At 48.2% G+C, this 104,341-nt stretch overlaps 1 protein-coding gene across 7 annotated transcripts; it reads left to right on the top strand.

Annotated features, from left to right (window-relative positions):
• Positions 1-18,147: 18,147 nt before the first annotated feature.
• Positions 18,148-76,643, top strand: nod2 (nucleotide-binding oligomerization domain containing 2). 7 transcript variants are annotated; one of them, XM_038806699.1, is made up of 13 exons: positions 18,156-18,789; positions 23,256-23,408; positions 33,682-34,216; positions 37,615-37,717; positions 46,389-48,192; positions 61,276-61,359; positions 62,274-62,357; positions 65,693-65,776; positions 66,262-66,345; positions 66,460-66,543; positions 72,640-72,723; positions 74,468-74,551; positions 76,184-76,643. In XM_038806699.1, exons 3-13 carry the CDS (start codon positions 33,728-33,730, stop codon positions 76,356-76,358), a joined length of 3,159 nt encoding a protein of 1,052 aa, XP_038662627.1. In that variant the 5' UTR covers positions 18,156-18,789; positions 23,256-23,408; positions 33,682-33,727; the 3' UTR covers positions 76,359-76,643. The 7 variants fall into 7 exon arrangements, with proteins under 7 accessions (XP_038662631.1, XP_038662627.1, XP_038662626.1 ...); XM_038806698.1 differs by lacking the exon at positions 23,256-23,408 and having other exon boundaries at positions 18,156-18,883; XM_038806700.1 differs by lacking the exon at positions 23,256-23,408 and having other exon boundaries at positions 18,156-18,736.
• Positions 76,644-104,341: the final 27,698 nt, after the last annotated feature.

Genomic DNA, 104,341 nt, shown 5'->3' on the forward strand with positions numbered 1-104,341 from the left:
CAGTGAAGACTCTGGATATTTATGGCGGCCTGAGTACTCACCTCCGATATCCCCCTGAAAGGTAAGACTGCTAGGTTCTATCATGATGTGCAGACACACACATAATGATATACAGACAAGTGGCTAATGGACACAGAGAACAGGACATGACCAATAAGCAGGAAGGACACTCAGGTGTGGGATCTGACTATAAAAGACACGAGGCACTCACACTCTGCCTCTTTCCACTGATGAACATCTAGAGAGTCAGTCAAAGGTGTTGTTACAATCTCACACCTCCACCACGTGGCTAAGAGCTAGTCTGGTTCAGTCAGACAGAGTAACCACACTTAAGTTAGCAGTGAGTCAAACTCACAGAGAACTGTGCTAACTGTGCGATTAGTTCAATAAATCTGATTGAACTACCTTCAAGGTCTGGAGTATCTTTCTGATCTAAGCTGCATCCAGTTGCAGCCAGTGTTATACCACTGTACCTAACACGACATGATACCAGGAGAACTAATTTAAGGTGGCTTATCTCAGACCGTTCTGTGACGACCAGCAAATGTATCCCGGCACCATGGAGAAGACTCAAGCTCCTCACCAGCTCAGGACCTCCGTCAATCTCAGTGACAACTGGCGGATATTCAAGCAAACGTTTCTACTGTACATCGAAGCCTCAGACCTCGAGGGTGCGTCTGATGCAAGAAAGATCGCGCTTCTCCTCTCAACAGTGGGGGATCAAGCCATCGAACCCTTCAACTCGTTTAATTTCACCGAAGGCCAGGACTGATGGAACCATCAATTCAGCGAACACGTTTAGTTGGATCTGAACAGAGGCTTTAATACACTTACAACAGAGTCAGCCTATTCGTCATTGAACTTCAGATGAACTGCAGGCTGGCTCTAAGGCGATCTTTATACATCGGTCCCAAGGGGAGAAGTCCTGGGCGGAGCCAAGGGAGGAGCCCAGTACAAACTCTCGCGTACTCCCAGAGCGACTCCCCCCTGGTGGTCGGATAGTGCAACTGCACTTACAATGGTGAATAGTGAACATATATACACGGAGTTATATTGGCAACTATATACAGCATTGATCTTACAAAGGGTAGATAACGAACATATATACATGGAGTGATATTGGTAACTATATATAGTGTGAATCACATTCACCACATTCACCCCCTGTTAAAAAAATCAAGTCCGGCGGGGGTGATGGCTCAAAGAGTCAGTCTGTCCGGTGGACGAATTGTCTGTTTTGATCTGCAGAGCACCGGGGTTGCAGCCTCTTGCGGTGGCTGGGCGGGCGTCGAGGTCTAGGGTACGGTTGCCGGCTCCGGGGTGAGTCTTGTCCAAGCCTCATACACCTCCTGGTCGAATGGAGACTGGGGGCGAGGGGGGGCGGGCTGGTGCTGGCGCTCGGGACTGGTGGGGTAAGCTTGCAGAATCGGGGGCGCAAGGGGGTGGCCGCATAGGGAACGGGGAAAGGAGTTCCCCGGTGGGGGTAGATGGGGGGCTGGATCCAGCGGGTGCCAGGTCCCGGAGGGATACTGTGTCCTGGCAACCGTCCGGGAACTCAACAAATGTTGAGTTGGAATGAAGCAGGCGCACCTTTTCAACAATGGGGTCGGTTTTGTGCACACTGACGTGCTTCCTTAGGAGAACCGGGCCTGGCGTCCTCAGCCACGCCGGAAGTGAGACCCCTGTGGTAGTGCCCCTGGAAAAAATGAAGAGCCGCTCATGGGGGGTTTGCTTGGTAGCTGTACACAGGAGGGATCTAATAGCGTGGAGCGCGTCAGGGAGTACTTCCTGCCATTGGGAAACTTGGAGCTTTCTGGACCTGAGGGTCAGTAGGACGGTCTTCCAGACCGTCGCGTTCTCCCTCTCCACCTGTCCGTTCCCCCTGGGGTTGTAATTGGTAGTCCTGCTCGAGGCGATGCCCTTGTCAAGCAGGTACTGACGCAGCTCGTCACTCATAAAGGACGCACCCCGGTTGCTGTGCACATAGCTGGGGAAACCGAACAGGGTGAAGACACTATGCAGGGCCCTAATGACTGTGTGGGAGGTCATATCGGGGCATGGGATGGCGAAGGGGAATCGGGAGAATTCGTCAATAATGTTAAGGAAGTAAATGTTTTTGTTAGTGGAGGGGAGTGGCCCTTTGAAATCGATCTCAAGGCGTTCAAAGGGCCTAGAAGCCTTGACCAGGTGGGCCCTGTCTGGTCTATAGAAGTGCGGTTTGCACTCCGCACAGATGGGGCAGTCCCTGGTGACGGCGTTTACCTCCTCAGTGGAGATAGGCAGATTTCGGGCTCTGATATAGTGGACAAGCCGGGTGACCCCTGGGTGGCAGAGGTCATCGTGGATGGCTTTTAGGCGGCTGATTTGCGCGCTGGCGCATGTCCCGCGGGATAGGGCATCTGAGGGCTCGTTGAGCTTCCCTTTGATATCGTAATTGTAGGTGGAGAGTTCAATCCTCCACCGAAGAATTTTGTCATTTTTAATTTTGCCCCTTTGCGAGTTGTCGAACATGAAGGCGACCGACCATTGGTCGGTAATGAGGGTGAACCTCCTACCTGCGAGGTAGTGCCTCCAGTGTCGGATAGCCTCTACGATGGCTTGTGCTTCCTTCTCGACTGAGGACTGTCGGAGTTCTGAAGTGGATAGGGTACGGGAGAAAAATGCAACGGGCCGCCCTGCTTGGTTTAAAGTGGCTGCTAGCGCTACCTCTGAGGCGTCGCTCTCAACCTGAAAGGGAGTGGATTCATCCACCGCCCGCATGGCTGCGTTGGCGATGTCGTCCCTGATGCAGCTGAAGGCCTGGCGCGCCTCAGCAGATAGGGGAAATAGTGTGGCCTTGAAGAGTGGGCGGGCTTTGTCCGCATATTGAGGGACCCACTGGGCGTAGTACGAAAAGAGCCCCAAGCACCGTTTGAGGGCCTTGGGGCCATGGGGGAGGGGGAGTTCTAAGAGGGTCTGAGCCCAGGACCCCGTTCTCCACGACGTAGCCGACGATGGCTAGTCTGCTTGTGCAGAACACGCATTTCTCCTTGTTATATGTAAGGTTTAATTTTTGGGCCATCTGGAGAAAATGGTGGAGGTTGGCGTCGTGGTCTTGCTGGTCATGGCCGCAGATGGTAACATTATCCAGATACGGAAACATGGCCCGCAGCCCGCACTGGTCTACCATTCGGTCCATTGCTCGTTGGAACACCGAGACCCCGTTACTGACGCCGAAGGGAACCCGTAGGAAATGGAAGAGGCGGCCATCGGCCTGGAACGCCGTGTAGTGGCGGTCCTCCTGGCGGATTGGGAGCTGCTGGTATGCAGACTTCAGATCCACCGTGGAAAATACCCGATATTGGGCGATCTGGTTTACCATGTCTGCGATTCTGGGGAGGGGATACGCTTCTAGGAGCGTAAAGCGATTGATGGTCTGGCTATAATCGCCGACCATGCGGAATTTTTCCTGGTCTTGACGACCAACACCTGAGCTCTCCAGGGACTGTTACTGGCCACTATGAGCCCCTCACTGAGCAGCCTTCGGACCTCCGTTCTGATAAATACCCTATCCTGCAGGCTGTACCGCCTGTTGCGGGTGACTACTGGTTTGCAATCCGGGGTGAGGTTGGCGAAGAGAGGAGGGGGGGGCGATGCGCAGCGTGGCGAGGCTGCAGATAGTGAATGGGGGCAGGGGCCCGCCGAAGCTGAGGGTGAGACTCTTGAGATTACATTGGAAATCCAAGCCTAAGAGGAGTGGCGCGCAGAGGTCGGGCAAGACATACAGTTTAAATTTGGAATAGCTAGCACCTCGAATCATTAGCGTTGCTGTAGTGCGGCCTTGGATTTGGATGGAATGGGAGCCCGAAGCGAGGGCGATAGTTTGGTTGACGGGATAAATAGGGAGGGAACAGCGCCTTACCAGCTCTGGGTGTATGAAGTGTTCTGTGCTCCCGGAGTCGAAGAGGCACGACGTGTTGTACCCGTTGATCTGGACCTCCGTCATCGAATTTCACAGATGCTTGGGGCGAGATTGGTCGAGGGTGACCGCGTTGAGTTGCGGGCCGCGTAGTGGGTGCCCGGGGGAGTCGAATTCTTCCGATCGGGCGTCCTGTCGAGTAGATGCCGCTGCGTTCTGGTGAGCTTGATGCAGGAACACTGCGCTGAGTTGCGGGCCATGTGGTGACTGCCCGGGGAGGTCGTACTCCTCCGGTGAGCTGTTTGAGTCTGGGGATGCTGCTAGGGCCCGTGGATTGCACGTGGAGGGTGGTGATGAAGATGTTGTCCAAGATGGCGGCCCCCATGAATCGCACGTGGCCGGCCGCATGGTGGAGGTTTGCCAAGATGACGGTCCCCATGGATCGCACGTGGTGGGAGGGGGCGGAGCCTGAGCGTAGGCGACACCATTTCGGGCCCCGCGGGCCTGCTGGTGCTGGGGGCGATGTTTTTGGGCTGTTGGGGTGTTGAGGGCTGGGGCCCTTCTGCCGAGGCACACTCTAGCATAGTGGCCTTTCTTCCCGCAGCTGCTGCAGGTCGCGGATCGGGCTGAGCAGTGCTGCCGCGGGTGCTGGCTTTGTCCACAGAAGTGGCAGGCTGGAGCAGTTGAATAACTGGTTTGGGGAGCTGAATAGTGGCAGGCTGGAGCAGTTGAATAACTGGTTTGGCGAGCTGAGTAGCTGGCTGGGGGAGCTGAGCAATTATCTGGAGCAGCTGGATAGCTTGAGTAGTTGACTGGGACAGTAGGGCGACTGGCTGTGGCAGCGCGATAGCTGGGGGGCCTTGCGGCACAGGCTTGGGGGGTCCTCAGGTCGGGGGCCCATGCGGGGTTAGTGGGGTCCGCGGGAAACGAGTTCAGGCTGTGGAAGGAAACTTCCATTGTGATAGGTAGTCTCTAAGCCCTGGGCCCCATTTTCTAATAGTCTCTGGCATACATAGTTAGATCGAAGACCCGCTACAAAAACGTCCCGCACAGCAAGCTCCCTATGTTCGGCCGCGGTTATAGGCTGGTAATTGCAGTCATTTGAGAGATTGTTCAACTCGCGTGCAAATTCAGCTAAAGTTTCAGTAGACCATTGTCGGCGAGTCGTGAACACATGACGGGCAAAGACCTCGTTCATGGGCCTAATATGCATTTTGTCCAAAATCGCCAGTGCTGCGGTGTAGGAACCGGCTGGATTTAGTTGTGTCGAAATTCTGTGGTTTACCCTCGCGTGCAGTAGGCTGAGTTTTTGTTTCTCCGTAGTTTCAGCGGTGCTGATCTCGGCCAGGTAGGCCTTAAAACATTTCAGCCAGTGGCAGAAGGTTTCTTTCATCTCTGCATCCTGCGGATTGAGTTCTAGACGTCCTGGTTTTAGAGCGGATTCCATGCTTTACTTCGGCAGCTTCTTAAGTGTATTAAATTGATGGAACCATCAATTCAGCGAACACGTGTAGTTGGATCTGAACAGAGGCTTTAATACACTTACAACTGAGCCAGCCTATTCGTCGTTGAACTTCAGATGAACTGCAGGCTGGCTCTAAGGCCTTTATATCTTTATACATCGGTCCCAGGGGGAGGAGTCCTGGGCGGAGCCAAGGGAGGAGCCCAGTACAAACTCTCGCGTACTCCCAGAGTGACTCCCCCTGGTGGTCGGATAGTGTAACTGCACTTACAATGGTGGATAGTGAACATATATACACGGAGTTATATTTGCAACTATATACAGCATTGATCTTACAACGGGTAGATAACGAACATATATACATGGAGTGATATTGGCAACTATATATAGTGTGAATCACATTCACCACAAGGACAAGACAAAGTTTCAGACCATCCTGGACAAGTTCGATAGTCACTGTGAAGTGGACACCAATGAAATCTTCGAGCGCTACATATTCAAACAACGTCTTCAAGATAAAGATGAATCTCTCAATGCCTTCTTAACTAACCTCTGCCTGCTAGAGCTGTCCTGCAACTTTGGTGATACTGCTGACTCCATGATCAGAGACCAAATCGTGTTTGGAGTTCACTCTGATCCTCTGAGAGAACAGCTCTTAAAAATCAAGCATATGACCCTGCCAGCCGCGATTGAAACATGTACATTGCATGAGCACACAAAAAAATCGGTATTCCCAATAAAAATTGGCTGAAAGTGAGAAAATTGCCTCCCATGAGGCAGAGAGTGTGCAGGCCATCTCCCAGATGCAGCGCCACAGCATTGAAGACAACGGCCATCTCACCCGCTTTTCCCGGAGCCCCATGCATGTGCGAAGCGAATGCGACAACGAAGCGGCTGACACACACACAGCGCAGGTGCAGACATCTGCCGACCGCTACTACGCATGTGTGACGACGTACACCGCGTCACGACGCCGACTTCATGACGTGCCGAACTGTGGCAACGCCCACTTAAAGGGACACTGCCCTGCAAGAGACAGGCGATGTTTAAACTGCAGGAAGCCTGGACACTATGCAGCCTTGTGCAGGTCTGCACCACCAGTCAGAGGCCAGCGCTCCCAATTCCGACGATGGCGTGTCCAGAATGTGCAACGACGATTACAGGATTCTGATCCTGGCAGTACAACGGATCCAGATGCCTGGAGTCCGCCTATTGCGTGGGCATCATTACCACACGTGAACATGCCACCAGCGCCGGCCCTAGGGTTGCTGGCGCCCCGGGCAAGCTGAACTTCGGCGCCCTTCGGGGGGGGGGCGGGGTGGGGGGAGTGGGGGGGGCGGGGTGGGGGGGTGGGGGGGGGCGGGGTGGGGGGGTGGGGGGGGCGGGGTGGGGGGGGCGGGGTGGGGGGGGGGTGGGGGGTGAGGTGGGGGGGGTGGGGGGGGGCGGGGTGGGGGGGTGGGGGGGCGGGATGGGGGGGTGGGGGGCGGGGTGGGGGGGTGGGGGGGTGGGGGGGCGGGGGTGGGGGGCGGGTTGGGGGGCGGGGGGCGGGGGCGGGGGGGGCAGGGGCGGGGGGGCGGGGGGCGGGGTGGGGGGGGCAGGGGGGGGCGGGGCGGGGGGGGCGGGGGGGCGGGGTGGGGGGGGAGCAGGGGGGCGGGGGGGCAGGGCGGGGGGGCGGCAGGGCGGGGGGGATCGGGGCGGGAGGGGGGATCGGGGCCGGGGGGGGATCGGGGCGGGGGGGGCGGGGGGGCGGCGGCGCGGGGGGGGCGGGGGCGGGGGGGCGGGGGCGGCGGCGCCGGGGGGGCGGGGGCGGGGGGATCGGGGCGGGGGGGGCAGGGCCAGGGGGGGGCGGGGCTGGGGGGGGGCGAGGGGGGGGCGGGAGGGGGCCACTCTGGGGGAGGGCGGCCACCGCGCATGCGCTGGTTGGCACCGGCCCAACTGCGCATGCGCGGGACCCGAGTCTCTGGCGCCCCCTAGCACATGGCGCCCCGGGCGACTGCCCGAGTTGCCGGTGCCTTGGGCCGGCCCTGCATGCCACATCTAACTCATCTCGCATTCAGTCCATCCTCGCTGTGGATTCGGAAGACGAATGGCGTGCGGTGTTGCAGGTCAACCGCTGCTCCATCGATTCAATCTGAACACAGGTGCTTCTGCCAACCTCTTCTCACAAGCAGACTTCAAATGCATCAAGAAGCCCCCTAAGGTCCTTCCAGCAGCCTGCCAGCTCCTGGACTATGACGGTAATGCCATCACGGCACTGGGGTCCTGCTATCTACTCGTCTCCAACCGGAGTACCCATGTACAGCTCAGGTTTGAAATTGTCAAGCCGGACAGAGCATCCCTGCTGGGCGCGCATGCCTGCAAAAAGATAAACCTGGTGCAGCGGGTTTATTCAATGACATCCTCTAACGTGGATCTTCAAGCTGGCATTGACGACATCCTCGCTCAGTATCCAGGTGTGTTTGACGGGATGGGCACTTTGCCATATCGGTACAAGATCCTACTGCGACTTGATGCCAAGCCAGTGGTCCGTGCACCACGCCGGGTCCCGGCTCCACTGAAGGAGCACCTGAAGGAACAGCTCAAGGAGCTGCAGCAGCAGGGGATCATTTCCAGGGTAACCAAACCGACTGACTGGGTCAGCTCGATGGTGTGTGTTAAAAAACCCTATGGAGACCTGCGCATCTGCATTGATCCCAAGGATCTCAGCCAGAATATAATGCATGAACACAACCTTATCCCGAAGCGGGAGGAACTCACCAGTGAGATGCATGGTTTTTCACAAAGTTAGATGGATTCTGGCAAATCCAGCTGGATGAGTCCAGCAGAAGGCTCTGCATTTTCAACACACTGTTTGGCAGGTACTGCTATAACCGTATGCTGTTCGTCATCATCTCAGCATCGAAGCTATTTCATTGCATCATGGAGGAGATGATGGAGGGCATCGAAGGGGTTCATGTGTATGTGGACGACGTCATCATATGGTCCATGACACCTGAGGAGAATGTTTCCCATCTCCAGCAGGTATTCCGCTATGTCCACGTCAATGGCCTGAAGCTGAACAGGGCCAAATGTTGCTTTGGCATGACGACACTCAAGTTCCTAGGTGACCGGATCTCTCTGCAGGGCGTGTGCCCCGACACAGACAAGGTCAAGGCCATCGCAGCCATGAAGGTCCCGGAAGACAAGAAGGAGGTATTGCGCTTCCTGGGCATGGTCAATTTTCTGGGCAAGTTGGTCCCAAACATGGCCTCACACACCACAGCCCTACGAAACCTAGTGAAGACGTTCACTGCCTTCGAGTGGAAGGCGGCCCATCAGGCAGAGTGGTTGGAGCTGAAAGCCAAGCTCATCACTGCACCCGTATCGGTGCAGTAGACTAAACTTCTGTTCCTCTGTTGTTTCGGCTGTGCTCGCTTCTGCCAGGTAGGCCTTAAAGCACCGCAGCCAGTGGGAGAAGATTTCTTTTGCATCCTGTGGGTCCATTTCCAGGCGTCCAGGCTTGAGGGCTGATTCCATGATCGATCCTGACTGTTCTTAAGTAGATTAAATTGATGGAACCATCAATTCACCAGGCATGTGCTTTAAGGCAGCACGGTAGCATTGTGGATAGCACAATCGCTTCACAGCTCCAGGGTCCCAGGTACGATTCCGTCTTGGATCACTGTTTGTGCGGAGTCTGCACATCCTCTCCGTGTGTGCGTGGGTTTCCTCCGGGTGCTCCGGTTTCCTCCCACAGTCCAAAGATGTGCTAGTTAGGTGGATTGGACATGATAAATTGCCCTTAGTGTCCAGAATTGCCCTTAGTGTTGGGTGGGATAACTGGGTTATGGGGACAGGGTGGAGGTGTTAACCTTGGGTAGGGTACTCTTTCCAGGAGCCGGTGCAGACTCGATGGGCCGAATGGCCTCCTTCTGCACTGTAAATTCTATGATATAAAAAAAAGATATGAACAGTGGTTTTAATCTACTTACTACAGAGCCAGCCTGTTACCCGTTGAACTCTCGATGAACTGCAGGCTGGCTCTGGACAAGGGTATTTATACAGTAGTCCAGGGGGAGGAGTCATGGGTGGAACCAAGGGTGGAGCCCTGTACAAACTCCTGAGCATTCCCAGAGCTACTCCCCCTAGTGGTCAGATAACGCTACTGCGCTTACAATGGTATTGGTAAATACAGTGTGAATTACTAAGTTACATTCACCACACAAACTCCACATGGACAGTGAGCCGGGGCCAAGGTCAAACCCTGGTCCTCAGCACCGTAGGCAGCAGTGCTAACCACTGGGCCACCATGCCACCCTATGAAGGCTCTCAGATGGCTCACGTAGAGATGAAAAGTAAGATTGCAGTAGCAGATACTTTGGAGGAAAACGGCTCAGCTGCAAACAAACTAGTAATGGAAGACATCGTACCCATTCTGGAGAAACTGTCTCCAGAGGCATATGGAGAATCATCGCAAACCTCTGAAATGGTTCTGGTAGTGGACTCCCCAATACTCGAGGCCACTCCACCTAAAGATGAGATCGAGGAGCAGATGTCGGCATCTGTATGCAGTTCTGCGGTGAGGAATGATATGTGAAGTGATCTCTGCATTTGCTTATACATAAGGATTAATGTGTAATCAGTAGAATCAGATGATCAGTAGAGGGCAGTACCAACAGGGGTATAAAAGGCAAGCTCATTCTGCTCCTCTCTCTCTTTTGGGTGTACCGTGACGAGGGCAGGAGTGTAGATTAGCTCAGAGGGTCAGTGTAGTTAAACATAGTTATTGTAATTAGATCTTTTTAACCTTACTACTAGTATTAATATTAAAGTAAAGAACTCACAAAATTATTGTTTTAGTTGCTCAATAAATCTTTTGTTACGACTGGACGACTTTTTCATCAAGATTCAGAAAACTTCATCAACAACAGTATTGAGTAACATATATTACATTCAGTAGTATAACATAACATACTACTAGAAGTGTAATAAAACAATATGTACATAATATTACATGATGAGGATTAGCCACAGGCTGTATCTGTTTGCAGATCCACAATGACAGTTGATACTGATATCATGGGCGGGATTCTCCGCCCCCCGCTGGGTCGGTGTGAATTCTGCCCCCGCCGGCTGCCGAATTCTCCGGCACCGGAGATTCGGCGGAGGCTGGAATCGCGCTGCGGCGGTCGGCGGCCGCTCGCAGCGGTCCTCCCAGAAATTCTCTGACCCGAGATGGGCCGAAGTCTCCCTGGTTCTATGCCGATCTCGCCGGCGTAAATTGGACCAGGTCCCTTATCGGTGGGACCTGGCAGCGCGGACGGGCTCCGGGATCCCGGGGGATCTGGCCCTGGGGGGTGCCCCCACGGTGGCCCGGCCCGTGATCGGGGCCCACCGATCCATGGGCAGGTCTATGCCGAGGGGGCACTCTATTCCTACGCGCCAGCCGTGTGGTCCTCCGCCATGGCCGACACGTAGGTGAACCCCCTGCGCGCATGCGTGGGGATGACGTCAGCAGCCGCTGACACTCCCGCGCATGCGCGGACCTGTGCCGGTCGGCGGAGTCCCTTTGGCCTGGCCGGCGTGGTGCCAGAGGCTTTCCACGCCGGCCGGCGAGGCGCAAACCACTCCGGCGCCGGCCTAGCCCCTGAAGGTGAGGAGGATTCCACACCTTTGGGGTGGCCTGACACCGGAGTGGTTCACGCCTCTCCGTTCCACCGGGACCCCCCGCCCCGCCAGGTACGGGAGAACTCGCCCCTTATTACCAGACCTGTCTGAATCAGTATGCAGGTCCTTGACGATGAATGATATGTATATACAATCACAAGACGAGGATGTGGCACTCCCTGATCTCTCTGGAAAACAAGACTTGTGTATTGTAATTTTGAGTGATAAGGAGCCATCACTTGAGGCTCAAACGCAGGATGTAGAGGCACCAACGCTGGAGATATTCTTTATTCGGGAATAAAGAACCCTAACCCATGCCAGGGATTAGGCTGTGAGTGCCTTTCCCAGAGGAGTTGGCTGAGGGGGAAGCTCGATGACCCTGGAAGAGGCAAGTTGGGTGAAGTGTGGGTCCGGGGGCGGGGGGGAGGGGGCGCTGAGAGATTGGGGCTGCCTTTAAAAATAGCACCCTGCTCCGCAAGTAGAAATGACTAAAATACGGCTGCGACGGTGCGTTCCTTGCCGAAGCCACAAAAGTGACGACGTGCCATTGAATACCAGGGGGCGGGATTCTCCATTCCAATGCAACCGTTTTCTGGTGCGGCGCACCCCTACCAGCAGCGGGATCCTCCGTCCACAAACTATTTGATTCCTGATTAGTTCATCAGTAAGAGCTCTAAATGCACATTTCGTTGCCAATATTTACAGAATTCATAGCAATCTAGTCCACAAGCCGTTGCAGCGAGAAAAAGATCTAACATTACAAGCAGCCATTAGTATCTGTATGTTAAATGAACAATCAGAAAAGGGAAGTAGATATTTTAGGTGGGAAACAGAAAGATTCACAGTACACAGTGCACCCTGCTCCAACTACAGTGGCCAGCACCCTCAGAAAAAAACAGTTTGCATTGCATATGATGAAAGATTCCCAAATGTGGAAAATGGGATCACTTTGGTAAATGCGGCAGATCATGACTGCAGCAGCCCTCCTCTGCCATCAGCAACATGACAGCTGATCGATCCTGTACAGGTAAGAGTGTCAGTAAGGTGAGTGAATTGGAGCTCAATCAAAGCAAATAAACTATCACCACCAACAACACTATTGTCAGAGTGGAGACGCTGTTGTTGATTCTCTATTCTGCTTTACCTGGATGGCTCGGATGCGTACTGTTGAATAAAGAACACAAGCTTTGTTAACAAACAAAACTATAAATTTATTTACACTACAAACTAAGACTCGTTCACGTTCCTAAAGTAGAAGGTTATTATATAAAACTATGTTTTCTTTAACTTACAGAATTCTCAAGTATACAACTGCTCTCTATGCCTAACCTTCTTCCAGCTCTCTCCTAACTCTCAACTCCCAGAATCCCGAAGTCACATGATATATATATGAATATTCTGTGGTTCCCGCTAGTGGTATGCATCATTATCATTAACTTGTTAACTCATTACATACCAGTCAATATATATATCATGACAACTGTCACAGAAAAAGGTGAGATCTTCAGAATTTGCAGCAATGCAAGACTTAAATTAAAGATTGACACTGGAACAAAGTGTTCAGCATTGTCCAGCTTGTCCAGGTTTGCACTAGAGTGCTGAGCTTGTGGCATTTGAGTGCTACAGTGAGAGTTTGGTGACTGAGGGAGTTAGATGAGGAGGGAGTAAGGTGCTCCTTACATTTCATTTCCTATATTTATCAAAGAGCGTGAAGGGAGCCAGGAGTTTAGAGTACAGCTGACTGGAAGTAGAGTCGGAGGGCGGAGGTCCAGTTGGTCCAAGGGGCAGCTAATTCTGTAAAGTAAGAGGGGATGGAGGCTAGGGCAGTTGCATGCTCCTCCTGTAGGATGTGGGTGGTGAGGGATACCACTGGTGTCCCCGCTGACTATACCTGCGGGAAGTGCACCCAACTACAGCTCCTCAGAGACCGTGTTAAGGTACTGGAGCTGGAGCTGGATGAACTTCGGATCATCCGGGAGACTGAGGGGGTCATAGAGAAGAGTTACAGGGAGGTAGCCACACCAAAGGTACTGGACAAGAGTAGCTGGGTTACAGTCAGGGGAAAGAAAACTAACAGGCAGACAGTGCAGGGATCCCTCGTGGCCGTTCCCCTTCAAAACAAGTATACCGTTTTGGATGCTGTTGGGGGGGATGACCTACCGGGGGAAGGCCCCAGCGGCCAGGTCTCTGGCACTGAGTCTGGCTCTGGGGATCAGAAGGGAAGGGGGGAGCATAGAAAAGCAATAGTAATAGGAGATTCAATGGTTAGGGGAATAGATAGGAGATTCTGTGGTCGCGAGCGAGACTCCCGAAAGGTATGTTGCCTCCCGGGTGCCAGGGTCAGGGATGTCTCTGATCGTGTCTTCAGGATCCTGAAGGGGGAGGGTGAGCAGCCAGAAGTCGTGGTGCACATTGGTACCAACGATGTAGGTAGGAAAAAGGGTGTGGAGGTAATAAACAAGTTTAGGGAGTTAGGCTGGAAGTTAAAGGCCAGGACAGACAGAGATGTCATCTCTGGTTTGTTGCCGGTGCCACGTGATAGCGAGGCTAGGAATAGGGAGAGAGTGCAGTTGAACATGTGGCTGCAGGAATGGTGTAGGAGGGAGGGCTTCAGGTATTTGGATAATTGGAGCGCATTCTGGGGAAGGTGGGACCTGTACAAGCAGGACGGGTTGCATCTGAACCAGAGGGGCACCAATATCCTGGGGGGGAGGTTTTCTAGTACTCTTCGGGAGGGTTTAAACTAATTTGGCAGGGGAATGGGAACCGGATCTGTAGTCCAGCAACTAAGGTAGACGATAGTCAGGACGCCAAAGCACGTAGTGATGCAGTGGGGAAGGTAACAATGACAAAGGAGAGTACTTGCAGGCAAGGAGATGGGTTGAAGTGTGTATACTTTAATGCAAGAAGCATCAGGAATAAGGTGGGTGAACTTAAGGCATGGATCTGTACTTGGGACTACGATGTGGTGGCCATCACAGAAACTTGGATAGAAGAGGGGCAGAAATGGTTGTTGGAGGTCCCTGGTTATAGATGTTTCAACAAGATTAGGGAGGATGGTAAAAGAGGTGGGGGGGGGGGTGGCATTGTTAATTAGAGATAGTATAACAGCTGCAGAAAGGCAGTTCGAGGGGGATCTGCCTACTGAGGTAATATGGGTTGAAGTTAGAAATAGGAAAGGAGCAGTCACCTTGTTGGGAGTTTTCTATAGGCCCCCCAATAGCAGCAGAGATGTGGAGGAACAGATTGGGAAACAGATTTTGGAAAGGTGCAGAAGTCACAGGGTAGTAGTCATGGGCGACTTCAACTTCCCAAACATTGAGTGGAAACTCTTTAGATCAAATAGTTTGGATGGGGTAGTGTTTGTGCAGTGTGTCCAGGAAGCTTTTCTAACACAGTATGTAGATTGTCCGACTAGAGGGGAGGCCATATTGGATTTAGTACTTGGTAATGAACCAGGGCAGGTGATAGATTTGTTAGTGGGGGAGCATTTTGGAGGTAGTGACCACAATTCTGTGACTTTCACTTTAGTAATGGAGAGGGATAGGTGCGAGCAACAGGGCAAGGTTTATAATTGGGGGAAGGGTAAATACAATGCTGTCAGACAAGAATTGAAGTGCAGAAGTTGGGAACATAGGCTGTCAGGGAAGGACACAAGTGAAATGTGGAACTTGTTCAAGGAACAGGTACTGCGTGTCTTTGATATGTATGTCCCTGTCAGGCAGGGAAGAGATGGTCGAGTGAGGGAACCATGGTTGACAAGAGAGGTTGAATGTCTTGTTAAGAGGAAGAAGGAGACTTATGTACGGCTGAAGAAACAAGGTTCAGACAGGGCGCTGGAGGGATACAAGATAGCCAGGAGGGAACTGAAGAAAGGGATTAGGAGAGCTAAGAGAGGGCATGAAAAATCTTTGGCGGGTAGGATCAAGGAAAACCCCAAGGCCTTTTACACATATGTGAGAAATATGAGAATGACTAGAGCGAGGGTAGGTCCGATTAAGGACAGTAGCGGGAGATTGTGTACTGAGTCTGAAGAGATAGGAGAGGTCTTGAACAAGTATTTTTCTTCAGTATTTACAAACGAGAGGGGCCATATTGTTGGAGAGGACAGCGTGAAGCAGACTGATAAGCTTGAGGAGATACTTGTCAGGAAGGAAGATGTGTTGCGCGTTTTGAAAAACTTGAGGATAGACAAGTCCCCCGGGCCTGACGGGATATATCCAAGGATTCTATGGGAAGCAAGGAATGAAATTGCAGAGCCGTTGGCAATGATCTTTTCGTCCTCGCTGTCAACAGGGGTGGTACCAGAGGATTGGAGAGTGGCGAATGTCGTGCCCCTGTTCAAAAAAGGGAATAGGGATAACCCTGGGAATTACAGGCCAGTTAGTCTTACTTCGGTGGTAGGCAAAGTAATGGAAAGGGTACTGAGGGATAGGATTTCTGAGCATCTGGAAAGACATTGCTTGATTAGGGATAGTCAGCACGGATTTGTGAGGGGTAGGTCTTGCCTTACAAGTCTTATTGAATTCTTTGAGGAGGTGACCAAGCATGTGGATGAAGGTAAAGCAGTGGATGTAGTGTACATGGATTTTAGTAAGGCATTTGATAAGGTTCCCCATGGTAGGCTTATGCAGAAAGTAAGGAGGCATGGGATAGTGGGAAATTTGGCCAGTTGGATAACAAACTGGCTAACCGATAGAAGACAGAGAGTGGTGGTGGATGGCAAATATTCAGCCTGGAGCCCAGTTATCAGTGGCATACCGCAGGGATCAGTTCTGGGTCCTCTGCTGTTTGTGATTTTCATTAACGACTTGGATGAGGGAGTTGAAGGGTGGGTCAGTAAATTTGCAGATGATACGAAGATTGGTGGAGTTGTGGATAGTGAGGAGGGCTGTTGTCGGCTTCAAAGAGACATAGATAGAATGCAGAGCTGGGCTGAGAAGTGGCAGATGGAGTTTAACCCTGACAAGTGTGAGGTTGTCCATTTTGGAAGGACAAATCTGAATGCGGAATACAGGGTTAATGGTAGGGTTCTTGGCAATGTGGAGGAGCAGAGAGATCTTGGGGTCTATGTTCATAGTTCTTTGAAAGTTGCCACTCAAGTGGATAGAGCTGTGAAGAAGGCCTATGGTGTGCTAGCGTTCATTAGCAGAGGGATTGAATTTAAGAGCCGTGAGGTGATGATGCAGCTGTACAAAACCTTGGTCAGGCCACATTTGGAGTACTGTGTGCAGTTCTGGTCACCTCATCTTAGGAAGGATGTGGAAGCTTTGGAAAAGGTGCAAAGGAGATTTACCAGGATGTTGCCTGGAATGGAGAGTAGGTCATACGAGGAAAGGTTGAGGGTGCTAGGCCTTTTCTCATTAGAACGGAGAAGGATGAGGGGCGACTTGATAGAGGTTTATAAGATGATCAGGGGAATAGATAGAGTAGACAGTCAGAGACTTTTTCCCCAGGTGGAACACACCATTACAAGGGGACATAAGTTTAAGATAAATGGTGGAAGATATAGAGGGGATGTCAGAGGTAGGTTCTTTACCCAGAGAGTAGTGGGGGCATGGAATGCACTGCCTGTGGTAGTAGTTGAGTCGGAAAAGTTAGGGACCTTCAAGCGGCTATTGGATAGGTACTTGGATTAGGGTAGAATAATGGAGTGTAGGTTAACTTCTTAAGGGCAGCACGGTAGCATTGTGGATAGCACAATTGCTTCACAGCTCCAGGGTCCCAAGTTCGATTTCGACTTGGGTCACTGTCTGTGTGGAGTCTGCACATCCTCCCCGTGACTGCGTGGGTTTCCTCCGGGTACTCCGGTTTCCTCCCACAGTCTAAAGATGTGCAGGTTGGGTGGATTGGCCATGAAAAATTGTCCAAAATTCTATGATTAACCTAGGACAAAAGTTTGGCGCAACATCGTGGGCCGAAGGGCCTGTTCTGTGCTGTATTTCTCTATCTATCTGAATGTTACGGGAACCAGACCCATATGCAACATCAGACCCCAGCACCCAGGCAGACATCATGATAACTATCCTAATAAAGCCTCTCCACACTGCATCTGCATGGCTGTGCTGAAGTTGCAATGTTAAAATCCCAGCATCACCTCCAAATAGCGTAATGAGTTGTAGGTGGCTGACAACCTCTCCAGAATCATCTTACCCATTACAGACCAGGTAGATTGTGAGAAATAGACATCATAACAATAGAGATGCTGTCCTCTCCTTGAGTTCAGGAACTGAAAGATGCCTACAGGAGGACATGACAGGTGAACAATTGCACCACGTCATTCCGAGGAGCTGGCCAGAGTCCTCACGGCAACTTCCCTATGAAATCTGCGCATTCTTTGCCACCAGAGACAAACTAACCATACAGGATGGGCTGATAAGTCGTGGTCAGCGATTCATCATTCCTAATGCTCTTTAGAGGTACTACATCCAACACCTTCACCCAGGGTTGGAAATAACCAGATACAGGGCAAGGAATCACTGTACTGGCCCTCCATGTACATAGATGGAAAGGGAAATCTCCAGATGTGCACCATGCAATGCACTCAATCTGCTTCAAGGAAAAGAACCGCTGCATTTACCTGACGCCTGGACCTCCCATGGTCATTCACAGCAGCTGATATTTTGGAATGGTAAAGCCTACAACACCGCCAACCGGCACAAATACACGTTCGGGGAACCTGAGCAAACTGAACACAAGGTTCCAGAACTTTATTATAAATCAACTGGCTCTTGAATCTCATCATTCTATAACAAAAGGAGGGGGTGGGGGTGGAGAAGGAGACGTGATGGATTGTACACCAGCAGCAGAAAGTTCGATTTGTGCCTCACTGTAGATGTGGATAGTTAGAATGTTAGCTTCTTAGATGTAGATCGAGTGGTCACGTAAATAACACGGCTATAAAGGAGTTCATGTATCGTAGCTCTGGTGTTAGCCCCAGAGAGCACAGACATTAAAGTAGCTACTAATCTAGTGAACAACCCGCTCTTTGTTATATCTCCTTCAACTTTATGATTCGGGAAACCCAACACATTCACACAAAGTATAGGAGTTTTAGAATGGCAGTATTTCTACAAGGGGCGAATGCCATTTCTTATACCCATTCACATTCTTTTTTTTCAAATACAATTCGTTGCCAGTTTACACAAATGACATTTTAAAACTCTATCATCTGAAAAATAAACCCGGAAATTCCTGGAGCTACAGGTGCAGGTTAACCAATAATTAGAAGGGTGTGTTTCCTAGTTGCCGGAAGTGCTAAACTGTCTTTTTATTCTACACATATGCTTGCAGGCTTCCTGTGTTATATCTGATGCTGGCTTTTTCGCAAATAGGAAATATCAGACACTGGCAAGAGAGCAGCTTCAGAATTATGATGGGACGTTGTTGGGGATTGGACTGATCCTGAAGAATGTTTGGCCTGAGCCTCCATGTGAGATGCCACCAGTTTTGGCGCCTGGACAGCTGCGCTCTGAGGGGAAGTGCAGACTGAGGTCAGGCAGGGTGCTTTCTGACTGTGTCCTGGCGTTTCTCAGTGAACAGCCACTGCGCATTTAAACTTCCCCCATCAAAGCTCAACGCACCAAGTGAAAGGGCAGCAGCCTTTCCGTCTTTGAAACAGCCTTCGGCAAGCACAATTTTTTTTAAAAAGGGGGAAGTTCGCGGCGCAGGTTTGAGTGGCACAATGAAGCCGTCGCGTTTGGGCTGTCAGGCGATGGAAAACAGAAAAGGTACACATTCTGGAAAATTAGGATCGCACATTCCCTCCAGCTTCTCACTGAAGGTATTTGTGAAGTTTGAAATGTTGTGGCGATAGTACAGAACGCCCCCCGCCCACTGTCATATGCCTCATAAACACTTCCTTCTTTGCCTTCTGGGTACGTGAACCTTCTTTTAAATGTTCTTCGATAACATTGGTGAACTCAAAAAAAAACTCACCTGGAAATGTCTACTTGTTGTGAGAACCTGTAATTGTTAAACCTAGCTGTAGTTACTAGGGAGCAGAGGTTGTTATCTTGCTGGCTTCATATTGGGTGAGGGGATTTTGAAGCAATGTTGTGTGTTGGTCGTGGGGGAATTCCACAAACTTCCCCCCTCCAGATCCAGAATAATTGTTAGTCACAAATTTGTACTTTGGCAGTTGTTTCAAGGTAGGCATGCCTGACATTAGGGTGGCTGAATCGGCCCCTTTAAAGACTAAGGTATAAAGGAGAGTAAACTGAGAACAATCACCTTTCATTTTTCCACTTTTATCATGTCATCCGCATGTCATCAAAACAAGATTGAGTTCAGACCTCTTATTTTGAAAGTATGGTGAAGAATGTGGGAAGCATGGACCTAATTTGCCTATGTCTATATATATATATATCTTAATCCTTCCCGTACCAGCCTCCCCGGACAGGCGCCGGAATGTGGCGACTAGGGGCTTTTCACAGTAACTTCATTGAAGCCTACTCGTGACAATAAGCGATTTTCATTTCATTTTCATTCATATTGGCATGACGATTTTTATTTTTCATTGTCATTAATTTGTCAGATAAATTTCCTGAGGTGGAAATCCTGAATGGCTCGTTGACCTATAAATTGTCAGTTAGAAGTTTTACACCAGGTTACAGTCCAACAGGTTTGTTTCGAACCTGTTGGACTTCAACCTGGTGTTGTAAGGCTTCTTACTGTGCCACCCCAGTCCAAGTCCGGCATCTCCACATTATAAATTGTCAAAATGTATTGTGTTGGTGGTGGTAGCACACTTGCCTCAGTCAGAAAGAAGGCTCTAGGTTCAAGCTCCACTGCAGGGACTTGGGCACAAACTCAGTATGACACTTTAGGCTCCATATTGAGTATCCGAGGTGTCATCCTTCTGATGCAGCATGAATCTGAGGTCCTGTCAGTCTCTATGCTTCAGTGGATGTAAACAATTTCATGGTATTATTCAGAGAAATTTGGGGGCATTTTCCTTGGAGTCCTGGTCAATATCCCTCAGTCAACACCTTAAAAGAATAAATGGACTGGGTATTTTACCTTCTTGCTCTTTGTGGGATCTAGCTGTGCACAAATCGGTTGCCGTCTTTCCTGCATTCGCACAGTGACTACAAGCAAAATCTAATGGCCGTACCACGCCTGCACTGGGGCGCAAGGTAGCCGGTAAATCACGTGAGAGGCCTCTCATGAGATTTACACAGCTTGCCACGCCTTGTGAGATCTAACGAGACCTTGCGAAACATCGCGATCTGGATCTCTCCCCCCCCCCCCCCCCCCCCCCCCCCACACACACACACACACACAATGGATGGGATCCAGATCTGGCTAATCTACATACTGAAGAGCTGTAGTAACTCGCTGGAGTTACCCAAGGCGTGGGATCAAACAACTCGGAGACCCCGAGTGAGCACCGGATAGTACTGGTCTCCACAAATGGTGATCAGGCCTACCGGCACTTTAGGGGGGTCTCTCAGGGGATCGGGGATCCCTGGATAGCTGGGTTCTGGGCAGAGTGGTACACTGGCACCCCTGATGCCACCTCGGTGCCATTCTGGCTGGCAGGTTGGCCATCCCAAGGTGCCCAGCCTTTTGCCTGTACTGGAAATTGGGCCCGGAAGTGCCCTGCCCTTATTAATTGGGATGTGGGGGGCTCGATGACCCCCTTATAAGTGAGTTGAGCTGTTGTTGGGGGGGGGGGTCTCAGAATCAGTGGTCAGTGCAGGAAATGGGACTAAGTGTGGCCTCGGCGGGGCACTCGCCACAGGCTCTGAATGGTCCCCTGAGATTGCCTATTTATCATAGAATCATAGAATTTACAGTGCAGAAGGAGGCCATTCGGCCCATCATGTCTGCACCGATCCTTGGAAAGAGCACCCCACTTAAACCCTTGCCTCCACCTTATCCCCGTAACCCGACCTAACATTTTGGACACTAAGGGGCAATTTAGCATGGCCAATCCATCAACAACCTGCACATTTTTGGACTGTGGGAGGAAACCAGAGCACCCGGATGAAACTCACGCTGACAAGGGAAGAAAGTGCAAACTCCGCACAGACACCTGAGGCCGGAATTGAACCCGGGAGGCTGGAGCTGTGAGGCAGCTGTGAGATAGCAGTGCTAACCACTGTGCCCACCGTGCCTCACGTTTGACAGAAGAATGTCATATTCATGTCACTAATAGTCATTTCAAAAAATATAATGTGAGGGTAAGTCAATAAACAGTTATATTTTGTGACGTGTGGATATAAATATTTATACAGTTATATATAAATGGTTGTGTGCTGTTTGGCTACATGCCCATGATTTCCTCTGGGAAGCACATCCCATAGATGCGCAGTATACTCATTTCTGAAGTTATTACCCTACTGACTGAAGAAGCTCTATTGAGAGTGATCAAACATTTCATTGCTGGCTTAAGTAGTTGGGCTGGGTCCCTTTTCGACAAAAAAGTGGCCAACTCTGGAGGTAAGGTTTGTATTGATTGGCAATGCCATGTCAGGAGGTGATTATTACCACCTCATCCAGTGGATCTACATGAGTCCGGAAGCAGTGGTATTGTCTTGTTTACTTTCCAGCATTGTTCTGGGATTGACATTCAAATCAGCCATATAATATAACTGCAGCATTTCTTGTTTGTGTTCTGCTCCGTGGGGGAGCAGGATAAGGTATTAAATATCGCATTCTGAAATAAGTTTGTCACTTTAATTACATCCAATAACCATCACTCTAATATTCATACCCGGAACACTCCATTTGACTGTAATACCCTAGGTCTGACTTGCTGTGAAAACACCTGTCTGGAGTATGATACGGGTAAGTATGAGGGTATTCATGGCATTTATAGAATCCTACAGTGCAGAATGAGGCCATTTGACCCATCAAGTCTTCACCGACTCTCTGAAAGAACACCGTCTGAGGCCCTCTCCCCCGCCGTAAACTCCGCAACCCCACCTAAACTGCACATCTCTGGACACTAAGGGGCAATTTAGCATAGCAAATCCACATAACTTGAACATTTTGTGTCATAGAACAGCAGAATTCTATTTTAAAAGTGTGAACCTTGCAAATGTTGATGTTCAGAGAGACCTGGATGTACTTAAAAGGGAACACAAAATATTAGCATGCAGGGACTGCAAGCAATTAGGAAAGCAAATAGCATGATGGCCTTTATTGGAGTACAAGAGCAAAGGAGCCTTGGCCTGGATTCTCTGCCACCCGCCACCTGTAGCGGGGTCCCCGATGCAACGGAGAATCGAATAATCAGGATTGGCGCCAGAAGTCGGTGGGCGGCAGGATCGAGGTTCATACCTGTGCTCCAGTGGGGTGTTGTAAATGAATGCTAATTGGATGCAAATAGTTCTTAATGAACTATTTGCATCCAATTAGCGGTCCCGGCACTCTATTTCAGGCCCTCCCTTATTCTCCGATCCCCTGGGCCATGAATTACGTGGGCGGGGATTACTACAGATCTCCTCACCAAATGTAAGCCTGATATAGTGGAGCTTGCACTGGACGAAGGGGGTAACTCCTTAAGGCCCACTCCTCCTCTACCAGACCTCCCCCCAAGAGATCCCCAAAATAGGAGAAACCCTAAGAGATCCCTTAACAGAGAGACCTCCCAGGGACCCCTTAATAGGAAGACACCCCTCCAGAGACTCCCTTAATAGGGCAACACACCCCAAAGTCCCCTTAGTAGGGAAACAGCACCCCTAGAGATCCCCTTAATAGGGAGACACCCCCCAGGAACCCCTCAATAGGGAGACACCCCCAGGGATCCCCTTAATGTGTGCACGCATGCGTGTGTGTGTGTGCGCGTACGTGTTTACGAGTCTCTTTGGATTTGTGCATGCATGCCTATGTGTGTGCGTGCCTGTGTGCGTGTGTGTGTGTGCCTGTTTATATGTGCGTCTGCCTATGCGTGTGCTTATGTGTGTGTGTGTGCCAGTGTGCATATGCCTGTGTGTGTGTACGTGTGGTGAATGTATTTCACCTAATGCATGAGCTGTCTGTACTGTCTGTATAATGAGGTGACCCATGACCTAGAAGTGATGATACGGGCTACTTCCAGGTACTGTACTGGAACCCCGGTGGGCTCCGCCTCTGGCTCCGCCCTCACCGGGGCCATATATAGGCTGGCCACCTGTGGGTGGCACTCATTTGTACAGTCAACTCTGGCAGGCGAGTTCATGGATATTAAAACCTAATGTTCACTCGTTCTCACGGTCTCAAAGTGAATTGACGGTATAACAATTTAATATCCATTGACAGCATCATGGAAGCCGCACTGAAGCCAGATCAGCTCGAACTCTACGCGCGCACGTCAGAATCCAAGGAGATCTTCGAACATTGGCTTCGCTGCTTCGTGGCCTACCTCGACTCCTTCACAACGCCTCCCACTGAAACCATCAAGCTGCGACTCGGGTGAGCCATCGAATTTCTGTGATGATCGGGAAAGCGGCCACGTACGAGGCGGCAGTCACAATCCTCAAAGCGCATTTCGTAAAGCCTGTAAATGAGGTGTATGCCTGACATCTCCTCACGACTCGTCATCAATGCGCTGGGGAATTGCTAGATGAGTACCTGGAAAAACTGACCCTACTCGCGAGGAACTGCAGCTAACAGAATGTGACGGCGGAGGAACACATGGACCTTCAGATCCGGGACACTTACGTGGCTGGGGTCCGATCGAACTACATCAGGTAGCGCTTGCTGGAAAACGGGACCACTGACCTGTGGGACACGGTAAAGCTAGATACCAAGTTAGAGGTGGCCGACCAGAACCTCAAGTGCTTTCCCCGCGGACCCGGCGAACCCCTCGAGGACGCCATCGTCGTGACCCCCGTCGGACCCGACTACGCCGCGGGCCTGTGCCGCGCGGCTGCCAGTCCAGCCCGGGAACCGCAGTGCTACTTCTGCGGTCAGGGTCAACACCCCCGGCAGCGTTGCCCAGTCCGCACAGCGACATGCAGCGACTGTGGGAAAATGGGACACTTCGCCAGAGTCTGTCTGGGCCGACCTAAAGCCTTTGACAAGGTGCCACACAAAAGGTTGCTGCATGAGATAAAGATGCATGGCATTAAGGGTAAAGTAGTAGCATGGATAGAGGATTGGTTAATTAATAGAAAGCAAAGAGTGGGGATTAATGGGTGTTTCTCTGGTTGGCAATCAGTAGCTAGTGGTGTTCCTCAGGGATCCGTGTTGGGCCCACAATTGTTCACAATTTACATAGATGCTTTGGGGTTGGGGACCAAGGGCAATGTGTCCAAGTTTGCAGATGGCATTAAGATGAGTGGTAAAGCGAAAACTGCAGAGGATACTGGAAGTCTGCAGAGGGATTTGGATAAGTTAAGTGAATGGGCTAGGGTCTGGCAGATGGAATACAATGTTGACAAATGTGAGGTTATCCATTTTGGTAGGAATAAGAGCAAACGGGATTATTATTTAAACGATAAAATATTAAAGCATGCTGCTGTGCAGAGAGGCCTGGGTGTGCTAGTGCATGAGTCACAGAAAGTTGGTTTACAGGTGCAACAGGTGATTAAGAAGGCAAATGGAGTTTTGTCCTTCATTGCTAGAGGGATGGAGTTTAAGACTAGGGAAGTTATGTTGCAATTGTATACAGTGTTAGTGAGGCCACACCTGGAGTATTGTGTTCAGTTTTGGTCTCCTTACTTGAGAAAGGACGTACTGGCACTGGGGGGTGTGCAGAGGAGATTCACTAGGTTACACCCAGAGCTGAAGGGGTTGGATTACGAGGAGAGGTTGAGTAGACTGGGACCGTACTCGTTGGAATTTAGAAGGATGAAGGGGGATCTTATAGAAACATTTAAAATTATGAAGGGAATAGATAGGATAGATGCGGGCAGGTTGTTTCCACTGGCGGGTGAAAGCAGAACTAGGGGACATAACCTCAAAATAAGGGGAAGTAGATTTAGGACTGAGTTTAGGAGGAACTTCTTCACCCAAAGGGTTGTGAAGCAGTTGAGGCTCCTTCATTACATGTTTTTAAGGTAAAGATAGATAGTTTTTTGAAGAATAAAGGGATTAAGGGTTATGGTGTTCGGGCCGGAAAGTGGAGCTGAGTCCACAAAAGATCAGCCGTGATCTCATTGAATGGCGGAGCAGGCTCGAGGGGCCAGATCGCCTACTCCTGCTCCTAGTTCTTATGTTCTTATGTTCTAAGGTCTCTCCCCCCTTCGCTCTTTGCGAACCTCACTCCTGACTGTAATCCCATCGCCACCAGGTGCAGGTGGTACAGTTCCAAAGATATGGCTTTTATCAAGTCGGAGATCCAGTGACTGTTGAGTGAAGGGATCATCGAGGCCAACAACAGCCCCTGGACCGGGGAAAAGAACCGGATGGTTGTAGACTACAACCAGACCATTAACCGGTTCATGCAACTGGATGCGTACCCCCTCCCCCGCATAGCGGAGATGGTCAACTAGATCGCACAGTACCGTGTGTTCTCAACGGTCGATCTGAAGTCAGCCTACCACCAGCTCCCAATCCGCCCGGAAGAGCGCCACTATACTGCTTTTGAAGCAGCCGGCTGACTCTTCCAGTTCCTCAGGGTCCCCTTCAGCGTCACTAACGGAGTCTCGGTCTTTCAGAGAACGATGGACCGAATGGTGGAACAGTACGGTTTGCTGGCTACATACCCCTACTTGTACAATGTCACCATCTGCGGCCATGATCAGCAGGACCATGATGCCAACCTTCAGAGGTTCCTCCAGGCCGCCCAATCCCTCAACCTCGCGTACAGCAAAGAGAAGTGCGTTTTCCGCGATTGGCCATCCTCTACTACGTTGTGGAGAAGTCCTAGGGCCCAACCCCGACCGTATGCGTCCCCTCACGGAACTCCCCATCCCCACAGCCTGAAGGCCCTCAAGCGATGCCTGGGGCTGTTCTCCTACTACGCCCAGTGGGTCCCCAACTATGCGGATAAAGCCCGCCCACTTATTCAAACCACCACTTTACCCCTGACAGCTGAGGCCCGCTCGGCCTTCAGCCGCATCAAGGCCGACATCACCAAGGCCGCTATGCACACGGTGGACAAATCCGTCCCCTTTCAGGTAGAGAGCGATGCGTCAGACGTTGCACTGGCCGCCACACTCAACCAGGCGGGCAGGCCAGTAGCATTCTTCTCTCGAACCCTCCACGCTTCCGAGATCCGACACTCCTCGGTCGAAAAGGAAGCAAAAGACATAGTGGAAGTCGTGCGGCACTGGAGGCACTACCTAGCTGGTAAGAGGCTCACCCTCATCACCGACCAGCGGTCGGTCGCCTTCATGTTTGACAACGGACAACGGGGCAAAATAAAAAATGACAAAATCCTGAGGTAGAGGATCGAACTTTCCACCTACAATTACGATATCAAGTATCGTCCTGGGAAGCTCAACGAGCCCCCAGGTGCCCTGTCACGCGGCACATGTGCCAGCACGCAAGATGACCGACTTCAGGCAGTCCACATTGACCTCTGTCACCCAGGGGTCACCCGGCTTACCCACTTTATTAAGGCCCGCAATCTGCCCTTCTACACCGAGGAGGTCAAGGCGATGACCAGGGACTGCCGGGTCTGCGCGGAGTGCAAACCGCACTTCTACCGGCCAGACAAGGCCCGCTTGGTAAAGGCCTCCTGGCCCTTTGAGCGCCTAAGTATGGACTTCAAAGGGCCCCTCCCCTCCACCAACCGTAATATATACTTTCTAACTGTCGTCGATAAGTACTCCCGCTTCACCTTCGCAGTCCCCTGCCCCTACATGACCTCGGCCACTGTGATAAAGGCACTGCACATCATCTTCACACTGTTCGGTTTCCCTGCTTACGTTCAAAGTGACCGGGGCACATCGTTCATGAGCGATGAGCTGTGTCAGCGCCTGCTCAGCAAAGGCATCGCCTCGAGCAGGACTACGAGCTATAACCCGCAGGGAAACGGGCAGCTGGAGAGGGAGAACGCGACAGTATGGAAGGCCATTCTTCTGGCCCTCCGGTCTAGAAGTCGCCCGACCCCCGCTGGCAGGAGGTCCTCCTCTCCATTAGATCACTCCTCTGCACAGCTGCGAACGAGACCCCTCACGACCGCTTGTTTCTCTTCCCTAGGAAGTCCATCTCCGGGGTCTCGCTTCCATTTTGGCTGACAGCTCCAGGACCTGTCCTTCTCCGGAGGCACATGAGGAGCCATGAGACCAACCACCTGGTCGAGAAGTTGCATGCCAACCCCCAGTACGCCTACATCGTGCACCAGGACGGACGGCACGATACGGTCTCCTTACAGGATCTGGCGCCAGCTGGTTCCCCTGCCAATGTGCCCCCCTCCCCGCTGCCTACAGCCACCCCCTGCGCCCCTTATGCCCTCCTGAGTCTCCTGTCTTGGCCCGCACCGGCACTGCTGCCACCCGCCACCCCCTTTCCTACCCCCAAGCCCCAACCGTCTCCGACACGCCAGACTGAGGCTCAAGCTCCAAACACAACACCCCGGAGTCACCATCGGCAACGACCCTGCCCGCCGCATCGCCAGAGCTGAGGAGGTCTAAAAGAACAATCCGGCCTCCAGACAGACTGAATCTCTGAGGACCCCACGTAACCCCCACTGGACTGTCTGTATAATGATGTGACCCATGACCTGGAAGTGATGATACGGGCTACTGCCAGGTACTGTACTGGAACCCCGGTGGGCTCTGCCTCTGGCTCTGCCCTCACCGGGGCCATATATAGCCCGGCCACCTGTGGGTGGCACTCATTTGTACAGCCGACTCTGGCAGGCGAGTTCATGGATATTAAAGCCTAATGTTCACTCGTTCACACGGTCTCACAGTGAATTGACGGTTTCACAGCACGTGTGCCTGTGTGTGTGCCTATGTGTGTGTGTGCGCACCCCTGTGAGCATGCTCATGCCTGTGAGTGTGCACATGCCTGAGTGTGCACACCCCTGTTAGTGTATGTGTGCCTGTGAGTGTGCACATGCCTTTACAGCGCGGGTTCAATTCCAGTACCTACTGAGGTTGTTCATGATGACCCCGCCTTCCCAACATTGCCCCGCGCCTGAGGTGTGGTGACCCTCAGGTTATATCACCACCAGTCAGCTCTCCGTCTATAAGGAGAAAGCTGCCTATGGTCATTTGGGACTATAGTGGCTTTACCTTCCTTTCCTGCCTGTGCACGTGCATGTGCTTATGTGTGCCTGTGAATGTGCATGTGCTTGTGAGTGTGTATACGCCTGTGTATACATGCATGTGAGGATGCACATTCCTATGAATGTGCACGTGTCTGTGTGTGAGGTTGTGAGAAGCCGAGGAGGAAGTTCTAAGAATTTCCAAAAACGAGGTGGTTACATGGAATAACTTCAAGAAGTGGTGAGGTTCAGGTTATACTTTTAATTTGGTGTATAAGAGGCTGGATTTTCCATTTAAGAGACTAAGAGTGGGATTCTCTGATTGCCGAAGCCAAAATCGCATTCGGCGATTGGCTGGAGAAACCGTTTTAACGGCAAAAGCGGGAGCAGCGCTGTTTTTCAGATGCTCCGCCTTCTCAAAAACAACGTCCTAGAGTAGTACGCCGCACGCCGTTGTGACGGCCTCAGGACGTCACCAGAACCCCTCCCTGATGATCCGCACCCGATGGGCCAACTTCCAGACGGCGTGGGACACGTGTGCTCTCAACATTTGTGAACTTGCCGTGGCTGCTGCGGACTATGTACAGCGCCGCCACAGTTAAGGGGGGAGAGCTGGCAGGGGGTATTCAGCAGGGGCTGGGGGGACTGGTAGGGGATGGTCCTGAGGTGGCAAAGGCGGTTACAGGGGGACACCATCTGGCAGGCTGTGTCCGCGTGCGACCGGCGCCATGTTGTATGATGGAACTGGCCATTTGCGTCCGTATTTGCAGGTAAAGCCGGGGGGCTTTACGTGGCGGGGCTGCTGGCCCCCCACCGAGGGAAGCATCGGTCCAGGGGCGGTGCAGATATTTTGGTCGTAAAGTTTATTATTATTATTGTGACAATATAGTTTATCATTATATGATGGATGGACTCTTGGGTTGAATAACACGGCTCATGTTATAAAGGTGTGTTCATATCAGTAAATCATAAATAAACATTTAGATATTTGTTTTATGGTTTTGTAATTATTTTTTTATGATCTTATCTGTTTAGTCTGTGCATTTTTTATATTTTGTGTACACTTGGAAACTGGCCAACAGCAAACTTTATAATCACAACTTCGATTGCACCAGTATTATGTGGCATTAAAGTTTTTTCTGAAATAAGAAATATAATGATAATAATCTTTATTGTCACAGGTGGGCTTGGCTTTTCACAGTAACTCTTCATTGAAGCCTACTTGTGACAAGCTTATTATTATTATTATTATTATTAACACTTCAATGAAGTTACTGTGAAAATCTCCTAGTCGCCACATTCCGGCGCCTGTTCGGGTGCACAGAGGGAGGATTCAGAATGTCCAAATTACCTAATAGCAAGTCTTTCGGGACTTATGGGAGAAAACCGGATCACCCAGAGGAAACGGGGAGAACATGCAGACTCCGCACAGACAGTGACCCAAGTTGGGAATTGAACATGGGACCCTGGCGTGTGAAGCCATAGTGCTAACCACTATCCTACCGTGGGATTATTTACACTGCATGGACTGCAGCAATTTAAGAGGTGGTTCTCCATTACCTCCTCAAGAGCAATTGAGATGGACAATAAATACTGGCCTTACAAATTATACCCACATTGCAGGATTTTTAAAAATCAAACAGTCCAAGGAAGCCTGGAGAGTGGGGGAGGATGTAATACCTTCCCAATGGAGGGATGAGGAGCAGGTCACCATGATCTTCAGAATTAGGGGCAGCAGGGTAGCATGGTGGTTAGCATAAATGCTTCACAGCTCCAGGGTCCCAGGTTCGATTCCCGGCTGGGTCACTGTCTGTGTGGAGTCTGCACGTCCTCCCCCTGTGTGCGTGGGTTTCCTCCGGGTGCTCCGGTTTCCTCCCACAGTCCAAAGATGTGCGGGTTAGGTGGATTGGCCATGCTAAATTGCCCTTAGTGTCCTAATAAATGTAAGGTTAAGGGGGGGGGTTGTCGGGTTACGGGTTACAGGTATAGGGTGGATATGTGGGTTTGGGTAGGGTGATCATGGCTCGGCACAACATTGAGGGCCGAAGGGCCTGTTCTGTGCTGTACTGTTCTAATCTGTGATTGAAAACGCATGAGTACTGAACTGAAAGAACGTCACGCCGCCGAGGTCAGTCTCTGGGAATATTCAGCATAGGACAGCTGTAATCCTAGATTTCTCTTCCCTCATACGAAGTATTGGGATGCTTTTCGTTCAGTGCAGACGCTAATGACAGCTTCATTAGAATTTGCAACAGACCAGCATCTAAGAAGAGGATCAGACAGTTCCTCCACTTCCATGGAAGTATGGACTGGTGGGAGATGGGGACAAAATAGATGCTATGCTGTAAACACTGGCTTCCAGACCTTGGTGGCCAGAAGGCACGCTGCTGTTTTCTTTTTGTTTTCAGAATCTGATAACTGCTGTTAGACAAGCTGATCAGTGCGACCACATAGCCAATGTTGAATGTAATGGTAAGGACTGGAGTTAATCAGCTTGAACCTACTGTCTCTCAGGACAGGAGTATACGCCAAGCCTTCAGCTTTCCCTCCTCAGAGCACCACACCAATATCACATGGAAGATGCCATTAAAAGTGCGAGGAGCAGGCAGCGGAGATGCAGTCTGCAATGAATGTTTCCCATGAGCACTTTGTCCTGAGAGAAGGGTCACTTTATCCCCATGACATTTTTTGGGTGACATACTGACCCTTGGGCTTTACTTAGGGGAAGTACTAGAATAAGCATGTGGAACGACCAAAGGGAAGCTCCCCATATCTGCGTGGGTTTGCTCTGGGTGCTCCGATTTCCTCCCACAGTCCAAAGATGTGCAGGTTAGGTGGATTTGCCACGCTATTGTTCCCAGTGGAGGGCTGAGGAGCAGGCCACCATGGTATTCAGAGTCTGTGATTGAGAACAGATGGGTACTGACCTAAAAGGAACATCACATCGCCGAGGTCAGTCTCTGAGAGTGTTCAGCATAGGCCAGCTATAATCCTAGATTCCTCTTCCCACTGTGTCGGCAAGAACAGCCTCCCTCCCCCTAAGAAATTAGAGCCAGAAAGCCGTCCTTTAAAACGATATGCTGGTTGTGATAAATATTAATTTAAGGCCTGAGACCATGCTGACCTTACATGAAGGACGAAGCAATCACCAACCAGAGGTTCAGTACATAGAACAGTACAGCACAGAACAGGCCCCTCGGCCCTCGATGTTGTGCCGAGCAATGACCACCCCACTTAAACCCACGTAACCCGTATACCCGTAACCCAACAATCTCCCCATTAACCTTACACTACGGGCAATTTAGCATGGCCAATCCACCTAACCCGCACATCTTTGGACTGTGGGAGGAAACCGGAGCACCCGGAGGAAACCCACGCACACACGGGGAGGACGTGCAGACTCCACACAGACAGTGACCCAGCCAGGAATCGAACCTGGGACCCTGGAGCTGTGAAGCATTGATGCTAACCACCATGCTACCATGAGGCCCCTCTTCAAGGGAATGGGGCCATTACTTGGGGTCAGTACTTCAAGGGAATGGGGCCATTCATATTTGGTATCAGCAGAAGGAATAACCGATGGGAGACTGCAAGCGCCTGGGGGGGGGGGGGGGGGGGGGGGGGGGGCGGGGGGGGGTGGGTGGGTGAACAGACAGAATCACAGATGCTCATTGTCATTATGGGCGAGCCTATCTCAAGTGACAGGGAGAGGCATTGACTCTAACATTTTGTTCTGGCAGAATTTGTAACATGTGTCCAGGGCACCTATCAGTCTTTAGTTCCATTAGTTTTCCTGGTACCTTTTCTCTGGTGATTATTTTAAACAGAGAAGGTGAAAATTTGTTTGAGATAACAAAATAGTTTTACAACTTTTCATCCATTAGCATTTTACTGATTAAATTTAATCACATGATCAAAAGCAGCCTTTTGCGATTTTACTTTGCTTTTAAAAGACCCATGAATTGAAAGATTTTTAACGTTTTGCGGTTGTAACATTTTAGAATGAGTTTATTTGATTAAAAATAACATGTTTCTGTTGAAGGTTTTGGAGTTTTCAAAGAATATCTGATAATTTGGCGACAGGAACAGTCAAATCTATTGAGGAACATTTCATCACTTACTTCCCGTTTCATCACATGAATTCACATCCCTCTCCACCCTGAAAAGTACATTTTGCAAGCACTTCTGTTCAGTGATATAAAAACGGCTTTTCAGTCATAACCAGAGCAGTTTCTTTGAATTTTTATTCTTAAACATGCAGCTGCATCAAATAAAAACATAAAATAAGAATTAGGAACGTACGTCCTTTGACCCCCCTCAATCCTGCACTATCATTCAATGAGATCTGATTGTAGCCTCAACTCCACTTTTCCACCTGCTTCCAAAGCCCTTGGCTCCCTTGTAGATAAAAAAAATCTGTCTAACTGAGCCTTGAATAAATTCAATAATCCGGCCTCCATTATTCTCTGGCATAAAGAATTCCAAAGATTAACAACGTTTTGGGACAAGAAGTTTCTCCTCATTTCCATTTCAAATGGAAAGGCTCTAATTTTTAAACTGTGCCCCCCTAGCTCTAGATTTCCCCCATGAAGGGAAATCTTCTCAGCACTTGTCAAGCCCCCCTCAGAATCTTGCACATTTCAACAACATTACTCTCATTCTTCTAAACTCCAGTGAATATAGGCTCGCCTGCTCAACTATTCCTCATAAGACAATCCCCTTTGACAGACTGTATGTATTTCCCTTCACAGACTGTATTCCCATTTAAGCCACCCCACATCGCTGGGACACCCGTGGGTGGGGTGGACTGCCGGCGGGACCAGAGAGTCCCACCACCAGGGAATGCCGGGAGAATTGCGCCCTATGTATCCTCCTCACACTTGATTTCCTACCTATCTTTGTAAAGTCAACAAATTTGATTACAATACACTCCGTCCCTTCATCCAATTCATTAATATAGATCATAACTAATTCATGTCCTAGTACTGATCTCTTTGTCACTCCATTACTTACACTTTGCTAATCTGAAAAGGATTCATTTATCCAACTGTGTTTCTTGTTACTTAACTAATCCACGATCCATGCTAACTTATTACCCTCAACACTAGAAGCTATTTAATTGTAGTGACATTTTATGTGATGCCTTATCAAATGCATTTTGAAAATCCAAAATTGACGATGTATTGGATCCCCTTCATCTACCCTGTGTGTTGCATCCTGAAAGAACGCTAATAAATTTGTCAAACTTGATTTCCCTTTCGCAAATCTTTGATTTTTGAAATACTCTGCTGCAACTTCCTTAATTGATTCCAGCATTTTCCCAAACTCAGAGTTGGATAATTTGATCCCTCAAACATCTTTGGGTTGTGGAGACTAAACCCACACAGACACGGGGAAAATGTGCAAACCTCACACAGACAGTGACTCAGGGCTGGGATCGAACCCGGGTCTGCAGCGCCGTATCTGATTTTACAACTTGATCTTGATTGTGCAGCTTTTGTTACAATGTCGATTTTGTTTATTTTTTAAGTTTCATTTGAAGCAGCAAGATTTCGTAATACATCTGTTTTATGATCTTAACAGGGTTATCTGCCAACACTGAAGTAACCTTGCAGGGGAAGTAAGTGGAATGAATGCCGATCAGCTGCTTAAGGCACAAAGGCATCAATTCATCACAATTCTTGGAAGAGGTTCAATAGAAACCTTTGAGAGCATCCTTGATCACCTATTAGCATGGGATCTTCTGAACTGGGAGGAATATGAACACGTGAAATCACCAGGACTTCTGTCTCGTTCCAGTCGCAATCTCCTTGATGTTGTAACATGTAAAGGGACCAGAGCCTGTGAACTTTTTATTGTGGTGTTGGAAGATGTCATTAACAGCTCGCAACTGACTGACTTAATTCTGGGGACCTATATGCCCCGAGAAAGGACTGATGAACCTTCAGCATCACTATCATTATTGGCTTCCCAAACTCTTCAAAAACACAGACCTGGCATAGTGCGGAAACTGCATGGACACATTGCAGCTGTGTTAGAACATCTGCAAAGATACGGTCAATTTTCAAAATACGAATGTGATGAGGTTCAGTTGCCAATATATACACCTTCTCAACAGGTACATAAACTGAAAGAATTATCTGTGCCAGTATGTAAGGGTGGGTGAGGTGAGAAAATAAATATAAAGGCTTCAGAGGCGGCTATTTATAGCCTGGTGTTTTTTAAAATCCAGATTTGTAAAGAATAGGTTACACTCGCTGGGGAATACTTGTTTTAAAATTGTCCTCAGGCTGCATATCAGCCTTGGAAATAATAATTTAAACTGCACGTAGAAGACACATTGGGAAGAATTATGAAATGTGATTTTATATCCTGCCTACTTGTAACTAATTTACAATTTCTTCAATTCAGATGTGGTCGATCCCACGAGTGACGCAAAATCAAATCATGTGGCTGTTTATTGTAGATTCTGATTATGTTGTGCGATAGACGATTACCTAAATTATGTTTATAATTGTACATTTTTTAACACTGGGATCAAATATTTCTGTGTAGATATTTTATATTAGACTTCTGTTTTCCTGCCATGTTCGAACCCTACTTTGTCTCAACCCTTGATCCTGCCTTCAAGATTGTGGCCCTTCAAGGATCCCCCTGGCCTCTGTAGCTTTCTCCTCCATTTCTTGTCCACCCGTGCTGTCATAAAATTCCTTATCCAAAATAACTTACAATTTGTTATATCAACCTACCAACACCTGCAGACAATCCAACTTTTCGGACTTAGACCTACGCTTGCCAACATCATCCGCATGTTTCTAATGTCCAGAATTGTCTTTTGTGCTTTACAATTTCAATATATGTCCATTCTCTCCACTCACTGTGCCATGCGACAAATCTGAGAAAATATGTATTTTTAGAAAGATTGGGAAGGCTATTGTGGAATATGATGGGTCAACAGGCCAAATGGACTCCTTTTGTTTGATAACCATTCTACTCATTCATTCATTTCAGACAAGCAGTCTGTTTAAAGAAATAAAGAAACTATTTTTATAAGCACTTAAATAAAAGGGTAGTTAAAGAAGGAGAGTGATGTGTTGGGCAGGCTGGATCTATGTGGACTGCGTTTGATGCAGTGGAGAGCGAGACAGGCTTCCAACACTTGATGAGATGCAACACGATTTTATTTAACATCTAACTATATTACATGTTTAACTGTGGGTTGACACTGTGCTGACTTGACCTGAGGCTAGCCTGACCAGACTATCTTACTACCACATGGTGTTTGTTCTAGCTGCTGCTCACGAGCTCTGACTGTCTCAGAGGCTGGATCCCGAGAGAGCGGGAAAACTGGTGCCCTCTGGCTTTATAGTGGTTGTGTCATGTCTGGTGATTGGTTGCTGTGTTCTGTGTGCTCACTGGTCATCCTGTGTGTCAATCGCTGCCTGTCTGCACTCCATCATATACATGAATGTATATTATGAGAGAGAGAGCACAAAACTAAGGAGGCGATCTATAGTTAAAAGTGTAAGAATGTCAAAGTCATGTAACACTGTTTATATCCCACAAACTCTTTGGGCGCCATTCTCCCCCAAAATTTCTAAGTTAATTTGTGGCGGGTTTTTCAGGGAGTTTCCACCAGTTTTGCCGGTGCGTTCCCCACCGCTATTCAATGACACTTTAGTCATTTTTTTGGGCACTGGGGAGTTTCTCACCGGTTTAGCCCACACTTCGAATTTTTTGTAGCACTGGGGAGCTGAACTCAGAGATCAGCCGCCATTTTGAAAGAGTGCCCAATCTCTAAATGAGCTTGTGGTCCCCCCCCCCCCCCCCACCAAACCATGAGCAATGACCCCCCACACACAAGGATACAACCCCACACCCCCCAAGTGAGGAAACTATGCTATAGGGTATCTGGGCCCCTGGCCCCCCCTCCTTCAGCCCCCCCAAGCCTCCTTGCAGCACCACGTCTCTTCTAGGACCCCCACCCATCATCCCCCTAACCGCCTGGACGTCCCTTCTTACCCGCCCTGCACACCAACTCTTCAAACCCCCTCCACCCTCATTTCATGGGCAGTGCCACCCTGGCACTCGAGCACCCTTGCACTGCACTCTGTCACTCGGGCACCCAGGCAGTGCTCCTGCTGGCTTGGCAGTGCCATCTGGACAGTGGCTTGGTGTCCACATTCCAGGAAGAGGGCCAGGAGCCACCCTGCACTTACTCTGACCATCCAAGGGTCTCCGATGGCCCGGGAGCCGCACCCGTGTTCTGTTCCACCTGGTCCACGTTTGTGTGGACCAGCACTGATCGGCGCCCGGCTTCAGCCTCCCTGGGGAGGTTGGTGAATCAAGGAAGGTCGGTGGATCTTGCGCAGGTAGGTGATAAGTAGGTTTACGACCTACTTCCGCAATCGTCATTCGGTCCTGCCCATTTGGGGCGGAATTCCGATTCCAATGTTTCGAGGGACTCCGGTGAATCTCGCTAGGTGCGGAGGCTGTCGGAAGGCTCACTGCAAGCCTCTTCCGGCATTCTCCCGCCGCGTTGTGCTCCCGCTTGAGTGCAACATGGCTGGAGAATCGCGCCCGTTGCATCTCTGACCTGCACACTTCAAGGTTGCCACAGGCTCAGCCCAGAGGAATGGGATCCTAGTTTATTCCACAATCTCAAATCTGGCTTTCTCCTCACATGTAATCTGTTACAAAAAGATCCATCCTTGCATTTAATGTTTCTTCTGCTGTAAAATCTCTCTTCAGAATTTTTATAATCATGTAATTTGTTCAGTGGTCTCCTTGTGGCCTCTCCTCTTCCATAAGGCGGAATTCATCCACACCTCTATCACTGCTGTCCTTGCCAAGCTTCATACCTTAGTGGCATTGATTTCTTTGCTCTCAGATCTCTCCCCTAGTATCACACAATTCTGCCTTAACAATGCAATCCATCTGTACATATCTGAATGCACCCCCACATGTCACATGCCTGCCATGTCTTCACCCCTCCTCACTGGCAACTACAATCTGAAACTTCCTTCTTAGCAAACACAACTTGTTATGTTCCTCCCTGTTCAAAGGCTACCCTGTGGTCCTTCATTTTGTCCACACACTTGTCACATCTCCCCCCTTTTCTCTTTCCCTCCGTACTCCTTGCCCTTGGCCAACAGCTCAGTGTAGGACTTTGATATGTTTTTACAGGCAATTTTCTATAACGGTGCATTCATTTGTTGTTCCTGTGTACCAATACTGAACTGTCAGGATTTATTGGTATGATTTTAAGTGACTAACATTTTTGCTGAAATGATTTGGTTGAAAGCAGCTTCTTGTGACACATTCAGACATTCTTCTGTATCAGGGCACTATATAAATGCAAATAATTGCCTTTTGTTATGTTAAGATATCCTGCTGCCAATGTTACTTATCACTGTTGTAACATAATGTGTATTAATTTGACGACATATGTGCAACTAACAAATTCTTTTATCTCATTTGATACTCTTTTTGCTGTGTTTAATATTTCAATGCTAGGCACGAAAGCTGCTAGATCTCACAAAAGCTAAGGGGGATGATACAGCTCAAATCCTGTTAGACTACATTGAATCTGAACCTAGACCCATCAGACCGGCCCTCGGTAAGAAATGCCCCAAGCTTCTTAAAATTGATTGTGTCACTGCAGCATTTGTACTGTAACAATGTTGAGGAGAGATTCTTGCTTAGTGAGCTAGTGTAATTGAACCTCACTTGCTTTCAAATTCAGGGAATGTAGAGAACAGTGAATATGGGCGAAATTCTCCGACCCCACGCAGGGTCGGAGAATCGCCCGGGGCCACCGAAAATCCCGCCCCCGCCGTGGCAGAAATTCTCTACCACCCGGGAATTGGCGGGGGCAGGAATCACCCCATGCCGATCAGCGAACCCCCTGCGGCGATTCTCCGGCCCGTGATGGGCCGAAGTCCCGCTGCTGGGAGGCCTCTCCCACCGCCGAGGTTTGAACCACCTCTGGTGGCGGCAGGATCGGCGGCGCGAGCGGGCCTGGGGGGGGGCACGGGGCGATCGGACACCAAGGGGTGCCCCCACGGCGGCCAGGCCCGCAATCGGGGCCCACCGTGGGGGCACTCTTTTTCTTCCGCCACTGCCTCCACCATGGCGGAGGCGGAAGAGAATCCCCCAGCGCGCATGCGCCGGTGGTGACGTCAGCGGCAGCTGCCGCTGACGTCACCACCGGCGCATGCGCGAACCGGCGAAGGCCTTTCGGCCAGCCCCGGCGGCGAGCAGCGGGCGTCAAAGGCCGCTGGTGCCGTTTTGGCGCCAGTCGGCGTGGTGCCAACCGCTCCGGCGCGGGCCTAGCCCCCAAAGGTGCGGAGAATTCCGCATCTTTGGGGAGGCCCAACGCCGGAGTGGTTGGCGCCACTTCCCTACGCCGGGACCCCCGCCCCGCCGGGTAGGGGAAAATCCCGTCCTAAATAGTCCAACTCGGGAAGGGGCCATATTGGACCTGGTATTGGGGAATGATCCCGGCCAGGTGGTTGATGTTTCAGTCGGTGATTACCTTGGGAATAGCGATCACAATTCCGTAAGTTTTAGAATACTCATGGACAAGGACAAGAGTGGTCCGAAAGGAAGAGTGCTAAATTGGGGAAAGGCAGAGTATAACAAAATTCGGCAGGAAGCTTTGGAGGAATATCGGGAAAGTAGGACGAATCTCAAACGCGCAATAAAAAGGGCTAAAAGGGGTCATGAAATATCTTTGGCTAATACGGTTAAGGAAAATCCCAAAGCCTTTTATTCATATGTAAGGAGCAAGAGGGTAACTAGGGAAAGGATTGGCCCACTCAAAGACAAGAGAGGGAATTTATGCGTGGACTCGGAGGAAATGGGTGAGATTCTTAATGAGTACTTTGCATCGGTATTCACAAAGGACAGGGACAAGACGGATGTTGAGGCTAGGGATGGATGTTTAAATACTCTAGGTCAAGTTGTCATATGGAAAGGGGAAGTTTTGGGTATTCTAAAAGACATTAAGGTGGACAAGTCCCCAGGACCGGATGGGATCTATCCCAGGTTACTGAGGGAAGCGAGGGTCGAAATAGCTGGGGCCTTAACAGATATCTTTGCAGCATCCTTGAGCACGGGTGAGGTCCCGGAGGACTGGAGAATTGCTAATGTTGTCCCTTTGTTTAAGAAGGGTAGCAGGGAAAATCCAGGGAATTACAGACCTGTGAGCTTGACGTCAGTGGTAGGCAAACTGTTGGAGAAGATACTGAGGGATAGGATCTATTCGCATCTGGAAGAAAATAGACTTATCAGTGATAGGCAGCATGGTTTTGTGCAAGGAAGGTCATGTCTTACAAACCTAATAGAATTCTTTGAGGAAGTGACAAAGTTAATTGATGTGGGAAGGGCTGTAGATGTCATATACATGGACTTTAGTAAGGCGTTTGATAAGGTTTCCCATGGCAGGTTGATGGCAAAAGTGAAGTCGTATGGGGTTCAGGGTGTACTAGCTAGATGGATAAAGAGCTGGCTGGGAAACAGGAGGCAGAGAGTAGTGATGGAAGGGAGTGTCTCAAAATGGAGAAGGGTGACTGGTGGTGTTCCATAGGGATCCGTGCTCGGACCACTGTTGTTTGTGATCTACATAAATGACCTGGAGGAAGGTATAGGTGGTCTGATTAGCAAGTTTGCAGATGATACTAAGATTGGTGGAGTTGCAGATAGCGAGGAGGACTGTCAGAGAATACAACAAAATATAGATAGATTGGAGAGTTGGGCAGAGAAATGGCAGATGGAGTTCAATCCAGGCAAATGCGAGGTGATGCATTTTGGAAGATCAAATTCAAGAGCGGACTATATGGTCAATGGAAGGGTCCTGGGGAAAATTGATGTGCAGAGAGATCTGGGAGTTCAGGTCCATTGTACCCTGAAGGTGGCAATGCAGGTTGATAGAGTGGTCAAGAAGGCATACAGCATGCTTGCCTTCATCGGACGGGGTATTGAGTACAAGAGTAGGCAGGTCATGTTATAGTTGTATAGGACTTTGGTTAGGCCACATTTGGAATACTGTGTGCAGTTCTGGTCACCACATTACCAGAAGGATGTGGATGCTTTGGAGAGGGTGCAGAGGAGGTTCACCAGGATGTTGCCTGGTATGGAGGGTGCTAGCTATGAAGAAAGGTTGAGTAGATTAGGATTGTTTTCGTTGGAAAAATGGAGGTTATGGGGGGACCTGATTGAGGTATACAAAATTATGAGAGGTATGGACAGGGTGGATAGCAACAAGCTTTTTCCAAGTGTGGGGGTGTCAGTTACAAGGGGTCACAATTTCAAGGTGAGAGGGGGAAAGCTTAAGGGAGATGTGCGTGGAAAGTTTTTTACGCAGAGAGTGGTGGGTGCCTGGAACGCTTTACCAGCGGAGGTGGTAGAGGCGGGCACAATAGCATAATTTAAGAGGCATCTAGACAGATATATGAACGGGCGGCAACAGAGGGAAGTAGACCTTGGAAAATAGGAGACAGGTTTAGATAAAGGATCTGGATCGACGCAGGCTGGGAGGGCCGAAGGGCCTGTTCCTGTGCTGTAATTTTCTTTGTTCCTTTCTTTGTTTGTTCTATGTACTTTTAGGGAGGGATGGTAGCATAGTGGGTAACACTGTTGCTTCATTACGCCCGGGTCCCAGGTTCAATTCCCGACTTGAGTCGCTGTCTGTGCAGGGTCTGCACGTTCTCCCCATGTCTGCGTGGGTTTCTTCCAGGTGCTCCGTTTTCCTCCCACAAGTACCAAAAGATGTGCTGTTAGGTAATTTAGACATTCTGAATTCTCCCTCAGTGCACCCAAACAGGTGCCATGGTGTGGCGACTAGGAGCTTTTCACGGTAACTTCCTTGCAGTGTTAATGTAAGCCTACCTGTGACACTAATAAAGATTATTATTATTATAAATTGCATGTAGGACTCTGCAAACTGGGGTGAGCAACTGTTAATACCATTTCTAATATGTGACTGTGACAAAGAGAAACTTTCCTCCATTGACCCTCTCGACCTGTCTGCAGCCTTTCATGCATTTCACTAACCCTTCCCCAACACCTCTCCATCCGGACAGGACTGCTGTCACCTGCCTCCATTCCTATTTATCCAGTCATACCCAGAGTATCACTGGTAATGGGTTTCACTACCTTCCTACACTGTTGCCTCTGGTATCACACAAGGACTTTGGTTGCACATTTGGCCGAGGGATGAGTTTCTAACCACATATTTGCACATCACTAAGACCGCCGTTTCCACCGAATTCATAGAATCTATACAGTGCATAAAGAGGCCATTTGGCCCATTGAGTCTGCAACAAGCCTTTGAAAGAGCATTCTATCTAGGCACACTCCCTCGCACCATCCCCATAACCTCACACATTAATCATGGCCAATCCACCTACCCTGCACATCTTTTTGGATATGGGAAGAAACTGGAGCACCCAGAGGAAACCCACCCAAACACTGGGAGAATGTGTAAACTCCACATAGACAGTCACCCAAGCCTGGAATCAAAACTGGGTCCCTGGCTCTGTGAGACAACAGTCCACCTTGCAGATCACAACTAAGTCACTAAGTAAGATCACCTGACTTTCCCCGGCTCAGCTCATCTACTGCAAAAATCCTCATTTGTGCCTTTGTTAACTCTAGACATGACTTTTCCATCGCTCTCCTGGATGAATTACTGGATTCTACCCTCCATAAACTTACATCATCCAAAGCTCTGATGCCTTAAACTCTGTTTCTTAAACTCGCACCAAATCTTGTTTTGCCCTTCACCTCTGTACTCGATGATCTACACTGCCTCCCTGTCAATCAAAGTCTTGATCTTAAAATTCTTATTCTTATTTTCAAATCCCTCCATGACTTTAACCCTTCCTATGACTGTAATCTCCTCCAGCACCACAAACCTCCCAAGATACCTGAGGGTGGATTCTCTATTGTCTAACGCCATGATTGGGATTCCTAATCGGACAGAGATTGGAGCGTCCTCGAAAAAAATGTTGCAGTGCTCTGATCTCCCACTAGCAGTCTCAGCACGCACCGGCGAGACGATGCAAATCGTTGATTTGGATCCATTTCAATATAATTTACGGGTGAAAGTCTGATTCACGCCCCCTCCCCCCCCCCCCAGGTATGGGAATAGTGGGTGACCCGACACCCTGCTCATCAGTCACACTCCCTACCATCAGAGACCACCGTCAGTCACCCCTGCCTGAAAGCTGAAGAGCAGTCCAGGCAGTATACTGAAAGATCACTGAATTTTCACTTACACATCCCTAACATCAGCTGCCTCCAGACAAAAGTAATTAAAACAGCAGCTGTTACAAGTGTCAGTTGCTTCCTCAAAGCCAAGTACACTCAAAAGGGCTTCAAATCCCTTGACAGCCTTTTAAATGCAACACTCCAATTCAATTTCACACAGCAATACATTTCACTAGCCAGTGATTGACAGTTTTATTAGTCCAGAGACAGGTGCTTGGTGGATTGTTTATCTATTTTTCCCTTCACGCTTGAATGCATCTCTAGTACCTGCTTTGAAGCTAACCACAATGTTTATAAACACTCTAGTATGATTGACAGCTCCTCGCCACAGCAAAAGGAGTTGAGTGCTTTCTGCTGTGAATAAGAGTAAGTGAAACCACTTAGCTCCTTGTCAGCGGTGGGAAGGGTGGGTTGATGGAGTGGTTGGAGGCAGGATTTGCATTGTGTGGGGCTCTGTCTCCGGACCTCAGGTACGGGCTGCCCGCTCAAAATGGCGGTCCGATACCAAGATTCCTACAGAATCTGGTGAGCTTACCCCCATGCAGAAATTAGTATGGTAACGGGGAGAGACAGGGATCTGGGCGCTGCTCCTAGCACCAGTGGATACCAATCCTGATTCTCAGCTGGTGGGAGTACTTAGGCTCCAGAAGGGAAAACCCAGGCCCTGTGCTCACCTCATCCTGGCATCTTGAGCATCCTCCATTTTAATTGCTCCACTGTTGGGGGCCATGCGTTCTGTTTCCTGGGCCCCAATATCTGGAATTCCTACCCTACACCTCTCTGCCACTCTAATTCACTTTCCACCTTTTAAGACACTCCTTAAAACCTACCACTTTGATCAAGGTTTTGGTCATTTGACATGATGGGCTGGATTCTCCATCAGCGGGATCCTCCGTTTTGCCGGCAGTGCACTCACACCGCAGATTTTCCGACGGCGTGGGGGTGCCCACAATGTGAAACTCCATTGGCCGGCTGCCAGAACGGAGGATCCCACTACCTATAGGGGTGGGCCTCACAAGAAAATGGGTGCAGTGGGACGGAGAATTCCACCTGGTACCTCCTTATGCAGCTCATTATCATATTTTGTTTTAAAATGATCCTGTGAAGTATCTTGTTACTTTTTTGACACTAAAATTTTGATATAAATATGAGTTGCTAATGTTATTGAAAACCCAGAATGTCCTACAAGCTCTTTAATAACATACAAATCACAAATGTGGCTAAGCAGCTCACCCAGGGAGTTTGGTTTTGCACCTGTTGTAGGCTTACAGCAGATATGAAGTACAAAATGGCTGAAATTGGCTCCCTGTGGTCTTGTACCCAAAGTAGATCTTTGAACTAATGCTAATTCATCTGTAGTTAGACAATGCATTCTGCATCATTGTAAGGAAAATACACATTGTGAAGATGCAAGATGGACAATTGAATTGTTCTAGCGGAAACATTTATATTTAAAGTTAACTTATCGCTTGACGTGTTGCACACCCCAAAAATTCAGATATGCCACATTGTTATAATGTTTAGCTACTGGCCTGGGCTGTCCTTTAATGTTACTGCTTGGATACTTTGTCAAGAACTGGTACTGAAATGATTGACACTTGATCTCTGTGCAGGTTATTCATGAAGGCTCCTGCCTTCTCAACCTTGTCCCTTGTGTGAGGTGTGATCCTCAGGTTAAACCACCACCAAACAGTCAGGTCTCCCCCTCAAAGGGGAAAGCAACCTATGGTCATCTGGGGCAATGGCAACTTTACTGTACCTTTACACCAGTATCATCCCATTCTGTCATGGTGTGAATCTACAAATGTGGTGGGATTTTCAGGACTGAGCATTCCCCGCACATTGTGTGCTCGGCCTACAGCCATTAATTGGCCATCAAGCTGTTAATTGGCTCAGGGCAAGACTTCTGCCCACATCTGGGAGTAGCCTAGCAGCACCACCATGAACTGTGGCCATTGCTGGTACTGCAACCAGCCCCCAGTGGCGATCAACAACAGACTGGATGCAAAGGTAAGTGGGGAGAATTGTTGCTGGAGCGAGGCTGGCTGGCTGGGGTAAAGGGAGTTGGGAGCCTGGGTCGACAGAGCAGAGAGAGAGAGAAAACATGGGGTGGGAAACCTTGGTAAGTGGTACGACCTGCGATGGGCACAGGGGGCTTGTAAAGGAGGTATCCCCACCTTGCCCAGCCATTTGTCCGAGCAGTGGAAACTGTCAGGCTGTAAATGGTGTGGACCTCTACTGCTGCAGGTTAAATCCCAGCGGTGGTGAAAGCAGACCCTTAGTTGGCCCATGGGCGAGTGTGCCTCCCAATGTCTCCCCCACTGGTGCAGCAGAGGTAGATAATTAGGTGCTCGGAATGGTGCCCATGGCATGGAACCCTATTTTATGGCCCCTTCCAACTGCCAACCTAGTGGCCTTAAAATCTCTAATTTTGCCAACATTGCTGCATGTTCTGTATCAATTTGTTTGGAATGCTGATCACATGAGTCTCAGATTAAGGGATTGGCTATTTGGTACTGAAGTGAGAAGAAACTTTTTCACTGAAAAGTTTGTGAATCTCAGGACTTCTCAGACCACAGAGCGTTGTGATGCTCAGTCATTGACTATATTCAAGGCTGAGATCATCAGGTGTTTGGATACCGAGAGATGTGGCTGTTACTGAGGCACCCCTTACAGAGGGAGATTAAAAATAATCAGGCCCCGGTAATTGGAGAAGTAACCCCTCTAACAATGGCATTGAGGCCACAGGGCAGTTATTGCCATTGGAGATCCTTCCTTGGGGCTTGGAGCATCCAGATGCAAAGCTGTCCTTCCCCTCACTCCTGCTCCCACGATACCGCTGGAAGGCCACCTCCGTGCAGGTGGAAAACTCACTCTGCAAGCGGGTGGGATTGGTGGGGAGAGCCACCACTGACGTAATGCTGAATGTCAGCAGGCAGCTGAGCTGATGGTATTTCTTCCACTAGTAAAATGACTCACGTCAGGACTCCCAGTACTTTATTGAACCCACTTGCCCATGGGACCCTCTAGTCTGCCACCTTTGAACTGATAAAATCTTGACCTAGTTCCCTGAGATGAAAACAGAAAATGCTAGGAATACTCAGCAGGTCAGGCAGCAAGTGTGGAGAGACAAACAGAGTTAACGCTTCTAGTCATTTTTGACCCTTCATTTGAACAAAGCAAAAGTAGAAATTTAAAGGGGTTTGTTCAAGTGAAAGATGGGGAGGGAAATGAGGAGCAAAGGGACAGTCTATGATAATGTGGAGGGAAGGAGAGCTCACATGACAAAAGGTTTCATGATATGAAAACCAAGGGTCTACTGGGTAAAGAACCAAAAGATGCATCTAGATGAGGTGTGAATGGCTGCATAGTAGCTGTCCAAATGCAAAGTGAAGGAATAAAAAATAAATGAGAAGAAAATAGAACCTGCAAAAAAAAATTTTTTTAATGGAAGCAGAGGTTATGATCTAAAATTGTTGAATTCAGTGTTGAGACCAGAAGGCTGTAAATTGCTGAGAGAAAAGATGAGGCACTGTCCTTTGAGCTTGCATTGAGCTTCATTGGAACTCTAAACGTCCTGTCCTTGGCCTGCTGTGGATTGGGAGCAAGACTGAGAATTGACATGACATAAGCGACAGGAAGTTCAGGGTCTTACTTGCAGACTGAACAAAGGTGTTCCGTAAAGCAGTTACCGTGTGTAAATCTAGGCATCTTAAAGTAGAGTCTGAGAAATGATTTTACGGTGACGTAAGATAGTCAAGAAATGGAACAGATTACCGAATACTCCTTAAAAACAAAAGGAAAAAAACTGTCCAAAAGTTAGAAATCTCAGGTTATTTCTTTTCAGTATAATTCCCAAGATGATTTCAGAAAACTGTTAGGAATTACTTGCGAAAGTGATGAAGGAAAACTTATCTGTGGCTGATGCTGACTGCATGTTGCTAAGACAGTGCACCAATAGCAGTACAAAGATTGCAGTAAAATCTGTACCTTTTATGCATTTTGCTCACTTTTAGGTAACGTCTGCTTGAAGTATCAGGAAAAGTTGAGTTCCACATTGGCTGCTCAGTCTCGATTTCTAACAAACTATGCAGGAACTGAAAATATGTGCCTGGAGGATATTTATGTGGATTGTGTCTTGGAAATATCAAATACTGCTGCTGAAACTGGCTGCTTGTCTTTCCTTATCGGACTGGAAGACATCTTTGGACCAGATGGAGTATCAAATAAAGATGCAGATACTGTTTTAATCACCGGGGAAGCAGGAAGTGGGAAAAGCACTTCACTGCAGCAAATGCAACAACTGTGGGCAACGAAACGAGCATTCCAGAGCTTCACCTTTATATTTGCTTTCAGCTGCAGGAGGTTAAACTTCATTGATCAACCCATTTCGTTTAAAATGTTATTGTTTGAACATTGCTGCTGGCCTGACGATCAGCAAGATGACGTGCTCCAATACATCCTGGACCACCCTGAGGAGATCATGTTCATGCTCGATGGGTTTGATGAATTTAAACTCCAATTTACTGATGAAGAAAAGCACTGCTCTCCCACCAAACCCACCACGGCATTGAATCTGATCTTTAATCTGCTCCAAGGAAACTTGATGAAGAACACAAAAAAGGTTATGACCAGCCGCCCTGCTGCAGTGACTGTGAGTTTAAGGAAATATCTGCAGAAGGAGGTCACTTTAAAAGGATTCTCACGGGAGGGAATTAAAATGTTCATAAAGAAATGCCACAGCAGCACTTCAAGTGCGGAAAATATTTTAGATTTTGTTGAGGCAAATTCGGCTCTTCATGGACTTTGCCATGTGCCTTTCTTCTGTTGGATAGTGTCAAAGTGCCATGAGCAGTTACTGCAGAATGGCAGTGATTTCACTCACACTATGACTGATGTTTATCTGCTGATTCTGGAGCATTTTTTATTGCATTTCACACACAGCAGTCAAGGAATTAATGAAGTTCTACTGAGCCGTTTTGCGACAATCCTCCACCTCAGCAAATTAGCACTGGATGGTTTATCCTCTTGCTGTTACATGTTCTCAGCTGCACAGCTACGAGAGGCTGAGGTATCTGAAGAGGACATTTCTTTAGGCTTCCTCGTCCATAGTCATAGTCTCTCACATGCATGTTGTGTCGGTAATAATAGAAACTATGAGTTTATTCACATCACTGTCCAGTGTTTCTTTGCGGCACTGTACATCACTTTAAATGATAGGATAGGACAATCTACTCTTTGCTCATTATTCAAACACAAACAGGGGAAAACATCCCAATGCTTTAAGGGTTGGCCATTTTATTGCCACCAGTCAGATGACCCACAAGACGGGAGAAGTGAAGCTATCTTACAGGAGGCAGAGAGATCAAATCTCCAAATAACAGCGAGCTTTGTTTCTGGGCTTTTGTCCTGTAGGCACAGGAACCTGATGGGGAAGACTTCTCTCGTCCGGAGGCGATCCAAGAAGTACAAACTGGTTAAAAAATGTTTAGTAAAGAGCATACTGAAACATTTCCTATCTATACCTCCAGCTTTTGGGGGCGAGAAGAAAAGTATGCATGCTTTGCCAGAATTTGTATGGTGGATTAAATGCATTTATGAAATGCAGGACAGTGATTTGGCCAAACAAGCTGTTCGTAGACTGGAGGTGGATCACTTGAAGTTGACCTACTGTGGAATCGGGCCAGTTGAGTGCACTGCTCTTGCTTACGTCCTCAAACACTTGAAAAATCCCGTGGGTTTACAGCTGGATTACAATTCGGTCGGTGATTTGGGAATTGAACAGCTCATTCCCTGCTTGGACATTTGCCAATCTATTTAGTAAGTGTTTTTAACTGGAATTTACAGTCACCAGCATTAGCAGTTGAATGTTTTTTTAAAAATAAATTTAGAGTACCCAATTATTTTTTCCAATTAAGGGGCAATTTAGCGTGGCCAATCCGCCTACCCTGCACATCTTTTGGGTTGTGGGGGCGAAACCCACGCAGACACGGGGAGAATGTGCAAACTCCTCACGGACAGTGACCCAGGGCCGGGATTCGAACCCGGGTCCTCAGCGCCGTAGGCAGCAATGCTAGCCACTGTGCCACCGTGCTGCCCAGCAGTTGAATGTTTAACGTGTTTGCATTGCATCCTTTATCTGCTTTTTTGGTAAAGAAAGTAATTGATAATTCCTGAACTCCAACTAACTACATTGATCATTTGCTGCCAATTACTGTTATCCGTAAAAAGGTAATGAAGATATTTGAAGAAAAGTTTTGGTTCAGTAGTCATAGATTTGTTATTAAAATGGAAGACAGGAATATTTTAAGACCATGAATCCATTTTTCCTCTAATATTGGAAATGAATCATTTCTAGATATTGATTTGGGAACACATCAGAGATGGATGGTTGGGAAAAAGAATAGAATTTAATTTGACAAATGCGTTGTGACAACGAAAAGGCTTTAATAAATGGACTTGATTATAACAAGCACTTAATTTAGTGAGGTTTTGTGGTAGCTTTTGATTTTTTAGCCCTGTTGAATCTGATGAGAAATAGTCGCTTGAAGGTTGGGTTAGGTGGAGTTATGGGAATAGGGTGGATGGGAGGGGATAGGGTGGAGATGTGGGCTGAGGTAGGGTGCTCTTTCTGAGGGTTGGTGCAGACCTCGATGGGAAGAATAGTTTCCTTCTGCACCGTAAATTCTATAATTCTATGATTATATGAAGTACAGAACTTGAATATTGCAGAAAACATGTAATTGAAGCTTTTCATGTTGCACTTAACAGGACAAATGCAAAAATGCCAAATTTCAACCAATCACGACAATTTATACCACAGGAGAAAAGGGTGCTAATTGGCTGGCTAGGTGACTCCGATTGGCTGAAGCATTACCATGGGGAAAGCAATGGGGAACAAATAGGCTCTCCAAGGTCCTGGGTAATTCAAAAAAGATACAATGTTTGAATATATTCCTTTTGCTTGCTGCGAATCAGGTTCTCTATATGACTGTATGTTGCTTCTAACGAGCATAAATAAGACGTGCCACAAGCTCAACTTTTTATCTTAATTTGGTTGTTAATGCAGTTATTAACACATTCAGGATTGTTCAGCAAGTGCTGCCCAATCGTGGAATCACACCTGACAGTCGATGTTTTGTTTTGGACTTTGTAATTGTTGGTTAGTTGAGTATGGTCTGTGGCCTAGTGGTTAGCACAACCGCCTCACGGCGCTGAGGTCCCAGGTTCGATCCCGGCTCTGGGTCACTGTCCGTGTGGAGTTTGCACATTCTCCCCGTGTCTGCGTGGGCTTCTCCCCCACAACCCAAAAATGTGCAGAGTAGGTGGATTGGCCACGCTAAATTGCCCCTTAATTGGAAAAAATAATTGGCTAATCTAAATTTAAAAAAAAAAGTTGAGTATGGTCTGTACTCTACCTATTACGAACTATCGAATGCACATGGTGTTTGATTCAATCAACCAGTCACTGGGATGTGAGGCTTTAGTACCTGCATCACTGAAATTCACACAATCAGAGTTGACTTGTCAACCAAATAAGCACCTTTTTCCCCAATTGTGATAATTTGAAATTTGGCATTCTTGACACAGGATCATAAGATTACAGAGTTGAAGGCATGGCTTAAAGATAGGTGTAGGAGAAATGGGTTTTGATTCATGGAGGACTAGCACCCATGGCAGAAAGTGTGAGTTGTACTGTTGGGATGATCTTCATCTGAAATGTCCTGGGACGAATGTTCTGGTGCATATAACTGTATAACTAAGGCGTTTGAGAGAGCTTCAGACTAAATAGTGAGGGTGAGGGACCACCTGCGGAGAGATGTGGAAAAAGAAAGGGAAAGACACAGAGCAAGGTAGTGACATGTGTAAAGATAGCCAGACTGTGACAGGAAGGGACAGAGCCTATAAGTGTAAGAGTTGTTATGATATAGCAGATGGTAATTGCTGGACTGACCAAATCCCAGAGCTATCAAAATAATTTTCAATTTGAATTTTATTATGAGAAGATATATCTGTTGAAGTCCGGAATCACAAATTCCAATAACACTTTTGGAGATTTTAAATAGTAAATTTATTAACAAAAGAAAATAAAACTTAAACACACAAGATAACATTTACACAGTTAAAAATTAGTCTTGCAGAACATTTCCCCAAAAAATTCTTACTTGGTTAAACTCTCAAATAAACAACCCTGTTGTGTTCTGTGTTCTTGTCTAGCAATGAATCTACAGAACTGCTGGTGACTGAGCCTGAACTAGGATTTATTAATGTGCACATGGTAGAGTAACGATCGGATACAGACCAAGTTATCATGGAGTACATAAGACTCTTCTGGAACTACACTTATGCACGACTATCCTCATGTATGCCTTACAATCTTCTGGCGGTGGCCGGATGGCACCTAACATATCTGACGCCACCTGCTGGCGGGAGGTCACACTGCTGAGTGCGTGCAATATTATTTACAAGCATATAACCACATAATCCTTGCAGACATTTAATGTATAACAATCCAGTAAACTTATCATAAGGCACAACCGACTTGCTATAGGGGAGTTATTTCACAGGGCCTCTCTCTCACTACAAGATGGCAATCTAAGGCTTTGAATAAAATGCTGCTTTCTGGAACAAACAGACACTTCTCTGGGGTGGCTGAAAACTACTTCACTTTGCCCTTTTTCCCAGTTCTATCACATTGCAGGATCTTACATGGCTACGCCCCCAACACAGTTCCCAACCTTTTCCCAAATATGTTTTTTTTCTCTTTCATCTTTAATAACTATTGTTTGCAACATCTCTCTGAATTTAAGTGTCATGAAAGTATAAAAATATTTCACTCTGGGGTTAAATGAAACTTAATAACCTTTCCAAAGTTTATTTATGACTTTTCCTCAACTTGTAAAACTTTTCAGTTCCCTTTTAACTTTACCAGCTAAAAATCAAAATCCTCACATGTCTCTTATTGCAAATTTCTACCCATGTTGTGTTTATTTGTCGAACATCCAAGTTGGTCATATTTACTTCAAACACCCGCTTTGCACACCTAGACCCTTTGATAGTTGCAATTCTATAGACACTTTTGTCCCCAGCTTAATTAAATTAGTCACACACACAGCATTTCCACAGATTAACACAAAATCTTCAAAAATAAGAACATTTTGATCGCGATACACTAGTACATAAGACCAGAGTTTGCAAAAATGGTAAAAAGTTAGAATTAAAGGCTCTGAACCTGAATGTGCACAGTATTTGCAATAAAAGGGAAGAATTGATAGCACAAATAGAAATACATATCCATGAGCAGCACAGTAGCACAGTCGTTAACACAGTTGCTTCAAAGCTCCAGGGTCCCAGGTTCGATTCCCGGCTCGGGTCACTGTCTGTGCGAAATCGGCACGTTCTCCCCGTGTCTGCGTGGATTTCCTCCGGGTGCTCCGGTTTCCACCCACAGTCCAAATATGTGCAGGTTAGGTGGATTGGCCATGCTATATTGCCCTTAGTGTACAAAAAAAAGGTTGGGTGGGGTTACTGGGTTACGGGGATAGGATGGAGGTGTGGGCTTAGGTGGGGTGCTCTTTCCAAGGGACGGTGAAGACATGATGGGCCGAATGGCCTCCTGCACTGTAGATTCTATGATGAGCTGCTCATCATTTCAGAGATATGGTTGCAAGATGACCGAGGACCTCAATAATCAAGGATACATGTCATTTTGGGAGAATATGAAGCTGGGAAAGGTGGTGGAGTAGCTCTGTGAATTAAGGATCACATTGGTACAGTCATGAGATATGACCTTTTTTCAGAACATCAAGATATAGAATCATTTTTAGTAGAGATAAGAAATAGCAAAATGCTTGTGGTTGTAGATTATCGGCCCCCTAATAGTAGCTGCACTGTAGAATAGAATACAGGAAGAAATAATGGGGGTTTGTAAGAGGGAAGCAGCAATAATCATGAGTGATGTTAATCTTCATATAGATTGGATGAATTAGATTGGAGAAGGTAGCCGAGAAGGTGAGTTCATAGATGGTTTGCCGGGTAGGATTTTAGCAATATTTTTGAGTCCCAACCAGCAAACAGGCTTTGCACATTCGGTTTGAGGGTGTGAGAAATGTGGGTGTAATACTAGAGTCTTAAATTTATATAAAGGCAATTACGTGGATATGAGGACAAAGTTGTCTAAAATGAACCAGGAAAATAGGTTCAACAGTAGGGCAGTGGAGAAATACTGGAAGACATTTAAGGCAATATTCCATTACTTTCAAGGCAATATATATTTGCAGAAGAAAGAAAGGCTATATGAGAAGTTTGCACCATCAGTGGCTAACGCAGGAAATTATGGATAGTCTCAAATTGAGTTAGCAAGATTTTGTGAAATGGAAATCTTGCTTATTAGAATTCTTTGAGGATAAAGGGGAACCTGTAGATGTGATATCTTTGATTTTTTAAAGGCATTTAACAAGACAAAGGTTCCTGCACAAAACAAGAGCTATGATGTAGAAGGTAACATGTTAATATTTATAGATGTCTGGTTAGCTAACAGGAAGCTAAAAGTAGATATAAGTGGGTCATTTTGGGACTGTCAGCCTGTTACTGGAGTGCTGGGATCTCACCTATTTACAATCTATGTTATGTTAATGACTTGGATGAAGGGATTGAATGTATGATTATTAAATTTGCTGATGGCAAAAAAGATAGATAGGAAAGTAAGTTATCAAGAGGACATAAGGGGCGTGATTCTCCAAAATGGAGACAAAGTCCCGACGCCGGAATGAAAACCGGATTGTTTCACTCCGGCGTCGGAGCCTGCTCCCAGCCCTGTATTCTCCCGCCCCGGGGGGCTAGGAGCGGCGTCGCGTACTTTACGCGCTCTGGGCCTTGGCGCCGCGTAAAAAGTGGCACCACGTAAATGACGCGGCCAGCGTCGCATAAATGAAGTCACCCGCGCATACGCGGTTGCCATCCTCCCCGAGGCCGCCCCGCAAGAAGATGGTGGATGGATCCTTTAGATCGCAGGCCAGACCCCATCGGAGGCCCCCCCCCCCCCCCCGGTGCAGGAACCCCACTCTTTCCCCCTCCCCACAGGCCGCCCCCCGCCAGCGTTCCCGCACAGTTCCTGCTGCCAGCGACAAGGTGTGGACGGCGCCGGCGGGAACCTATCATGTTGGGGCGGCCGCTCGGCCCATGCGGGCCGGAGAACCGCCGCTCGCCATTTGCAAAAGGCAAGCGGCGATTCTCCGAGCGGCCAGCTATGATTCCCGCCGCGCTGATTTGGGGGGGGTGGGAGAATCGCGTGGGGGTGGCGCCCCGGTGATTCTCCCACCCGGCGTGAGAGAAGGGGTGGGGGGGGGGAATTCCACCCAAGGAGTCTGCAGAGAGATTTAGATGGGTTAAGTGAGTGGGCAAAAAATTCTCCGATTTTAATTCATTTTCTGTGATGTGGGCATTGGTGGCTAGGCCAACCTTTATTGCCCATCCTTACGTCTTGGAGAAGGTGATGATGAGCTGCTTTCTTGAACCGCTGCAGTCCTTGTGATATTGGTATATCTACAGTGCTGTTAGGGAGGGAGTTCAGGATTTTGGCTCTAGGACATTGATGGAACAGTGATATATTTCCAAGTTACAATGGTGGTGTTCCAATGTGTCTGCTGCCCTTGTCCTTGCAAATGGAAGGGGCCATGGGTTTGGAAAGTGATGCCTAAGGAACTTTGGTGAGTTCCTACAGTGCTTCTTGTGGATGTTACACATGGCTGCCATTGTTTGTAAGTGGTGGAGGGAGTGTCTGTTTGTGGATGGGGATGCCAATCAAATGAAAAAACAAAAATCGCTTATTGTCATGAGTAGGCTTCAATAAAATTACTGTGACAAGCCCCTAGTCGCCACATTCCAGCGCCTGTTCAGGGAGGCTATTACGGGAATTGAACCGTGCTGCTGGCCTGCCTTGATCTGCTTTAAAAGCCAGCGATTTAGCACAATGTGCTAAACTAGCCCCTACATTGGGCTGCTTTGTCCAGTTATTTGTCAAACTTCCTATTGTTGGAGCTGCACTCATCCAGGCTATGTTGGAGAGGCTAGTAGAGAGTATTCCAGCACAATCCTGATTTATGCCCTGTAGATAGTGGCCAATAGGCAAGCTATTCCTAACTTCTGACCTGCTCTTGTGGCCACAGTATTTATAAGATTTATTCCCGTACCAGCCTCCCCGGACAGGCGCCGGAATGTGGCGACTAGGGGCTTTTCACAGTAACTTCATTGAAGTCTACTCGTGACAATAAGCGATTTTCATTCATTTCATTCAAGACTAGTCCAGTTCAGTTTCTGATGGAGTATAATGTGGGAAAATGTGAACTTGTCTGCTTTAGCATGAAGAACAGGGAAGCAAGAAATGTTAAAGCAGGTTTGGTCTATACTCATTGGAGTTTAGAAATGAGAAGTGATATAGGGCATGGTTTGGCCACCATGTCGCTCCCTGCTCCGTGACAGGTGAATCGCAGTAGTGCCCCAAGTTAGGCTCTGTTGGGTACAAAATCTCACACCAGTCACACAACATGCGGCGCCCGGTGCAATATGGATCATGCCCAGATAATGATATTTTAATGACTCATTTAAATATCAGGACGCCAATTCATCCGGGAGTCAACAGTTGCACCCATGAGGCTTCAACTGGGCACCGTTTAGTGTTGGTTTTCATAATCATGGGTCAGGCGTTGTGGCATCTCAAGGGGGGGGGCCCGAAGGCCATTAGGGCACCCCCAGTTGGTCAGGGACAGGGCAAGGTGATCTCCTGGCACCTGGATACATTGGCACTGCCAGTTTGTACCCTGGTAAGGTGCTTGGCAGTGCCAAGGAATCAGGGTGCCAGGTTGACCCTGCCAAGGGTTGGGGCCTGGGGGGCTATGCCCATGAAAGGAGGGAGTGAGGGGAGATTTGAGGGGGCCGAACAAAGGTTGGGGGTGTGAAACGGGGGGGGGGGGGGGGGGGGGGGGTTCTAAAAGTGGTGGACCTGAAGTGGGGGAGGTGTGTAGAGATCAGGACAGCCTTTAAAATGGCTCTGGATCTGTAATGTGCTGGTTCTGTCGGCTAACTCAGCTCCCAGTTCAGGAAATCTTCCTAAGTGTGGCTTCGAAGGGGAGAAACATCCTGAGACCTAAAACGTGGCTAAGTACCATTGAATAGCGGTGTCAATCTCTGCACTGCAGCCTTTGAGAAACATCCCACCAAACGTGCGTGAAACCGGGGTTGGAAATTTTTCCGATGAATCACACCCATTAGATCCATATATGCTTCAGGTTTTCTGATTACTAACCTGTTTTTGAACACGGATTCATATACTGATTTCCGTCTGGTCTCTGTTTCACCTGCACATTAATTGGGCCAGATTTTGCTGTAGCATTAACAGTGAGGCTACCTGTCTGCATGGAAATCAAACCAAAACTTCTGGGGACTGCAGATGTGTGGTTAAACATGGAACTCTGAGGGCAGCATGGTGGCGCAGTGGGTTAGCCCTGCTGCCTCATGGCGCCGAGGTCCCAGGTTCGATCCCGGCTCTGGGTCACTGTCTGTGTGGAGTATGCACATCCTCCCCATGTCTGCGTGGGTTTCGCCCCCACAACCCAAAGATGTGCAGGTTAGGTGGATTGGCGCACTAAATTGCCCACTAATTGGAAAAAATTAATTGGGTACTCTAAACTTATAAAAAACAAACATGGAACTCTGGAAGTTATTGTTTGAGACGTGACAATCCTCCAAAACCACCAGCAACAGACCAATTTCTATTTGTTAGCTGAATAAAAAAAATTCCATGGTTTAAATAACTACCTTAATTTGTGGTGATTCATGGATTTAATTAAGCCTAAAGTTAATTATTGTATGTTTTCTTTTCAGATTAATATTTGTAAATACTTTAATTACTTTGCAAAATGTTATTGATGAATATTATTTGTGTTGATTAATATTGGTCGGTGAATGGCCTTCTCTTGCAAATTGTATTCTTCTGACCGTATTCTCCGGTCGCTGATGCTGAAATCGCGTTCGGCGATCGGCCGGACAATCCACGTTAGTGCCGAAATCGGGGGTGGCGCCGCTTTTGCGATGCTCCGCCCCCTCAAAACAGCATACTCTGGGAGTACGACGCACGTCGTATGGATGGCCTCAGGACGTCACCTGGGGCCCTCCCTCGGTGCTCCTCCCCCGATGGGTCGAGCTCCCGACGGCGTGGGCCACTCATTCTATTTTCTTTCGTCGACCCCACGTGGCGGCTGCGGACTGAGTCTAGCGCCGACCCGTCCGGGGGAAGGGGGGAGGGAGAGAGCTGTTCCATGGGCAGAGGGAATTTGGCGGGGGCCGGGCGCACTAGTGAGGGATGGTCCGGAGAGGGCGAGGGGGGTTACTGGGGGACAGTATGTGGCAGGCTGGGTCCGCGAGTGGCCGGCGCCATGTTGCATGACGCAGCCGCCGCAGGCCACCGCTGTGTGCATGCGTGGCCACGGACCAGGTAATTCTTCGGCCGTTTCTGGAGTTAAAACCGGGGACTGTATGCTGCGTGGCTGCTAGTCCCCTATGTGACAGAGGATCGGAGCAGCTTTAGCGCCGTTTCTTCTGGCGTAAAATGCCCACTGTTATCCCGCTGTCTGCAAATCGGAGAATCCAGCACCCTGATCACCAATTGTCCAAAACCTACAAAATCTGCTTATGTTTAAAGACCACACACAATTCTCCATACAAGTGAACTAAAAACAAGTTAATCCGCTATCCAACAAAATTTATGTGAAGCATTTAATGTCAGAACACAATTTCTTTAGTTCATTCTTGTGCTTAAATGTGAATTTTTTAATGAATAGGTTATTCTGGGATCGCTGGAATGTTTTGAGTTCATGTCTTAATATTAATTTGAAACCTCTAGCTATACACAATGCAGTACTTATATTATACACTAAGTGGAGCAAAATACTATTTTAAAGGCTACATTGGTGTATGAGGATCACATCCAATAGACATTGTAATCGAATTTTCTGGTAAGCCAAACCAAGATTGAAAACATTCTTTTTGAGCTTTTGTGATTGATCAGAAGCAAAAAGATATCGGCTAAGAAAGTGTAAATTGGAAGAGGTGGAGGCCCACCCGAGGCTACAACTCATGAATTATCTCCAGATTTGAACAGAATCAAATAACAAATGTATTTTAGGGATATGTTCTGGAGATATTCATCCCACTAGATAACATTCTTGAGCATGGATACTCGTGGCTGTAGAGAATTTAAGTTGTCACCTGAAGATGCAGTTACCTGAAGGATTTTGCAGTCAGACCTTTGGGGCGTGATTCTCCCAAAAAATAACTAGGGCATGATTCTCCGGCCTCGTTGCACTCCCACTGAAGCAAAATGAGGCCAGTGAATAGGGGAAGAGGCCAAAAAACGAGACCTGCGCCAGGCGCCAAACGGTTTACGATGCAACCGACCCGCTCCCTTAGGCAAAATCAGGATCTTGCCATATCGTAGCGAGAAACCAATTATCACCACTTAAGCCCTATTTCCATACAATTAATGTCAGCCACCCCATATCCAACAGCCTCCTGTCATTCAGTGGCCTCCCCAGCTGGCACCAATTAGTACTCCTTTTGAAAAGCGTGAACCTGTCGGAAGGGCTTCTGTTAGGAGCTAAGGAGATGAGTAGCCAAATGGTTGTGCACAATGTGTTTGATGTGTAATACAAGTCCCAATCTCCCAATGATGCCATCCTCCTCACCCCCTCCTCCCGTGCCCTCAGTGATCCACAATGCGCTTGGCCCTCTTTGCTCTACCACGATGCCTAGGTGTCTCCCCAGGATGCACCTCAGAGGTGGAGGCCGCCAGCTGCTTACCTCGTCCAATGGCTTTCGATGCCCCTGGCGGGCACCTCTGGAGGCTCTGAGGCCAGAGGGCCATGGCGCACTTGACAACAGCACAGCCATGCCACCCTGTCCCGCGTGCTGACTGTGAGACGCGGCCTCATCTGAGGAGTGGAACTTGGGGGAGCTGATGGGCACCATCCCCACTCATGGGATGCATCCGGGTTGGCGTCCCCTTCTCCTGGTCAGTGCCCATAGGGCCCTGGGGTTCACCTTGGGACGGAGGGTCAGCTGCTCCTGAATCATCTGGCTCTGCCAGCCTTGGCGGTTCCCTATGGCCCACACCATCGTGTCGACATCCTCGGCGATGCTCCTCAGTGACTGGGCCATGCTCTGCAGCGCCTTGGCAATGTCCACCTGTAACTGGGACAAGCTCTGCAATGTCTTGGCCATTCCCATTTGAGAGCAGGACATCACCCGCATGGAGCCCATTCTATAGTTGCAAATTATAAACTCAAGGTTACTTCTCAGAAGATAAATCTTAGGAGAGAGATATTAATATTCACAGACCAAATACACACATTCTCGTAGGTCGCAAATATCAGAGTTAACTGTTAGCCCTCTCTCATGGCTACAGATTCTCATAGAAACAGCAATTTCACAATTGCTTAATTAAAATACTGAACAAAATCTTCCATTCTCCTTCATCATAAAACTTTATCTGTGTTATTCCATTTAAGTCAATTTCCACTGATTGATTTTATAGGCATTAGCTATTCTTAGAGACATATATTTATTTGTGCAGGCGACCTGCTCCCCCAGCGAGGCAGACATTCTGCGTGGACCCTCAGCCACGACCATCACCGACACCTTCACTAATGGTACCGACGTCGTGCACCAGGCTCTCCCTGCGGTCACCATCCTAGCAGTGTTGGCCTCGGTGCCACTCATTGCTGGCACCATCTCCTGCGCCCGTAGCTTTGGGGACACCTCCAATCGGCTATAGATTAGCTGGAGTGATGATGCTGACATCTCCCTCTGAATGTCCCGGCTGCTCCCTATTGTCTCCATCAGTTCAGGGTAACCCTGTTCTTGCTCAGCTTCAGGCTGGGACCCAGCTGGGTCCTGGGATCCAGCAGCCCTCCAAGTGCTGTTTTGCCTGGGGGGTTCCTGCCTCCACCTGATATACATCAGCAGCTGTGCTGTGTGGTGCTCAACAGATTGAGCCCCTTAAGCCTGACCACTAACGTTTTCCACCAACGTGTGTGTATCTGCACTGGTGGAGGGTGGGGTTGACAGCTGTGCCACGACTATTATGGTGGCATCCTCGGAGCTGTCCTGCGAGGTGGTCACCTGGGATGGGCCGTCGCCATTGGCTGAGGACCTGCGAGAGAATGGACATATGGACATGTAGTCAGTGGGAGGGATGGGTCAGTCAGTAAGGCAATAACTCACATTTGGCAGGTCCTCTGGGTGGAACCCGCTAGTTCCTCACTTGTGCGGTGTCCGAGGGGGGGGGGGGTGGGGTCAGGCGTTGGTGTCTACTCACTCGTGCTGCCTGGTGTAGGCCATTGACCTCTTTTCGGCACTGGAGGCCAGTCCTCCTGGTCACACTCCCGGTGCTCACATCTGCCGCCACCTCGTACCAGGCAGCATTGGCTGCCCTATGGCTAACCCTCCGGGACCCTCAGGGGAAAAGGACATCGCTCCTGGCCTCCACTGTGTTTAGGAGCCACCCTAGGTCAGCATCCCCGAATCTTGGGGCTGGTCTTCTGGGCGCCATGGTTGCTAGCTGGTTGGAGTTGGCTGAGCAAGTGCTGTTCAACCTTGTTAGCGGGGGAGGGGGCTGGCGAGCTTATATTTGCGGCGAGAAGCACGTGAAGCCTCGTCAACTGGATCAATTAATGTTGCTGGCCTCGCTGGGCCGAACGCCGGGAAGCTCGCGGCAATTCCCGCTCGCTACAACAGCTACAAATCTTTCCGAAGAATTGCGCCCCCAATCATTTTTGACAAGTTTGGCAGCATGTTTCCTGCCGTTTTTTCTGGGTGAGAGCCAGATCTGGATTCATGTACATTTATTCATTTTCTGGGGCTTGGGCGTTCCCCCTTTGTCTCGCCCACACTTCGCAGTGGGGAGCTGAATATGCCGGCAAGGCTGGCTCCTCAAAGATCGAGGCGCCATTTTGAAAGGGTACCCAAATCTCTAAGTGAGCTTGAGGATCCCACACACCTCTCACCTGTGGACAATGCCACTCCCCCCCCCCCCCCTCCCCCACAGACATGTGCATTAACAAACCCCTCCCCCCAGGGGAGCACACCCAGCTATGGGGTCATTGAGGGACCACCCACTTTCAGGACCCCCTCCCCATTTACCCCCCAACCTTTATGACATCCCTTCATACCCCCCTTTGACCCCCATTCTTCATGATTCCCCTTCGCCCCTCTTTCATGGACATGGCCACCCCTCAGGCCCTGACACTTGGCACTGCCAGCCCTGGGAGTGCCCAGGAGCCAGGTGCTGCCTGTCCTGTCCGTGACCACCCAGAGGCTCCAATGGCTTCTGAGACCCCTGCAGTCGCCATCCTGCTTGGGGAGACCAGTACTAATTGGTGCCTGGTTAAGGCCCTGCCGGAATGGCCGGTGACTCCCGGGAGCCTAATGGCTCATTTAAATATGATTTTCTCGATCACGCCCAGTGAGTGAATGATCCAGATCGTGCTGGGAACCACAGGTTGGGTGACTCGTGTGCTGTTTTGTGCCCGGTGCATAGCCCAGTTTGGACCTCTCGCGCAATGCTCCCGGTACAATGAGATCAGCGCTGGGCACAGTGGGGTGGCAAAATGGTGACTTTGGTCTGTCTTAGTCCAACAACCCTGATTGAAGTAACCAATTTAGAAAACAATATTAGATTCATGTTATCTTACCAGGGGATTGAACACCAGTACTGTGATTAGACATTTCCAATCAAAAATAATGTACAATGGAACATATGTCTTAAAATGGTGTTGTATTGATTCTTTCAGTTCTTTTTATTTACGTTGATTATGTTGTGTAACCAATTTTTTTGTTTATGTCTTGCAGTCTCCGGGGAAATAATATTTCTGATCAAGGAGTCTCCAAACTGGTTGAACGAGCCCTTGACAGCTGTAATTTACAAAAGATTGCGTAAGAACAGTTAAACTGGGTATTTCACTTGGAATGGCACTGTTTAATGTTGATAAATTGCTCATTGATTTAAAAAGAAAATATTTAATGGTCCAGGTTCCCCAGCATCGCATTTAGGGGGTACCCCAATAATGTAGTGGATTTCCTTCTCCGAAGTTACCCAGCAATTGCCCAGAGTGTTAACTTCCTCTGGGCAATTGTGTCGGGCTGGGAACCACATGACAGAAGTGATTTGAATCAATAACTTTGGCTCTGCCAGTTTTACCCGGATAGTTACTCTGAAAGAGTTGGAGGCAAAAAAATCCCCTCTAACTCCCGAGTAAATATTCAAACAGCCAGATGTAGCCTCGCACAGGACACCCTGCAAACACACGAACCCCCAGGGGGTCCACCCCACCCCCGAAGCCTGGCCCGACACCAACCCGGTCCAACCCCACATCCCAGTATGACCCGGCCCAACCCCCCCAAAGCCTCCCACCTCCCAGAGATTGCCACTCTGAGGAAGGTATATCTACTGTAAGGGAGTAGATGTAAGAAAGTAGAATGGAAGGTGATGTCGAGATGTGCAAATGGACTTGTTTATTCCAACACAGTCATTTGTAAAGAGCTGGAAATGTGGTCCAGGCAACCCTGAAATTTGGACAGATGGAGCATAATCTATATTAAGGTTTAGCACGATACGCCTCCCCCCTCAATTCTTTTCCCATCATCATCCAACACCCCACTTCCCCAGTGGGTGCATATCTGCTTCCTCCTTACTTCAGATAGTTTCCCATTCAAGTGTAATATGAATTTTCATGAAACAGCTAATAAGTGCTGCACCAAATCTGTGAAGAATAATAATCTGATTGAATAGAAAAGTATATTCAGGGGAAATGGGTTGACTGTTCAAATTCCTATTTTTTGTTTTGAAGATTGTATCACAACAATTTAACTGATGCGTGCACCCAGAATTTTGCAAAGCTTCTTAAACATAAGGACAACTTTCTCGCATTAAGGTAAGATTAATGTTACCGGGAAGGTTCAAGAAAGGGAGCGATTAAAGATTAAAAACCTGTAATTCCAACCTGGGGTTAAATTAGATGAATCATCTGAAGTGGATTTGAATTTGTCGTCGAACCAGGCTCCGCCAATCTTCTGTCCCACACCAAGTTCTGCTATAAATTCCATTCAGCTTGGAGCAGCTTAGTCCACTCATCATTCCATCCTCCATTAAGGGGGTATGCCTGCATTACTGACTACACTATAAAGCCTCAACAAAACTGTTTCCAGCTAGAAACTGGCATGTCTTCCCTCTAAGGTACTTGGGAAGGACCCTGAAGGTTCACAAACAGAAGCAATTATTCCCAGTGGATTGAATTCCTCCGACATGGAAACTTATCACAATAGATATGGTTCGGCGGTAAAATAGAGCTTCATTTGTGATCTCATAAAAGGGCTTTGCAGTTTCAGGATCTCTGCTTCGACGTAGAAGGCTGTTTACTTACTGATGCTGTAATTAATTAAGTTAACATATAGTAAAGCATTGGTAAAAGAAATTACTTGCTGTACAAATCCACCTTCTGATACAAATGTTTTTTTTCCTCCACCACCTCCATTACCCTGCACATTATCGCACATTAGTAAAAACATTAAGGCCTAAAGAAGGATAAGGCTAAACATAAAGATGCCTGCTGAAATTCACCTCACTTCAGCCTCTATGGAGTAAGTGAACGCCTTTAAAAAGCAGCATGAATGCTTAAGGCTAAATGGGGCGTCAGCTTGCAAAAACACTTCACCCTTTGATGAAAATACATATACCTTTTCGATTTGATTCTATGATGTGGAGATGCCGGCGTTGGACTGGGGTGAGCACAGTAAGAAGTCTTACAACACCAGGTTAAAGTCCAACAGGTTTGTTTCAAACACTAGCTTTCAGAGCACTGCTCCTTCCTCAGGTGAATGAAGAGGTATGTTCCAGAAACATATATATAGACAAATTCAAAGATGCCAGACAATGCTTGGAATGCGAGCATTTGCAGGTAATCAAGTCTTTACAGATCCAGAGATAGGGATAACCCTAGGTTAAAGAGGTGTGAATTGTCTCAAGCCAGGACAGTTGGTAGGATTTCGCAAGCCCAGGCCAGATGGTGGGGGGTGAATGTAATGCGACATGAATCCCAGGTCCCTGTTGAGGCCGCACTCATGTGTGCGGAACTTGGCTATGAGTTTCTGCTCGGCAATTCTGCGTTCTCGAGCGATCCTGAAGGCTGCCTTGGAGAACGCTTACCCGGAGATCAGAGGCTGAATGCCCTTGACTGCTGAAGTGTTCCCCGACTGGGAGGGAACATTCCTGCCTGGTGATTGTTGTGTGATGCCCGTTCATTCGTTGTCGCAGCGTCTGCATGGTCTCGCCAATGTACCACGCTTCGGGACATCCTTTCCTTGATTTGATTCTAAGCATAGCAAAGCCAGTTGTGTTTTCTTATTGTTTAGAAATCCATTCCATCTCGCCTCTCTCTGTAATGTGAATATAACAAGCCTAATTGACCCTTGACTACTTACTTGAATGTGGAGTGCGATGCCGATTTTGGTGCCTGCCCACTGTCCGTATTATGGACCTTATTTTACATGCCCCTTCCAGCCAAAATATATCTTGCGGGGAGACATAAAATACAGCCCCCTATTTCTGTAATCTCCATTCAGACAAACCTCTTGAGATATCTGTGCACCTTTAATTCTGGTTTCTTGTGCATTCCTTATTTTAATCTCTCCAGAATTGGTAGTCATGCTTTGAGCTGCCATGGTCCTAGACGCTGGAATTTCCTCCTTAAACCCCTCTGCTGTCTACTCTCTCTTTCCTCCTTTAAGGCACTCCTTTTAAAACTACCTCATTGACCAAACATTTGGTCATCTTTTCTGTTTAGCTATCAAATTTTGTCTCATAATTCTCTTGTTAAAGGTTGGTGCCTGTGCTGCAGTTTTGGATTAGGGTCAGGGTGGTCTTTGCCAGGACTGATGTCAGAATCCTTTTGTTCAGGAGATAAAAAATCAGCATGGATCCTGATTATTAACCAACACATCCACAGGAGGTGGTATTTGTGTGGGACGGGGATCTTTCTGCTGTATGTGTAGGAATAAGTAAATGTTTTTTGTTAATTATTATATAGCTGGAGCACCAGCTTTAGATTTTGTGAAGAGATTTGACTTGTTAGAGATTCAGTAAGCCATGAATAAGGTTTATAAACCCCTTCAATCTATATTGTTTTGCGTTTGAATAAAATAGCAGCAATGATTTTTGTATCAAATCTCTTGATTTTTGTCTCGTGGAATAATGGGGTTTTGAGTTACTGTTACCTTTAGCAACTGTATTTTGGCTTCCTTAGGAGCTTAATAGTTCTTTTAATATATGAATGATAAAGTGTTTACTATAACTCATTATAAGAACTTTCGAACATAAGAACTAGGAGCAGGCCATCTGGCCCCTCGAGCCTGCTCAGCCATTCAATGAGATCATGGCTGATCTTTTGTGGACTCAGCTTCACTTTCTGGCCCGAACACCATAACCCTTAATCCCTTTATTCGTCAAAAAACTATCTATCTTTATCTTAAAAACATTTAATGAAGGAGCCTCAACTGCTTCACTGGGCAAGGAATTCCATAGATTCACAACCCTTTGGGTGAAGACTTTCCTCCTAATCTCACTCCTAAATCTACTTCCCCTTATTTTGGGGCTATGCCCCCTAGTTCTGCTTTCACCCGCCAGTGGAAACAACCTACCCTCATCTATCCTATCTTTTCCCTTCGTAATTTTATATGTTCCTATTAGATCCCTCCGCATCCTTCTAAATTCCAACGAGTACAGTCCCAGTCTACTCGACCTCTCCTCGTAATCCAACCCCTTCACCTCTGGGATTAACCAAGTGAATCTCCTCTGCACACCCTCCAGTGCCAGTACGTCCTTTCTCAGGTAAGGAGACCAAAACTGAACACAATACTCCAGGTGTGGCCTCACTAACACCTTATACTATTGTAGTATAACCTCCCTAGTCTTAAACTCCATCCCTCTAGCAATGAAGGACAAACTCCATTTGCCTTCTTATATTTGGCGTGTATTTAATGTATTCAATCTTATTCATGGGTTCATGGTTAGTGACCATTTTTAATCTCAAACTCAATGAGACGAAGGAGGGCCACTCATGCAGCCCACTCACTAGCCAAGGTTACCCATCACTGTGAGGAATCTCAGAACTGAGCGACTGTGGAGAATTCCATCTTTACAATAGTTGATCAGGATGAAATGTCCTTAAATGGTGCTTATTTATGCCTGGTATTCATTCTTTAACCTTCCCAGGCTAGGCAACAACCACTTATCAGCTTCTGGAGCAGAAGTGCTAGCGGAAGGTTTAAAACAGAACAACTCTATCCAGTACTTGGGGTAGGTCATTAACTATTACTTTCCCTGTTCTGCATTTCGCATGCTGATACTTAACACGATACGCACCTCATACACGTAGGATTGGAAAAGCAAACAATAAATACTTACATTAGAACAAACTCTTTGTAATCTTATTTGTCTGTTGAGCTAAGTAGATCACTCTATTGTAGAAAATGTGTCTTCATAGTGATGGATAAAGAATGTGTAAATTTGTTAAAATAACAGAAATGCAGACATATCACTTGTATGGTTTTGGAGGTAACTTTTTAAACCTCAGATGGAAAGTAAAATCTGAAAAGGTGTAAAACAAAAAGACAGCCCAGCCCAGCCACTTTCCCCATCAGGCACGAACAGTTGAAATGACCAGATCCCATGTACTGTAACCCAGCACTGCCTTACACTGTGACCGTGAGGTCATTTTACACTGTGTTTGATAGTTCTGTAACACCAGGATTCATAAAATGTTGACTTCACTGTTTATCCAGACTTTGGGGAAACAAGATTGGAGATGCTGGTGCTTGTGCATTAGCAGCAGCTCTTGAGAATAACACAAGCATGTTATGGCTAAGGTAAGGGTATGCTGGTGCGGTAATGCCCTAAACAAAATTTATTGATTCAGACTTCATTTTTAAAAACTGTTGCCTTTAAGTATGTATTTCAATGGAATCTTTTCTGACCGTTAGTCTTGTAGGCAACAATGTTGGCAGCCATGGTGCCAGAGCATTGGCCTCAATGCTGAAAAAGAACACCATACTTGAGGAGCTTTGGTAAGTGTCTTCAAGACATCAGATGGGAAAATAACTAAATACCAAAGCACGTGTTACTTCTTATTCTGGTTACTGATATTTATGGTTCTGCAAGAGATTTAACATTTTCTACTGTGACAGAGTCATCCCGACTCAAAACATTAGCTCCCTTCTCTCTCCATAGATGCTGTCAGACCTGCTTAGATTGGCCAGCATTTTCTGTCTTTGTTCCAGATTCTAGCTTCCACAACAATTTGCTTTCATTTTACTTTTTACTTTGTTACTTGATTATTTCCTGACACGAGAAGCAGATTATGTCAAAAGGTGAACATGTGATGTGGGAAACAAGGTTTCCATGTCTTGGGACACTGGCATCAGTACTTCAGTCTATAGTAATATAAGCAGCAGCTGTGGAATTCTGTAACATAGAGGCCAATGCCCACGGCAATCCTAACTAAATTCAGCACTGTGGGAATGTAGACTCTATGGTACGACTGCTCTGGGATATTGCAGTTGCAATAAATGTTTAAAATGCTTCATAAAATTAAGTGCTAATGAGTTGCTTTTGTTTAAGAACTGAGCATTTCAAATTGTTTAAAAGCCAAATGTTGTTTACAGTTTTAGTAGCTGCTACTTAATACCTGGATGTCTCGACAATTAGGTGGCAAGCTAAGTGTTGGCTAGTAGGTAAGTGATACCTAGGTGTTCAGAATCTGAATATTCAAACGAACATCAGTTTTCCCATCCCCATTGATTTGTGGTTCATTAATCCCCATGTATCTCACACATTCAACACTTAGCTGCTAAAGTAGACTCAGAGCTTCTATAAAGCAATCTAATTAAGATACTGAGAGCAATAGTCTACATAATCCCCAAAACATTTTAACGTGATGCACTTTAACATTTGGAAACATCAATAAAACCCCTACATGCGGCCTATCGGGTCTGCACCGACCCTCTGAAAGAGCACCCTACCTAGGCCCACTCCCTCGCCATATCTCCGCAACTGCACCTAACCTGCACCTCTTTGTACAGTGGGAGGAAACCAGAGCACCCATGCTCGTCCAAGACCGGAATTAAACCCAGGTCCGTGGTGATGTGAGGAAGCAGTGCTAACCACTGTGTCACCATGCCACCACTTTATCGCTGTTTCTTCAGCATCACTGGATGGTGACACTGGAATTCCCTGCATAAAAGCACTGTGGGAGAACCTTTCCCACACAACTAGAGAAATTCGTAAAGGCAGTTCACCACCACTTCTCCAGGTCTGTTAGAGGTGTACAATGAATGCTGGCCTTACCAGCGATGCTCACTTTGCTATGAATGAATAAATGGAAAAAAATGCACTGTGATTTAAGGAGCTGAATAATCAAATTAATGTTACCCAACCCCATTTAGAATAAAAAAACATTGGGTGTAAATTCCAGTTCATTTACAGTCATGTTTATGGAGGACCGTGGTGAGCAAATGGCAATGGAGAAATTCTACTTCAGTTCAGAGAATCAAGGGGCTGGAGTAGGGAGTGGATGGAGGGAGCGGTCCCATAGTGACTGGGAAACCGGGAGTTAAGAGCAGTGGATCTATTCAACCCAGCCACTGCATTATGACATAATTTTTGCGTTTCCACCCAATTAGCGTAACAACCTACCTGAGGTGTTTTTAACTCCCCTATTTGAATGAACATTTCAAATATGCAGTTCGACAGATTTTAGAGTTGAGAGCACGACTGAAGGAAATGGCAGAATGAAGTCCAGACATTTAAAGGCTGTGCCTTGTTTTAGTGGCGCTTCCCTGAATATGCTGCTGGGGTTGTAAGGGCGCACAGAAGAAATATTGTTTCCTACTGACAGGAGGAAGAAGTCCGCAGATGAAACAAAGAATCGTAGCTAGTGGTAGCAAAGGAGGTCAGCAGCAGGTGAGAAGTGCAACGCATGGATTCGGTATCGATGGCAGCTTAGTAACCTAAGCAGGGCAGGAAATCCGGCACGTTCACCTACGATCTGATGGGCGTATCACCTGAACGTCACAGTCTGTCTTCTCCAGCCTACCCCAGCATCTCACTCCTGAAAGCAAAATACCTTAAAGGTATGTACACCCCTCTCTGTCTATGCACATCCTCACATCCCATACAAGCATCCTCCACTCTCACTCACATCTTTATGTAATGCCATGCCTCTCCCTCACCATCACCCTCAAGAAATGCTCTCCATCCATCTGTTAACACATTCCATTGCACTCACTTAGAAGTCTCTTCTTTCAGGCACTGAAATTGGCAGCCCACCTAATAGAACATAGAACAGTACAGCACAGAACAGGCCCTTCGGCCCTCGATGTTGTGCCAAGCAATGATCACCCCACTCAAACCCACGTATCCACCCTATACCCGCAACCCAACAACCCCCCCCCCCCTTAACCCCACTCTTTAGGACACTACGGGCAATTTAGCATGGCCAATCCACCTAACACGCACATCTTTGGACTGTGGGAGGAAACCGGAGCATCCGGAGGAAACCCACGCACACACGGGGAGGACGTGCAGACTCCACACAGACAGTGACCCAGCCGGGAATCGAACCTGGGACCCTGGAGCTGTGAAGCATTTATGCTAACCACCATGCTACCCTAATAAATTTAAATAAATAATTAAAGGTGAATCTGGCTTGTTAGCTACCCTATTGACTGGTATAATACATTGCCCATGCTTGGTGTGGGTAGGCGAGGGGGAATGGGGAGTCTGTTTTTTGGCCTAAATGAAAAAAGACATGAAGGAACGGAAGGGGAGGCCTCATTCAAGCCTGTGGTGGTGGGGGGGGGCATGCTCAATGTGCATTGTGGGCACCCCCTCCCAAGATGTGCCGCCCTCCCCCAACCACCTTTCATTCATGTTGTCCAAAGTCCACACCCCATCTTTGGGCTCTTGGATTCCTTCCCACCCTAAAAGCCCAGGATGTACCTCTCTGAGGCAGCTATTGCTCTCCTTGATGCTCCTTCTTGCAGTCCCAGTAGCTCCTCCTCCTGAGCTCTTGCGCTGCTGAGATTGTTAGAGCAGCTGTCCAATCAGATTGCCTCGTTACACCTAGTTTAGCCCATTCCTAGCATGTTCTGGCTGTGGGGCGGGCTTCTGTAGAGTTTGCTGCTGTCCAATTTTCCTTCCAGGGACGCGAGCAATCCACCCCCTTTGCAACCTAAGTTACAGTCACACTATCCCTATTTATCAATTCTAGCAAGTTCCTGAGATATTAACTGGCCAATTATGGTTTCCCGCTGTCACCTTTCTCAAATAAATGCAGTATAGCAACACCTGTATTCTTCTGCCAGACCATAGCTCCAAATTGCAGGTTCGATGTGCAAACAATGTAGTTGTTTTGTCACTGGACTAGTAATCCAGAGACCCAGGGTAATGCTCTAGGGACGTTGGTGTGAATCCCACCAGGGCAGATGGTAGAATTTGAATTCAAAAAATCTGGAATTAAAAATCTAATGATGACTATGAAACCATTGTCAACTGCTGTAAAAACCTATCTGGCTCAGTAGTGTCCTTTAGGGAAAGAAACCTCTCATCCTTACCTGGTCTGGCCCACATGTGACTCCAGATCCACAGCAATGCGGTTGACTCTAAATGCTTTCAAGGATGGGCAACAAATGCTGGCCCAGCCAGCCATGCCCACGTCCCATGAATGAATAAAAGAAAAAAACTCTCCAAAATATAAATCATCCCACCTGTAAAGTTTGTAAAATAACCTCCCAGCACAAGTACTGTGAAAAAAACATTTCATATAAGCAGGCAAGAAAGCAGCTATGAGGTGTCAGTATTTATTGGTAATTTTTCAGGCATTTCATTTGCCATTGTGTTCTCACCTTGCTTTGACTGGCAAGTTCCTGCAAGCACGGAAAACCCAAGAAGATTACTTGCTTGTAGTCTTAACTTTCCGCTGTTAAATGAGGAAACTGGAGGGTTGGTGTTTTACCCACCCCCCACCGTACACATGCGCTCTTTCACATTAAAATTCAGCCCACTGAATCATACAGCACTGAATGAGGTCACTTGGCCTACCATGTCTGTGCCAGCAGCATATAATTACATTTCATGGTGATTTTGATGACCACGGGGTCAATAGTACTTGGTCCTTGATCATAATGAAAAACTGAGCTCTATAACAATAGGAGGATATTATTAGTAAACTCCACCACAGATTTTGTTTCCTAGTCACCAACTCCATTCCTCCCTCTGGCAGCTCTGAAAGTGGACCAGGCCTTCTGTAACCTTGGTGTCAGATTTGAACCTGAGAAGAGTTAACGCCCAGGTATCAATGTCATTACTAAAAGTGTTTATTTTCACCTCTGTAACATTTCGCAACTCCAACCCCCTCGACTCCTCTGTTGTTGAAACCCTCATCCATGTCTTTGTTCCCTCCGGATTTGACTCCACGTCAGCCTCTCACATTCTACCATCTGGATATTTGAAGTCATCCAAAACCGTACTGCCTGTGTCATAACCCCACAAGTCCTGGTCAGTCATCACTACTATGCTTGCTGATCTACAATGGTTCCCAATTAGCTAACCCACAATTTCAAAATTCTCATCCTCATTTTCAAATCCCTCCGTGGTCTTTCCCCCTCCGTCTTTCTAATCTCCTGCAGCCCAAGCTCCTCCTCTGTTGGCCTCTCCAGCAGCCCCTTTTTAATTGCTGTTCAGTTGGCAGGTGGAACTTTGGCTGCCTTAAGCTCTGGAAATAATTTCCGACCTTAAGTTCTGGATTTCCCTCCCCACGGTGTTTTCCTCCTTTTAAGACACTCCTTAAAACCTATCCTATTGATCATGCCTTTGGCTATCTTCATGAATATTTCATTATTTGGTTTGGTGTTTGGTATTGCTCCTGTAAAGCACCTTTGCTGCATTCAAATTGTTAAAAATTTGTTATTTTATGTTGCTAAGCACAACACAAAGTTAGTCAAGGAAAGCAAAAATTTAGAAGAGTAACTGAAGAATTTCTTGTTTGAATAATTCTTGTTTGAAAATGGTAAAAAAGATGTGCAAATATGCCAGGTTTGCGATTTTGGATGGCACGCAAACTTTACGGATAAGGGGAAGCTTTCTTTATGATTTTCATATGGTTGACAAAAAGATAGAGAGTGATAGGAATGTTGTATGTTGTCTTAACCGGATGCCAAATAAAAGGTCAGGGTTGGAATGAGTTGACATGTATTCTTTACCTGACTGGACAACAGGATGGGCAGCTTAGAAGTCTGATTATATGTATAATATAATGTGTGAGCCTTTGGAATGGCATATGTGAATGAGAACCAGGCTATAGCTATGACTAGAAGATACTGGTAGGTCTCAGCAGGGGCAATATGACCTTAGGATGTGGAAAACATGAAGGTGGGGAGGAGTGAAGGGATAGTGAGCTCTCAAAATCATGTGAGAGGGCTAAAAATGGCCATGGTGGGTCGGAGGTGGCATTGGCAACAGTGGACCAACAACATCAGAACCGGGAATGGTACAGGATTGTGGATACAAAGTAAAGTGGGCATCACCATAAGCCAAAGAGCCATTGATCTACTGATGAACTGAAAGCATAATTACTTTAAAAAAAAATACATTTTCGAGTACCCAATTCTTTTTTTTCAATTAAGGGGCATTTTAACGTGGCCAATTGACCTAGCCTGCACATCTTTAGGTTGTGGGGGTGAGACTCACACAGACAAAGGGAGAATGTGCAAACTCCACACAGGACAGTGACCCAGAGGCGGGATTGAACCCGGATCCTCAGCGCCGTGAAGCAACAGTGCTAACCACTGCACCACTGTGCCGCCTTGCAAGCATAGTGACAAGTAAACATGTTTTGAAGCTGTTCTGTGAGATGTTGATCAAACTCACAGAGTCTATTTAGCCCAATGAGCATTTCAGCAAATATTTAAAACCTGTTATGAGTCAGTAGTTCAGATGATTCATCGTCCTGGATAGTCTATTCTATCTTTAAGACTGGCAAGTGATTTTCCTGCTCAAACCATTTGATGTCAAATGGTCTTTAATGCAGACTAGTATGTTTGAAATAAACTGTTATTTGATAATGAAAGTGTAGTGTGTCTTTCATTCTTTAATTTTTTTTGCAGTCTTCAGGAGAATAATTTAGTGGACGAGGATATGCTTCACTTTGCAGAAGGACTTCAGAACAACTCAAGCTTGAAGGTTCTCAAGTACGTAGTGATGTGTCAACAACTGTGGCTCCAGCTCTATTTTTGTTCATTGGTCTGCAGTGTGAACCTTTTATGCAGTCATGTCATTGTCGCCTCTTATCCAGTGAATTCTAATCTCTTGATCTCTGCCCATAGCCCTGCTAAGTTCTCCTTGCACTGTAGTTTGTCAGGAATCTAAGACTATGTACTTTGCTTGAAATCCATTGCAAAGGTTTTTCTCAATACATTACAAAAGGCCGAATCACCAATTCCTTCCACTTTCATGGATGTTGTTTGATTATTCATCAGTTCATTAATTGAAAAGTAAGGGCCAAAATCCTCCATCCTCGTTCACGGCTGGGACTTTCCAGTGCCGCTGGAAGTGAATAGAGTGACTCAGAAGTGGTTAGCTAGAAATTAACTCTTTATTTAGGGTGTCTGTGGGAGACTCTCTTTAATTAGGGGGCCTCTGGGGGGGGGTGGGGGGCTGGGGGATGGGCAGTGCTTACATTGTGGGGAGGAGGGTGGCCCTCTGATGAACTTTGTGAGCAATTCCCTTAAAGAGGGCTGGAGAATCACGATGGCCTGGAGAATATGGTGTGTGGCCCGGCCCACTGGCATTGGGCGCGAACCTCGATCCTGATACCAGTGGAGAGCTGGAGCATCGGAAACAATGCCCATCCCGTTTTCTCCCTGACATTGGATTCTCTGCCGCATCAGTAATTCTGCTACCGGTATCACGAGGTGGAGTATCGCGCCCAAGGTTATGCAGTCTGAGCCCACAGTTCTGGGGCGGTATTCTCCCACCCCCCTCCCCCACGCCGGGTGGGAGAATCGGCGGGGCGCCGCACGAGTCGTGCTACGCTGCCCCGACACCCACACGCGATTCTCCCATCCCCCCCCCAAAACCAGCGCTGCAAGAATCGCGCCGGGCCACTCGGAGAATCGCCGCAAACGGCGAGCAGCAATTCTCCGGCCCAGATGAGCCGAGCAGTCGGCGAAAACAATTACAGTCCCATCGGCGCCGTTCACCCCTGGTCGCTGCCGGCGGGAACTGTGCGGGAACACTGGGGTGGGCGGCCTGTGGGGGGGGGGGGGTGCTCCTTCACTGAGGAGGGCGTCCGATGGGGTCTGGCCCGCAATCAGGGCTCACCAATCGACGGGCCGGCCTCTTTCCCCCCCCCCCCCCCCCCCCCCGGTGCCTACTTCCTTCCGCGGCCGGCCCCAGAACCCCGGCGCCATTTTGGTGAGGGGCCGGTGCGCGTAAGAAGTTCCCTGCACATGCGCAGGATGGCGCGGCCCAACTGCGCATGCGCAGGAATGAATTGCCCCAACTGTGCATGCACGGGTTGGTGCGGCACCCATTTGGTGCCGCGTAAGGAGGCTGGAGCGGCGTGAACCGCTCCAGTGCCGTGCTGCCCCCCTATGGGGGCCAAAATAGGTAATGCCCGGACCCTGTTTGCGACGGCGTTCACAACGGCGCGGCACTTAGTCCCGGGAGCGGAGAATCCCGCCCCTTTAGTGTGGTGTCGTGGTGTTTCTGGTGTTTTGGAGAGACCATGAGGATGAAGTGGGCAACCGTTTTTATTTCTGACACAGAATCCAATTGTTCATCCGGAGTCATACTATTCCATTAACCGGCATTGGAGGTTGATCTCGTATGGCTAGTCTGGGTGAATTGGAAGTCATCCAAATTATATTAGTACCTTCACCTATCTGTGAACAGAATGCCCATACATAATTTTCTATCTCTTTCTGCCTGCAGGCTAGCTAATAATAGAATCAGCAGAAAAGGATTGGAGTTTATTATCAAATCCCTGAAGCACAATGTCACTATTACATCTGTATGGTAAGTAATGAGTTAAACACAAATGCATTGTGGTCTTTCCAGCTGTATTGGCTGAGAAACCATTCTTTTCAACCTTTAGGAATAGTAATAGGCTGTACAGCCCCTTAAGCCTTTTCCACCATTTTAGAGTCATATAGAATGGGATAGCACAGAAAGAGGACATTCAGTACATCAAACCTACAATAACAAACTTCTTTGGATGACACAGCCATACCTGTAGTCAGCAAGAATCATTAGTTAGTAGTCAACATGGAAGCTGAAGGTTTCTTTGAGGTGTTGAGGTGGGTGAGGGTTGGGGGAGGGGGGGGGGCACCCCTGGGGGGGTGGGGGGGGGGGGGGGGCACCCCTGCTTCTCCGGACTCACAAGGTGTCCGAAAAAGCACCTCCTGTGGAGCCAACATTTCTAACCTCCCTTTAATTTCCAGGTTCCCTGACTCCTGGGAAACCTACACAATGCAGTTAATTTTAAAATGGGGAGTCAATTGCACTGTGGGAACCTGATTTAAGTATGTTCATGAAGTAGATCACTTCTCCACAGCACAACAATTGGATGCCATGAAACCCAGCTTGATAAAAATGGTACCCACACTCCAGTCACTCGCCTCGCCCAACTGAGTTAATTCGCTGCTGGTCCTTTTGACATGCTGTTCTACTCACAGAACTGACAGGCTATACACTGCATCTCAGCATGAGGGATATATATGCTTACCAACTCTTAACTTGAGCACACCTGCACTGTGTCTTTAAAGCTCTTCTTCATAGTCACCCGCTAGCTACATTTTCATAATTCTCCTACTCTGCATTTTCAGTGCAGTTGGACCAAAACATTGACAGTCTTCACATGCCATGTAACACAAACTAAGGTTGTTCATCATGTCGTGCTTGTGCTTAATCTTACTGCCACCTGTCTCTGACTACCACTGATTACCATGTCATGTTATTATAATAATACCTCAAAGGATTCGGTAAACATGTTGAGGGTTCACTTATTTAGACTAGGTACATGAAAACAGTTATGCATAGCTATAAAACTCGAAGACATCAGAACAGTGTGTGTGTGCTCTGCTCAAAGCAAAAGTGAAACAAAGACTGGATTACATTGCATACTTCCCTGCTATCCTTAAAGGCATATTACAACTGCAGTCACATATGTTTGATGGCTTACCACCCCATCCATCAGCCTGTCATTGGGGCTTAATATTGAGGTAATTATCGCTGGAAAGTTATGATGAGTTAAGTTTTATTTTCCTCTTCAAAGATATAATTGGCCTTATCTCTAATGTCTCCAAAGCTCAAGTAGATTTTCAAGAATCTGTCCAGATGCAAATATAAATAATACCCACTTGCAGAGATGCCATAGAGTTGCAGATGTCCCTTGAATCACATGGAAGCATGATTTTCAAGAGAAGAAACTGCAATTTTATTCAGTGGTCGGGGTTGAAGAAGCTGGCAGACTTTACAATGTTTTTAAATGGCAGAGCAGGCTCAACGGGCTGAATGGTCTCTTCCTGCTCCTTTTTTTCTATGTTTCTATGCTTCAATTTACAGCACAACTGGGAACCTGGTGCAACCCAAACTAATTGTGAAGAAAACTTGAGTTACATGAAAAATATTGTTTCTTCTTCAGGGTAGGAGGAAATCACGTAACTGCAGAGGAGATCGAACATATGACCAGAGTGGAAAGAAGATTGGCATTTTGATCAAAAACTGGAAAAGGGAACTATTTGACCTTTTAATATTTCCCTCACGTTTAAAAACAAAACTGTGCTGTAGTGCTTTCTGTATCATGAACTATATTTATAGATGATGGAACTTTATATTGGTCGGGGTTGTATTTATAAGGATTATTTAAAAACAATCCATCACTCGCTCATTGTGGTTTTATTTCTGTTCTTCATTAGAATGGTTCTGGATTTTATGCCCAACAAATTGTATGGATTCCACTTACAATACTGTCTTCCATTTATTGTTCCTGTCTCCAACTGTGATCCCGATTCCCTTTCTCAGAATGCTGTATGCTCTTGCTAAATAAGGAAATTGCATTTATTTTGGTACCTCAGGATCTCAGCAAATTAAATATTTTCAAATTGTAGTCACTGTTGTAATTTAGGCAGACATGACAACCAATGTACAGACTGCAATGAGATCATCTTTTCTTTTAGTTATATCGGTTGAGGGTTAAATGTTGGCCGGAACACTGAGAACCTGCCTGTTCTTTAGTGAATGGTCCTGTGGGACACTTGTGTCCATTTCATCTGCTTGTCAAGACTTCAGTTTAATGTCTTGTCCAAAAGACAGTGCAAGGCTTCCTCAGTACTGCAGTAAAATGTCTGTCTGGAACCTCTTGAATGAAGCTTGAACGCATGACTTACTGCTCCAGGGTCAAGAATGAGCTAAGGATGGCATTTAGCCCATGTTTTTTTGATGTCCATCTTTTCTATTCTTCAGTGTTACAGAATAATTCCTGCACATGTCACCTCATGATGTTATTCCACACAGATGTAAGCCTGGAAATCACCATTGTTTAAGTATTAACTCTGGGATACTGAAAGTTTTGGGGAGAATTTTCTCTCACCGTTAGTTCCCAATATTGCTTATATTTGCTGCAATAGATTGTGTGGAAAATGGATCCCTTAAAAGTCTGACCAATTTACAGGCACAGCAAGAAGATTGCTAAACTACTAGGCTAAGACTGAAGTACATTATGGAATGTCAAGTGCCTGGTTAAAGTAGCCATGCCACAAAGAATAATGCACATTGTAAATGAATTTGGACCAAACCATTCAAATAATTAATTTGTACTGAACCATTCTAACAGTTGATAAAACTGTGCGGTCCTACCATGAGAGAAACAGTCCACTAAATACATACTAATCACGACATACCTCAGCATAAGAGAAAAAGCAGTCAGATAGGAACTTTAACAGTGGAGAACTCAAAATACCTGTCTAGCTGAATGATGCACATTCATTTAGTGTTGTGGAATAAACTACAGGATGTGTAACATGACACTGTACTACCCAAAATTTCAAACTCTTATCTGTTCATATGGCAAGGTGGCTCATGTTTAAAGAGAATGCTCCTGCTGAAAATCCCAGACACTTCCAGGAATTGACTCCACTTTAGGAGACCTCAGTAGACATCATAGGTTGTGATGGTATTGGAACAGTAGGAAAGGGTGAATTTCAAAGACGTCTGAATCTGAGCTTGCACCAACCCACAATGTCTTGTCATCTTACTCAATTACTAACACAGGCATAAACTGACCCCCCAAAATCATTTGAGTTCACCCAAAATACTCTAAGGTCTAATGTGGGGTGTAAAGATTTCCATTTCCTCGATCAACAGATCATTAAAAAAGGGTTAATTGTACTGAAGAATACCTTGGACTGCATGTTAACTGCAGTGGAGCAATCTGCCTTATCAGAATCACAATTATGCAACAGAGAAAACAGCCAGTCAACCCATCAAATCTGTGCTAATATTTTGCTCCACATGAATTGTCTACTTGCTCTTCATAACAAATTAATGATTATTTTTTCAGCAATTATATGAATTCAGGTTGGAAGTTTATGCATTCTACACAAATGACTGTTTTAAAAATAATAATTTCATATCACACACCACATTAAGTAAAGATAAAAATTGTTTTCAGTCTATTTGTATTTTGTCCCATTTTGCAACCAGGATACTTGGGGCGCGATTCTCCGAGGGCGCGCAGGTTTGGAGAATCGCCAGCCGTGCCATTATCTTGCGCGATGCCGGTCTGACGCGCCCCGCCATTCTCCCAACCGGCGTGAAAGGCCCCATCGAGTTCTGCGCTGCACCAGCCGGAGAATCGTCTAAGACACTCAAAATGGCGATTCTCCAGTACCCCCGCTATTCACCGGCCCGCATGGGCCGAGCGGCCGCTCCGACCCGACAGGCCGCACCGACCCGACAGGTTCCCGCCGGCGCCGTCCACACCTGGTCGCTGCCGGTGGGAACTGTGCGGGAACGCTGGGTGGGGGGGGGGGCAGCCTGTGGGGGGGGGGGGGGGTGTTCCTTCTCAGGGGGCGGGGGGGGGCTCCGATGGGGTTTGACCCGCGATCGGAACCCACAGATCAGCGGGCTGACTTCTCTAAAGGAGGACCTCCTTTCCTCCGCCGCCCCGCAAGATCCATCCGCCATCTACTTGCGGGATGGCCTCGGGGAGGACGACAACCGCGCATGTGTGGGTGACTTCATTTACGTGACGCTGGCCACGTCATTTACGCGGCGCTGCTTTTAATGCAGCACCAAAGCCCAGTGCGCGTAAAATATGCGATGCCACTCCTAGCCCCCCGGGGGCGGGAGAATAGAGGGCTGGGAGCGGGCTCCGACGCCGGAGTGAAACATTCCGGTTTTCACTCCGGCGTCGGGACTTGGTCTCCATTTCGGAGAATCACGCCCCTGAGGTTGGTAGTTCAGGGGACAATGTTGTTGAATCTCAGAACTTAATTAAATGCACCTTGTCTATGTGCAGGCATGCCAAGACTGCAAATGATATTTACAGCCAGCCTTCCACTTGGCACCATTTCTGGCGAGGCTTATGTGATGATCCTGGTGACCTAGAGGTTGTGAGATGTACAAATTTGTCTAGACATCCAAAGTTCTGCTCCAGGTTATCAATGTTAATCCTGGTAGCTACATGACTCTTGTTGCATCAGTGCTCTGCTTCTGTCCATGGTTAGCACATTAGTGTCATTAATCAGTGCTCAGGAGTAGTCTTAGAACATAGAACATAGAACAGTACAGCACAGAACAGGCCCTTCGGCCCTCAATGTTGTGCCGAGCCATGATCACCCTACTCAAACCCACGTATCCACCCTATACCCGTAACCCAACCCGTAACCTTACTTTTATTAGGACACTACGGGCAATTTAGCATGGCCAATCCACCTAACCCGCACATCTTTGGACTGTGGGAGGAAACCGGAGCACCCGTAGGAAACCCGCGCACACAGGGGGAGGACGTGCAGACTCCACACAGACAGTGACCCAGCCGGGAATCGAACCTGGGACCCTGGAGCTGTGAAGCATTTATGCTAACCACCATGCTACCCTGCTGCCCCTGCTGTCTCTTGATGAAAGAGAAACCATGGGCACGATTCTCCGGCCTCATTGCGCTCTTACTCAAGAGTAACGAGGCTGGTGAATAGCGGGAGAGGCCAAAAATGTGATTCGCTCCAGGCACCAAACAGTTTGCGATGCAACCAGCCCGCTCCCGTTGACGAAATCGGGATCTCGCCATAATGTGGCGAGAAACCAATTATCACCACTTAAGCCCCATTCCCATACAATTAACGAGAGCCACCCCATATCCAACAGCCTCCTGTAAATCAGCTGCCTCCCCAGCAAGTGGTCACGCTGGCGCCAATTAGTACTCCTTTTGAAAAGGGCTTCAATAGGGAGCCAAGGAGGTGAGCAGCCATTTCTGCTCACCGGCAAGGAGGCCGGGGGGTGCTGGGCTTGCCACCCCAGTGCTTGGTTGGGGGGGGGGGGGACCATCCACAGGGGTGGGCTACCATGGGGGGGGGTCGGGAGGCAACCGCTTGCAGCAACACCATGCCAGCCCCTGGATCGTGTGTACCCATTCCGGGGGCTACCCCTGTCTCTGCCAGATTGCTCCAGCGACCACCCATAACCCCCACCAACTGCCGAGGCCTCTGGCTGTGCGGCCCGAGGTGATTTCTAATAGGGAATTGGCTATTGTGGTTAAGAGAGCACTTCACACAAGCCAAGTGGATTGCCATGGGTCGGCGGGCCATGTAGCATGTTGGGGTCATTGCCAGCACGCCAATCACACCCCGATGGCCGAACACTGTGCTTTGAACACTGCGGGAGACAATACCCACACGCAACATCCGAACACCCAGGGGATGGTACACAGCTCCGTGGCATGTCCACAGTTGGAGGATGGGGGAGGCAAGCCTGGAGGGATAGGCCAAGGGTCCGGGGGTCAGACCGCATTGTGGAAGGAATTGACAGAGGCATCATAATGGTTGTGCAAAAAGGCGTTTAATGTGTTGTACTAACTCCATTCCCGATGGTGCCGCCCACCCCTCCCAACCATGCATCCCCTCCCCACCCCCTACCTGCCATGCCCTCCTCCGGTGCCCTCAGTGATCCTCAACATACTTGGTTATCTTAGCTCTACGTCTTGGTGTGTCCCCAGGATGCACATCAAAGGTGGAGGCAGCCTGCTGCTTACTTCGACCCATGGCCTTCAATGCCCCTGGCGATTGTCCTCTATGAGCTCTGAGGCAGGAGGGCCCTGGCTCACTTGTCAGCAGTGATGTGTTGGGCTGGCTGGGTCGATGTGGACTGCACTTGATGCAGTGTAGCGAGAGACAGACTTCCAACACTTGATGAGATGCAACACAATTTTATTTAACATCTAAACTATTATACATGTTCAACTGTGGGTTGACACTATGCTGACTTGAATGGAGACCTGACACTAGCCTGACCAGACTTACTAGCTACCACATGGTCTTTGCACTGGCTAGCTCACGAGCTCTGACTGTCTCAGAGGCTGGATCCTGAGAGAGCAGGAAAACTGGTGCCCTCTGGCTTTATAGTGGTTGTGTCCTGTCTGGTGATTGGCTGCTCTGTTCTGTGTGTTTACTGGTCATCCTGTGTGTCAATCACTGCCTGTCTGCACTCCATTATATACATGGATGTATATTATGACAAGCAGCACATGTACAGCTGTGCCACCCTGTCCCGTGTGCTGACCTCGAGACGCAGCCACTTCAGAGCGGTGGAACGCGGGGGAGCTGGTGGCCACTGTCGCTGGGTCCCTTGGTGTTTGTGGTATACATTAATGATCTGGATGTGAATGTAGGAGGTATGATAAGTAAGTTTGCTGATTACAGAAAAATTGCTGGTGTGGTAAATAGTGAGGAGCAAGGCCTTAGATTACAGGACACTATAGAAGGGCAGAAGAGTGACAAAGGGAATTTAACCATGAAAAGTGTGAGGTAATGCATTTTGGGAGGACTAACAAGGCAAGGGGATATACATTGAATGGTGGGGCCCTAGGAAGTACAAAGGATCAAAAGGATCTTGGTGTGCAGGTTCACAAATCTCTGACGATAGCAGGACAGGTAGATAAGGTGGTTAAGAAGGCCTTTATGAACTGATGCATTGAATATAAGAGGAGGGAAGTTATACTGGAGCTGTATAAAATGTTGGCTAGTACCCAGCTGTTGTACTGTGTACAGTTCAGGTCACCACACTATAGAAATGAAGTGATAACACTGGAGTGGGTGCAGAGGAGGTTCATCAGGCTGTTGCCTGGGCTGGATTGTTTCAGCTATCAAGAGAGAATAGGCTGGGGTTGCTTTCTCTGGAGCAGAGAAGGCTGAGGGGGACTTGGTTGAGGTGTACAAAGTTATGAGGAATGTAGATAGGGTGGATAGGAAGGTATTTTTCCCCTTAGTGGACGGGTTAATAACCAGGGGGCATAGATTTAAGGTAATAAGCAGGTGATTTAGAGTAAAAACTGTTTCACCCAGAAGGTGGTTGGAATCTGGAACTCATTGCCTGAAAGGGTGGTAGAGGCAGGAACATATCACAACTTTTAAGAAGTATTTAGATGAGTACTTGAAATTCCATTGCATATAAGACAAAGTGCTGGAAAATGGGATTAGAATAGTTAGGTGCTTGATGGTTGGGGCGGATGAAATGGGCCGGAGGGTCTTTTTCCATGCTATAAAACTCTATGGGCGTGTGCTAGTCACCACTATTGTATTGTACATATTGCATACGAGGTGTATTATGGTAAAGCTCCTGTACTACAGGTACAGGGGTAGATCCCTGCCTGTTGGCTCCACCCAGTAGGCGGAGTATAAATGTGTGGGCTCTCCAAGCTGCAGCCATTTCGGCAGCAGCTTCGGGAGGATACACATCTCTGCGGAATAAAGCCTCGATTACACTCTACACTCGTCTCGTCGTAATTGATAGTGCATCAGGGCGCAATTCTCTCAAAAACATTCAAAGTTAATTTGTGGTGGGTTATTCAGGGAGTGTCCCGTTGACTCTGCCGGCGGGTTCCCCACCGTTATTCAATGACACTTAATCACTTTTTTGGGCACCGGGGGATTTCTCATCAGTTTAGCCCACACATAGGGCGCAATTCTCCAGAAAAACTTCTAACTGTGCTAGCGAGCGGCAATTGCAGTGGGCTTCCTGGTGCTCAATCCAGCGACGCCTGCAATGCAATTCTACCTTAATTGGTCCACTTAACAAGGCCTCACGGGCTTCTTGCCGCAAATGATGGCTCGCCAGCTGATTCACCGAGACCGCTTCGCCAGGCCCCACTAACAAGTTCAAGCAGCACTTAAGCTGCACTTGCTCAGCCAACCCCAGCCAGCTCGCAACAATGGCACTGAGTAGACCTGCCCCAAGATTCGGGTTATGCGGACCTGGGGAGGCTCCTGGACGCGGTGGAGACCAGGAGGGAGATCCCGTTCGTCCGACGGTCCCGGAAGGTCAGCCGCAGGGCAGTCAGTGCTGCCTAGGATGAGGTGGTGGCGGCCATCAGCTTGGGGAGTGTGACCAGGAGGACTGGCCTTTAGTGCCGGAAAAAGATCAACGGCCTACGCTGGGCAACACGAGTGAGTAGACACCAATGCCCCTCACCGCCACCCCCAAGGGAGCATCCACCCCCCCAAAACCCCAGGCCTTCCTCCAGCCCCTCCCCCTCAACACCCTCTTCACACCTCCTCTCCCAACACGGTGAACCACATGTGTGGCTAACAATGCCCTCTCTGTGTTTCCTCAACAAAACCTCTCCCACAAGCGGCGGGAGAGGGCCCAGACTGGTGGCGGGGTGACGGACATCAGAATTCTTACCTCCTTCAAGGAGCAGGTGACTGGTGTGGCTGAGGACAGGGCGGTCACCAACACAGAGGCTGCGGACGCTGAAGAGGTGAGTAACCACCGGAGGACCTGTGAAACGACTTACTGATTGACCATCCCTCCCACTGACCACATGTTCATTCACCCGCAGGTCCTCCAGCCGTCGGTGCCGGCCCATCCCGGGTGGCTCCCTCAGGTTCATGTTTATCAAAAGGAGTACTAATCGGCGCCAGCGTGACCACTTGCTAGGGAGACCGCTGAATGGCAGGAGGCCGTTCGATATGGGGTGGCTCTTGTTAATTGTATGGAAATGGGGCTTAAATGGTTATAATTAGTTTGTCGCCACACTATGGCCAGATTTTGATTTTGCCCATGGGAGAAGCCGGTTGCATCACAAATTGTCTGGCATCCTTTACGAATCTCACTATCGGCCTCTCCTGCCATTGACCGAGCTCGTTACGCTTGAGCGAGAGTGCCATGAGGCCGGAGAATCGCGCCCTTTGAATTTATTTCAGCACTGGGGAGCTGAACTCAGAGATCGGGCTGCTATTTTGTAAAGGTGCCCTGATCTCTAAGTGAGCTTGGTCCTTCACACTCTTCTCCCATGGGCAAAACCATTCCCCACACACATAGGCACTACACTACACCCCTTTAGTGAGGACATCTCACAATGGAATCCTTGGTGGTTCCCCCTCTTGGGATCCCTGAAACCTCCTTATAGCACCCCCTCCCTTCTAGGACCCCCACCCATCAGCCACCCAACCTCGCAGAGACCCCTACTTACCTGCCCTGCACTGCCCCACTCTTTAAACCATCCCACCACCCTCATTTCATAGGCATGGCCCCCCTCGACCCCTAGCAGTGCCACCATGGCACTCAGGCACCATGGCAGTGCTCCTGTCAGCATGGCAGTGCCATCCAGTCACCTTGTCAGTGCCAGAGTGTCAGTGCCAAGGTGCCAACGTTCCACGCAGAGTGATAGGTGGCCATCCACCACTTAAACTGACCACTCAGTGGCCTCTAGTGACCCGGGAAACCTTCCGGGTGCTGTTCCACCTGGTCCACATTTGTGTGGACCAACACGGATCGGCACCCGGCTGCAGTCTCGTCGGAGAGGCCGGATAATCAAAGGAGGCCGGTGGATCCTGGGCAGGGAGGCCATAAATCGGTTTACGACCTACATCCGAGAGCGTCATTTGGTCCCGCTCATTTGGAGGGGTGTTCCAACTCCAACATCTCGCGGGACTTTGGAGAATCTCGCGAGGTGCGGAGCCTGTCGGGAGGCTCGCTGCAGACCCCTCTCGGTATTCCCCGGCCACGCTGTGCTCGTGCATGAGTGCAACGCAGCCAGAGAATCCCCTCCATGACTCCAGGACTTATTCCTTTATTATTGCTGGGTCAAATCCTACCTCGCTGCAATGTGGGTGTCCTTATACCACACAGACTACTGCAATTCAAGAAGTTAGGTTTTATGGAGCATCTTAAAGGAGGGGGAAAAGTAGAGTAGATGTATGAGAATGGCACAAGACAGACCAATGTGGCAGACTGTTATAACTCCCATGAGGACCATGAGGAAACAATCTCCTGAGGGACTCATTGAATATGAGCTTCCTAGGCAGGAGGCAGAGGCCAACCACCTGGGGCTTGTTAGGAGCAAGATATAAAAATAGGCCCAACCCAGGGCCTAACAGACAAATCCTCCCAGCTAGAATTGCACTGCAGGTGAGATGCTGCATTAAACAGACTTGGGTAAATCTGTAAATAAGTCACCTTTGCCAACGACAGCTTCCTTATGAGTTTTCATATTGGCTACGAGGATTTACGGAAGACCCAGACTCGCCCATCGATTTGACTATCCGCCGGAGGTTCACATTGAGTGCGGTACATCGTAGTGTTTGAAATGCCATTGTTCGGTAAATTGGATGCCTTTGATGCGGAACTGGAGGATTTGGAATCAGTGTGCAGAGCACTAGCGATACTTCCTCCAAGCAAATGGTCTATTGGGAGAAAACCAACAAAAGGTTCTCCTTCTGACTGTGGTGATCACAAGTTAACTAGATGCAATACAACTGAGCAAACACTAGAGGGGGCACGGGAGAGCCATATAAATAGACGGGGACAGGAAGTGAGGACACACTTCACAGAGGGCAGAACTTGGAGCAACACAGATACACCCACACCAACTAGGAACACTGAAGGTAACCTTAGGAAACAGCTCTGAAGAGAGAACGAACTCACAATAAAGCATCTTCTCCACAAAAAAAAAGAACGAACTCACAATAAAGCATCTTCTCCACATTTGAGACTACGAGCTTTATTAAGACATGAGTAACAACACATGGTACCCAGGAGTGGCTTCAGACGCTTACTACAGGACAACTCAGTGGCAGATACAGAAAGCTCAAAATGGCATGGAAATCTCCTACTGGACATTTGACTTGGGAAGACATCGCTAATTCGAGGATGTGGCTTGGATACCCAGAGCAGCTAGACCTGACTGGCAATGTAAGAGGTGTCTGGAAAAGGTTTAAACAAATGTTTGATTTGGATCTCGTAGCTAATGATGTACAAGAAGCCTCCGACAACATTAAAATAGCAATTCTCACCGCAGGGCCTGTAAATAGGAAAGTGTATAATGGATTTAAATACTCAAAAGATGAAGACAGAAACAGCTTACAAACGTTACTAAACAAATTTGAAGAGTACTGTGAGAAATTTGAACAGCAAGACATGCTCAGAGTCCTAACTGCACAGAGATTGAGTGATGCAAAACTTAAAAAATCACGAAAAGAACAAGAAATCGCGAATGAAAAGTACAGATCAAAAAGAAGAAATAACACGAATTTCTCACAAAGCCAAAACGCTGAAACCCAGTCCAAATCGGGAAGAGAAGGTAACTTACAACTTTTAGAAATCCAGTCCAGATGGGACAGAAAAATCGCTGAAATCCGCGAAAAAATGGCGTCGGAGCACATTTTGCAGTCTCCGGTAAGCAAAGAACTACAAATTGCATCTGCGCATGCGCCGGAACCGGAAGCCGCGCATGCGCAGTTTAAAAAATATCGCGGTGCCGATCGTTATGCGCATGCGCAAGCCGCGCATGCGCAGTCAAAAAAAGTTTTGGTCGCGGATCGTAATGCACATGCGCACGCCGCGCATGCGCAATGGAAACAAAACCGCACAGTGATGGAGGAAGGCCGATTTGCGCATGCGCAATGCATTCCTGCGCGTGACGTCATGACGTCTGAGCATCCCGACCACGCCCACTTAAAAGGGAAATGCCCGAAAATTGCAAACAAGACACTTAAAGTGGTAAACACAAATTTTCTTGCCTCAGAACACAGAAAAACGCCTGAACTTAAACCAACAGTTAAAAACAACTTGCACAACACCCTGAAAAATCAGTCTGCACCACCCAAAGTGAAGAGAACAAAAAGAATTCCGAAACAACAAAAGATGATTTGTCTTTCGAAGATTACCTCTCAGACATGGCTGAGTTATTCGGATATGCTTATCACAGCATCAGCGACACGGTCGCAAAGCACAACACGAACCAACTCGTGGTAGATGAATCCAACCAAGATGATTTGGTTTTCAAAGAACACTACTCAGACATGGCTGAGTCAGTCGGATATGCTTATCACAGCATCAGCGACACGGTCGCAAAGTTCAACACGAATCAACTCGTGGTAGAAGAATCCAACCAGGATGATTTGGTTTTCGAAGAATACTACTCAGACACAGCTGAGTCAGTCGGATATGCTTATCACAGCATCAGCGACACGGTCGCAAAGTTCAACACGAATCAACTCGTGGTAGAAGAAGCCAACGAAGATGAAATGGGTTTCAAAGAATACTACTCAGACATGGAGGAGTTATTTGGACATGCTGATCACAGCATCAGCGACACCGTTGCAAAGCTCAACACGACTCTACTCATGGTAGATGAATCCAACACCATGATGCCATGGCAGCTCGTCGATACATTGGATGACAGCAATACCCTAGACGACGACAACGCCACACAGAGAGCACAGGAAGACTCCACAGAGCGAGCGATGACAGGCTCCACAGTGCGAGTGATGAAAGACTCCAAAAGGGATGCAAGCAAACACTCCCTGGCGAACACCATGCATGAACAAGACCATGCAGGTAAACCCGCTGTATCTGAGCAACCGCAAGCAGACTATGAAAGTCTACCAAGCTCACAGGAACAGGAAGAAGACAACGTACATCTAACCACTGACACCATGCATGCACAAGACCATGAAGGTCAACCTGCCATATCTGAGCAACCACAAGCAGACTATGAAAGTCTAACAAGCTCACATGAACAAGAGGAAGACAATGCACCTCTACCCACTGCATGCGAAGACAGTGACAAGGTGATCACACTCGACGTACAGGATCACAGCGAGACTGACAGTTCTCAGCTTGTCTGTACCGAAGCACAGAGCGAAAACAGTAACAAGGTGATCGCACTCGACGTACAGGATCACAGCGAGACTGACAGTTCTCAGCTTGTCTGTACAGAAGCACAGAGTCGGGCCACCCAACAGTCCAGAGAGACGATGCCAAAAGAAAACATGCAGATTTTGACTCCAGAAGAGGAGCACCTGGAGTCCAGAGAGACAACGCCGAAAGAAACCATGCAGATTCTGACTCCAGAAGAGGAGCACCTGGAGTCCAGAGAGACCAAGCCAAAAGAAACCATGCAGATTTTGACTCCAGAAGAGGAGCACCTGGAGTCCAGTGAGACAACATCAACAGAAATCATGAAGATTTCAACTCCAGAAGCGGAGCACCAAGAGTCCGGAGACACCACGTCAACTGAAATCATGCAGATTTGGACTCCAGAAGAGGAGCGCCAGAAGTCCACAGACACCACGTCAATTGTAATCATGGAGGTTTTGACTCCAGAAGAGGAGCGCCAAGAATCCAGAGACACCGCGTCAAATGAAATCGAGAAGAATTTGACTCCGGAAGAGGACCACCAAGAAAGCAAAGATGAGGAATCCAATTCTCCACAAATGATTGATGTCACCTGCACCGATGCAACATCAGATCATTCGCACCACTCTCGAGACGAAATGCTCAATGACTCAAATTATCCACTCGGGACACGAATAGAGTATAACAAGAAGAACAAAAGCAACATGAAGCGCGACAAGACCAACAACAATAGCAAGAAGCACAGCAGAAACGAGAACGACAACAGAAAGAACAAAAGCAACATGAAGCGCGACAAGACAAACAACAAAGTCAGGCACAAAGATAGCGACAACGACAGAGACAGAAACAACAAGAACGGCAACGAAAACAACAAAGTCAGGAACAAAGATAGCGACAACACCAAAGACAGAAACGACAAAAACAGCAACACGAACGGCAACGAAAACAACAAAGTCAGGAACAACGACAGTGCCAACACCAAAGACAGAAACGACAAAAACAGTAACAAGTACGGCAACGAAAACAACAAAAACAGGAACGACAGAAACAACAGCAATGAAACAACGACTTGTACGCAATGGTACTACTCGGCACATGAAGGACAATGCCACAGCACACTGCAAAACGATGACAAGACTACAAACATGTCATGGGATGACAACGAATCGCACAAACTCACGTCTGCTCCAGAACGAGCAAGCACACCAGCATCCAAGGCGGATGAGACAATAAATCAATACCACAAGCACAGAAAAAAGTCCATGCCAGTCAACATCAGTGAGGTGACCATGCAAACACCTCGGGATGATGCATTGGGTACTTAAAATAACAAGGAACACCAACAACATTCACAGCGGACTTGCAATATCAATATCACCACGTCATCAACAACAAAAAGAAAAAAAGCTCTGAACAAATTCATCAAGTTTGGACTCATAAATGTTTTTATTAAGATTGGACATGTAACTACATTGGCTTTGTAAAATATGCAATAGCACCATCACCTGTATAGATACGCATATCATAAGTAACTGTTTTCTATAATTTTCTTTCACGATGTACAGCAAATATGTAAAGAGAAAAAGGGGGATGTGGTGATCGTAGATTGACTAGATACAAAACAACTGAGCAAACACCAGATGGAGAGCTATAAAACTAGATACAAAACAACTGAGCAAACATCAGAGGGAGAGCTATAAATACACCGGGACAGGATGTACAATTTTCTTTAACGATGTACAGAAAATATGTAAAGAGAAAAAGGGGGATGTGGTGATCACAAGTTAACTAGATGCAATACAACTGAGCAAACACTAGAGGGGGCACGGGAGAGCCATATAAATAGACGGGGACAGGAAGTGAGGACACACTTCACAGAGGGCAGAACTTGGAGCAACACAGATACACCCACACCAACTAGGAACACTGAAGGTAACCTTAGGAAACAGCTCTGAAGAGAGAACGAACTCACAATAAAGCATCTTCTCCACATTTGAGACTACGAGCTTTATTAAGACACGAGTAACAACACACTGACCACCTGCAGGGCTCAGACAGTTGGAATCATCAACAGTTTGACCTACCTGGCTGCATCAAATTCTCGGTCATCGATGAACATGTGGCAATGGTTTCGGATCACGACAACCCCAAACCGTTATTATGCAACGGTGCCGGTTTAACACAGCAATGTGCTCCCCTGGTGAGTCGGTTACAGACTATTTAACTCATTTGCAGCACTTGGCTGAGCACTCCGAGTTCGGGCTGTCCCTTTCAGAAATGTTACGGACGGGTGGCACGGTGGTGCAATGGTTAGCACTGCTGCCTCACGGTGCTGGGGATCCAGGTTCGATCCCGGCCCCGGGCCACTTTCCGAGTGGAATTTGCACATTCTCCCCATGTCTGTGTGGGTCTCACCCCCACAGCCCTAAAAGATGTGAAGCGTAGGTGGATTGGCCATGGTAAATTGCCCTTAATTGGAACAATTAAAAAAGAAGGAATGTTACGGGACATATTCATGTTTGGTAATTTGGTCACTCAACGGTCGCAGAAACTACGCTGGATTTAAAGCGTGTCATTGAACTTTCCCTCTCTTGTAAACATGCTGTGAAGGGTGTACAGAAACCACAAGGGTCCGTTGATTATGGCATGCACAGCGTTCAGATTCTACATTGATCATGCGATGGTGAAGAACCAACCACAATTGCTCCGGTGAGCTGTCCGAGGCAGTTTTGTGATATAGTTTGGTTTCAAGTGCAGCTGAAGCCCAGTGAGAGACATCGCCCGAGGAGGATGGTGAAAGCCAGCCGCCATGCCACCATTGTGGTTGAGGGTCTCGTGAGGGTCAGGGCCACTTACTCCGTCGCAGAGGGCGCTGCCAGCAACAGCAGTAGCGGTCGCTCCAGATGAGGGCTTTGCACGTAGACATCCAGGGCGAAGACTATGATTGCTTGATGCAGTTGAACTGTATTTTGATAGTGATCTTTGATTATGTCCCACATTTGGTAGACCTTGAGCTGGAGACAAATCCCATCCAGTGGGTTCCATGGAGATTAGATGTGGCACGACTGGCTAACAAGGGATTCTGCGGTCGCAAAGCTGCAGCCATTGAGGAGTACATCAGATTTACCAGCAATGGATTGGTCTCTCCCTCCACGCTATGAGAGGCACTTAAGCATGTGATAAGAGGAGAGGTGATTTCATATAAAGCACAATTAGATAGAGCAATGAGGGAGGTATGGCAGCATACGGTAGCAGAGATCTTGGAAACAGGCCGTCGCTACTCGGAGGCTCCTACCCGGGAGTTGTTTGCGACCAGGAAGTGGCTCCAGGTGCAGTTTGACTTGATATCCACTGGAAAGGCAGTGAAACAGCTACAACATGCGAGGGGTGTAGTATATGAGCACGGAGAGCAGGCAGGCTGTCAGTTGGCACACCAACTGAGGCAGCAGGCAGCATCTTGGGTGATTATGCAAGAACCCGAGGGGTGGTTTAGTGACAGCATCGAGAAAAGTAAATGTGGCTTTTGAGGTGTTCTACAGGAATTTGTACAGGTCCGAGCTGCTGGAGTGGGTGTCAGATATGATGAAGTTTAGAGGAGGAGAGTAGGGAGGAGCTGGAGGGCCCGCTAGGCTCGGGTGAGGTGCGAAGTCTGATTGGTTTGAAAGAGACCAACAAAGCCCTGGGCCCAGATGGGCATCCTGTTGAATTTTCCAAAATATTCTCTGATCAGCTAGTACCAGATAGTACCTAGATGTGTTCAACAACACTTTAGCTCGAGGTTACCTGCCCGATACGTTTACACAGGTCTCCATCTCCCTTCTTTTAAAGAAAGATAAGAGGACTCCACAGAGTGTGGTTCTTACAGGCCCATTTCATTGCTAAATGTGGATGCCAAGGTACTAGCTATGGTGCTGACTTTGCGATTAGAGCCATGTGTCCCAGATATAGTGGTTGAACATCAGACGGAATTTGTGAAGGGGAGGCAGCTGTCCTCTAATATACTGTGGGTTATAAATGTTGTCCTCTCGCCTTTGCGGCCCCCAAGCCACAGGTGATTATAGCTATGGATACAGAGAAAGCACTCGACAGAGTGGAGTGGAAGTACCTCTTTGAGGTACTTGGGAGGTTTGGGCAGAAATTTATTTCATGAGTGTGGCTGCTGTACACTAACTCCATGGCTAGCCTTGGTACCAATGCAACAAGATTGGGATACTTCTCTTTGATCAGAGGTACAAGACAGGAGTGCCCATTGTGATGATCTTCCCTTGTATGTATCAGATCAGGTCTCCTCTTTAGATGAGATTTTGAGACTGCTGAGTGGCTTTGGCTCTTTTTCGGGCTATAAGTTAAACCTGGCGAAAAGTGGGTACTTTCCGGTTAATCCCCCAGGGAGCAGAGCGAATCATGGGGTGTTATCCTTGTGCCGGGCCAAAGGTAACTTCTGGTATCCGGGCATCCAAGTGACATATGGTTGGTATAGGCTTCATAGCTTAAACTTCATAGGTTAAACTTTATAAGGCAGCAGTGGTAACCACTGTGCTGCCATGGGGGCAGCACAGTGGCACAATGGTTAGCACTGCTGCCTCACCACCAGGAACCCGGGTTCAATTCCGATCTCAGGTGACCGTCTGTGTGGTGTTTGCACTTTCTCCCGTGTCAGTTTGGGTTTCCTTCGGGTGCTCCGGTTTCCTCCTACAGTCCAAAGATGTACAGGACCGCTTAGGGTGTGGTTACAGGGCAGGCGATTTAGCCTAGATAGGGTGGTTGTTCAAAGTGTCGGTGCAGACTTGATGGGCTGAATGGACTCTTGTTGCACTGGAGGGATTCTATGATTCTACGAAGTTTGTCAGATAAGGTGAGACTTGATTTGCAGATACCGAGTAGCCTTCCATTGTCCCTGGCGGGCAAAGTTCAAATCATCAAAACAAACTTTCTGCTGAGCTTTCAATATCAGTTCCAAAGCCTTCCTATTTTTCTCACTAAATCATTCTTTGCTAGGCTGATCAAGTTAGTGAATTCATTTATATGGGCAGATAGGGCACCGCGAATTCGCAGGGTGTTCCTCTAGAGGGACCAACAGTTGGGGGGTCCAGCACAACCCAATTTCCCTCTCCAACCATATCCATATTAGAACATAGAACATTACAGCGCAGTACGGGCCATTCGGCCCTCGATGTTGCGCCGACCCGTGAAACCATCTGAAGCCTATCTGACCTACACTATTCCATTTTCATCCATATGTCTATCCAGTGACCACTTAAATGCCCTTAAAGTTGGCGAGTCTACTGCTGTTGCAGGCAGGGCGTTCCACACCCCTACTACTCTCTGAGTAAAGAAACTGCTTCTGACATCTGTCCTATATCTACCACCCCTCAATTTAAAGCTATGTCCCCTCATGTTGGTCATCACCATCCGAGGAAAGAGACTCTCACTGTCCACCCTATCTAACCCTCTGACTATCTTATATGTCTCTATTAAGTCACCTCTCAGCCTTCTCCTCTCTAACGAAAACAACCTCAAGTCCCTGAGCCTTTCCTCGTAAGACCTTCCCTCCATACCAGGCAACATCCTAGTAAATCTCCTCTGAACCCTTTCCAAAGCTTTCACATCCTTCCTATAATGTGGTGACCAGAACTGCACGCAGTACTCCAGGAGCGGCCGCACCAGAGTTATGTACAGCTGCAGCATGACCTTGTGGCTCCGAAACTCAATCCCCCTCTGATAAAGGCTAGCACACCATATGCCTTCTTAACAGCCCTATTAACCTGGGTGGCAACTTTCAGGGATTTATGTACCTGGATGCCGAGATCTCTCTGTTCATCTACACTACCAAGAATCTTGCCATTAGCCCAGTACTCTGCATTCCTGTTACTCCTTCCAAAGTGAACCACCTCACACTTTTCTGCATTAAACTCCATCTTCCACATCTCAGCCCAGCTCTGCAGCTTATCTATGTCCCTCTGTATCCTATAACATCCTTCAGCACTATCCACAACTCCACTGACCTTCGTGTCATCTGCAAATTTACTAATCCATCCTTCTACACCCTCTTCCAGGTCATTTATAAAAATGACAAACAGCAGTGGCCCCAAAACAGATCCTTGCGGTACACCACTAGTAACTGAACTCCAGGATGAACATTTGCCATCAACCACCACCCTCTGTCTTCTTTCAGCTAGCCAATTACTGATCCAAACCGCTAAATCACCTTCAATCCCATACTTCCTTATTTTCTGCAATAGCCTACCGTGGGGAACCTTATCAAACGCCTTACTGAAATCCATATACACCACATCAACCGCTTTACCCTCATCCACCTGTTTGGTCACCTTCTCAAAAAACTCAATAAGGTTTGTGAGGCATGACCTACCCTTCACAAAACCGTGTTGACTGTCGCTAATCAACTTGTTCTTTTCAAGATGATTATAAACCCTATCTCTTATAACCTTTTCCAACATTTTACCCACAACCGAAGTAAGGCTCACAGGTCTATAATTACCAGGGTTGTCTCTACTCCCCTTCTTGAACAAGGGGACAACATTTGCTATCCTCCAGCCTTCGGCACTATTCCTGTCGACAAAGACGACATAAAGATCAAGGACAAAGGCTCTGCAATCTCCTCCCTGGCTTCCCAGAGAATCCTAGGATAAACCCCATCTGGCCCAGGGGACTTATCTATTTTTACATTTTCCAAAATTGCTAACACCTCCTCCTTGTGAACCTCAATTCCATCTAGCCTGGTCGACTGAACCTGAGTATTCTCCTCGACAACATTGTCTTTCTCCAGTGTAAACACTGACGAAAAATATCCATTTAGCGCAATTGATGCACTATCAATTAAGAGAAGATGAGAGTAGAATGTAATTGAGGCTTTATTACACTGAGATGTGTGGCCTCCTACAGCAGCTGATGAAATGGCTGCTGCACAGGGAACACACATATTTATACTCCACCTACTGGGCAGAGCCAGCAGGCAGGGTTCTACCCCCATACCTGTAGTACAGGGGCCTTACCGTAAAGCACATATACCTTCAGTATATACATCAGTGGTGACTACCACATTCAATCCCTGTTAAAAATGAGTCCAGCGGGGGTGGTGGAGAACTATATACAGAAAGTTGTGTTTAAAATCATAGAGAATATTACAAATTCAGGTGGTCCGGTGCCTTGATCTGCCGTCGGGAGTGCCGCAGTGCTGGTGGCGACTCAGGCGGTGGCTTGGTCTTCGGTGACTCCGGGAGCATGTTGAAATCCCCGGGTGGGAGCAAGGGGAGGATGGATTGTCCTGGAGGGTGGCCTGCGGTGGGGTGCGCCGGGGGAAGGGAGGGTGGCGCCAGGGCAGAGGGTGTGTGTGTGTGTGTGTGGAACAGCTGGTGCCAGGTCCCTGAGTGAGACTGTGTCTTGGTGGCCGTCGGGGTACACTACGTAAGCATACTGTGGGTTGGCGTGGAGTAGCTGTACCATCTCAACCAACGGGTCCACCTTGTGGAGTCGCACGTGTCTACGGAGGAGAACAGGTCCTGGAGCTGCCAGTCACGTTGGGAGCGAAACCCCGGAGGAGCAAAGAGCCGTTCATGGGGGGGTTTCATTAGTCGCGGTGCACAGGAGTGACTGAATGGAGTGGAGTGCGTTGGGGAGGACCTCCAGCCAGCGGGAGGCCAGGAGATTTCTGGACCGTAGGGCCAGCTGGACGGCCCTCCAGACCGTCCCATTCTCCCGCTCCACCTGCCTGTTTTCCTTGGGGCTATAGCTGGTCATCCTGCTCGAGGCAATGCCTCTGTTGAGCAGGAACTGGTGCAGCTCATCGCTCATGAATGAGGATCCCCGGTCGCTGTGGACGTAGGTAGGGAAGGGGAAGCCGAACAGAGCGAAGATGGTGTTGAGGGCTTTGATGACGGTGGCAGACGTCATTTCGGGGCATGGGACGGCAAAGGGGAATCGGGAATATTCATCGACCACACTGAGAAAGTATGTGTTTCGGTCGGTGGAGGGGAGGGGCCCTTTGAAGTCCACGCTGAGACGTTCAAAGGGACGGGAGGCCTTCACCAGGCGCGCACGATCTGGCCGGTAGAGTGTGGTTTACACTCCGCGCAGACCTGGCAGTCTCTGGTGATCGCCCTGACTTCCTCAATGGAGTAGGGCAGATTGCAGGCCTTGATGAAATGGTAAAAATAGGTGACAGAGATTGTTGTGCAGGGTCCGGAGTCGGTCCACTTGTGCGCTGGCACATGTACTTCGGGATAGGGCATTGGGGGGCTCGTTGAGCTTACCGGGATGATACAAAATCTCGTAGTTGTAGGTGGAGAGCTCAATCCTCCACCTCAGGATTTTATCGTTTTTGATCTTGCCCCCCCATGTGTGTTATTAAACATGAAGGCAACCGACCATTGGTCAGTGAATAGAGTGAATCTCCTGCCAGCCAGGTAATGCCTCCAATGCCGCACAGCTTTAGCGATGGCTTGGGCCTCCTTTTTGATGGAGGAGTGTCGAATTTCGGAGGCATGGCGGGTGCGGGAAAAGAATGCCACGGGCCTGCCTGCCTGGTTGAGGGTGGCGGCCAGAGTGACGTCTGATGCATTGCTCTCCACCTGGAAGGGAAGTGTCTCGTCGACCGCATGCATCGCGGCCTTGGTGATGTCGGCCTTGATACGGTTGAAGGCCTGGTGAGCCTCGGCCATCAGGGGAAAAATTGTGGATTGAATGAGTGGGACCCACTGGGCGTAATACGAAAAGAACCCCAGGCATCGTTTTGAGGGCCTTGGGGCAATGGAGGAGGGGGAGTTCCATGAGGCGGCGCACGCGATCGGGGTCAGGCCCCAGAACTCCGTTTTGGACCACATAGCCGAGGGTGGCTAAGGGGTTTGTGCTGAACACGCATTTCTCCTTGTTATACATGAGGTTGAGGAGAGTGGCGATGTGGAGGAATTTGGAGAGATTGGCGTCATGGTCCTGCTGATCGTGGCTGCAGATGATGACATTGTCCAGGTACGGGAAAGTGGCCCGCAGTCCATACCGGTCAACCATTCGGTCCATCTCCCGTTGGATGACCGAGATCCTGTTGGTGACACCGAAGGGAACCCTAAGAAAGTGGTAAAGGCGGCCGTCTGCTTTGAACGCCGTGTATGGGCAGTCCGCCTTATGGATGGGGAGCTGGTGGTAGGCATGATTTCAGGTCCACTGTCGAAGACCTGGTGCTGTGCAATCTGATTGACCTTATCAGATATGCGTGGGGTGGGGTACGCATCGAGCTGCGTGTACCGATTGATGGTCTGATTGTAGTCAACGACCATCTTGTTTTTCTCCCCAGTTTTCACAACTACCACTTGGGCTCTCAAGGGGCTGTTGCTGGCCTTGATGATACCTTCCTGGAGCAGCCGCTGGACTTCAGACCTGATGAAGGTCCTGTCCTGGGCGCTGTACCATCTGCTCCTGGTGGCGACGGGTTTGCAATCCTGGGTTAGGTTTGCAAAAAGGGAAGGCGGTTCGACCTTAAGGGTCGCGAGGCCGCAAACGGTAAGGGGTGCTAGGGGCCCGCCAAATTTCAGGGTTAGGCTCTGAAGGTTGCACTGGAAGTCCAGGCCGAGTAGCAAGGCAGCGCAGAGGTTGGGGAGGACGTAGAGGCGAAATCCGCTGAACTCCACGCCCTGGACGGTGAGGATGGTGATATAGTACCCCCAGATCGCCACGGAATGGGATACGGAGACCAGGGAGATTCTCTGGTTAGCGGGGTGTACCGCGAGGGAGCAGCGCCTTAGCGTATCGGGGTGAATGAAGCTCCCAGTGCTCCCGGAGTCCAGCAGGCAGGAAATCTTGTGCCCGTTGACTTTCACCTTTGTTGAAGCGGTCGTGAGATTGTGTGGTCGAGACTGGTCAATCGTAACCGAGGCGAGATGCGGCTGGTCGTCAGCGGTTGCAGGCGATGAGTGGCCTGATGAGGTGCCCGATGGGCAGGGGTCCTGAGGCGGGCAAGATGGCGGCGCCCTGGGGCTGCACGTGTCCTGGGGCAGGCAAGATGGCTGCGCCCATTGGTTCTGAGAGAGGCAAGATGGCGGCACCCACGGGTCGCACGTGGTCCGAGGAGGGAAGATGGCGGCCCCCACTGGCCGCATGTGGGGGGTGCCGGGACAATAGCGGTGATTGAGCAAAATGTCCCTTGTTGCCGCAGGCCTTGCAGAGGGCGATCCACACCAGGCAGCACTGTTCGGGGTGTTTCGACTGCCCACAGAAGTAGCATTTGGGACCCCCGGGGTTGGTTGGCTGCTGCGCGGCACACGCATGGGGTTGGCTGGGGTCGGTCGCTGATGGGGGTCCATGATGGGGTGACCGTCGGCGGGGTCCACGATGCACAGGGCGGGTGGGCCGTGCGGTCAGGGGCATAGGCCTGAACGTTGCGTGAGGCGACCGTAAATGAGAGCGTTAATTTTTTGGTCGCTGCGATGCCGAGCGTGGCCCCTTCTAAGAGGCGCTGGCGCATGTAGTCAGACCCTATGCCCGTAACAAATGTGTCTCTCATCAGCAGATTCGAGTGTTCAGTGGCCAAAACGGCCTGGCAGTCACAGCCTCTAACTAGGGCGAGCAGGGCATGCCAGAAATCTTTCACAGACTCACCGGGAAGTTGGCGCTGCATGGAGAGGAGATGCCTGGCGTAGATTTTGTTAGTCCGCTAAGCGTAGTTTTCCTTCAGTAGCACCATGGCCTCTGCCTAGGTCGGCGCGTCCTGGACGAGGGGAAAGACGTTAGAGCTCAGCCGCGTGTACAGAATCTGGAGCTTCTGTGCTTCTGGGATTGTGTCTGGCGCAGACCCAATGTACGCTTCAAAACAGGCTAGCCAATGTTCAAAGTCCTTTTTGGCATTGTCTGCTTGAGGATGCAGCTGCAGGCGATCCGGCTTGATGCGGAGGTCCATCTCTGAAAAATCTCAGTGTAATAAAGTGATGCACTATCAATTACAAGAAGACGAGAGTATAATATAATCGAGGCTTTATTGCACTGAGATGTGTGGCCTCCTACAGCAGCTGACGAAATGGCTGCTGTACGGGGAACACGCATATTTATACTCCGCCTACAGAGCGGAGTCAGCAGGCAGGGATCTACCCCCGTACCTGTAATACAGGGGCCTTACCGTAAAGCACATATATATACAGTATATACATCAGTGGTGACTACCACACATATGTTCTGGTCTTGTCCCATGATGGTGAGCTTTTGGGTCTCCTCCTTTAACACCACGTCAGCGGTTCTTAACATTGATCTGGAGTCATTGGTTGGTGGCCATTTTCGGGGTGTCGGACTTGCTGGGGCTGCCGACTGGTGTGGGGGCAGATGCCTCACTAATAGCCCGAAGGCGAGTTCTGCTGAGATGGAGGATGTCTGCTCCACCTAGTGCCTCAGCCTGTATGGGTGACCTTATGGAGTTTTTATATCTGGAAAAGGTCAAATGCACCATCAGGGGATTGGTGGAGGGATTCTATATGAGGTGGGAGCCATTTATCCCTCACTTCAAAGAGTGAATTACCATCAGCTGCTGTTGGGGGGAGAGGTAGGGTTTATTAGTGAGGTTAGGGGGGATATGGAGGGGATTTGGATATAACTTCTGTTGTGTATTTTTTCTATATCTGATTTCTTGTGTTGTTAATGCGACAATTGTACCATGTTTGTAAACTTTTCATAGTAGTGTTGTAGTTTAGTTTGTGTTGGTTAAATAGTGAACATTTAATGTTTTTTCGAATTGTGGGAACCACCGTGATGTTGGTGATTTGACTGCCCCTAGTGGTTGTACACGGTTCACGTCCAAATTTACTGAGAAGAGACTGGTTGAGGATCCTTCAATTTGACTGGCAGCAAACTTTCAAATGGACTGTGGCAATCTTTGCAACATGTTAAATTAATACCCTGAGGTTTTTCAGTAAGGTCTTGACAGGATTAAGGGTACCAGAGCCCACATCTATGCCGATCCTACTACTTTCGGGCAAGGCCAGTTCCACATGTGCTACTTCCTAAGGTGGACGCAGAACTGCAACAGTTGCAAGATCTAGGAGTCATCCGACCTGTGAGGTTTGTGGAATGATCCCCCCCCCGGTGGTGTCAGTGATTAAACTTGATAAAACCGGCTGGCTGTGTGGGGACTTCCAGGTCGAGAATCTATACGCTTGGCTCACTGGGCACTGTTCATTTAAAAAGCTCGATATGAGCCAGGCATACCTACAGGTGGAGCTTGTCCCGTAGTCTAGAAAATTTGCCACGATAAATATACATTGAGGATTGTTTGAATACGCCTGCCTTCCAACTGAAGTTTCATCCGCCCTCGCAATGATGGAGAATATCTTACAGGGGTTGCCAAAAGTCTATTTAGATGACTTTCTTATCACTGGTTCCATGGCACAGGAGGACATGGAAAATCTCCACGAGGTACTCCACTGTTTTGCCCATGTGGTCACCTGACTAAGACAAAATAAATGTGTTTTCTGTGCCAAGGCAATCATCTAATTTGAATACTGGGTGGATAGTGATGGGCTACTCCCAGTCGAGGATAAAGTCCAGGCTATAAAGGGAGTCCCCACCCCTCTAAACTCCAGTCCTTTTTGGGCCTCGTTAATTATTATGGCAAGTTTAACGCAAACCTAGCCTCCCTATTGGCCTCGCCGCATGTGTTGTTGCGGAAAGACCAGAAATGGTGCTGGATCATGTCTCAGGACGAGGCATTCGCAGCCGTAATGGGGCGCCCATCTCCCAAACAACTCTTGACACACTATTACCCGACAGGACCCCTAATTTTGATGTGCGATTCTTCCCCTTATGGCACCGGGGTGGTGCTGGCCCATGAATGGAATGACTGCATGGAACGCCCCATTGCATTTGCTTCCAGGACTTTGGCAGACGCCGAGCGCCAGTATTCACAGATTGAGAAGGAAGGTTATCTTCGGAATTTAGAAATTCCATCAATATGTGTATGGTCGGCATTTCATGATCATAACGGACCACAAGCCATTGCTGGACCTGGTGTTGGCAAAGCTTCACCTTGTTACTCGACGGTAGTAAAAACAAGTCCTTACCACTGTCACTGCGACTCTTCGCTCAGAGGTTCTCCGAGCTGATTTTGATGGATGGAGTAATATTGTGGGGTGCTCGGTTGATCATTCCCCTCAGGAACGGGAAACCCTGTTACAGGATTTGCACGTTGGCCATTCTGGGGTTTCAAAAAAGAAAACATTGGCCTGCAGCTATGTTTGGTGGCCGGATATCGATGGAGAAATCGAGAGAACTGTAAAAACAAAATGCACGGTGTGCTGGGAATTTCAGAGTCCTCCGTTGTCAGCTCCTCTCCACCCTTGGGAAAGGCTGGGTCATCATTGGATTTGCCTCCATACGGATTTTGCTGGACAGTTCATGGGCTCCGTGTTTGCCGTTTTTATGTGGCACATCTGCACCGCGGCATAGCATCTTTCATCTAATGGACTGGCAGACCGACTGTCCAAATGTTTAAATGTGGATTGAAAAGCAGCCAATGGAGTCTTTGGACACTAGTTGGATTGTTTCTTTTTCAATTACTGTACAACGCCACACGTGAACGTTGGGATTGCGGATAAGGGGGTTTGGGAGGGATTGCTTTCGTTAGGACGTCTCTGGGGAGTTTCTTTAGTTAGGGGTTTGGGGGATCCCTATTGTTGGGGTCCCTTTGGTAAGGGGTCTGGGGGGGGGGGTGTCCCTTTAGTTGGGGATCTCCCTGGGGGGGTCCCCTATTCAGGGGGTCTGGAGGGGGAGATCCATTTAGTTAGGGGTTTTCAGGGGGTGATTCCCATTATTTTGGGGGAGTACCTTTAGTTAGGTGGTCTCATGGAGTGTCCATTTAGTTAGGGAGTCCATTTAGTTTGGGAATATCTGGGGGGCTGGCTCACTCCCCATATTTGGTGATGGGGGGGACCCAGAAAATCTGGGGGTGGGTGGGTGGGGGGTATGGTGGGGGCTGCTTTGTGGTGGAGTGGTGGCCAGCAACGAGACCTCACTATCAGGCTACCAGCTCAAAATGGTGGCCTGATAGCGGGATTCCCTCGGGAATCCCCCATATTCCTTGCCGTGCATTAATTTACATGTTGAGGGATACTAAATTGTTTCCAATTCACCTTCAGCAGGAGAACGTCTCTCAGTGAATCCCAGCCAGAATTATCGGTCAGCTCTCCCTCTCCAACCCTTCTAAATATAAGTTCTCTGCTGGATTTTATTGAGAGGGACCTCAAAGTTCTGTGCTGGCTCATTAAATGACTCTTGTCTTTTAACATATTCTTCACCAATTCCAGACTCTATAGTCAGTGCTTCCCAGTAGCACTCCACCAATTCATTCAATCAAACTTGAAGAATAAGGCCTCTTTTTTAACCCACCTCTGGTGACAATTTCTACATTGAGTAAAATGCCTCCCTCATACTTTATAAATTTCTGGATGACCCAATCAGAGGGTCATAAAGGTTCAAACCAGATGTGTAGACTTTTCAATTCAATGTCTATTTCTGTTAGCTGACTATTGCTTCCTCAGTTTAAACTCCAGTGATTTATAACACAGACTCACTTGGAATGCATGAGGTGCACTCAGTCACTTACTCATGAATAAAGGTGTGATCTCAGCAATGTTTTTACCAGGAGCAATTGTTTATTGAAATAGACCATTCTCACAAGGAATACTTTTCAGTGTAAATCACTGAGCCACTTATCTGTTTCAAAGCCTTGGACGTCAAACAAGCCATGCCTACTCAAATGCTCTTCTTAAAGATTTTAGCCTGATGTTTAATTGAAACAGTTTGGAAGTGGACATTATACTCACTGCGATCCTGAGAGCATCTATTAATTGTCATTGAGTAAATCAACTTTGGATGTAGATCAAGAACTGGGTTTGTTGTTGTTTGGAAAAATAGCATTGTCAGGGTTTGCTGTTGGTTAAATGAAAACACATTGAAATGTTGACAGGGAAAGGTTTTAATTGAAAAAGATGAATCCAGTCAAACAGCAGTATTTCACATTGAAATGTTTTGGAATTTATTCCAGGGCAAATGAAATGTGCAAACTGAGGCTTATGCATAGAAGATAAAATGCAAAGTAATTCTTAATACAATGTCTTCTCTTTCAAAGCTGCCCTTGTCATCAGTAGTTTTGGTTATTGTATCAGCCGTGACATAGTTTGTAGCCGCTTCCCTCTTGAGCCTGGGTTTAAAACCCATCCCAAACTTGATTGACACACTAATGCAGTATTGAGGAGGTGCTGCACTGTTGAAAGAAAAGCAAGAGTTATCCCTGGTGTCTCTTTCAATATTTATCTTCGATTCACAGCTCAAGAAAAAATTATCTAGTCATTGTGACATTGATGTTGTGGAGGCTTGTTATGTGTAAAGTGGCTACTGCATTTCCTACATTTTAACAGTGCTACACATCTAAAAAGTATTTAACTAGCTGTGAAGTGCTTTGAGCTATCCGGTAGTTGTGACAAGAAATGCAAGAAATGAAATTCTTATTGATAAACAAATAATGGGCACGATTCCTCCCAAAAAATTTTAAGTTAATTTGAGGCAGGTTTTTCAGGGAGTTTCCCGCTGGCTCGTTCCCCACTGCTATTCAATAACACTTCATCCTTGATTTGGGCCTTGGGGAGTTTCTCACCGGTTTAGCCCACACTTAGATTTTTTTTTTAGCACTGGGCAGCTGAACTCAGAGATCGGGCCACCATTTTGAAAGAGTGCCCCAATCTCTAAGATCCATGGGCAGTGTCACCCCTACATACATGAACACTACCCACACAACCCAAGTGAGGACACCCCGGGGCCCCCCACTTCAGGCCCACCCCCATATCCCTTACAGCTCCTTCTAGGACCTCTACCCATTACCCATCCAACCTCCCAGAGGCCCCTACTTACCTGACCTGCACTCCCCCACTCTTCAAACCCCCCTCTCCGTACTTATTTCATGGGCATGGCCTCCTCGCCCCCCTGGACCTTGGCAGTGCCACCTTGGCACTTGGGCACCCTTGCACTGCCATCTGGGCACTGTGCCCATGTTTCAGGTGGAGGGCGAGGGAGCCACCATGCAGTGACCCTGACCATCCTGGTGTCTCTGGTGACCGGGGAGACCCCTGGGTGTCATTCTGCCTCATTCACATTTGTGTGGACCAGCACTATTCGGCGCCTAGCTGCAGACTCCCTGGGGAGGCCGAGGAACCCCCTAGCTTCACAGCCTCAGGGACTCGGGTTCAATTCCCGACCAGGGTCATTGTCTGTGTGGTGTCGGCACTTTCACCCTGTGTCTGCGAGGGGTTTCCTTCGGGTGCTCCGGTTTCCTCCCACACGTCCCGAACGATCTGCTGTTAGGTAATTTGGACATTTTGAATTTTCCCTCCGTGTACCTGAACAGGTGGCAGTATGTAGCGACTAGTGGCTTTTCACAGTAACTTCACTGCAGTGTTAATGTAAGCC

Source organism: Scyliorhinus canicula, chromosome 9, assembly GCF_902713615.1.
Source record: "Scyliorhinus canicula chromosome 9, sScyCan1.1, whole genome shotgun sequence".
Lineage (NCBI taxonomy): Eukaryota > Metazoa > Chordata > Chondrichthyes > Carcharhiniformes > Scyliorhinidae > Scyliorhinus > Scyliorhinus canicula.

Excerpts from the sequence above, each read along its gene's own strand:
- nod2 (XM_038806698.1), top strand. The coding sequence starts at position 33,728 with ATGAATGCCGATCAGCTGCTTAAGGCACAAAGGCATCAATTCATCACA. Across the intron at positions 48,193-61,275 it reads GACATTTGCCAATCTATTTA|TCTCCGGGGAAATAATATTT; the intron begins GTAAGTGTTTTT and ends TATGTCTTGCAG. Across the intron at positions 66,544-72,639 it reads ACCATACTTGAGGAGCTTTG|TCTTCAGGAGAATAATTTAG; the intron begins GTAAGTGTCTTC and ends TTTTTTTTGCAG.